The sequence below is a fragment of the Phyllostomus hastatus genome, unplaced genomic scaffold, assembly GCF_019186645.2.
Source record: "Phyllostomus hastatus isolate PE091 unplaced genomic scaffold, TTU_PhHast_1.1 phas_scaffold_78, whole genome shotgun sequence".
In the NCBI taxonomy this organism is placed as follows: Eukaryota; Metazoa; Chordata; class Mammalia; order Chiroptera; family Phyllostomidae; genus Phyllostomus; species Phyllostomus hastatus.
Genome location: NW_025334041.1, coordinates 72,969,263 through 73,108,514, shown reverse-complemented (window position 1 = coordinate 73,108,514; position 139,252 = coordinate 72,969,263). Strand labels below are relative to the sequence as shown.

The 139,252-nt window shown below is 48.8% G+C and overlaps 6 protein-coding genes, 1 non-coding gene and 2 pseudogenes across 14 annotated transcripts in view; 5 read left to right on the top strand and 4 right to left on the bottom strand.

Moving 5' to 3' along the window:
• TCF7L1 (transcription factor 7 like 1) overlaps positions 1-7,167 on the top strand; it is a 148,642-nt gene extending 141,475 nt beyond the window's left edge. Inside the window, exons 5-12 of the mRNA XM_045828540.1 lie at positions 84-216; positions 1,128-1,230; positions 1,495-1,578; positions 2,688-2,831; positions 3,472-3,631; positions 3,719-3,826; positions 4,529-4,604; positions 5,776-7,167. Of these exons, the coding sequence (XP_045684496.1) occupies positions 84-216; positions 1,128-1,230; positions 1,495-1,578; positions 2,688-2,831; positions 3,472-3,631; positions 3,719-3,826; positions 4,529-4,604; positions 5,776-6,209 (1,242 nt within the window). The 3' untranslated portion in view covers positions 6,210-7,167. The remainder of the gene's footprint in view (positions 1-83; positions 217-1,127; positions 1,231-1,494; positions 1,579-2,687; positions 2,832-3,471; positions 3,632-3,718; positions 3,827-4,528; positions 4,605-5,775) is intronic.
• An 11,120-nt stretch (positions 7,168-18,287) lies between these two features.
• TGOLN2 (trans-golgi network protein 2) lies at positions 18,288-27,071 on the top strand. The gene is made up of 4 exons (XM_045827557.1): positions 18,288-18,599; positions 18,830-19,740; positions 21,389-21,472; positions 22,775-27,071. Exons 1-4 carry the CDS (start codon positions 18,554-18,556, stop codon positions 22,778-22,780), a joined length of 1,047 nt encoding a protein of 348 aa, XP_045683513.1. The 5' UTR covers positions 18,288-18,553; the 3' UTR covers positions 22,781-27,071.
• Positions 27,059-43,277, bottom strand: RETSAT (retinol saturase). Its single transcript, XM_045827553.1, is given in 12 exon segments — positions 27,059-28,297; positions 28,554-28,713; positions 28,922-29,088; positions 29,166-29,275; positions 29,564-29,702; positions 33,247-33,256; positions 33,258-33,367; positions 35,080-35,277; positions 35,952-36,153; positions 36,660-36,901; positions 37,242-37,424; positions 42,631-43,277. Coding segments are annotated over 12 exon segments (1,830 nt in total). The 5' UTR covers positions 42,800-43,277; the 3' UTR covers positions 27,059-28,157.
• LOC123811443 lies at positions 41,592-42,062 on the top strand (annotated as a pseudogene).
• A 13-nt stretch (positions 43,278-43,290) lies between the features above and the next one.
• ELMOD3 (ELMO domain containing 3) lies at positions 43,291-69,196 on the top strand. 2 transcript variants are annotated; one of them, XM_045827555.1, is made up of 13 exons: positions 43,291-43,633; positions 43,891-43,956; positions 46,857-47,146; positions 48,277-48,354; positions 48,843-48,912; positions 51,783-51,851; positions 52,776-52,867; positions 54,087-54,210; positions 54,435-54,557; positions 59,137-59,267; positions 67,333-67,409; positions 67,705-67,832; positions 68,265-69,196. In XM_045827555.1, exons 3-13 carry the CDS (start codon positions 47,093-47,095, stop codon positions 68,465-68,467), a joined length of 1,149 nt encoding a protein of 382 aa, XP_045683511.1. In that variant the 5' UTR covers positions 43,291-43,633; positions 43,891-43,956; positions 46,857-47,092; the 3' UTR covers positions 68,468-69,196. The 2 variants fall into 2 exon arrangements, with proteins under 2 accessions (XP_045683511.1, XP_045683512.1); XM_045827556.1 differs by having other exon boundaries at positions 43,292-43,633; positions 46,857-46,984.
• Positions 69,197-71,491: 2,295 nt separating this feature from the next.
• Positions 71,492-110,153, bottom strand: CAPG (capping actin protein, gelsolin like). 7 transcript variants are annotated; one of them, XM_045828376.1, is made up of 11 exons: positions 110,063-110,153; positions 86,469-86,524; positions 78,845-78,880; positions 78,542-78,714; positions 78,299-78,453; positions 77,950-78,117; positions 76,644-76,793; positions 76,215-76,307; positions 75,128-75,260; positions 72,242-72,330; positions 71,492-71,670 (listed from the first exon to the last, which is right to left on the bottom strand). In XM_045828376.1, the coding sequence occupies exons 3-11, from the start codon at positions 78,865-78,867 to the stop codon at positions 71,605-71,607; spliced, it is 1,050 nt and encodes a 349-aa protein (XP_045684332.1). In that variant the 5' UTR covers positions 78,868-78,880; positions 86,469-86,524; positions 110,063-110,153; the 3' UTR covers positions 71,492-71,604. The 7 variants fall into 7 exon arrangements, with proteins under 7 accessions (XP_045684332.1, XP_045684335.1, XP_045684336.1 ...); XM_045828379.1 differs by lacking the exon at positions 110,063-110,153 and adding an exon at positions 87,022-87,340 and having other exon boundaries at positions 78,542-78,711; XM_045828380.1 differs by lacking the exon at positions 110,063-110,153 and adding an exon at positions 87,132-87,340 and having other exon boundaries at positions 78,542-78,711.
• LOC123812296 lies at positions 85,537-85,639 on the bottom strand. Its single transcript, XR_006784571.1, has one exon. It is a non-coding gene; the product is annotated as a small nucleolar RNA U13 (small nucleolar RNA).
• On the bottom strand, positions 106,371-111,285 carry LOC123811869 (annotated as a pseudogene).
• Positions 111,286-119,447: 8,162 nt separating this feature from the next.
• Positions 119,448-126,189, top strand: SH2D6 (SH2 domain containing 6). Its single transcript, XM_045827838.1, has 15 exons — positions 119,448-119,468; positions 119,859-119,893; positions 120,300-120,370; positions 120,476-120,593; positions 121,182-121,240; positions 121,874-121,934; positions 122,775-122,797; positions 123,237-123,297; positions 123,688-123,766; positions 123,952-123,982; positions 124,105-124,129; positions 124,562-124,617; positions 124,891-124,974; positions 125,145-125,303; positions 125,944-126,189. Exons 9-15 carry the CDS (start codon positions 123,726-123,728, stop codon positions 126,058-126,060), a joined length of 513 nt encoding a protein of 170 aa, XP_045683794.1. The 5' UTR covers positions 119,448-119,468; positions 119,859-119,893; positions 120,300-120,370; positions 120,476-120,593; positions 121,182-121,240; positions 121,874-121,934; positions 122,775-122,797; positions 123,237-123,297; positions 123,688-123,725; the 3' UTR covers positions 126,061-126,189.
• Positions 126,190-139,252: the final 13,063 nt, after the last annotated feature.

Below are 139,252 nucleotides of genomic sequence, written 5' to 3'. Positions count from 1 at the left end.
AAATTCGACGCGGTAAATAATAGCTGATTTTACTCTCCGTCTCCTTGGCAACTGTCCCTAGTCTCCTTCTCTCCGTCTTTCAGTCGAATAAAGTTCCTGTTGTTCAGCACCCGCATCACATGCACCCATTGACACCCCTCATCACCTACAGCAACGACCACTTTTCCCCCGGCTCCCCTCCCACACACCTCTCCCCGGAGATTGATCCAAAGACAGGTGAGTCTGCGGCTGCAGGGGCTGGCCCCGTGCAGGGCTCCAAGGGGGAAGGCAGGGGCGGGCTGCTCTTGTCAGGGAGTACCCACTTGACCTGGGTTCCACTCACGCCACCAACTCTTAGTTGGGCTGTAGCCCTAACCACTAACTGTAGCCACATCGATTCTTTTCATCTGCACCTTCTGCTACACCCCAGGGTTATTGTCAGGGTGGACGGGAATTAAGCGACATGGGGCCTGGCTTTATTCTCCCTGAAATCTAGCACACTGCAGGCAGTGCCTCCCTAAACCCAGACCTTTACTCTAACCTGAACATTTCAAGTAGTTGGGCCTAGCCAGGCTGTACAGCAGCAAGGCTGAGTCGGCTTCTTTTAACTTGTTCACCAGACCCGTCTGTCCCGGGGCGCCATAGTCTTCATGAAATTCCTGCAGAGTTACCGTGGATCAAAGTATTTGGGGGCCCTTCTTTAGAGAAACAGTTGCTACAACTTACAGATAATAAGGAGGACAGATGTGGACTTGGAATCCAAAGTTTGTTTCTCCATAGATGAGGCAGGTTTCCTAGAGAAGTAGTGAGCTACTGGCTCTGGGGACAGCTTGGGTCCATCAGTGCAGAATTTCCTGTCCCTCTCTTGGATCCCAACTCCAGTATAAGCAGCTGAGAGTTAACGCTGCCAACAGAAATGGGACCCATGTAGCCAGAGAGACTGCATTAGTCCGGCCTTCCTGAACAAGTCCTTGACCAGCTGACCAGCGGAGCTAGGGAGGTGGCGAGGCACGGATAGCGAAAGAAAGGATCTTCCAGGCTCCAGAACGCCTGGGTGGGAACACGGCACGGAACCTCCCAGATGATGTTATTTTAAAGTGCTCCAGCAGGGCCAGGGAGCAGTCTGACACATCTCTCTTTGGAAGCAGGAATCCCCAGGCCGCCTCACCCATCTGAGCTGTCTCCATACTACCCACTGTCTCCCGGAGCTGTCGGACAAATCCCCCACCCCCTCGGCTGGCTCGTCCCACAGTAAGGAAACTTGGAGCCTTTCTCACCCTCATTCCTTCCTTCTGTTCAGTTCTGCTCTGTGCACCTCCAGCTGCCCATGGGGTCTGTATACAGCTGCCCCCCCCACCCAGGTTCCCAAGCCTTACTTCCCACTTCCCAAGCCTTACTTCCCACTTCCTGCCATTTATTTCTCATCCTTTCCCCCCAACCCCTCTCCTTCTCTGTCCTGAACACTCCCATTTTACCCAATATGCTGACCAGATTCCTTGCTCCTAACCCCTGCAGGCAAGGACAGCCCATGTACTCCCTTCCTCCTGGTGGCTTCAGGCACCCGTACCCTGCACTCGCCATGAACGCCTCAATGTCCAGGTGAGTCCGGAGATGGGCTGTGAACACAGAGGGGCAGTGCAGGGAATGGTTGTCTGCTAGTGTCCTTGCCACTGCTGACGATTAAACAGCCTCCTCCTGGCAGCAAACGAGGAGGCCCAGACTCGCTTTTTCCCCCACCTCCCTGGTAAGAAGGATTCTCATGCCCACAGGGTCACTTTTCCCCCATCTCTCCAAGAGAAGAATTTCGAAGCCTTGGCTCTCAACCTGCTGGTCACGTGTCCCCACATGCTGGGCTTCATGACCGTGAAGCTCTTTTTTTTTTTTTTTTTCCCCTTACCTAGCTCCTGATGTGTCTGATCTGGACACACTCTGAGAACCACTTCTTAGGGGTTCTGTAGTTTTCCCAGAACCCACCACCATACCCCATGGTATTTCATCTGGCCTGCTTTACTTGCTTGCACTACCTGCCTTACCTTTGAGTTTGGAAGCTCCGTGGATCTCAGTACTTCTGGTGCATCCTTTTTGTGGCCTATCCATGGAGATGATCGTACTACCCACTTTTCACTGAAGCAAAACAGAAAAACATAATAGTACATACATACATCTTAGGTATACAACTCATTGGATTTTTACAGTTGTACACACACATGTATAGACCAAAAAAAGGAGAAATGTGTGGAAAGTCCACTGAAGCTCTTTTGAGTACAGTCACTAAAGCCAGAGACTGGGAGATTGATTTTCCTGAAATGATGTCAGGGGAGTGGGGAGTAGAAGGGGACTTCCGCCACAGGGACCAGCTCTACCTGACAACGGCACCTCTAATGACAAAGGAAGTGCAACCCACGTGAGCCCTTATTTTCCCGTTGTGTACCCTGTTCTGACCCACGATACCATCTTGTCTGTTTCTCATCCTACTCGCTTCCAGCACCAGAAATAGGAACCCTGTAGGGGAGGGGGGGCTTGTTGGGTGCTTCCCAGACCTGGTTCTGTCCAGCAAGGTCAGTGAATGGCTGTCCATCCCTCAAACTCGGCCATTGCAGAGTTGTTTACGTGCCTCTGCACTAAAGGCAGGGAGCCACCCGAGTCCTCTGCTGGGTGACAAGCATTCAGCCTGACTCCCTCTTTCGTCCTTTCAACCTGTCGCACAGCCTGGTTTCCAGTCGGTTCTCCCCTCACATGGTGGCTCCGGCCCATCCTGGTCTGCCCACCTCAGGGATTCCTCACCCCGCCATCGTCTCCCCCATCGTCAAGCAGGAGCCGGCGCCCCCCAGCCTGAGCCCAGCTGTGAGCGCGTGAGTAGCCCGGGGTCTGGGCTGGGGTGGCCAGTCTCTGGGCGATGGTTGCCATGTATTTTTCTCTCCTAGTGGCGTTCAGAGGGTGGCCCTGCAGCCTCCCTCCGCAAATCCTCTCCCCTAAGAACAGTCCCTCTTGACTCTTTGAGACATTACACATCTTTTCTCACATTAAAAAAAGCTTTACAGTCAGGATTTAGAGGCTGCAAGAGAATCAGAGAAAGCTTTTAGTTTCCCTCCCTCTGGAAAGGAGTTTTCCCACCGTCACATGGCTGACCTGTGGCTGAGCCAAGACAAGCACCAGGCTGTGAAGGGCAGGGCAGCCAGTCGGTGCCTCCTGGCCCAGGAGAGCCCCTCCCCTGCGTCTGCCAAAGGGTCCTGCCCCCTCCTCTCCATCACCATCACCAGTGCATGTCAAACCACTCTCTGCTCCTTCATCACGAAAGTCTCCTTTCATAGATACGGCCTAGGTGATCCAGAGACTTGGAGCTACTAGTGGGAGATTCTCAGGTGCTGAGAGCAGCCACTTGAATTAGCATTGAGCGACTCATCTCCCCCCAGCGCTGTGGGCCCTTAGCCGCACAGAGAGGCGGGGACTGGGGAGCTGGATGGCAGCTGACACGTGTTAACCTATTCCCAGGAAATCACCAGTCACGGTGAAAAAGGAGGAAGAGAAGAAACCCCACGTGAAGAAGCCTCTTAATGCCTTCATGTTGTATATGAAGGAGATGAGGGCCAAGGTGGTGGCTGAGTGCACCCTGAAGGAAAGCGCAGCCATTAACCAAATCCTGGGGAGAAAGGTAAGATCCGCGCTCACCCTCCAGGTGGTGTGGGCCGTGTCCCCTGCTCTCATTGCTCCCTGCCCTCTCTGGCCCTCTCTCCCACAGTGGCACAACCTGTCCCGAGAAGAGCAGGCCAAGTACTACGAACTGGCCCGGAAGGAGCGGCAGCTTCACTCCCAGCTCTACCCCACCTGGTCAGCCCGGGACAACTACGTACGTGCCCACCCAGGCCTCAGGAGCAGCACAGGCACGAGGAAGGGGGAGAGGGGAACCAGCCACCTGGATGGAGGACTCTTAAGGCCAGGGAGAAGCCCGTGTTTCTATAGAAATACAGAAGGCATTTCAGTTCTTGGGAGATCAACAAGGACATGGTTTTGATGTCCTGACAACAGACTTAAATTGGTGCCCCTTCCGTTGGCCTGGACCCATCCTTCAACTCCCTACTTCAGGGAGCAATATGAGCCATGAGCTAGCTCCCGGTGGTAGAACGCCCCTGGCCAGGGGTTCCTAGTTTAGGGCTCAGAGACCAGTGCGTGCACCTCAGCTGGCATGTCTGATAATTCCCTGAAGCTACGCATGTTTTTGTATGTATGTTCTTACTTGCTTTTTTCTGGTAAGAGGGTTTGTAGCTGTATTAGACTTTTCAGTGGGACCTAGGACACCTCAGGGAAAGATCAAGAACCACCATGCTAGGGAGATAGATGGAAAAGCAAGCCTGAGTGTAGTGAGAGGCGAGGCCCTCCAAAGACCAGGACACCCGACTTAGAGAGGAAGGATTGAATGGGGCAGGGAGGGTGGCACCCCTGGACGGGGTGGGGCCCATCTAATCTGATTGCTCCCCACTTCCTATCTGGACACCACCCTGAAAAGCCAATTGCTCTCTCAGGGACCTCTTCCTTTGGCCATATTTTTTAGGGTAAGAAAAAGAAGAGAAAGAGAGAAAAGCAACTGTCACAGACACAGTCCCAGCAGCAAGTCCAAGAGGCAGAGGGTGAGTCTGGAGGAGGTCACTGCCTTTTTTCTTTGCCTTCCCGCTGTCATGGCTGCCCCCACCTGCGCATTACACCTGAGTCTGTGATGGGTGCGATGACAGTGCTGGATTCCAACAGCTGCCATTTGCCATGTTTCAGGGCCGCTGCCTCATGTATACTCAAGTGAGTGTTACTTTTAACCCCCTTTTTAGAGACGACCAATTAAGAGGCTCAGAGAAGTTAAGGAATTTTCCCAGTCACTGTGCTGGCTAAATGGTGGGGGCAGAATTGGGTCCCAAGTACTTTCTCACTTTGAAGCTTAGGAGCTTTTGCATTCACTTCAATTGCGTCTTAGTGGGAGGTTAGTTTGTAAAATCAATGCATGAGGTGAAAACTGAATGTAGTTGAAATTCCCTTAGGAAGGCAGCACCTTAGAGACTGACATATCACCTGTCAGCGAGTCCAACAGAATCAGCTTTGCCTCCAGTGTTTTTGGTTGGGCGAACACCAGAATAGTTTGCTTCAGTTTGAGGGCCACTTTGTGCCAAAAATATGTACACCAGAATTGCACCTAGTGGGCGCAGAGGTATTCCCGCTGTGACAAGCATTTAGGTCACGCCTCCATCTCCTGCTCACGCCAGGACCAGTGTGAAGCTGTTGCTGCCCTCGAAAGTGCTTTGGCTCCTCGTCTTCCTTCCTTCCTTCCTTCCTTCCTTCCTTCCTTTATCTCTCTCTCTCTCTCTCTCTCTTTTCCTTCCTTCTTTCCTTCCTTCCTTCTACATGATTTGTGTGTTCATCTACATATGAGCACACATAAATAATGTATGTGATGCAAAATCCACTGCACAGCATGCTGCTTAGCCGGTGCTACACCACCTCGGACAGTACCGTAAACTAAAGATTTTTAAAGCAAATTGAATGCAGCTCCATCCTCAAAAGGATGAAATTTAGGCAGGGAAGGTGATGAGCTGTCTTCCTTCCAGTCAGACACTGAATCATTCTTGGTCACTTTGGCATTGCCCCTTCTCTACGCTCTAGGCGTCCTTGAATGCAGCTTTCTAGTCCTGAAAGCCTTGGACATGATTTCAGTTCCTCACTTTATTCCCTGGAAGGATTATTTTGTTTCCAGATGCCGCCTCCACCTCAACTGAGATACTAGCTGCTCACTTCCTCTGGGTTTTTTCCCCCTAGGTACTCTGGCCTCCAAAAACAAGAAGCCGTGTGTTCAGTACCTGCCCCCTGAGAAGCCCTGTGACAGCCCTGCCTCATCCCACGGCAGCATGCTGGACTCTCCGGCCACCCCCTCTGCAGCCTTGGCCTCACCAGCTGCCCCTGCTGCAACCCACTCAGAGCAAGCCCAGCCTCTCTCCCTCACCACCAAGCCAGAGGCCCGGGCCCAGCTGGCTCTCCATTCGGCTGCCTTCCTGTCCACTAAGGCTGCAGCCACATCCTCTGCCCAGATGGGCAGCCAGCCCCCACTCCTCTCCCGGCCCCTCCCCCTCGGGTCCATGCCCACAGCTCTGCTGACTTCCCCCCCTTCCTTCCCGGCCACGCTCCATGCCCACCAGGCCCTCCCAGTGCTCCAGGCCCAGCCTCTTTCCTTGGTCACCAAGTCTGCTCACTAAGCTGCCCTGTGACCTATGCAGGCTGTCAAGTGACCCATCGAGTAGTAATGATTCAGAAGAGAGAAAAAAAAAGGAAACTTTATTGGTCAATATTTGACCACTCTGGACTGTTCTGTAAAGTGACTGGTAACAACAGTACTTTACATTTTGTAGATGTAACCAGTAGCTGATCGTAAGGCTTTTTTAAAAAATAAAACAAAACTCACAAAAAAAAAAAAGTATTTGAAAGAAAGAGAATTGAAAAGTAGTGTGGCATTCTTCCCATACGTGCAGTGGTGGGTGGACCTGAGCAAAGACCCCCTTCTCTCTACCTCTGATACTCGCCTCCCCCCTTCTGGTGCCCCCAGTGCCCGGGCCTGCACCCGGCCTGCATGGCGGCCACTGCTGCGAGTTCTATCCTGTCGCTCTTCGTCAGACCCCGCCCCTGGACATTAGCTTTTACCTCGCCCAAGTTTTTCTCTTTTGCTCAGCTCCACGGGTTCCTGCCTACATCTTCCTCGTCCTCTGCCCGCTGTAAGACTGTCACCATGTGAGAAGACACTTTGCCTGGTTTGTCTCCACCAGCACCCCCTTTCCTGCAGTGGCCCCTAGCCTCCAGCCCCCAGCTTTGATGGGGGAAAAGGTCCTCTGAAGTGGTTCTTCCCTGCATTTAAAGGGACTCAAGGTGCCTGCCACTTCCTTAGTGACGAAGTCTGTGTTCCACCCCTTTACCAGTCAAGGTCGGCCCCCCACAGTCCCAGAGCGGCGGCCAGCACCTGCTCCGGGGACTGGCTCCCGTCACCCGGGTCAGTGCTGGCACAGTCTGCCAAAGTTCTGAAGACCGTCCTCCCTTCCCCATCACCTCACATGCTTCTGTGTGTATTTCTTTTTGTTTTTATGGGGTTTTTGGAGCAATTTGAACTCCCAATAAGCTGTTTATTTTCACAAAAGAAAATAAAATTGCAGTTGCAAGACCTTTTCTGAGTGTTTTAATCCCTTTGTTGAATCAAGCCCTCTTCATATCGCGCCCTGTGTGAGATTTTTGTGGGCGCGCAAAGAGGGTTAGCACTCGCTGGACAGGGATATGTAACAGGCATGACACGGCTAGACGAATCCAACTCGGCTGCGAGTGTACAGCGACCGGTCAGCATCAGTAATTGATATCTGCAGGGAGGGACTCTTGCTTCCATTTGCCCTGGAATCGCTGAGATATGGGGGATGACCTTCATCTGCTTTGCATAGTACCTAGCACCATAATTTTTACTTAATTTTTAAGGATTTTATTTATTTTTAAATAAATAAATAAAAAGCGGGGAAAAGAGAAAGAAAGAGAGGGAGAGAAATATACATCTGTGGTTGCCACTTGTTCATCCACTACTGGGGGCCTGGCCCGCAACCCAGGCATGTGCCCTGGCTGGGAATCGAACTGGCAATCCTTTGGTTTGCAGGCCCACACTCAGTCCACTGAGCCACACCAGCCAGGGCTAATTTTTTTGTAACAGCTCTATTGACCTATAATTCATATAACATATAATTCACCCATTTAAAGTGTACACTTCAATGGTTTTTAGTATGTTCAGAGTTTTGCACCTATCATCACAGTCAATTTTAGAACATTTTTATCACCTCAAAAAGAAACCCCATATATACCCTTTAGAAGTCACCCTCCATTTCTTCCAAAACTAAGCGACCACTAACCTACTTTCTATCTCTGGGTTTGTCTGTTGTGGACATTCTGTCTGAGTACAATAATACAGTGTGTGGTTCTTTCCCACTGACTCCTCTCGGTGCATTTTCAAGGTTCACCCATGTTGTACCATGTATCAGTACATGTTTTTAAATTATGGGAAATATACATGACAAAATTTATCATTTTAAGGGTACGATTCAGTAATTATTCAGGTATTATTACATTCATAATGTGCATACATTATGCACACTATTATGCACAAACTGTTTCCAAAACTTTCCATCATTCTAAGCAATCTCTATAACCAATAAGCAATAACCCTCATTCCCCTTCCACCCAGCCCCTGATACCTCTAACCTACTTTCTGTTGCTATGAATCTGCCTACTTTAAATAGTTCATATAATTAGAACCAAAGCATTTGTCTTTTTGCGCCTGGCTTTTATAACTTAGCATAATGTTTTCAAGGTTCATCTGTGTTGTCACACATATCAGAATTGCATTTGTTATTTTAAGCCTTGATTAAACAGTTTAGTCTTTTCTTTTTTATGAGTATTTGCCAGGTTTTTAAAATTGTGGTAAAATACGTACAACATACGATTCACCATATTAGCTATTCTTAAGTGAGCAATTTAGTGGTGTTAAGTGCATTTACAAGATTATGTATCCCTAACCACTACTGATTCCCCAAACAGAAGCTCTATACCTAGTAAGAAATAACCCCCCATTCCCTTCTCCCCCAGATCTTAGGAACTTTTAGGCTGAGTGGAATTGCTGAGTCACAGGTAATTCTATTTAACTTCTTTGAGGAATTGCCAAACTTTTCCATAGCAGCTGCAGTATTTTATATTCCAGCCAACAATGTGGGGTACCAATTTCTCTACATTCTTACTTGCACATTATTTTCTGTTTATTTTTATTATTATTATTATTATTATTATTTTATTATTTTATTATAGCCATCCTACTAGGTGTGAAGTGTATCTCCTTGTGATTCTTTTTTTTTTCTTTTAGAGAGAGAGATGAATGGGGAGAGAAACATCGATTTGTTGTTCCATTTACTTTCGCATTCATTGGTTGATTCCTACGTGTGCTGTAACCAGCTGAGTTGTCCAGCCAGGCTCTGTGATTTTTTTTTTTACAAACAAATAATTTTAATTATTTATTCTTTTTTTAAGATTTTATTTATTTTTAGAGAGGGAAGGGAGAGAGAGAGAGAGAGAGAGAAACATCAATGTGCAGTTGCTGGGGGCCATGGCCTGCAACCCAGGCATGTGCCCTGATTGGGAATTGAACCTACAATGCCTGGTTTGCAGCCCGCACTCAATCCACTGAGCCATGCCAGCCAGGGTTAATTATTTATTCTTAGAGAGGGTAAGGAATAGAGAAAGAGAAACAGCAATGCAAGAGAGAAACAGCAATGGGTTGCCCCTCCTATGCTCCCCAGCTGGGACCGAACCCACAATCCAGCCATGTATGTGCTCTGAACCGGCCAACTTTCGCTTTGTGGAAAGATGCCCAGCCAGCGAAGCCACATGTAATTTTGATTTGCATTTACCCTTACTCACGATGTTAAGCATTTAGTCATATGCTTATTAGCCAGTTGTTCAGACACCATTTATTGAAAAGACTATTCTCTCCCCCATTGAACTATTCTGCACTCTTGTCAAAAATCAACTGGTCATAAATGTATAGAGGCTTGTTTCTGATCTCTCAATTCTATTCCATTCATCTATATGTCTCTTTTTAAAAATATTTTATTTATTTTTAGAGAAGGAAAGGGAGGGAGAAAGAGAGGGGAGAGAAACAGCGATGTGTGGTTGCCTCTCATGTACCCCCCACAAGGGACCTGGCCCACACCCCAGGCTTATGCCCTGACTGGGAATTTTACCGGTGACCTTTTGGCTCACAGTCTGGCACTCAATTCACTGAACCACACCAGCCAGGGCCATTTATATGTCTTTAAGCCAGAACCATAGTATCCTAATTACTGTAGCTTTGTAGTTTTAAGTTTGGGAAGAGTGAGTCCTCTAACTTTGTTCTTTTTCAAGCCTGTTTAATTAAGTATTCTGAGTCTCTTGCATTTTTGTCTGAATTTTAGGATCAGTCTGTCAATTTCTGCAAAGAAGCCAGCTGGGAATTTAATAGGGATTGTGTTGGTAGCTCAATTTGGGAGCATAGTCATCTTAACAAAATTGGGCCTTCCAATCCATGAATATGGAATGTCTTTTTGTCTATTTAGGTCTTCATTTTCTTTCAATAATGTTTTATAGTTTTCAGAGTATCAGTTTTGCATTTCTTTTGAAAAAAATTATGCATAAGGACTTTATTCTTTTTGATGCTGTTGTAATTATTTTTTTCTTTTTGTTTTTTAATCCTCAACCAAAGGCATTTTTCTTTCATTGCTTTTAGTGAGGGGAAGAGAGAGAGAGGGAAACACTGATGAGAGAGAGAGAGAGACATTGATGTGAGCCAGAAACATTGATTGGTTGCCTTCTCATATGTGCCCCAACTGGGGATCGAACCCATAACCTGGTATGTGCCCTGGCCAGGAATCGAACCTATGACCTTTTGGTCTATAGGACAATGCTCCAACCAACTGAGCCACACCAGCCAGGGTTGTCATTATTTCTTTAAAATTCCAGTTTTCGATAATCCATTGCAAGTGCATAGAAATACCATTGGTTTTATATTGATCTCACATCTTACAACCTTGCTGAAGTTGATCTAACAAATTTTCAGAAAATGCTCAGGATTTTCTTGACACAGGATCATGCCATCTGCAAATAGAGATAGTTTTACTTCTTCCCTTCAATCTGGATGCCTTTATTTCATTTTCTTGCATTAATGTCCTCAGTACTTCTAGTACAAAAGCAAATAGAAGTGGTAAGAACAGACATCAGTCTGTTCCTTATCTTAAGGAGAAAGCATCCAGTCTCTGGCCGTTAAGTATAATGCTAGTTGTGAGGTTTTTGTACATGCCTTCTTTCAGGTTGAGGAAGTTCCCTTCTTTTCCTAGTTTGTTGAGTGTTTTTTTACCATGAAGGGGTGCAAGGAAATTTTAATATTTATTCAAGTTACCTCCTACTACTCCCTTAAACCAAAATTGGTATGAGTTAGGAGTTAGTGCTAAAATGTTCCTTCTCTACTCCTATCCCAGGTAAAAGCAGTGCCTGGAGAAAAGCCACACACATGAAATAGGTGCCACCATAGATCTGCAGTGCCAGACAGCCAGGCCTTCAATACCATTCAGTTATTACACTTGTTCTTTGTCACCTTCTTCTCCTAACTCTCTAAACAACTCCTCCCTCAGGCCCTCGATTTAATTCCCACTTCCTCACTCTCAAAGACTGCCTTGCCTCTTAGAATATCAACAAAATCGAGGCCACACTACCCAGTCTCCTCTCGATCCTCCAGTTTGCTTCAATCCATCCTTCCTCTGCCAGAGCCAGGGCCACCCAGTTCCCAACCTGTAATCTGCTTTCTGTGGGATGAAAAATTAAAGATGCCACAAGGAATAGAAACCATAACACACATTGAAATAGAGGCTCGCACTTGTCAAAAGCAGATAAATGGTAACGCATATGTTGCAACATACCACGGACTCTTGTGGATCACCTGTGCTCTCACCAAGGACAGATTTTCCTGAGACACAGGTGAAAAGATACTTCTCTTTCAGGAGCATCTATCAGGAGGCCGGAGGGGGCCGGCCATGGGCAATATCCTCTGTTGCAGAACAAACAGTAGAAGAGCACCAATGGCGTGGTGAGAGGTGTATGGAAAAAAGTTACCACGAAAGAACAAAACATTTACACTCTGGAGAAACTTTTGCATGGACCAGCACACCAAATGTTTGCAGAAGCATTAAGAGAGTAAAATCAGCCTGGGCTGGTGTGACTCTGGATTTCTGCAATTGAAAGGTTGTGGGTTCAATTCCAGGTTAGGGCACATGCCTGGGTTGCATGCTGACCCCCAGCTGGGCAGGTGTGTTAGGCAATGGATTGATGTTTCTCATGCACATCGGTCTTTCCCTCTTTCTCTCCCTTCCCCTCTCTCTAAAAATATGTAAATAAAATCTAAAAGACAGAGAGAGAAAGCAAATTCTAAAAACAAACCAAATGCCCACTGAAAGGGGAATATAATAAATTGAGGTGTATTTTGATACAGCATTGATTGGGACTGAGTGACTGTAACAATAATGTTGCTTCATAAATGAAATCACAATAGGATATGGAGTCTAACACCATTTATACAAAATTTAAAAACAATAAAAAGAAAAGATTATTTCAGAAGATAAACGATGTGACTAGTTGTAGCACCAAAACTACAAATAATTTGTAAGACAAGAATTGTATGTATGATTTTATAATTTACTTTTTTTTTTCAGTTAATAAGTTATATGCAGAGAGATGCCTATTCAGAAAAGATCCAAAATTTTCATGATAATAGCTCTGGATTACAGGATATTTTTATTTTCTAACTTTGGTTTATCTTTATTTTTAATTTTTAAAAATATTTTATTTGCCCTGGCTGGTGTGGCTCAGTGGATAGAGCACCGGACTGTGAAGCAAAGGGTTGCCAGTTGGATTCCCAGTCAGGGCACATGCCTGGGTTGTGGGCCAGGTCCCCAGTATGGGGCGAGCAAGAGGCAATCACACATTGCTGTTTCTCTCCTCTTTCCCTCTTCCTTCCCCTCTCTCTAAAAATAAATAAAATCTGTTAAAAATGTATTTTATTTATTGGCCCTGGCTAGTGTAGCTCAGTGGATTGAGCTCAGGCCTGCGAACCGAAGCATCACTGGTTTGATTCCCAGTTAGGGCACATGCCTGGGTTTCGGGCCAGGTGTCCTCTGGGGGGCGTGTGAGAGGCAACCATACATTGATATTTCTCTCCTTCTCTTTCTTCCTTACCCTCTCTCTAAAAATAAACTAATTAATTTTTAAAATATTTTATTTATTTATTTTTAGAGAGGAAGGGAGGGAGAAAGACAGGGAGAGAAACATCGATGTGTGATTGCCTCTTGTGCGCCCCCAGCTGTGGACCTAGCCTGCAATCCAGGCATGTGCCCAGACTGGGGATCAAACTGGCAATCCTTCGGTTTGCAGGCCAGCACTCAATTCACTGAGGCACACCAGCCAGGGGTATTTTTAATTTTTGTATAATGACTATGATAATAATAGTAACTTTTGTGAGCTTTAATTACATGCTACTGTGTTAAGTACTCTGTGTGAATTATCCAGTTCTCAACACTTTTATTCCCATTTCATAATGAAGAAATTGGTACTTAAAGCATTTAAGTAAATTGCCCAAAGTCATATGAATTACTTGTCCAATAAATATTAAAGAGTAACAGGGACTATTTTTGTCCTACCAAATTGGCAGGTTAAAAATACTCAACTGCTGCCCTGGCTGGTTCAATTCCCAGTCAGGACACATGCCCAGGTTGCGGGCCAAGTCCCCATTTGGGGGCGTGCAAGAGGCAACTGCACACTGATGTTTCTCTCCCTCTCTTTCTTCCCCACTTCCTATCTAAAAATAAATAAAACCTTTAAAAAAACTCACTGCTGTCAAAGGTTGAGTAAGATTAATATTTTCGAGGGTCTATCTCATCTTAAAATGTACCTAGCCAGTATAGTACCTGACAAGAAATAACTGTTACTAACAGTAGAACGCTGAAAATAATCCAGATCTCCAATAATAAGGGAACTGTCACAAAAATTACGATCAATTCATAAATTACTTTTTAAAAAGATTTCACTTATTTATTTTTAGAAGAGGGGAAAGGAGGGAGAAATGGAGGGAAACATCCATGTGAGCGAGACGGTGCCTCTTTCATGGACCCTAACCTGGACCTAACCCAGGCATGTGCCCTGACTGGGAATCAAACCTTTGACATTTCGCTTTGTGGGACAATACCCAACCACCCGAGTCACCCCAGTCAGGGCATAAAACATTTCGTATGAAATCATTAACAATCATGTTTTTTGAACACTATTTAAATTAGTTAGAAAAACAGTTCCTATATTTGACTTTTGAACTCCATGTTCACACTTGCATCTCCCCTTGACTCACACCGGAAGCAAATTCCTTTTCTGTGCCCAACCCCCATCAAATCTGGTTTTCCACACCAGCGACTTTGAACCGGTGTGCCACAAAAATTTTAAAACATGCCATACCTGACTATTTAGTCAATGGCACTGACCTCTGTTCCCTTAGATGGTCAAATAAAAAAATGACAACAGCCAACACAATAACCTTCCTGTATGAATGCATGGAAATTATACCTATTTTGTGTTGGGTTAGCAAAAATATATATTTTTTTGGTGTGCCGCAGAATTTTAGTGATTAGTTTTCACCGTGAGATGAAAAAGGTAGAGAGTTGCTGCTCCACACCTTTGTCACCATCACCACCACCCTGCCCCCACCATATGCAATCCCTGTCCAAGGCCTGTTGGTCTTACCTCCCAAATTTATCTTAAGTCCTACCTCTTCCCTCCCTCTCGCTGTCCCAGTCTCCTAACCAATCAACTCCTAAATCCACTCTTCCCTCCCCACCCCAAGAGTAGATTCTTTATCCTACAACCAGATTAATCTTCAAAAATATCGAACTTGGGTTATATCTTTTCTCTACTTAAAACCTCTTTGATGACTTCTCATTACTATTAAGATAAAACATAAAGCCCCAGGTATGGCTCACAAACTGCAGAATTTGGACCCTTCTTTACTGTCCTGCCTGGTAATGTGAACACAAGATCAGGCTTAACAATTTGCCTTTCTTTTCCCTGCATTGTGCACCTGCAAAACTACCATCCTTTAATGTTAGTCACATACTTATGGGACTTGGAGAGAATTTTCTTTTAGATACAGATTCATTTACCAATTCACTTCCTGTGACCAAAGCAATCATGGTTCTCAAATAATTTGGTGAATATTTTGCCCTTTTCTCTGATCTTTATTCTCTCTTCAGTAATCAGGGGTGTGCGGAAGAGATTTTCATACAACAGAGAAACATTGAGCAGCATATTGAAAAGTTTTTTTTTAAGATTTTATTTATTTCTAGAGAGGGAAGGGAGGGAGATAGAGAGAAACATCAATGTGTGGTTGCTGGGGGTTATGGCCTGCAACCCAGGCATTGTACCCTGGCTGGGAATTGAACCTGTGACACTTTGGTTCACAGCCCGTGCTCAATCCACTAAGCTACGCCAGCCAGGGCTTATTAAAGAGTTTTTTAAATAATGGAATAAATTACTTACTCCTGAAAGCTATATTTATGCCATGAACGGTCTCTTCAGAATTTCAACTGCCTAGAACTGCATGCAATGTCACGCAAAGATCGTACCAACAGGCTACAGGGAAGCGTTATTGCCCCCGGCAGCTGTAGCCCTTTTCGGTTGGGGTTACATTTCAGTCTGCGTTAACGGACATATTTTCTGATGCCCTTTTGTGTTTGTTAGGTCAGAGTCGCTCAAGAAACCAGACGGACACAGGGAGCCAAGGAGCAGGGTTTATTAGCGGGAATAAGAGGGGAAGTGGAGCCAGCCAAGGGAGGTTGGGGAGCCACCCAAGGGAGGTTAGAACTTGCTCGGTTGTTTTTAGGGCAGGGTTTTAAGCGCAAAAACCCTTGAAGGGTAACTGGTTGGGGTGTCAGAATCTAATCGGTTAGAGCTGGTTGCTCGGTGCCACTTCTGCTGACCACACATCTTGTCAGCTGTGGGTTAAAGCTGCATCCTGTTATGCCGGATAGGCCGACCCGGACCCCAACCTTAGCCAGGCATCTGTTTGTCCCAGGTAGGGTCTGCAGGCCATTTCCCAGGCAGGCAGTTTCCCATGTAACAGTTTCCAACGGTGATTTTCCATTCCTCCTAGGCCTGCCTAGGTCTGTCAGTGTTCCATAAAGGCATATGCTCTGGAAAACTCACAGATCACTTACTTCTTACTCAGGGCTCCCCCCGTCATTCTCCTTGTTTTGTTGTCTGACAGTCCTACCCTCATCTTAAGACTTATACAAAAATAGCAGGTTCCCATCTGCCTCCAGGCCTCTGCTCATCCTGCACACTCAGACAGGAAAGCTTCTCCTCCTCCTCCCTTCAATCTCTCCTGGGAAATACCTACACTCTTTGGTCCTCAATTCAAAGGTCCTCCCTCAACAGAGTTTAAGCTTCTGTACTTTTTACTCTGAGCACACACATTTGTGTAAATACCTGTTTAATATTTGTGAGCCCCACTAGATTACATGTTCCATTAAATTACAGTCTATAATTTTTTATTTATTTTATTTTTAAAAAGATTTTATTTATTGACTTTTGGAGAAAGGGAGAGAGAAAGAGTGGGAGAGGAACATCAACATGATGTTACAGAACAAACAAGGGGGGCCTGGAACAATATAAAGACGCCCCCAGGTCCATTATGTCTGCCGCCAGAGGAAAGACGTCTCTCAATGCCAGAGATTTGTGAAAAGGAAACGTTTATTTAATGCTATACAAACTTAAAGTAGGGACCTAATGTCTTCACCAAAAATCCTAAAGTCCCTTAAAGCACCCACAAACAGACACAGTCCTTCCTTCCTCCCCCCTTTGCCCAGTCCAGAGTACCGTATCTCCTAAAGCTGCGGGGGTCCCTACTCTGGCAAAGGCACGCGGTCCTCTCTCCCCGGACCATGGGAGTCCCCACTCTGCCAGAGCCGCGTGGTTCTCCCTCTCAGGGTTGCAGGAGTCTCCACTCCGTCAAGGCCACGTGGTTCTCTCCCTCAGGGCCGCGAGAGTCTGCTAAAGCTGTGCGGTTCTCTCTTGCAGGGCTGCGCATGATTCTCCCCCTCAAATGGCTGCTGCGTCTCTGTTTAAATCCCAGTGCCAATCTTCCTCTGAAGCCCCATTTCCGGCTCCTCTCACAATTGGCTACAGCTGCCAGATTCTGGGCAGGTGTGGCCCTGTGGTGTGGAGCCAATTATCTCCAGGCTCTTCTGGATCTTATTACAGATCCCTATTTGAGGCTCCCCTCTTGGCTGCACCCTGTTACAATGTGATTGCCTCTCTTGTATTCCAAATGGGGACCTGGCCTGCAACCCAGGCATATGCCCTGACTAGGAATCAAACCAGTGACCCTTTGGTTTGCAGGCCAGCTCTCAGTCCACTTAGCCACACCAGCCTGGGCTCGTTTTTTATTTTTTAAAAATTGTTATCCCAGTCCAATTATACATTTATTGATTTTAGAGAGAGGGAAGAAGGGGGAGGGGGAGAGAGAAACATTGATCAGTTGCCTCTCTGCATGTACTCTGACTCTCTCACAGGAACAGAAACTGCAACGGAGGCATATGCCTGGATCGGAATCAAATCCATGACCCTTTGGCGCACAGGATGGTGCTCCAACCAACAGTGCCATACCTGCCACAGGTTAAAAAAAATTTTGTTAGAGAAAGAGAAACATCAATTTTGTTGTTGTTGTTCCACTTACTGATGCATTCATTGGTTGATTCTTGTATGTATCCTGACCAGGGATGGAACCCGCACTTTGGCTTATCTGAAGATACTCTAACCAGCCAGGACAGGGCCTATCAATTTTTTAAATCACTGTCTACAAAGCACCTAGCCTGATGCTTTGATAAAATGATTTCAAGCAACTAAAAATACATACATATATAACATAACAGTAATTTTAAACTGTGGGATACAAAACTGTTTACCAACTGGTTCTAATTTGGGAGAAAATTAACGTGCATAGAAAAAAAATGTGCCGGCTGGTGTAGCCCAGTGGATTGAGTGCCAGCCACAAACCAAAGTCACTGGTTAGATTCCCAGTCTGGGCACATGCCTAGATTGCAGGCGAGGCCCCCAGTGTGGGGCAGGCAAGAGGCAACCACACATTGACGTTTCTCTCCCTCTCTTTCTCCCTCCCTTCCCTCTCTAAAGTTAAATAAATAAAATCTTTTTTAAAAAACAACAAAAAAGAATGTTATTACCTAATCAAAAATGTTAAATGTTTGCAAGGCAGAAAACACACTAAAACATTGAAACTGACTATCCCAGAAGAGTGTGGCAAGGATTTTGTTGTACATGTTCGCTAGTTTTTCTACAGTGAACATGAATTACTTTTATGACCCCAAAAAGGACATGCTCTTTAGGAAAGACCTTTGGCAACTTCGAGGGCAGTTTGCTGGAGTTGGGAGAGAGGGGAGCCGCGATGCGAAGGCTCCCGCTACAAAGGTGACCAAATAGAGTCTGTTGCGTGGGAGAGAGCGGAACACAGCATATGTGTGTGCTGCGGAGGAAAGAACCACGAGAAAGGGAGAAACACGGGAAACGCTGGCAGAGGATGGGGCGAAGAGGCACCGGCCCCCTGCGACGTCACTCCCGTGGGACCGTCCACTGGCCGGGGGACCGGAAGCAGGGTGGGAAAAAAGGAAACGGGGATTGGCGGTCTGTTGCGGGTGCTACTAAGCAAGGAAATCAGAATCGGGTGAATGGACCCTCCACAAGAGACCGTAAGACGCCCGCACTGAGAACCTCTGCCACAGCTGGAAAAAAAACAGTGGAACTACACACCACCCCACCTCTCCCATAACCCCTTCCCTCATCCGGGAGGTGCTGTGGAAGACAGGCGCAGGAAGGGGCGGGGCCGTGAGTACCCAATCCTTGCGCGATCTCGCGAGAGCAAGCAGAGCAGGGAAGCGCAGGCTGCAGGATGCGGTTCCTGGTTGTGTTGGTCGTACTGAGCGTCACAGCGGCGGGTAAGACACCCCCCCCCCCCCAAAAAAGAAGTCCCACTCTCGCCCGGGACACATCACCCTCATCATGCCTGGTCTCCATCTGTGCTTGCTTCTTCTCTGCCCGACCCATCCTTCCCCTCGCCTTCACCTTCACCACCAACGTTTGCCAGTTGCCCCAGTCCCTTCTAGCTCTGAGGATTCCTTTTTCCCGACCTGCTTTGCTTCAGGGCCAACTGGTTTCTCTTTTTCAGGAGCCGCGCTGCCCATTTCTCGTCCATCAACCGATGAAAAACTGCTTCTCAATCGGGAGAAGGGAAAGACTGCAGAAAGTGTCCCCAGCCAGCCCTACCCGAGTTATCAGTCTAAGAAGGAGAAACCCGCTCCCTCTCCCTCTCCCTCTCCCGCAGAGCTGCCTAAGGAAAACGACAATGTTGAGATGACCACACCACACCTGTCCACCAGGGACAGTTCTGACAAGTCAGAGAAAGAGCCCCAGCCCAAGAAAAATACTTCTGACAAGTCTGATCAGGAGCACAAGCCCACGAAGGACCCTTCTGACAAGTCGGATCAGGAGCACAAGCCCACGAAGGACCCTTCTGACAAGTCGGATCAGGAGCACCACCAGCCCCGGGAAGACACTTCTGACAAGTCAGAGACAGAGCACAAGCCCACGAAGGACCCTTCTGACAAGTCGGATCAGGAGCACAAGCCCACGAAGGACCCTTCTGACAAATCGGATCAGGAGCAGCAGGACACGAAAGACACTTCTGACAAGTCAGAGAAAGAGCACCATCCCCCAAAAAATACTTCTGACAAGTCTAATCAGGAGCACAAGCCCACGAAAGACACTTCTGACAAGTCGGAGAAAGAGCACCAGCCCACAAAAGACGCTTCTGACAAGTCGGATCAGGAGCACCAGCCCACAAAAGATAGTTCTGAGCCTGGAGGGGGTTCTCCACCCAAAGGAGAGAAAGAAATTGGCCCTGCCTCTGGAGAGAACCATGAAGGGACACTTTTGGATTCCACAAATAGGAAGAAGGATGACCTTTATAAGGACAATCTTGGAAGTGCCAGTGCAGAGAGCAGCCACTTCTTTGCTTATTTGGTGACAGCAGCCATTCTTGTCGCTGTCCTCTATATTGCCTATCACAACAAGCGGAAGGTAAGTCAACAGTCACCTTAAGAGGAATGGGATATCCTCTCCCCTGAAAGCTTGGAGTATGCGCTAGTATTCATCATTTATCTGCCTGTGAGCACTGGGGATTTCAAGACATTTCAGTTTTGTTTTGTTTTCAGATCCTGCTAGGCTCTACTCTTGTTTTATAAATTATTTTCATGTCTGTTTCCTCTGAATGTCCTCTGCTGCCGCATTAGGTGCTAAGTGAGGACATTACTACCAGTTTGACCTGAATTGGGGTCTCCTCCTATAATCTTGAACTTAGATCCTTCACAGCCTCAGAGGACCTGAGTAACTGACAATTTGTAACTAGAGCATTTATTTTCCTGTTTCCACTCTCAAAACAGTGCACCATTTCTGAGTTTTCAGTCTTCCACCTGCAGTGGCAGAAGGAAGTTACACTGTTTTTGACTTCCACAGCAGAGAGCCCAGGGGTTATCTTCTACAGTCATTTGAATTTCTGATTAGAAGAAAGACCAGAAAGTGTATGGATATACGCATCTTTTACTTCTTATTTTTTAAGTATTTTATTGGTTTATTTTTAGAGATGAAGGGAGGAAGAAAAAGAGGGAGAGAAATATCAATTTGTGGTTGCCTCTTGCACACCCCTTCCTGGGGACCTGGCCTGCAACCCAGGCCTGTGCCCTGGTTGGGAATCAAACCAGCAAACCTTTGGTTCACAGGCCAGTGTTCGGCCACTGAGCCACACCAGCCAGGGCTCATCTTTTACTTGTTTATCAGGGTTTGGTGTGCGCTAATATCTGTGTCACTTAGCAATCACTCCAGTGACAAAATGATTGCATTCTTTATTAAGCTCTTAAGAATTAAGTACATAGTTTCTGTAGCCTGGTCAAAACTGGAGAGCTCAATCATGACAGCCATAAGGCCTATGGCTATAAGGAATGAGGGAAGACATTTAGTTAAAATGGTGCACTCTTTGTTCTACATCCAGCATCATGGAGAGTGACCTTAGGCATACAATGAGAGTGGTATGGTTAAGATGAGGCAAAGTGTGGGCTGAAAGTGTGCATTAGCAGAAAAGAAAAAGAATTGCTTATGATTTTTTTGAAAGATTTCATTTTTAAAGGAGAAGGGTGGGAGAAAGAGGTGGAGAGAAACATCAGAGAAACATTGGTGGGTTGCCTCTCACACATGCCCCAGTAGGACACCAGACCCTCAACCCAGGCCTGTGCCCTGACCGGGAATCAAACTAGCAACCTTTTACTTTGTGGGATGATGCTCTGCCAACTAAGCCATGCCAGTCAGGGCTGCTTATGATTTTGCAAAAGGAAAAAAATGTCTTATCTTGGTGCTCTCCAAGGAAGAGGTGGCAGATCTTTGATTGAATACTCTTGAGTAAATCAACAGATTCCCACAAGCTAGAGCACAGAACAGCCTTCCTCCCTCTGTTCTTTTCTATTTAGCAGTATACTAAAGCAGATTCTAATAGAACTAAGCCCTGTCCTCCTTAAAATTGTTATAATTTAAACAGGCTTCTTTATGGGTGTACTGCTCTTTTTACTGTCAGGGTTATTAACAAATACACTACCAGGTGAGTACCTCTGATTTCAGAGACTGAAATATGTCATTATAGAATCACTTGTTAATGATACTCTTTTTTTTCTTTCCCCAGATTATTGCTTTTGTCCTGGAAGGAAAAAAATCCAAACTTACTCGGCGGCCAAAGGCCAGTGACTATCAGCGTTTGGATCAGAAGGTAAGGAAGGAAGACCCAGGTCCATGGGAAGGCTCTGCAGCCGGGCCCAGCAGTGGGCTTGCATTTGGCACAGAAACAGCAACTGGTTCTGGGGGTGCTGGTACCCTTGCCCCTGCCCTTTTCAGACCACAAAGTAGAGACATCAAATGTGCGTGTCTATAGGGTTAGAGCTAAAAGACCTTTAATTACTTCACAACAGGTCCCTCCTTTGACAGAGGAGGAAACTCAGGTCCAGAAATCATTTTTCCCCCTTAAATTCTCACCTTAAATATGTGGCAAAATCAAGGCCTGATGGCAACTCCCTGGGCTCCCATCCTGTATTTTTCGTCCTGTCAGCACTTCACAAATTTTCTTAAGCATTGTGATAGAAAGCAGCCTGATGCACTATCTGTGGGGTAGAGCCCATGCTCCTGCATTTCCAGGAGGTTCCCAGATGGCGTAAATGCTGCTGGTACCACACATTAGGGAGCAAAGCACTAGACTACACTCCCTGAAAATAAAGGAATCCAGAAACATAGGCCTCCAGCTTTCCAGACCAGCCCTGCTAAGCGCTGTTGACTAGATTTCCTGAGTGCAGCCAACCCATGCCCCTGCCAGAAAGCAAAGACCTCCTTCCACCCTTCAGCAGCGGGAGCCGAGGAAGGTTCTCCTCAAAGGCAGTTGTCGAAGCACAGTGTACTCCCACTGCCTCACTGCTGGCAGGCACCTTTCTGTTCCCCTTCTCTGTAGCAACAACAAGGGCATTGGTGAAGAGTTGTTGGTGGCCCAACTGCAAGTTGTTCCCAGACTTCCTACAGGGAACACAGTTCACACATACAGCTTGTACCAGCTGTAGAATAAGCTACTTGGCTCAGTAGCTGACTGGCCCAGTAGGTCACCTTCATCGTGTAGCCCTGGCCAAGTACCTTTCCAGATAGTTGCCTTTAAGGATTGTCACCCCCCTTGATTTATACATTTTTTCTGATTTTAAAAAAGGCACATATAAACAATTCAAAACAACATAGAATGGTACAAAGCAGCAGCCAAGATTCTCAAATTTCCTCCACCAAATGTATATTTTCTAGTGTATGTTTTATTTATGTATATTTAGTATATATTTTTATCAAACCTACTTGTAAAATAATTTTAGGTGTTTTTATTTTATCAATGGCTGTTTTTATGGTGGAGGGTCTTAATTCTGGGTTTTCTTTTTGAGCTTCAACTCCTTTAAAATCTTTTTCCCCCTAAAAAATCATGGCAGTAAGGTATATTCCTCTGGAAGAAGAAGAACGTTATCAGTGCATTGTGTTATTTTCGTTTCAGATGTGATTTTTCTGTTTTCGAGAACCTCGTCCTCCCTGCTGATTTGTTTCTAAATCAAGAGAAATGAAGAGCAAAGTACTGTGAACTAAGGGACACCCCCGAGAGTTTGGTGGCAATCCAGGCTGGCAGAGGCGGGGGTTTGGGTTGGGGCATTGCTTTGGGTTTTGCACCTGCACTTTGGTGACCTTGTCCTCCCGTGCTCCCATTATCTGCGCTGGCGCCTTCCACCTTTGCCCCCCTGAGTGGGAGTGGGAGTGAGCGTGTGGGAACCCAGCTTTGACCAAAGGGAGATCCCAGCCCCAGGCAGGCTAATACTGCCGACTGTCCTCCCTGGGGCCTTGGCTCTGCAGTAAAGTTATCCCTTGAAAATAGCATTGCACTGGCCACTATTTATGTTTGCAGGCCTAGGAGAAAACTCAGGAGGCTGAGGTACTTTTCTACCTGGGCCTCTTATTTTGAGGGGGGATGTGCCCTGAAAGATAAATAATGTGAATGTTGCCGGGCAAAGGGCTACATTGAACACAATTTTTTTCAAAGGCTTCAGCAGCAAACCAAAACAGCTTTAAAAAAGCGTTTTACTGCCTGCTACCCGCAAGTTCAACCTGTCTAGTTTAAGTTCTTCACATGTTTATGATATTGTCATATGACTTAGGACAAAGTGAATCAGCTTCCATTTGGTTGTACTGAACATAAAACTGAACTTCCCCAAGTTCTGGGAGTAAAGCTAAAGCTGTACAGCCACTGTTCTCGTCGCAGATTTTTAAAATATACTTACGATTATTGAAACACCCTTCTTTCTTACAATCATAGCAGGAAACTTTTAGAATAGGGTAAGTTCATGCTTTGTACAAGAGCACATGCAGAAGGGTTTTGGTTTGGGTTTTGGTCTGCATTGTTTTCAGAGGTCTTTTATGAAATAGGTTCCCCACAAACACTATTTTGCCTGTCTTGCCTAAAAGAAAATAGACATATTTAGGAACTAACTGTACTCTTTCTTTTACCTTAATCTAATTAATGGTCTTCCCAACTGATACAGAATGCTAAGGGTAGTTAAAATTCTGTCCCATGGGGGGAGTTATGAAAATTTAAGAAATTTAGAGTTCCCCCAGGATCACTGAGGGTAGTGTCTTGGATCAAGCTGTTCAGAGTCTTATGTAAATCTCCTCTAGCTGTGCTACCCTATTACAGAGAGCTGGGAAAAAAGTTGTTACTGCAGAGGAAAAACCGAAAACAACCTCAGGAAACAGAATGTGGGAAGTGAGGGGAATTCTGTGCTGCCGAAGACAGTCTACGGAAGGGACCATCGTGTTTGTCACGTTAGCTTCCACCTCGCTTAAAACAGTTCCTGGCTGTGAGTTGAGCTTTTCACCCAGTGCAGGTGGAGATCGAGGATGAGTGAGTGCTCTACTTATGCCCCAGTCTTATGTTGGAAACCTTTCTTGCAGTCAGAGGAATCTTCTAGCAGGCTCCCCTAGCACTCCTTAAGACCATGGTTATTTTATTCCCTGTTCTGTCCGTCCCTGCCTTTCCTCCTCCTCGCCAATGTTTTCTATTCCTCCCTCTCTAGCACTTTTCCTCCGACCTTCATGCACGCACAGACACCCTCTGCCCCACCCCCTGCAACCATCCATCTTATTCAGTCTGCTGTTCGACTTCTCTAGGAAGTAGTGCTTCCCTTACTTTGCCATTTATTCTCTTCATAATTTTTACAAACTCACTTTGGTCCCTGCCTTTCTACTGTTTTTCTCTAGGTTCAGATCCAGACATATTGTCAAAACTTAGTCTTGACCTTGACAGAATTGGACACTATTGACCATCCAAACAAATTACCCTCTTGTGGTTGCTCTGACATACTGCCCTTATGTCATGAGCTCCTTGGCCTCACCCTGTGCTGATGGGAGAAAGCCCCTCAAAGGCAGTTCTCTGTATTCCTTTGTCTTCTCAGAAATTCATTCATTCTCCATCCTCTGAGTGGCTACAGAATCTTTGTCCTTGCCTAGTTCCCAGAGGAACCAGTCCTGTCATGTGCTGGATATTCCAGCATGGTTGTCCTGTCGTCACTGAAACGGAATTCCCTTCTACCCATTCAACTGCCTCCCTCAACTGCCCGATTCTTTTATCCTCTCAACTCCAAACTACAGACTATTACCATTTTTATCACTTCACAAAAATCTTATCCATTTAAAAAAAAATTCTAGCTACAATCTTTCCATTTTCCCTGCTTCCTTGTCCCATACCCATTTCACCTCTTTCCTGGATTTTTTTTTTTTCAGGAGCTACCTTAATTGGTTCTCCTGTCCATCTTTTCTTACGAACATAAAGAGGCCAGGTTGATCTTTCTGAAATACTTGCCTGGATCTGAAGCTTCTGTTTGTGTCCCTCATGGCTTAGAGACCCGAGGTTATAGGCTCTGCAGGATTCAGGACTCTGCACACGGGCACTCGTTTGCCCGTCTTTCTCTGCATTCTGGCCAGGCCAAAGGCCCCTTGTGTTGGGTGTCTGTCCAGGCCTGCATGCTTTTTGTTCTTGCATTCCCTGGTTTCCCACAGTTATTCTGTGGTTAGGTTGCCCTCCCTTCTCTTTTTTTCCTCTTACCTCCCCAGACTTTGTTTTCCTTGGGGCCCAGCTCAGCTTTTCCCATGCACCTCCCTAACTTCCCCAACCTTGGGATTGGCTCTTCTTATTCTCCTGTAACAGCTCTTAATATTATGTCAGTCACAAATTTTGAAACTTCAGCAAAACAGGGCAGTCAGTATTTGATGTCTCCAGTCTCCCCAAGAAAACCAAGCTACCTGAGTGTCCTGGGCACCGTCTGCACTTTGGCCTAGCATGGTGACGTCTCTCAGGTACTTCAGTTCAGTTTCTTCTCCTCCCAAAGGAAATGTTTTCTCTGCTCGGGACCTCTGGATGTGACTTAACTGAGGTCTCACCCGGCTCTTTCTGGTTATTGGTTGCTGTCCTTGACTGATGGACTTTGCTCAGTGAGGAGCAGAAAGGAAGGTTGTTTCAGGAACCGAGGGTTGGTTTTGCTGTGGAATCTGCACACTCCACTTTTTGAGCCTCTGAGAAGTATTTCTTATGGTGAAAGAGTACAATAGAATTTAAGTTTCATTTAGAAATTGCACTGAAGTAAATCTCTCACACCAAAGGAAAACTTGTTTTCTGGGTAGTTTTTGTTTTTTGAAGCATGTTTTTCTAGAGATTGTGTGTGGATGAGGGTGAGCTGGCTGAGGTATCTCTTTAAGCCCGCGGAGTGGGGGGTGCGTACGGGAGTCCAAGAGAGGGACCCCTCTCTAGACAGTTTTAGGCTTCCCTTCCTGCCCCCAGCTTTTGGTTGAAGGGTGGTTTCTGTCAGGAGGAATCTAATCTAAGCTCCAGTCATGGATGGGACTGGAGGAACTTGTTCCTCTGCAGGATTACTGAGTAGAATTGTGCAGACTCCATTCCTGGACTCTCCAGGAGCAGAATACCTGTCACATCAGAAGGCTAAGACAAGTTGGAAAGACCAATTAGTTTTTTTATACACTTTCACATTTCTTTTCCCATCATGGCTTGCAATGAAATATTTGGTAGTAGAATTATAAACCTCTAAAATTACCCTGATGGTGATTCTCATTTTGTTCTCCAATTCATGTTGATTAAATCAGAGAAAACATAAAAGGAAGCCTGCCTCTTGTTTGTACAGGGTGAGTTGGTACACAATGCCGCATGTGTGTGGAAGGACGCGCGCTTTGCACATGCTGAGTCTTTGCACATGCTGAACCGTTTGGACAGGGAGGAGTGTTATATACCAGACCTGGTAGCTCTGCTAGCTGTTTTCTGAAAACTCTTGCTAGGGAATTGTTTAGTATGACCTTGCTTAAGGATCCTGGGAAGAGATTTTCAGGTTTAATTGAACTGTATATCCAGAGCAAAGACTGATTCTTAAGTTAGAAACTCCTCTGTGAAAGGGTTGACTCTGAGCTGTATAGTTTCAAGCTGCCAACAAAGCCAGCCTCTCCGCACTGATATATATATATATATAAGATATGATAGATATTCCTTTAATTCAGAAAGCTACCATGTTAAATGATTGTTGACATTGTTTCCCTGCTTTTTTGTTTACCTAATTAGTAGATTGCCACTGTTTTGCAGTGTTTTATATTTTCAGCTTTTGTAATTTAACTGTAATTTTTTAAAGCTTGTTTGGTCTAATGAGTATTTTTCAGTACCTAATGTTTTACTGAGCTTCTATGAATGCTACTTGATGTAATTTTGTATTATTGCACAGAAACTGAAATAAACTTCAGATACTAAAGCCATGGATCATTTTATTTTTACCCTTTAGTCTTCATTCACCTTCTCATCCAACGTCCAATAAACTGGAAATGCCATTCTGGGCTTTGTATATATACATCCTGTAGCTTTCCCTGCTGTGCTGGTGACCGATTTCCAACCCCACTTGTCCTCTGCACCAGGCAGCCCGTTCTAGGTCTAGGAGGCAGCTAGCTGGGCCCTTAGTCATTCTTCATTATTCATTCAGTTACCTCTTGGAACTTGCCTCTGCTGTACTGTTGGCCTGGAATGCTCTTACAGCCTGCTTCAGCCCCGTGAAGTCACCCTTCCAGTCCTCTGCCCTACTAGTATCACCCTTTGCTCTCTATCTTTGGAAGATAAGGCTTGAGGCTCCATGAGGGTGTGTCTTGGTGCTGGCACATTGAGAACCCAGGGTCACCCTAATTACAAGGACAACAAACTTAGGGCCTTGGCTGCATACGAATTGGATATTATCTTGTAACACATACCTTGCTAAGTAATACATCTTGTCATTACCTCCAGCCCCCACTACCACATTGAACCTATCACAGGTCACCCTCTGAAAGAGCCACTGGAACCCACCAAAAATAGGATCTGGAGTCCTCTGAACCCATGAAACTTTGACCAAAACCTCACTAGGCACCTTTTTCTTTACCAGTGTAGACTGCGGCACAGACTGCAAGTGGATGAGGAAAAGCCTCGAGACGGCTGGTCTAGCATTTTCAGGGGTTCTAGCCCCCTGACCAGAGAATATTCAGTTTAATTGCTGAGTTAGGAGGGATGGGTGTGGGGTGCTGAGCACTGCTTAATGAGATATTAAGGCTATCCAAATCAGTAGGCTCCTGGGGCCTTTTATTAGGGCTGGCATGTTACAAAAGGTGTGAAAGATCATCCCTGCCCCAGCCAGAAGAGCTTCATTTGAAGAACTGTGATCTGTGCTAGCCCTATGCGTCGGATCTCCATTCAGAAATCAAAAACAAATGAGAGTGCTTTATCTAAGCAGAAACGAATGCTGAAAGACATTATAGCTAAGTCAGCGGCCGTGCCACAGCACTGGCCAAATTCCTCCGACTCATCCCTGACTGGACTAATTGTTCTTCTTTTGTGCCTGGATCCTTGAACCAAGCTTCTTGAGGTCTAGGTACAAGTTCCGCTTCAGGATGGCACCACTGCACAGAAGGGCCCCTTGCAGGGCCCCCATCAACCCACAGGTGAAGATATCCTGGCCTAGGAGACAAGAGGAGAGACCCATGAGCAGCCCCCCAAGTAGGGGGGAGGGTAAGGGCTCTCGTGTTCATCCCTCAGTGCTGGGCCACCCTGAGACAGCTTCAGATCAGGCCCAGGATCCATGGCCTGCAGAGGCAGCCCAGGGCGGGTGTAGGATGCTGCGGGGGCAGAAGGGCCCAAAGATCCAGACAGAGGACTGTGGATGATAGGGAGGCCTTGGGTCTCAGCTCTTGACAAGATGAGGCAGTCAGTGTACCTGTCAGGTAGAGGTTGGGGATGGGGCTTTGGGCCCTGATGGAGACTATTCCATGAGGATGCAGGCGGCTCAGGTCGTGGTCAGCCCCGTAAGTGGCACCCTGGAAAGCAGCCAGATAGAACTGATTGGTCAGCGGTGATCCTCCAGTCACACTGTCCACCTAAGAGACAAAAAAGGCAGCCACAGGGTGGGAGTGAGACCTTGTCAGATCCTCATGTCTTCCTCTTCTGCTCTCCTTGAATGAGCTGACAGCCTGCACGGGTTCCCTGCCTTCCCCGGAGCTCAGTTATCTCAGGGTTTCACTTCCCTGCCCTGAAGAAAAGGGAGAAATGGCACCAAGAGTTCCCACAACCATATGGTCTACCTACCTTTCCCTCCAGCTGTGGGAACAGCTTCATGACAACTGACAGAGAGGCTTCAACAAAGGTGGTTTTCAGGGTCTCATAGTCGCTGCTCCGCTTTCCTTTTGGCTCCTCCCACCACTCCTCAAACCACTCGTAGGAGGTGGGCACCAGCACAATCATCGTGGACCGGTCTTGGGGTGCAAAGCCAGGGTTATTGCTGCCTGGCCCCTTCCTACCCCACCCTCTCCCCCGGGACCTCAAGCCCCACCTGGAAATCGGTCCTCCCAAGTCGGGTCCTTAGCTGACGGGGAACCAATGAAGAGAAGAGGCATGTGTGCTGCCGCCTTTTCCCTGGGCATGGAGAGGTAGCGCTCCATCCTGAGGGTGAGAGGGGTGTGGCTGCCAGCCCACGGCCTTGGTCCTCACTGCCACCAGCACCACCCCAAGGACAGTTCATCACCAGGGACGCCCCTTTGCCCCCAGGGACGAGGCTGAGGCACGGCCTAGGTGTGGAAAAAGCCCTTCCTGGGGTAAATTCTTGCCCACTTCCTCCCATTCCATCTCCTGCTGCTGACTCCCCAGTGTCCAGGGAGGAAGCGGGCGTCCATGGGCTGTGGGCCCATGCTGACACTCTCGCTCCCCCCCGCCCACACACACAAGCCTTACGCTTTGTCCATGTCTGTGTCAAAATAAACATAGTAGTTGGTAGACTGCAGCCCCAAGTCCTTCTTGGTGCCTCGTAGGCAGATGAAGACAGACACCATGCCCAAGCCTGGCCGTACCATCTCCAGCTGCTGCTTCACACCTGCCAAAGACAGCTGGTGAGGGCCGTGCGCACTGCGGCCCGAGAGGGCCACCTGCCCCGGACAGCCTGCTGCAGCCGCTCACTGCACCTGCAGCCTAGCCTCAGTTGCCAGCCTAGTGCTTGGGCTGTTTTTATCATGTTATTTCAACTGTAACTGTTGAAATAACAATTAATTGGCAGGGCCTGTCTCCTCCCTCTCAAGGACATAGCGCCAGACTGACTCTTCCACCACCACCCACTGCTCTAGCACCTTAGAAGCCAATGGTGCACAGCCTCCCTAAGCCAGCCCACAGTGCCTGCAGGACAGTCTCAGACTAACTGCCGCCTACCTTCCCCTTATGTCTGAAGTTAGGAGTGATGACTGGGCTCCACGCTATAGAGACCACACATTGAACAGTAGTTTGTTGTAAGCCTGAATTCCAGTATGAACTTTGATACAAGCCATCTAATAAATGAATATACACAATTTATAATGTGCAGTGCAGTCAATACAAGGCTTCGAAACAGTAAGCAATACAAAGGAACAAATTCGAACAACATTCCTGGCACGTGGCATTTCAGGGTTCAGCGGCGGTGGAGGGGAGAACAGCACTATGGAGGGAGGCAACGGCCATCTGCTGTCCCCCAGGACCGAAGCAGCTGGGCTTCCCCACCTCTCAATAAATCACCCCAGACAGGTTTTCCAGAAATTGCTCTTACAATTCTTATCCTTTGTCCCCATTCCCATTCCCAGCCCCAGCCCCAACACCTGCTTGAAGGGTAACACTGGCAGCTCTGCTTAATTCATTTTGCAACTATTTGTCGAGGACAAAATGTGCTGAACCCTCTGCAGGCCCTGGGGGTGCTGTAAGGAGTCAGACATGCTGCCTGTCTACTGAAAAAGACTTTCCTGAAATAAGCTGGACAGCCTCATAGAGGCTGCAAAGAACTGAGTGCTCCAGGTGGCGTAACCATAGAATCTACTGAAAACAGGCCACTTTTAAGAGCAAAAGGGAGGACTATCATAATTACAGTAAGACAATTGGCATAAGATGCCCCACCGTGATGGGGGAAGGGGAATGTGGGCTTCCGCAGCTGCGGTCAGGAGCAATGGACCACCCTGGGGCCACAGGAGCACCTTACCGCCCGGTCCCAGCGTCCGGGGGTAATCACACTTCTGGCACTCCCTCTCCGGTGGGGTTGGGTGGGCACAGAGAGAACCAGCGGCCCAGAAGTGAAAGCCCCTAGGCTTTCTGAAGCCCCTTAGAACAGCAACTACCTCTACCCAGCCCCTTTGCCCTTTCCCCAGCTAGAAGAAAGAGGTCCAGGAACCACATACCTGGCAGAAAAATATAACCTAGGGTCCTGAAGAAGGCACAGTTACACCAACCCTTTCTTCTCCACACCAGTCTTTGCTTCCCTTACTACTGTGATGAGACCAGGCTTCCCCACTCAAAAATGTCCTCTCCGAACCACCCCCAGTCACCACCCCAAGGCTCAGCAGCGAGGTTTAAGAAAGGCACGCTCATTCACAAAGGTTCCCTCTGCCTGACCATCCCACCTCCACCCACAACCCCCACCTGGCTCCACCTGTCCGACAGGCCAGCAGATACCTGGTTCCCATCTCTGACATAGGAAGAGAACTATGAAAACGTCTACCCCCAACAGCTAGAAACAAAGGAGTCCCACCACTGGGATCTCTGAATTAAGCATCATCTCTGTCACTGCCTGAAATATTCTCAAACTGGGATTTATCTGGGGCAGCATCCAGCTCCCCAACCAAGGAGGCAATTGGTCCTTCAGCCAGGTGGAGGCTGGCACCATTAGCCTGTTTTCAGGGCTGAGCTACCTATGCACAATGAGAGCTACTATACAGTGAGAAAAGGCAAGCTGGGAAGGTAACATGGCTACCTGGAGAGAAGACAGACCTGGGTGGGACCCCAGGACCTCTTAGAGGACAGCGTCAGGGATCAGAGATGCTGGGAGAGAGGGAGGGAGGATGTACCAAAGGCAAAATCTGGTGGTCAGTCCACCCAGCCCTACCCCATTGCCCTGCACCGGCAGTCTCAACCTCAGCCCACTCAGCTCACCCAGTCTGAGGGAGGAGGCCTTCGCCGGCAGCAGATGCTGGCTGAGGCCCAGCCAAGTAAGGCAAGGGAATGAGAAGGCTGGTTTTCAGTAGAACATATACCTTGGAGCCAAGTACAACTGCCACCCACCCTCTCCCCCACAAGGAACCCAGGGCCTCACTTTTCTGCTGAACCCACTCTGCTGACCACCTCTCCAGCTCCTCAAACAGTAGCCACCACCCCCATTTCGGGGGTGGAGAGCCCCCGCCACTGCTCTCTGGGCTGCTCCTCTGTGCCCTTCCATCTCGACCGCATCGAGCTGCTCCCGTCTCCACCTGCAGCCCCAGCCAGAGGCCTTTAGCTACGCCCCTCTCGTACCCTCCTGGGTCACTGGCCCCTCCAGGCCAGCAGCCTCCTTCCCGCAGGTCACTCCAGTAACTTGTAGTGACACGATATCCTAAAGTCCATTTCAAAACAGTTACCTCTCACCTAACTTTGGCTGAGCCACTTGGTTCCTCACATGCTGACGGGCTTCCCTGCGCCTTTTAGTGAGGTCCTGTCTCTGGAAGCTTCTCAGACGAGAGGGGGCCAAGAGCATTCTCATCTCAGCTTTGCCACCTGCGGTTAGGTGGCCTTGAGAAGTTCTTTCCCCTACATGGCCTCAGTTTCCCCAGCCATAAACATCAGGATGATGACGGCTCCTTCCCAGGTAGCTATAAAGGTCAAACGCAATGACCCACCCAGGGCCAATCGTGACTGTGCCCACCTGTTCCTGCTCCTCCACGAAGCCAGACTCTTCTTTTCACACATGGCTTTTCAGAAGAGATGACTACACTGAGGTTTTTTTCTACCTGGCACCCAGATTTCGGGCCCAGGTTTCAAGGAACAGAAGCTAAAAGGGTATGTTGCAGCCACAGCCCCAGTGAGGAGCTGGCTCTGAAAGAGGCAGAAAAATATACCCTTGCTTCCCAAATAAGGCACCCAACAATTATGCCAAGCCTTCTTCCTCCACGGCAGCCTTAGCTTCCCTTACTGGTAATGTCAGACCAATCTTTCCCACTCAAAATAAGTGAGGAATTAGGGAAGGAAGCAGAATTTATATGACAAACTTAGTGAAAACCCAAGAAATGTTCCTTTTGGACTCTGCCCACCACCATTAACCATTAGAGAGATGATCTGAGATCTAGAAAAACTGGAAATGGGAAACTCAGAATGGAAACTGAGGAGAGGAGTGGGCAGAGTGGTTGAGATTACAAGGGGGAGGGAGCAAATATGCCAAGAATGCAAAGATAAGTAAGGACCACAGGCTCTCCGGGGTGATGTGATACAAAGAAGTTGTTCCCAACCCCCACACAGAGGCCTTGCTGGTGCAAGTCAGAGATCAGCGTGTTCATCTTTTCTACTAAAGGGCAGTCAAAGTGCAGCCACCACCCAGGGAAAAGCATCAGCCAGGCAACGCTGGGAACTTGGGAGAGAGCCAGGCAGCCTAGGCTTACCTGGCAGGCAGCAGGGCGTTCTCTGGCAATAAGTACTTGTAGGTATTGAACAGTCCTGCATCAGAGATCACGATGGGGCAATAGATGTTCACCAGCTCTTGACCCTTCTTCACACTGACACCTGCAGGCACAAGAACTTGACTGAGGTTCCATGCACTCCAGGAGAGAGAGGAAGGCTCATGTCCCAAACAGGTCTCTGCAAGACTACGCTTCATTTTCTCAGACCTGAGCGTCCAGCCTACCCGGGGCCAGATGGGCATGCCCCAGGCAAAACTGTAAAATAAGCAGAACATACTCAAGCACTCTGTGTCCCCCATTACTCCGTGCTCACCGTCCCTAGCTTTCTCCCCACCCGGCACGGGCTCCCTTTTCTTTAGCTAAACCCAGCACCCTTCACTCCGACTCCTTGTATCAGCCTCCCACCTCGTGGGCCCTGCTGCATGTCCACCTCACTCCTAGTCGCTCCCTGAACTATTAGGTACAACCTGCTGATAGTCAACATTTTTTACTTATAAAAACAGCAGTTTCCAATGATTAAAAAAAAAAAAAGCAGTTTCTAATGGTTCAACCTAGTTTTTTCAGGTGCTTAACATATTCAGCTCTTTCATACCTCCGTGCCTTTGCACATTCTGTTCCCCTTGCCTGGAATAACCTCCCCCAACCTCTGGCTAGCTTCTTCTGACCCTTTATGGCCTGGCTTGAGCACCTCTGCCTTCACTCCAAGGCCCTCCCTGTGCCCCCATCCTAGCATCCCCATTCACCTGCAGTTTTAGCACATTACTTCTGTACGGCACTTAAACTGGGTCACAGTGATTTTCCCTATGAGACTGGAAACTTCCTGAGTTAGAGATTAGGACTTGTCTTTTTATTTTCATCTTTTATCACCTAGCACATGAAAAATACAAATACATATATTCTAAACCAAATTTAATTAAACTGATAGACCCACCTTGCTTCATGGACCCCTTTGGCTGGAAGGAGAACTTATTCGTGAAGATGAGAGAAAATCTCACACTGCCGACAGCCACCTCTTTCTCACCACCGGCAAGAAAGAGGTGGCTCTCTTCTCTCTACCACTCTCTTCTACAAATGTGTTCTCAGAGATCACTAATGGCTTTTCCTCCCTTGATTTTTTTGGTGCACTGGGCCACCGACTCACCACCTCCCCCTTAAAAGGTTCCTCTGCTAAATTCACAGTCATACCAGCCCTATTTTCTTCAGGCCTCTCTCTGTCCCCTTCCCTGATGCTTCTTAAGCACCCACAAGTCATGGATGGCCTGCTCCATTTCCCAGAGTCCTTCATAAAGTTCTCCCACAGTGGGATTTTGACCCTCTGTGCAGATAACAGCGAAGACCCAAGCCAGCACAAGATTCTAGGCCCCACTCTGCCATTTACAGGTTGAGGGCAGGGTATTCTGCTGGCCTCCACACTGCCCTAGGGAGTGCCCAGATTATGTATTCGTTCCATAATCACTCAACAACACTGCATTTACTGAGTGACTATTATGTGCTAAAATCTATAGACAAAGATTAAAAGGACACAGTCCCTACACACAATGAGACCATAGATTACTGGATAACTATTCTTATCTACTGAATACGTAATTAAGTACTGTTCTCTGCAAACCATGAAATCCTTTACCCTCCCAGCGTCCTCTGTCCCTTCAGACTAACTGCTTTCGCGGAGCCCTGCTCTGGGACAGGTTCCAGCCTTTAACCCCTGTGAGGAAGTCAGTTCTGCTACACCTTCTGCCTTCAGTGCTTCTTTTTCCCTGCAGCCCAGGTCTCTCCCACCCAGCCCAGGGCCCAGGAAGCGCAATGCAGGACTCTCACCACAGGCTTTCCCGGCTGAGTCCAGCAACACACTCTGCACAGAGGCCCTCGTCAGGACAGCGCCACCGGCCCGCTGAATCACAGGGATGGTGTGAAAGGCGATTTCACTAGAACCCCCTCGAGGGTAAAAGGCCCCTTTAATGTAGTGGTCAACCAGCAGAGCATGCATGGCAAAGGTGGTGTGGCTGGGGGTCACACCTACGGAAGGAAAGAGGGAAGTGATGAGGCAAATGTGGGCAGCAGCACCACTCAGAAAGGGGCGTGATTCCTGTCAGAAAACATGCCCTGGCTGGTATGACTCAGTGGATTGAGCACAGGCCTACAAACCAGAGGGTCACCAGTTCAGTTCCCAGTCGGGGCATGTGCCTGGGTTGCGGGCATGTCCCTGGTAGGGGTGCACGAGAGGCGGCCACACATTGGGGTTTCTCTGCCTCTCTTTCTCCCTCCCTTCCCCTTTCTCTAAAGGTGAATAAATAAAATCTTAAAGAAAAAAGAAAACACACAGCATGAGTCCCGGGGTTCAAATGATCCCCATGGATTGGGGCAGCTGGAGGGCCAGTTTCCATGCAAATATGGGGTACCTTACAGATCTTGGGGCCAGTGGGACTGGCCCCACAGTGGGACTGTCTTCCCTGCAAACTGCCATGTTGCCGAGACCAAGGAGGCCAGTGCTGGTTGAAAAGGAAAATCATCCAGTGTGTGGATGCAGGAATTTTTACCAGGGAGTGAAGCAGGTAGGGGGGAAGACTCCTCACCCCTAAGGGTTTATACCACATTTCAGTTAGCCATGCACATTCAGGACGCAAGACTAAGAGCCAGAAGGGCACACCTCCTCCTCCAGGAGCTGCCCAAGGCCCAAGGCCAGCACCTACCATATGTGGGGAAGATGTAGCTGAGCACTGCCTGGAGCTCCTGGGAGGCGGGCAGCTGCCGCAGGACCTCAGCCAGGCTCTGGGTGGATGCGCGAAGGAATGGAGAGAAACGGGTGAGCAGCCCACACTTGTTGAGGAACTGAGCCACAGGCAATGGGAGGATCTTCACCAAGACAGCATGAACGGCTCCTCTGGCTACCAGCTGAGGAAGAAAATGAGGAGGGAGGCACAGGTCTCATTTCTAGAACTGCCAGGACAGAACCACCATTCCAATCGCCTGCACCAGCAGAGGGCCTGGCAACACTCACCCCTGCCTGAACTCGGGCTCAATTTGGATTTTTAAGAATCTGTACTCTGAATTCTTCCAATTCTACACTCAGATGAGCCTTTTGCTTTTCAGTTTCCTGCCCAAATTCTATTTGAACAACCCCAATCTGGTCTCAGATGAAGTAAAAAAGGGTAATAATCGGACCATATGAAAGCCATCCTGGTCAGGGAAGAGAGCATGGTACTCCGCAGAGGCCAGAGTGACAGCGGCAGCTGCCAAGCCCAGGCTCCAGGGGCGCAGAGGCCGGCCCAGGTGGGGACCGAGAGCAGGACAGGCAGGACTGTTCCTCCCCTCCTGCCTCGCCCACCAGCCACTCCACCAAGGAAGAAGGTCAGCCTTGTCAGGAATAAACAAGGGGATCCTTCACATGTCCATGTTACCTTAACCAGCTTTATATACTTGTCAATGGCAGCTTCTTCCTGGGGAAACTTCTCCTTGAGACCCTGAACGTAGGCTTTCTCCCCACTGTACATGGGGAAATCCTTTCGGCCACTGGGCCCGTCTAGTACCATGATGTCAAAGGGAGAGGACAAGGCAACCCAGTCCAACTGCCCCTCAGTGATCTGGTCCAAAATAAAACGGCCAAAGCTGCCTTCCTCCATCCTCCCGATGTAATGGATTCCTGTGTTGGGGGGGACAGACAAACAAGGTATCTTAGGATGAGGGGACTGAGCCCTGCAGAGGTGGACAGAGAAGCAAGGTGAGAGACGTAGTGGTGTCTGGCTGAATCCACGCCCAGAGGAGGTGTCCGCCCTTGCTGTGGGGAGGAGTTAGGGCATAAACCACCGGTTCCCTGCCCATTTCAGCTCCCAGTGGGCATGCTACCAGACAAGGAAAGAGGTGCCCAGAGAGAATACAGGGCCTCCAGAACAACAGAAATGCCCTGCACCATCCCACAACAGCTGCTCCAAGCCTCCTAAAGACAGAGCTGTGCTCCCAACCCTTTTCCACATAAACCTTACCTGTGTCAAATTCAAGGCCATCCTTTCCAAAGGTGTGACAACAGCCTCCTGCCTTGGTATGTTGTTCCAGCACCAGAACTCGCTTGCCAGCTTTGGCCAGAATTGCAGCTGCAGCCAGACCCCCAAAGCCACTGCCAATGACCACCACATCCAGCTTCTCTGGCACGTGGCTGACTGAGAAAGCTGCAACAGAGAGGACAGATGGAGGGCAGGCTCTTCAGGCAGGGGCAGTGGAAGAGCAAAGATATGGAAACTAAAGAAGACTTCTCTAGCTTATACAATGCTAGAAAAGTCTAGAGCAGTTCTGCACAGAGCTTCTTATGAAAACATCACAAATGTTTTACCTGGGAAATGCTCAGGACCAGCCAGGCAGATTAAACAAAGTGATTTGGTTTGAACTGAACAGATTTAACCGAAGTTGCTATGTACACGGGGACTTTTCCTACTTTCAAAGATATCAGTGAACTATTACAGGAATAAAAGCAGAAAGCTATAGGCTGAGAACCCTGAGTGCCGACACGGAGAACGAGGGAAGGAAGAAAACAAGGAGTCGGGGGACAGGAGCACTGTGTGGCGGAGCAAGCTGCTGGCTCACAGGACTGTCCATTCACAATACAGTTATCTTTGGAAAATGTGGGGTCTGAAAGCTCAGTGGGGCAGCCTGATCGTATGTTGATGGTCCTTTAAGATCCAGATGCAGAGGCTCGGGCAGGACCAAGCTGTTCGGAGGCTGCTACTCTGAGAAATCACGGCACCACTCCCTGACACTGGGGAAGTCTGGAGGCAGGGCTGAGGGGCAGCACCTGAACAGGACACCCTGGGCAGCGGGGGTGCCGTATGGGCACTTCCAACACCAGCTCTGTTCTTTAAAGATCACTTCCCAAGATTGAGATTCAGAACTTCTCAAGATGCAAGAGAATGTGGTAAACTTTTAACTTTTCAGATGTTTTTTAGAAAGGCCTATTGTTACAAATACATTTCATTTCAAAACCCAGAGCATGTGGAAGTGTAGAATATAAATACCTGAAACAAAAGGCTCATAATACAATGCTTACCAGAACTATGTATGGTACACTCTGATATTTTCTATTTCACTGCATTTGAAAATGCTAGTTGCAACCCACTAACTTGATTTCAAGTCCCATTAACAGATCACGATTTGGTCTGAAAGAGTTAAACTAGTCATCCAGTTTTTAGACCAGCCCGGGTAAGTGGAATGACTTGCTACTGGTGACGCAGTAAATTAGTGACAGAGTCCAAGCTAAAACTCTGCCCTCAGAAGTTCAGACTAATAGTCCTTCCACTTAGAACAGTGTTGTCCCCAACTGTGAGGCAAAACGTGACACACAAAAGTCTAAAATTGTCCAGTGAGAGGGACCTTCGAGATCAAACAGGGGATCCAATTTAAAAAAACAGCAGAAATCTTTCTTTCAAACTTAGGAGGAACCCCAAAATATATTTTAAACTTGACAGCAAAGGTACTCTGACGGGAGAGTGGTTTCTGAGCCTCTCCCAAAGTTTCAAAACCAGGGTTCAACCATATGAGCTGGGTCCAGGCATAATCCGTCGAATCACTTAGTGGGCAAAATGAAATTTCCTGTACAGGTTGAAAGAGATTTCTATGCAGCTCCCCGACACCCCTGGGTGCATATGGAAAGGTTAGTGAAAAAGTTAAGGTCCTAGAGCTAAATAAGGGAAAGGTTTCGTCTTGTCTCTCACTTCTTGTTAATTTAGCCATGTTACCAAACTCAAGGCGTTCAACACTTGGGGTGCTCTGTTCAAGAATGAGACATGGTACCCTGGCTGGTGTGGCTCAGTGGATTGAGTGGCAGCCGACAAAAGGTCCCTGGTTTGATTCTCAGGCACTAGACAGGGCACATGCCTGGGTTACAGGCCAGGTTCCCAGTAGGAGGCGAGCAAGAGGCAACCACACATTGATGTTTTTCTCCCTCTTTCTCTCTCCCTCCCTTCTCCTTTCTCTAAAAATAAATTAATAAAAATATTTTTTGGGGGGGAGAATGAGGCATAGTTGTCACAAGGTAGTTTAAAGGAGACATATCTTGTGACAAGCACATCTCCTTGAATAGAGCACCCCAAGTGGTGAACCCCTTGAGTTCAGTAACCAATTTGGCAATTCCAGCTGAAACTCTCCTAAAAGGACTCCCTGTGCAGCAGTCAGCAGCAGCAACTCATCCAGGGCTTACTGGCCGGCATCTCCACTGGACAGAGGATCTGTTCTATGGGAGACTCCCAGAACTGCTGTCTGGCCTGCCTCCGCAGTGAGGAGGAGCGGCCACCTAACCCTGTTTCCTGGAGTACTTCAGAAGGGAGGCGGGTAGGTCAGTCCCTGTGGTCACTTTAATCAGTGTTTCTATGCATGTTTTGGGTATAGGGTTGTCGGAAAGGTAGTTTCAGTTCTGGCGTGCACTTGGTTTCTGGTTGGTCGGGCAGGAACTGTCTCTGGAAGGCAGGATTCAGGGCCTAACCTCCGTCTAACACTTGGGGGCTGAGGAATGCCTGCCAGGCAATGTAAGACATCCTTGGATTATGATCTCTGGTGTGGTTGTCTGGCATTCTTTGTGCCTTTGCCTCCTAGGGTTTCAACATTTACGAACCACATAGGCGCCGCTCTCCCTCTGCAACCCCAACCTTGCTTCCTTTAATCCAGGGGGTGCACTTTCTGAAGCACCTGCAGCTAGGGTGGTGCTCATGATGGGAAATGGGAATAGCACCCCAGCAGTTTCCTGAGCAGCAGCGAGGTTCCCATCAGACGGGCCACACCACCTTCACTGAGAAGGCTCAGGGTTCCCAGTGGAGGTGATCTGGGACAAGCAAGACTGATCAGCAAGGGTTTCACTGTGGGACTCCGCTAGGCTACGGCTAACGAGGCAAAGACATATGCTTGGGGTCACATGGGAAGAATTGCTGGTTTTATCTATGAGCTATCTGAATAAGACTCCCATTGGGGATCTTCCTCTGAAGGATAAGGGGGAAAAAATTACATGCCACATCTCTTCAAAGAGTCTCACTGCTACAGAGAGATGTTCTGTAAGCAGATGTGATTTCAGAAATTTTACCAAAGGTATGGTAACAGGCCAAGTACCATCGGAGTATTGAAAAACTACATTTTTTAAAATGTAATTTGAGTCAGCTTTATTGGACTTGCAAAACAAAGCAGGGATGGGCTTCCTAGCCACATGGAAACGACACAGGGAAATGAACTGCTTTTTTAGTAAGATGTAATTTTTTTTTTCTTTTATCGATTCTAGAGAGAGAGGGAAAGGGAGGGAGAAAGACAGGGAGAGAAACGTCAATAGATTTCGTCTTGCATGTGTCCTGACTGGGGACTGAACCCACAACCCAGGTGTGTGCCCTAACAGGGAATCAAACCTGCGACCTTTCAGTTTCCAGGGTGGTGCCCAACCAAGCAACACCAGGCAGGGCATTTTTTTTAAGTAAACTTTTACAGTGGTCTTAAAAATCAATCTACTAATTCCCTGTCCACTCATCTGCAAGGATGAGATCACTGACTCCAGGAAGGTGCACTCATGCATTATCTCATGTCAGAGCCCAATCAAGCAGACTCTCGAGACCTCAGCTTCTTTTCTGAGCAGCTCCTCCTCTCTCCTCCAAAGCTGTGGTGTGGAACAGGTTGAGGTGAGAGAGTTTGCTCTCTGTATCCACTAGATGCTTCTAAGCTGTGTCTCCTTCTTGGGGAGTGGCCCCACTCAGCCAGGGCACCGGCCCCTATGGCTTTGGGAGTCTGCTGACTGGCAATGGGATGAGCTGACCAGGACAGTTGCTCTGCTGTGGAAGCAGCAGGTGGAGCAGCCCAGTGTTTTGTCACAGCCAGATGCAGTCATGGATGTTTAGGAACAGAACACTGCACTGCTCAGGCGTGTGCTGGAAGGGAGACAGGTGCAGGGAGGCCACACCACACTGAACCTCTTTTAGCAGAGTGGGTCTGAATGTGAACCAAACCATTAAACAAGGCATCCTGGGCCTGTCCTCTGCCTTTCACAATTCCACATGCCTGGAACATGCAGGATAAGCCCTGCAAAGGCCTTTTCAGCCCATGTTCTCTAGAAGTCCCGAAGCTAGAGGGTTGAGAGGCACTGCGACCTGTAAATGTAGTAGGAGGTGACTCTGCCAGTGTGAGCCTCTACAACCAAAAGAAGTAGTGAGGTAGGGTTTTGGATAGGAGTCCCCTGAGTCCTTCACTTGCTGAAAATAAAACTTTCGACACAACCAGGTCTCATCCTTGAATAGCAGCGAACCCCTTGAGCTGGGTAATAGCCACCGTCACATTAAATGACAAGGCCTGAGTCTTCTTGTATCTCAGCTACCAACATGCCATCCAGACTGAGGAAGACCCAGAAACTTCAGGGTCACATGAGCCATGACCACTGGCACCATCTGCCACATTGGCAAGTACAGAAAGCACCTGGGAGGCCCAGGTAATGCTGGTAGTTTGCATCATCACAGGATCAACTTCGACAACTTTCATATCACTTTGAACTTTCCCAGGTCACTTTGGGAAAGTTGGTAAGAGGCATGACCACTTAAAGAGGAACCAGAGCTTCTGCCCCACTGTCAAGCTTGATAGACTGTGGACCTTGGTCAGCGAGCAGACATGGGTCAACACTGCCAAAAACAAGACTGGAGCTGCTCCCATCATTGATGTGGTGCCATGGGGCTATACAAAGTTCTGGGGAGGGAAAGCTCCCAAAGGAGCCTGTCGTTGTGAAGGGCAAATTCTTCAGCAGAGGAGCTGAAGAGAAGATTAAGAGTATTGGTGGGGCCTGTGTGCTAGTAGCTTGAAGCCATGCATTGGGAGTTCATTAAATTCTCACAAATGGCACTGGCTGGTGTGGCTCAGTGGACTGAGAGGTGACCTGAGTTTTGGTTCGCCGGTTCGATTCCCAGTCAGGGCACATGCCTGGGTTGTAGAACAGGTCCCCAGTAGGGGGTGCACAAGAGGCAAACACACATTAATGTTTCTCTCCCTCCCTTTCTCCCCCTCTCTCTCTCTCTTCCCCTCAGTCTAAAAATAAATAAATAAAATCCTAAAAATAAAATCCAAAAAAATATTCTCACAAATGAAAAATAAACAAATGAATGAATGGATGAATGACAGGGTCTGGACTTGACTTTGCTTGGCTCTGCGAAGACCCTGGCAAACAGAGGACGGTGCCCATGTCCATAGGTCCACAGTTCTCCAGCTTGCCCAAGCAAAGACGGAACTAAACCCGGGCGCCTCCGCGTGCCTCAAGCCCTCCCAGAGCTTTACATTCTGAGAAACTGAGGCCCGGATCAGGCAGCAGCTTGCCTGGCCAGAAAGAAACTGCAAAGCAGCGGAGCTTCAGACCCCAAAGTTTCTTTCGCTGACCTTGTTTTAGGACCTTCTTCCGGGACTCCTTGTCCGTCACCAGGGGCGCGGGTGGTCGTTTGACGTCCTCGGAGAAAGGATTCGGGGAGCTGCTTGAGAACAGCCCCAGGTAAACTTTGCGGAGGACGGCCAGCAGCAGCACGGCCAGCAGCACCAGTGTAAGCCACATGACGCCTGTCCGAAGACTGGGATCACGCTGATGGCGCCCAGCTTTGTGGCGGTGGTTCCACCCTGTTTGTTAGTCCCGCCCTGCCGGGAGGCGGAGGCAGCTTTTCCCGTTTTGCAATCCCGGAATTTTTGGCCAGATGCCCGAACTCCAGAGCAGGTTGACCCTTCCAACTCTCCGTACTTCCGTGGCAACAACAGCGTCTCCGCGGGCCCGCTGGGCTTCGGCAGTAGGGGCCGCCGGGGAAACCAGTGCGCATGCGCGACAGGAGCCTGGCGAAGGGGCAAGTTCGCGGTGGTAAAGCTCCTTGAACGACTGGGACGTCTCGGGCGAGCCCCGGGGACCTTAAGGAGGGGGAAATGTGGGATGCAAATGATGGCCCTTGGGCAGGGCGAGGCTGAAAGTTGCAGGACTCAGAGAGGAACCCGACGGGAAGGCTGGAGACCTGGGTCCGCACTCGGCTGTGGACTCGCTGAGAGACCCGAGGCAAGTCGCTTTGCTCAGTTTTCCCCACCGGATAGAGAGAACCTGTGCGTCCGGAAGCCCCTCACATCCCTGGCTGGCTGGCTGTGTGGTTGGGTGGAGATCTCTCGAGATCTGCGCGTCGCAGCCGGCGAGCCCCTTTTCTGCTAGCCCCTACAATAGACCAATAGCTTGGGCCGCGGCCCCCGCTTCCCCAGAATGGCGTTGCTTGCGGCGGGGGCCTCCTGGCGTCCCCAGGCCTCTGGCTGGGTCCCCGTGGCACCTGCCTCTGTGGGGCCGTGAGGAGCCGTCCAGCGATCAGCCTGATGAAAGGATCAGAGAACTATCATTCCTATGTGCGCATTTGTATTTAAGGTATGGACCCAGTTTCTAAAGTAAATACCTATTCAGAGAGTTTAAACTCCAGCAAGCAGTTAGAAAATCAGACCCGCAATGAAGTCCCTTACCTAAAGTGGATGCATCATAAGTATTTCATTTAAAATACTTATAGGACCCATCTTTATAGGAAGGTCATTTCCTCAGGTTCAGCTTGCCAAATATTGGTGGGAGTGACTTAGAAACTTCACGTACTTGCTCGGTTGACAGTGTTGGCTCTTTCCGTTCTGTTACAGATAGTAAGTGTCCGGACACTGTTGAAGACACCAGCGGTGCTCCCACCAGAACAGAGACACTAGCAGGTGTGTAAAGCTGCTCATGCTTCTACTCTGCTTGCTTCATTTCATGCACAGTAACAGAAGGGCCTTCCTGAGATTGCTGTCACCTTACCTGCCTGTCACCTTCCCGAGGTTGGCCTATGTATGAGTGTTTTGTCATGTGCGGTCATGGAGGTCAAGGAGGAGGGAGAAAAAGGAAGCAGATGCTGAGGCCCCAGAAGACATAGTGGGAGTGAGCCGGTTCCTGTGGTGCCATGAGTAAGGGGCATTGCACTCCCTTCTAAATTACAGTGAGCCAGATGCCCAGCCCAACAGCAAGAGGTAATCCTGCTCTTGGTTTTAGGAATCAATGTGTCTTACCCCAATGGAGATTCCTGTTTGCTACTGGCATCCAGTTCTTAGGGAATCCAGATCATATTCTCACAGTGGAAAGCTGACATCATACAGATGACATCCTCCTTCCTTAGTCACCCGAGTCTGTGATTGTGTGAGGGCCATCTGCCCATTATGATCTGGCTTTTTGTTGTGATGCATCCATGAGTCCAGCTCCCCTATGATGATAGATGTGCTGTCTTCCTCGGTGCACATGGAATGAGAGACTGAGAGACTGAATTAGCCAAACTGGCTAAGCAGCTGCAACATGCACAATATTGGTGGCAACTGAAGAAGGCTAGGCATTGTGCTGCATTTTGAGTTTCTACCATTGTGGGAACCAGATCTAGTACTATAAGCCCCCAGACCCAAGGCTGAGCACTTCACTAAGACTACCCTTCAAGGTGCCATCCATTAGCCTCACCCCTTTGATAATGGGATCTGGAGTACCAGATCCCATTAACTTCATTGTCAGAAACAGAATTCCACCACTTACAGTGGTGCTGCTGCCTTCTGGATACCAAGAATCCAGCGCCTAGACTCCCACAGGGCCCCCTTCTTTCCATCCAGTGGCGTGGGTGGTAAGAGGGAGGCATTTGGCTAAAGCAGCTTATTTATTCATAATAAATTTATAGCTGCTTAAAGATATTTTTTAACTTTTAGGTTTATAAACTTCTATTTGTTTTTTTTTTTAAGATTTTAGTTATTTATTTTTAGAGAAAGGGGAAGGGAAGGAGAAAGAAAAGGAGAGAAACATGAGTGTGTGGTTGCCTCTCCCATGCTCCCTACTGGGGACCTGGCCTGCAACCCAGGCATGTGCCCTGACTGGGAATTGAACTAGCAGCTCTTTGGTTCTCAGGCCTGCATTCAATCCACTGAACCACACCAGCCAGGGCCATTTTTAAATGTATTTTATTGATTATGCTATTACAGTTGTCCCAGTTTTTCCCCCTTCCCCCCCTCCACCCAGCACCCTTCAGTCCCTTCGGCAATTCAGTCCTTTCTAGCCTGCAAAGTTTATTTTGAGAAATCAGCTGACAGTCTTATGGGCACGCCTGTGTAGGTAACTAACTGCTTTTCTCTTGCTGCTTTTAAGATTCTCTCTTTCTCTTTATTTAACCTTTGGCATTTTAATTATGATGTGCCTTAGAGTGGGCCTTTTTGCATCCATCTGGTTTGGGACTCTCTGTGCTTCCTGGACTTGCATGTCTATTTCCTTCACCAAATTGGGGAAGTTTCTTTCATTATTTTTTCAAATAAGTTTTCCATTTCTTGCTCTTTCTCTTCTCCTTCTGGCACCCCTATGATTGAAATGTTGGTGCATTTGAAGTTGTTCCAGAGACTCCTTACCCTATCCTCGTTTTTTTTGGATTCTTTTTCTTCTTGCTACTCTGATTGAATGTTTTTTTCTTCCTTATGTCCCAGATCGTTGATTTGATTCTTAGCTTTGTCCACCCTACTGTTGATTCCCTGTAAGTTTTTCTTTATTTTGCTTCGTGTGACCTTTATTTCTACCTGGTTCTTTTTTTGCTGTTGAAGTACGCAGTGAGTTCCTTAAGCATCTTAATAACAGTGTTTTGAACTCTGCATCTGATAGATTGTTTATCTCCATTTTGTTTAGCTCTTTTTCTGGAGTTTTGTTCTGTTCTTTCATTTTGGCCTTGTTTCTTTGTGTCCTCCTTTTGGCAGCCTCCCTGTGTTTGTTTCTATGTATCAGGTAGAGCTGCTTTTACCCGCTGTCTCAGCAGCATCAGCTAGTGTAGGAAAGTGCCCGGTAAGTTGGATGGGGCGGAGCCTTAGGTAATCACCAGGGCAGGGCAAGCCGTATGAATCAGGTTGATGGAGTCTCCAGTATGGTGTTGCTGCTCTGTGGCTCTGTGTGGGGGAGGGCTCAGAAAGGGGACAATGGTTGCAGCCTGGCCTCTGGAGTTTTGTCCAGGAGGAAGCTGTCCTCTGGCACTCACCCTAATGCCAGACACTTCAGCTTCTTCCTGTATGGCACTAGTGCCCTTCAAGCTGCTGCCCTAATGCTGGAGCTCAAAGAGAGTGAGTCTAAGTAAGTACTAAATTCATTGCAGGCCCTTTAAGAGGAGATGCCTGGGAATCCTGTAGTTTGTTCTGCCACCACAACCCCCACTGGTTTTAGAGCCAGAAGCTATTGGCACTAGAACCCTGGGCTGGGTGGTCTGGTGTGGGTCTGGGATCCCTCACTCCCAAGATATCCCTCTCAGTGTTTATCTACCATATGCCGGTGTGGGACTATCTCTGCATCTCCATGTCTCCATCCCTCCTACCCTTCTGAATGAACATGACTTCTTTAATTCCTTGGTTGTCAGACTTCCATACGGCTTGATTTTCTGACAATTCTGGGTGATAGTTTTGTAATAAGGTTGTAATTTTTGCTGTGATTGTGTGAGGAAGCCGTGTTTACCTACATTTCCATCTTGACCAGAAGTTGCTTAAAGATTTTTAAAGTCAGTTTTTCTCAACAGAGGCATAACTGAATAATGAAACCAGTTTTGTTTTGTTTTTTTAATTTTTTTCTTTTTTAGAGGGCCAAGCCTTCAAAGACCTCAGGGACTTCTCTCAGTACCCACAGAAATCTCCTACACCCTGGCGATGACACGTAGGGACTTTTTCTCGCTCTATGTCTGAACGACTGCCAAGAAGGAAGGCAAAGGTAGAACGGTTGGATCTCTGGCTCTCCCCGTAGCTTCTAATCTCAGACCCTATTAAACTCCTTTCTGAACCCAAGGACAAAGCTCACTTGAACAAATGATTTTGAGTCATGAATGAAAAATCTTGCTCTTTCCATAATGAGAAAGAATTAAAAAATGGACAGGTAAGCAAGCACTTCTATTTGGGGAAAAAAAAAAGGTGTTGGTTTGGGATATGTCGTCAGTAATAAGAGCAGGTATCAAGAGAACATAAAGCTTTGCTTCGGTAGTGGACGTTTACATTTTTTTAGCCTTTAGCTATTATAAGCAGCGCTACAACTAGTGACACTGTGAGCATCTCATTTTGCATGTGGATGAGTGTGTCTGGTAGATGAATCCTGGAGCGCGACTGCAGCCCCAAAGTGTGCAAAGCACGTATGATTTTGCCAGGTGCTGTCGAGTAATAGAGGTAATAACAGTTCACTCTGCAGGGTTTGGTCTTTGATAATATGCTAACTGAAAAATACTATCTAAGAGTAGTTTTAGTTGACATTTCTCAACCTTACCAGTAAGGTTGAGCATTTCTTTATATTTAAGAACTATTTATATTTCCTTTTGTGTAAACTGCCCATATCTATGTCTGTTTTACTACTGGGTTTTTTGTTTTTTTTTTCTTACTGGTTTGTAGGGCTAATTTTTAACATACTTAGTAAATTAGCCCTGTATTGATGAGATGAGTTGCAAAAAGTTGGTCCGGTGGGTTTTTTTCAGGCTCTAATAGGGGACAGGTTTGGCTGAGCAGAAAGGGCAAAAGTGAGGGGACTGCCTCACTGAACTTCACTTACTGAGAGCCCTGAGACCTTTAGCAGAGCCAAGAAATCTGTATATCTCTATAAGAATCTTTTTAAAGATTTTATTTGTTTATTTTTAGGGAGGGGAAAGGAAGAAGAGAGGGAGAGAAACATCAGTGTGTGGTCGCCTCTTGTGCACCCCCTACTGGGAACCTGGCCCGCAGCCACGGCATGTGTCCCAACTGGGAATTGAACCAGTGATCCCCTTGCTTCACAGGCTGGCATTCACTCCACTGAGCCATACCAGCCAGGGCTATATAAGAATTTTGAGATAACATTAACTCAGCTTTTTGTAGTTTTTGAAACTAGGTTAAACAGCTTTCTTTTATCGTATTCCTTGTAGTTAATGTCTTAGGAGTTCACCAATTTTTGTGTGTGTGGTACTGGGTAAAGGTGTGACATTTAAGCTGTTGTCTGTGGGGACTGGCATGAGCCCAGGAGATTGACTCTGGTTTGTCTTTCAGATTGAAGGTGTGTCTGCTGGGTACTCTCCACCATGTGACAAGGACAACAGCGCTCTTCTGGCATTCCGAGAAATTCCTGTACATATTGCCCACACTGTAGTACCTCCTGCCAGTATTAGTTTTTGTTGCATGCCACTGTGTGGTGCCAGGAACACATGACACAGGATGGCATAGGCCTTGTCCTCTGGGAGCTCACACTCAGAGGAAGGCATGTAGGGCCAAACAGCCAAAACAAGCTCTATCTAATAAGATCATTGCTATAGTGAAGCAGAGTATAAAGTGCAGCGGGAATAGCAGAGGCATACTGCAGTGTCAGCTGAGTTGTGTGCATTTTTGTTTGTTTGTTCATGGAAGGCAAACGCTTATCCCCACATCACCCAACTTCTCATCGTAGTTAGAGTGTTCCAGGGGCCTCTCTTTAAGACTGGCTTTAATCAGCCCATCAGAGTAGACTTAGATGTGTCTGCCCTCCAGCTTCAAAGACATTCAGTACAGTGGGTGGGGTGTGTTCACGTGGAGGGGGGACATCGATTCCACCTTCATACTAAAGATCGCCGCCCCCACAGATCTCACAGTTGAAGAACCACCGCATCCTTCAGGCCCTGACAGCAGAAGCCTGTGGATGGACGCCAGGAGGTAAGGTCCTTTTCGGGCCCCTGGAGCCTGGGTGGGCCCACGTCAGAGCTGCCCCCCCGTGGATCTGCTTTTCATCATTTGAATTTCTCTCACTACTTGTCCTACAGACGTTTGTAGATTCATTATTCAAGGGGAATTTGAATCAACACTGAAGGTCAAAAGATCTGAGTTCTAATCTAGCCCCACTAGCCCTGCTAGTGACTTCCCACTGTGTGCCTTTGGGCGAATCATGAAATCTCTGTGTCCACAGTAGAAATATTAATACCTCTTTTATCCTTCCAAGGATATTATCATAATGAAATGAGACAGTATATGCAAAAAGGCTTTGAAAAAGCATCCTATTTTACGTGCTTCACTTGGTTCTTTCCTACATTACTGTATTTCAGGTTCATTCCACAGAAAGGCATAGTCACTAATTCAGAAGTGCCACTGCTGGAGCCAAATAGCTTTGGCTTAAATACTGGCTCTCTCACCCACCAGCTACATGAGTTGAGCAAGTTACATAACCTTCCTAACCCTCACTTTTATCATCTATAGAAAGGATTGTATCAGAACATGTATGATGGGGATTTTGTAAGGACTAAATGAGGCAAGGTAAAGTGCTTAGCACACAGAATGTAAATCGCAGTGAGACCTTGCAAACAAAATGTAATCTCCAAAATATGAGGCTTATTAAAATATTCCAAGGCAGAAAAATTATTTGGAAGTTGATGAAGTATATTTTAATAGTAGTTTATTTTTACTGTGTGGTGACAAACCTAACATTTATTAGAGATTTTTTTACCTTAAATGCTAAAATATTTTATATTTTAATACAGTTAGCATTATGTGCCAGATATTTTTAATTGTTTTAAACAATTATAACTTATTTGAGATTGCTCTCAGCTAATTTAAAGTAGCAGGCTGACTAAATCAGCCATGCTGGTTACCATGTGAGTAAGTGGGGAGCTTAAATAAAGAGGCAGTTGGAAACAGGAAAAAAGACAGAACCATACCTAAAGTGAGCTGCATTTATTACCCTGGAGATTTGTGTTGCCTGTGGGTTGTGTTAGGAGGATACTTATTCATATAAGTATCATCTTCAGATGGAGGAGGAGTCTGCCTGGTTCCAAAAGGAAAGGAGGGACACTCTTACACGGTTTGGATATTTGGCACCAGATGACTAGGTGCCTATGTTACCAGGCAGTTACTAGGTTGAGACCTGTACTTTCAATTGACTAATCTACTGTGACAGCAAAGTCCCATACCCTTGCTGGCGAGGTTTCTGCTCCTTGTTCACAGTCCATTGAGTTGTTTGCTGGTGAGGGTGTGTGGGGTGAAAGATTGGTCAAGTTGCTTGTCACAAGGACCTGAGGGGTAAAGAGTCAGTGAACCTGGGTGTGGCTCAGGGATGAGGGGTGAGGAGCCCCTTCAGCATCATAACGAGCATTCGCTGCTGCTGTTCCACTCTTCTTGTTTTGTTCAGCCACTTTGTCCCTCATTTTTATCTCCCAAGGGTCCCGCATGCTGGAAATAAGTTTTGTTTGTTTGTTTGTTTTACCATTCATGGTTGAGTGTTCTGTATCCTGTTGAAGTTATCCAGCTTGGAAGCCCTGAGGCTCTGTGTCTGCTGCCCAACCCAGAGTTTGGGGCTGGCGGGACTGAATTTCCCAGAGGTCCAGACATGCAGGACCCTAGACTCATCTCATCTGTCACCACTGTTCACTGCCCTGCTTGGCCCAAGTCCACGACTGTGACCAGACTACCTAATATATATTGAGCACTTATCTTTGGGCCACATACTCCCCTGAGAAGCTGGAGTTACATCATCCTTACACTAGTCCCATGAGTGATGGTAGATGTTTGAGTAACTTGCCCAAAGAAAACAGCTAGTGAGGGGTGGAGAGGAAGACGTGCCCCAGCAGTTAGACTCGAGAGTGTGCTTTTAGTAACCGTCCTCTACTGCTTCCTAGCAACCCTCTCTTCCTCATTATCCACTAGTGTTCTGAGTTTGGGGTAGGATTCTATTTAATTTGCAAATATACTTTCAAAATAGTTTGTCATCATGGGATGTCCTCAGCCAAGCGTTCAAGACAGAAAGGAACAATTCTAAACTGCTTTTATCACTGAGGCTAGAGGGATCACAACTTCGGGGGTTTAACTGGAGCCCTTCATCCTTCCCACTATTTGTTCATGTCCTCCCAGCAAACAGGAAAAGGGACAGGACAGCTACTGGTGGTTTGGGCTTGAGAGTGACACCTGTGCTTTGGAGACAAGGGCTGTATAGTGGCTATAGAGGACCTGTCCTGCTTCTTTTTTTCCTCTGCTTCCCCCCCCACCTTTATTGTGCTGTTATTCGTTTATCAAATGCTTGCCGAGCATGTATGTACTGTGTGTCAGGCTGTGTGCTGGGTTCTGAGAGCCCTGCCCTCATGGAGCACCCAGTGCAGTGAGAAGGATGGTCACAGCACTATGATGAGGCATCCGGGTGAGGGCGCTGCTCAGAACTGGCAGAGGGATGGGCAGGAGCTGCAGTAGAGGGGCTGGAACCTGGGGTGCCGACTCTGCAGAGGGAGAGCAGTCTGTGCCAAGGCCTGATGGTGGGAAGTGTGGAGGAACTAGGTACTTCTGTGTGTCCTAGGGCAGAGATAGAGAGGTATGGAGGGTCCAGAGTGTGAAGGTACTTAAATGCTATGCTTAACAGTTGGCTTTCACCTTGAGAGTTTTGACCAGGTGGGACATCAGATCTGCCTTTTCAGTAGCTCACTCTGGCAGCCATGTGAAGAGGGGGCCTGAGGGCAACAAGACCCAAGGCAGGCGGATGTGGCTGGGGGCTGAGCGTGAGCCAGACTACCTAGATCTCAGAGGGTCTCCTTCTCTCACCATTGCAGTTGTGAGCACGGAGGTGCTCAGAGCCCAAGGAGAATGGGAAGCCGTGGACAACATCCAGCCAGAGACAGGTAACTGTGAGAATAAATAGCAGCTGATTTTATCTCCATGTAATCAGCTGCCGGTAAAGGCGCCGTCTCACATGTGAGGCTCATGTCTCTGTGACTCTGGGATTAGGAGACAGAATTCTTGAGTGACCTTATTTGAGCTTTGTGACAAAGAATAAAACTTCCAAAACCAAAGGCTGCATTCTGGAGGGAATGGGAATGAATGGCTCGGAGAAAGGGCCGAGAGAAGACGGGGAGGACCTTGGTCGGGGTCTGCCTCTGCAGGGCGATGAGACTAGGCAGGAGGACGGAGGCAGGCAACCAGGGCCCCGGTGTGAAGTTGAGCAGGTTGTTCACTGTACAAGGAAGCCCCTGGAGTTGGGGGCTGAAGTCTTCTGGAAGGCTCAAAGGGCTTGGTGAAAATGGTCTCACATCCCTTTCTGAGAGCTATAGGGAAGCAGAACTAGGACCCATGTCTAGCCTGAGTCCCACTTGAGCTCCTGGAGAGATGTTACTGTTAACTGATGAGTTAATTCCCTATGGACTGGAACAAAGGATAGAGAGGGGGTCATTCATATGCAGGGTGCGAGAAGGAGCAGAGTAGAAACTGGGAAAGACCCCTAAGCAAACCTGTGGCATGCTCTTATGTGGGTCCCTACTCCAGTCAGTGACTGGCCACCTCCAAGATGGGTAGAATTTAGGGAGCCCGTGAGGGGCATATCTATCCCTCCTTGCCCCATAGGTTGGCGGTCTGAAAGGGGGGTTGGCCCAGCAGACAACGCCAGCCCCTTGAAAGAGGATTAGTTAGTAGCTTTGGGTGTCTGATGTTCATAGCTGGAAGCCAGGTCTGGGTTTAGAGGTGACCACTGGAAGGCCTCAGTAAATGGCTGCTGACAGAATTTCAACTGTTGTAAATGCTGGGGTGTCTTCCTCTTCATTTTGCCACAGGGAGCCAAACCAGCTCAGACCAGCCTGGACAGCTCATCTCCTTCAGTGAGGCCCTGCAGCATTTCCAGACTGCTGACCTCTCCTCCTTCAAGGTATGACAGTAGCGAGGTTTGGGATCCAAGCAAAGCACCTTCTTCCAGGAGCCAGGTTTTTATCCCATCAGGACAGGGCACAGGGCAAGCAGGATGGAAGCTGCCAGCTGAGGGCCCTGTCTCAACCAAAGTAAAATCTTAAGCACAGGGTCATGGTTGCCAAAGACTCGTGTTTATGCAGGGCTCCAGTGGCCTTTCTGGGGCTGTAGCCCAGAGCTCATGTGACCCTGTCATGCAGAGGTCCCTGTAGCTGCTCCCTGCTCTTCCTTCCATCATGGGGTGGGGAGGTCTGGAGTCAAATGCTAGGTAGTTCCTTGGGGAAGCAGGGTAGACTGTCCAGAGAAATGAGCTATTTGTGGCTAATGTAAGAAAATCTTCCATTCCCTCAAGGTATCAGAAGCTATCTGGGAATTTAAAAAATTATGTAAGATTGAGAAAAGAAAGACTATTGAGACTAACAGCTGGTGAGCTTTCTGAGGCATCTTGAGTGACCAGGAGTAAGTTTAGAGGAATGGGATTTCTGATCTTCTACCTGGAACCTGGCCCAAGAGAGAGGCTAAGAAGACAGGAGTCAGGTTGCCAGAAGCTGCCCAGATCAGTTTGTTAAAAGACTCGTGACAGTGGCTCCTGAGTGATGAGAAGTCAGCGTGGTCTGGTTTGGGAAGGGCTGGTTGTAGTAGTGGCATAGGCTCTAGCTACCCCTCAGAAGTATCTGGCTCCAAAAAGGTCTCCACTAAACTCCCGTCCCCACTGGCTCTCTCATCCTTGAATTTGAGAGTGCTGCTAGATTTTATAAACCGTGTCCTTTGTAGAGAGACAGACACACAGGGCTACATACAAGCAGCCCTGATGGGGAGCCCAGTCTGGTGTTTGTGAGACCATGTCGGGGAGTCCCTACAGCCAGGGCTCTCTAGCCTCTGTGACAGTCACTGGAATTGCTAGTTCTAGAAGAGCCCAAAGGACCAAATGTAGACAACTAACTGATAATGCCTAGGCTTGGGGACCTCTCTCTCTGTTACAAAGAACCTGGGAGCTGGGATAGCCTGTCTCCAGGGATTCCACAGGTGCTTCATGCTTCTGCCCCCTTTCCCTGGCCCAGAAACCAGCCCAGGGGAACTACTTCTTTCTGCAAGAACGGTCTCTGTACTCAGCCTGATGATAAGTTCATCAAAGCAGGTGCAACCAGCACACTGCCCATGACCTGCAACTTTCTCCCCAGAAAAGAATCCAACCAACAATCCGACGGACTGGGCTCGCTGCCCTCCGGCACTGCCTCTTCGGGCCTCCAAAGCTCCACCAGGGCCTCCGTGAAGAAAGGGACTTGGTCCTGACCATTGCTCAGTGTGAGTGCACTGGTGAGGTCAGGCAGACAGCACTGTTGGCCCACCCTGGTATGGAGCCTCCCCCAAGGGTCTTGCATTTTCCATGTTCGCATGAGGAGCAGGAATTGAGGGGTAAACATTGGGAGAACAGAGTGTCTTGAGTACAGTCTGGACCTACCTTGAGAAGCACTCAGCCTTCCCCCTAAGGGCAGTCCAACAGAGAGCATGCGTGTGTCTTGGGGCAGGTGGCCTGGATAGCCAAGACCCAGTGCACGGCCGAGTCCTCCAGACCATCTACAGGAAGCTGACAGGCTCCAAGTTTGACTGTGCCCTCCTCGGAGATCACTGGGAAGATCTGGGCTTTCAGGGTAAGAGAGAGGAATGGTTCTCCTTCTGTTCCTAGACCTCTGATTCTAGGACCAGAGTGATCTCTTCCTGTCATGCCAGCACCATGAGACAGGGTATCTGAGGGAAGGGGGGCATCCAGGGAGAGGGTGGAACGGATGCAAAGGCCTTGACATGAAGCATGCTGAACTCCGATAAACTGTGCGGCCGAGGTAGAGAGAGTGACAGGAGAGGCGGCCAGCTGTGGCCTTGCAGACCATTGTAAAACACATTTCCAAGTGAGCTGGGAACCGTTGGAGTGATGTGATGTAGAATCTCATTTTTTCTTTTAAATTTTCCATGAATATGGATGAAAATTTTATTTTATTTTTGAGTGAAACAAAATGATTTCTCCTGGTTTTGGATTGTGCTACTCTTCAAAATCATCAAATCATGCTTGTGTAGAATAGGAAAATATCTTAATTTTTTTTTGTTTCAAGTGTACAATTTTATTACACATTATTGGTCTACATTATTGTGTTTTCATTATCCAAAGTCAAGTCTTTTTTTAATTTTTTATTTTTAAATATATTTTATTGATTATATTGATTATGCTATTACAGTTGTCCCATTTTTCCCCCTTCACTCCCCTCTACCCTGTACACCCCCTCCCACCCATATCCCCCCCTTTAGTCATGTCCATGTGTCATACTTACAAGTTCTTTAGCTTCTACATTTCCCATACTATTCTTAACCTCCCCCTGTCTATTTTCTACCTACCATTTATGCTACTTATTCTCTGTACCTTTTCCCCCTCTCCTCCTCCTCCCACTCCCCTGTTGCTAACCCTCCATGTGATCTCCATTTCTGTGGTTCTGTTCCTGTTCTAGTTGTTTGCTTAGTTTGTTTTTGTTTTTGTTTTAGGTGTGGTTGTTAATAATTGTGAGTTTGCTGTCATTTTAGTACACGTTTTTTCTGTATCTTCTTTTCTTAGATAAGTCCCTTTAACATTTCATAAAATAAGGACTTGGTGATGATGAACTCCTTTAACTTGACCTTGTCTGGGAAGCACTTTATCTGCCCTATTATTCTAAATGAAAGCTTTGCTGGATAGAGTAATCTGGGATATAGGTCCTTGTCTTTCATGACTTGGAATACTTCTTTCCAGCCCCTTCTTGCCTGTAAGGTCTCTTTTGAGAAATCAGCTGACAGTCTGATGGGAACTCCTTTGTAGGTGACTGTCCCCTTATCTCTTGCTGCTTCTAGGATTCCCTCCTTCATTTTTACCTTGGCTAATGTAATTATGATGTGCCTTGGTGTGTTTCTTCTTGGGTCCAACTTCTTTGGGGCTCTCTGAGCTTCCTGGATTTCCTTCAAGTCTATTTCCTTTGCCAGAATGGGGAAGTTCTCCTTTATTATTTGTTCAAATACGTGTTCAATCTGTTGATTTTCCTCTTCCCCTTCTGGTACCCCTATAATTTGGATGTTGGAACGTTTAAAGATGTCCTGTAGGTTCCTAAGCTTCTCCTCGTTTTTTTGAATTCTTATTTCTCCATTCTTTCCTGTTTGGTTGTTTTTTTCTTCCTTCTGGTCCACTCTATTGTTTTGAGTCCCAGTTTCCTTCCCATCACTATTGGTTCTCCATGCATCTTCCTTCATCTCTTTCATGGTAACCTGCATTTTCTCATGTAATTTGCGCCCAAAATCAACCAATTTTGTGAGCTTCCTGATCACCAGTGTTTTGAACTGTGCATCTGATAGATTGGCTATCTCTTAGTCACTCAAAAGGATGAGCCCTGGGGCATTGATCTGTTCTTCTGTTTGAGACATGTCTCTCTCTCTCTCTCTCTCTCTCTCTCTCTCTCTCTCTCTCTTTCTTTTTTTTTGGGGGGGGGGTCTGGTCGCTCCTGTTACGGTGAGGGGTGGAGCCTTAGGTGTTCACCGGGGCTGGGCACCCCAGTTGCTAGATTGTGATGTTGTATGTGGGGGCGGGGGAGTGGGTGGGAGGGAACAATGGCGGTAGCTTCATTCTCCTGGGACCTCAGTCCCTTCTCTGGGATCCTGGGTTGCACGCTCTGCCCTGGTCCACAATCGCCCCCTCACTGGGTCCGCCAGCTGCCGCTTGTGTACTCAGGGTCCACCCGCTGCGATCCTGCGCGCCCCAGATGCCTTACTCGCTTCCAGTTACCTTATGCGCCCAGTTTTCCCTGTTCTCTGCGCGTCGCGCCCCGCGCCTGGGTGCTTGTCTCTGCTGCTCCTACTGGTCTGGATGTACGAGTCTACTTCAACTTCTTGGCTGTCCGACTTCCATTCAGATAAATTGTCAGTTCTGGGTGTTATTCTGCCTCTAAATTGTTGTTGTTCTAATCTTGGTTGTGCGTGGAGGTACGGTGCGTCCACCTATGCCTCCATCTTGCCGGAAGTGGAAAATATCTTAATTTAAAAAGGAAACTCGATACACCCATAATTAATGGGCAGTCTGCTGGTATTGACGACATGTTTAAGCCCTTTGTTTCCCCTCATCTATAATTATCTTGAATATTTCCTCTGTTTACATTGAAAATCCACGAGCGTTTGGTTTTTGTCTCAGCCATTAAACAATTTAAAAATCCCAAGAGAAGCAGAATCTATTGTATTTACCCATATATTTATTCTTTTCATTGTTCTTTCTTCCCATCTGATATTCCTAGATTCCTTGTTTTATCATTTCCTTTCTGTTTCAGAAATATCCTTTAGCCATTTCCTTATGTAGGTCTACTGGCAATAAATTCTCTTACTTTTCCTTCATCTGAGAATGACTCATTGCCCCGTTATTCCTAAAGGGTCATTTCTCTGGGCATAGAATTCCAGGTTGGCAGTTCTCGTTCAGCACTTGAAAAATGTGCTGCTTCCTTCTGGTCCTGATTATTTCTGGTGAGAAAGCTGCTGTAATTTGAATGGTTTCTCCCTGCTGGTTAAGGAGTTGTTTTTCTCCCTTTCTGTTGTCAAGATATTTTTTCTTTTCTTCCTTTTTTAAAAAGAAAACCTTTTTTTTTTTCTTTCTTTTGGGGGGGGGGGTCTTTGGTTTGCAGCAGTTTGGTTAGGATGAGTCTTGGTGTGGATTTCTTTGGGCTTACTCCATTTGGGGTTTGCTCAGCTTCTTGAATCTGTAGGTTTATGTCTTTTGCCAGATTTGGTAAATGTTCATCCGTGACTACTTGGAGGACTCTTTTCAGCCCCACCCCCATGTGGGCTCCGATGACACAAAAGCTGTCTCTTTGTTTCTGTTGCACATGTCCCATGAGGCTCTGTTGTTGTTGTTGTTGTTATTTTCATCTCTGTTATAGCCCATTGATCTCCGAGGTACTATTCATTTTGTTTTGTTTTTTCCCTTTTTTCAGCATGGGTAATTTATATTGTTCTATCTTCAAGGTTGCTGATTCTTTCCTGTTGTATCTCTTCTGCTGCTGAGCCCATCCATCGAGTTCTTAATTTTAGTTATTATTTTTAGTTCTGAAGTTTCTGTCTGGTTCTTTACATCTGATATTTCTTTACTGAGACTTTATTTTTTCATTTGTTTTCTAAGTGTGTTAGTAATTATTTATCAAAGGCACTTTTATGATAACTGCAGTGGTCATTTTCTATTGTTGCTGCAACAAAGTATCCCGAGTTTAGTAGCTATAACAACACAGATTGATCAGTTCTGTAGTTCCAAAGTCTGACCCGGGTCTCACTGGGGTGAGAGCAAGGTGGCAGCAGAGCTGCATTCTTGTGGGGGGGCTTCAGGAGGGACTCCGTTTCCTTGCCTTCTCCCCCTTCTAGAGGCTTCCCGCCTGTCTGCTTCCTTCTTCATCACATCTCTGAGCCTGAATCTGCTCTCAGATCTGTGTTTCCTCTTTCACTTCTTCCCTTGGGCCCACCCACCCAGACAATCCAGGATACTTTCCTTATCTGCTGATGAGCAGCCTGCAGTCTTAATTCCCCCTTGGCCTGCAACATGACCTGTAGGTAGGTTTTGGGACTTAGGACAGGGATGTCTTTGGAGGGGCCATCATTCTTTCTGCCTGCAGCAGTTGCTTTAAACTCCTTACCAGCTAATTCAAACCTCGGGGTTCTTTCAGTGTTGCTATCTACTGATTGTCTTTTCTCGTCCAAATTGAGATTCTCCTAGTTCTTGGTGTAACAAGTGTCCCGGGCATTTTGGGTATTGTGTAATGACACTCTGGGTCTTCTTTAAATCTTCTGTTTTAGCAAGACTCCTCTGATACTGAGCCAGTGGGGAAGGGGCATGTCACCGCACTACTGCCGGGTGGGGGTAGAAACCCAGTTACCCCACTTGGCATCCACTAATACCACTGGCCAGTGGGGGCCAGAGTGCCTCATCACTGTTCCCATGTAGCCTCTGCTGACATCCACGTCACTTCCACTGATACCCCCAGAGGGAGCGGGGGTGCTCCTTAGCCCCAGGAAAGGATAAAAGTCCCACTTTTCTGATTGCCCTGCTAAGGCCATCTAGTTCTAGTTAGGGGAAGTCTAGGCTCTCTCCACTTGGCCTATGACTAAGTTGTTGAAGCTCACAGGAGCAGGAGTTGCATTAAGCATTACTCCCTATCACCCTCAGTGTCCTCGTGGTTTCTGTTATAGGAGCAAATCCAGCCACAGACCTGAGAGGAGTGGGCTTCCTCGCCCTCTTGCATCTGCTGTACCTGGTGATGGACGCAAAGACCTTGCTGATGGCCCAGGAGATTTTCCGCCTGTCTCGTCACCATATCCAGGTGGGGCTTTGGTGGGAAGCCAGCAGGGAGAGCTGGGGAGCTGAGACCTGGGCACAGGGCTCTTCTGAGCTGCCAGGCGGGCCTCCTGGGTAGAGTCTTGGGTCGCTGAGGGCTCTTAGGACAGCTGAGGCAAAGCAGGCGTGGTCTTCCCCTGTCAGTGCAGGGATCGGAGCTCCGCCACTCATTAGCATGTGTGTCAGGGGTCGCCTCAGTTCCAGAGTCTTGGGCTCCTCATCTGCACAGTGGAAAATCCTGGAAACGTCAGCTGGATAGTTGGGAAAATTACACGAGGTAATGTACAAAAGCACTAGGCATAATTGTGATGTTAGTGTTCCTCCTCATACTCCCTGAGGAAATCCCAGAGCCTGAAGGAGGAGAGTCTTTGTGTGCCCCAGAGTTTGCCTCTGAGGGTCAGGTGACGTGTGGATGTACTGACAGGCCAGGAGCGGCGCCTGTAGGCCCAGGTGTCTGTCCAGGCCTGCTCTCTGGGGTTGGGTTTGATGTTTTCCGCAGTTAGTAAAAAGTGGTACTCCCTCCATTTAAAAAAAAATAAATAAATAAAAAACAGATTTGACCTGTTCTTGAAGCCATTCATCTATCCCAGATTCATGGGACCTGGAATTAATTCACTAAACAAATATTAATTCAGCATCTCCTTGCTAGTTGTTGCTCTTCATGCTTTGAGATACATCTGTGAGCAAAACTAAGATGCTTCTAGCAGAGGAGACAAGACAGTAAGCATAATACGTACAGAAATTATGGGGTGTGTTAGATGGTGATAAGTGCTAAGGAGAAAAGCACAAGTGGGGTAAGGCTTGGAGAATGTGGGGAGGGGGTTATAGTATTTCATGGTGTAGTCACGGTAGCTTTCATGAGAGGGCAAGAGTTACAACAGGCCGTGAAGAGGGGAGGATGTTAGCCAAGCTGGTTTCTGGGGGGAGAGCATTCATTCCACGCGGAGGGAGCAGCTGCTGCACAGTCCCACAGAGGGAGTGTGTCCCGCATGGGAAGGAGCTGCAGGAAAGCCAGCTGGAGTGGAAGGAGGATGAGAGGGCAGGAGAAAAGGAGGTCCCCAGGTGATAGGGACCAGAGGGCATAGTGCCTGGCAGGTATGATAGGGACTTTGGATTTTCTCTGAGCAGAATAAGGGTTTTCAACAGCCTGAAGTACATGATTCAGCTTGAAATTTTTTAATGGATCCCGCCAGCTGCCAGCTTGAGGATAGTCTAGGGCAGTGATTCTCAACCAGCGTGCCACAAGAGGCACACGGGTGTGCTGCAGGACTTTCTAAAACACGCAGCACCTGACTGTTTAGTCAGGGGCACTGGCATCTTTTCCCCGTCAAGTAAGAAAATGATACCAGTCAACACAACAATAGCCATCTAGTGTGAATGAATCAAACTATACCTATTTTTTTGTCAGCTCAAACAAAAAATGTATTTTTTGGAGTGCCACAGATTTTCAGTAATTAGTTTATGTGTGCCATGAGATGAAAAGGGCTGAAACCCACTACTCTAGGGCGTTACAACCAAGCCAGAAATGACGGCGGTTCTCAGAAGAGGTGGTGTGAGACGGTCCAACGCTGGCTATAGGATCTCGAGCGTATGGGCTTAAGAGAGTAGATCCAGCATAAGTTTCTGATGGACTGGATGTGGGTGTAAGAAAAAGAGAGGAGCGATGATTTTTAATCTGAGCACCTGGAAAGATAGAGCGGCCGCCAGCTGTAAAGGAAAGGTAAGAGCAAGTGGGAGGGTTCAGTTTGCCATACCAACGTTAGGTTGAGGTTGAGCACTTTTCTTAAGGACGCTGCAGATGTCACGTGCCCTTCTCTGTGCCTCGTGCCAGGAGCACGTAATGCCAGCAGGTCTCACTGCTGGCGAGGCCAGCCTGGACCGTGCGGGTAAGGAGATAGCTGCTGGGTCTGCACTGTGAAGTCCCTGGTTCTCCCTCCGTGATTAATAACTGCGTTGAGGAAAATAATTTGCAACTGTGCAGATATCCTGTTTGTCCTCAAACTTTGTTCTAATGCCAATTTTCTGTTTCCCTCGTCCTCTTACATTTATTAATTCTATAAGAATTAATAAAATTTGTAAGAAGAATTGTCTGTGCTCTTCTATTATTCAGTTACTTTTTATATCAGCGTGGACTCACAGATTATTTTTAACCCTCTGTGTTATAACCCAACATTATCATTTCTTTCGTTGCTCACATTGTTCCGTCTTTGGCCATTTGAGTGTTCCTGCAGGGTGGCCCTTTCACCACACCCTATCCCGAGAACTTTTACTCTCTGGACACCAAAAGGTGATCTAAGTTTACCTTGTATTTTCTCTGAATAATTCCCAGCCCTGGAATCAACCACTTCTCCAAGGAGCCCTTGTTCCTTAAATTAGAGAATGATATTTAGAAACCAAGATCTGAGCGCCAGGCATTCTCACTGCTATTAAGATCTCACTCCTTCTAGGCCCTCTCAGCGGACCGAGCTAGTTACATGTGTGTGTTGCTGGCTCACTCCCGACTCTGGTAGGAGAGATCTTCAGGAGCCCTTCATAGAAACAGGCAGGCCGTGTGCCTCTATGCTGCCTCAGGGAGAGGAGCCTGAGAATTAGTGGCTGAAGGTCCGACCTGCAGCATTTCAATCAGATCATTTTATCTTATAAGGCTAGAGTTGGGCAGGCCTGAGGTGCAAAAAGTGTTGTTGACCATATTAATCCTTAAGTCCCAGGACCTCAGTTTTTTTCCTTTGTAACATGCGAACGTAACTACAGCCCTGTAAAATTATTCTAAACTGAAGATAAACTATGTATGCCCTGTCTGATAAGGCTCAGTGGATTAAGCGCTGGCCTGCAAACCAAAGCGTTGTCAGTTCGATTCCCAGTCAGGGCACATGCCTGGGTTATAGGCCAGGTTCCCAGTAGGGGGCTTGTGAGAGGCAATCACACAGTGATGTTTCTCTCCCTTTCAATCTCCCTCCCTTTCCCTCTGTCTAAAATAAATAAATAAAATCTTTAAAAAAAAGATAAGCTATGTGAAGTGTCAAGCACATTAGTTATTTAGTGAGTGTTACTTATCAAACTAATTTGATTTCAAAAAGTAAAAATACATTTTTACATCTTATCTATAATACATACATAAATATATCTTATGTGTTTTAAATCCATGAAATACATGCGTGTGCACACACACACAACCTTCATAAAGTAGGACCTTCAAATCCAAAACTTCTTAACTATAAAACAAATAATTAGACGGTTCCTGCCATGTAGGCATTTTTTAATGTATAATGTTTACTATATATATCTGTGTTTTGGGGGAAAAACACTCATTAAATCTTAAGACTTCACTTGTGCCTGTGTACAGCAAGAAGCACTGGAGGAGGCAGGAGTGGGACTTCATGAGTCCCAGGTCTTGAGACACAGCAGGACCCCACAAGCGAGAATGTGGGCGTATTCTGTGGTTGTCGTGATTCAGGGGGCTGACATCCCGGTTGGGTCTGAGAACTGTACCAGTTAGCTTATGAAACAGTGTGGTCTCTCACATTGACTCTGCTTCGTTACAGCAGACTTCTGGTGTTGAAGAGTATCTTAGCCATCACTGGTCCAGCCCTCATTTTAGAGATAGGGAAATAGAGACCTAGAGAGGGGAGATGGCTTGTCCACGGTCCCACAGCTGATGATTTCCAATAAATCATCTCAGATCTCAGTTTCTCCCTTCTTGTGACTTATGAAGACTCTCGGAAGACCTTCCTGCAGAAATATAGAAGCCAGAGCAGAGGGTTATGGCCAATTCAGAGTCCTTCGTTTGTTTTCAAGGATAGGCCTGAATGAGGTGAGGGTACCAAGCATGTCAACACGGGATGGAGGAGCATCCCAGACAGGGAACAGCAAGGTGAGAGGAAGCACTGGGCACTTGATCTTCGTGGACCCAGGCTGACCACTCTGACCAGTCTGTTCATCCCTTCGCTTGCTGGCCTTTGTGGAATTTGCTGGGGGTTTTGTTTATTCTGCAGTACTCTCGTATGCATGTCAGAAAACATGGAAAAACAGTAGCTCATTAAATAAAAGGGCTGGTATAGGTATCATTTGGCTGTGGTTTGAGGCAAGTCTTTGAACCTCTCTATGCCTGTTTGCTGTTTTATGAACTAAGGGGTTTGGCCTAAAAAATTCTAAGATCCTGTTCAGCTTTTTATATACATAATTCCTTGAACTATTAGTAATTCCAAAGTTTTAAAATAAAACTTGATCTCAAGAGGCTATGGATCTTACCCCTGCTTAAGAGACAGAAACAGATGGGTTCTGGTACAGAGTATCAGAGGAATTGTTAAAACTTTTCCTTATGGAAATCAATCTCTCTCTCTCTGTCTCTTTAAAGATTTTATTGATTTATTTTTAGAGGAGAAGGGAGGGAGAGAGGGAGAGAAACATCATTGTGTGGTTGCCTCTTGTGCACCCCCCTACTGGGGGCCTAGCCTGCAACCCAGGCAGCATGTGCCCTAGACTGGGAATCAAACCGGCAACCCTTTGGTTCCCAGGCCTGCGCTCAATCCACTGAGCCACACCAGCCAGGGCATGTTTATGGGCATATCTTTAATTACAAATAAAAATTTTATTCAAGTTTTCTACTTCTTGAGTCACTTATGGTAATTTTTTCTAAAGGAATGTGCCCATTTTACTTAAATTGTCAAATATATTAGCATAAAGTTGTTCACAATATTTTCTTAATATCCTTTCAAGGTCTTCAGGTTCTGCAGTGATATGCCCTTGTTCACTCCCAATGCTGGTGATTTATGTCCACTCTCTCTTTTCCTCAATCAGTCTAGCTTGCAGTTTACCAGTCTTACAGACTTTTATAAAATAAAATGGTTTTTGGTTTAAAAGAAAAAAGATCCTATGAATATTGAAAACACAGGGTTTTCTAGGAGGCAGATATGAAATTGGAATAACAGCTGGGGGATACAGCCCTGCCAACAGCCATTCCTGTTTCTCTCCGATGGGGAGAACTAAAGTTTCAGGTGCCTGTGGTACATCCTGCCAAAGGGGAACTGGCCCCAAACTAGAAACCCTGGGGAGATGGACCCCAGGGCTCCCATGGGCCCCAGCAGTGTGGAAGTGCTCAGCCCACGCTGTCCTGAGAAGGAGTGCTGTAGCAGACATCGAGAGATGCAGCCCATGGGGACGAACTGCGGGCACGCACGTTGTAGTGATATTCACTCACACACAGCAATTTGTATTTGATCGCATCAGCATGACAGACCTACAGAAGGGTAGGGCAGAAATGATCCTTGTGAATCTCCTTTTCACTGTGAAGCAGTGTGAGGATCAGAGAGGTCAAATACTTCTGCCCAAAGCTGGGTGGCTCATAAGTGGTGAAGCTGGGCCTGCCACCCACATCTCCTGACAGACAGTGGGCGGGCCCCTGACAGCAGCGGTTCCCCGCCAGCAACACAAGTTAGAGACACCTGAGGGTGCAGACGCCCAGCACCCTCCCCAGAAGTACTGAATTGGAATCTCCAGCAATGGGGCCACATCAGCAGCCACCAAGGACGATCTGGTCTTCCTCTTCAGTATTCAAAGGTGTTTAAGCCCAAACATGAGGCATGAAGAGAAGTGAAATTCTATTTTTTTTTAAAGATTTTATTTATTTACTTTTAGAGAGAAAGAGAGGGAAAGAAACATCAAGGTGTGAGAGATATATCCATCAGTTGCCTCTCACACACCCGCAACTGGAGACAGGGCTAGAAAAGTCAAATTTTAAATGGAAATTCCAGTGTCCAGGTCTGGTTTCTTCTGCTCTTAGTCAGTCCCCACACCCAGCCTCAGTGTAGTATTTTAGAGTGAAGGGACACTTTTCAGATCCAAGGGAACTGCCAAGGGAAAGGAGACACTTACATCTGAATTCCAGATTTTCACTGCTTTTTAATAAGTGGGCTTCAAAAGAATGTTCTTGAAAGTGAATGAATGCTAGGTTTAAATCTTCTGTTAATTATGTTGCTACCATATTCTTGTTCCCTTATTTATTTTTAGACTGAAAAAAATCAAGGGAAGGGGTGATATTATGCAAGTATATATGGTAATTAAACAGGCAATACATGAAGGTATAAATGACCTCAGCCACACACACTGAGGCAACGCTAATAATTATGAACGTTTGTGAGCACCTACTCTGGCTGATGCTGTGCATGTGTGATCTAAATTGCTCCTTAGAGCACCTCTGTGAGGCAGGTTGTGGGATAACAGAACATGTAAACCATAGGTAATTAAAGCTATCTCAGAATTTTTGTATTGATTAGTGTCTTGACGGTACCCAGCATGGCCCTTGTATCGGGGTGTCAGGGTCCTCAGGAACCCTCAGGTTCTCCGACTCACTGGGAGGACTCGCAGCTATGACTTAGCATAGCCTAAGCAAAATCAGCAAAGGGAAGAAGTGCATGGGACAACATCTGAAGGAAACCAGGTGCAAGCTTCCAAGAGCCCCTCCCAGTGGAGTCACACCGGACACACTTAACTCCTCTGGTGTTGCACTGTGCAACAAATGAAGTGCTGCCAGCCAGGGAGCTCACTGGAAATTCAGTGCCTGAGGGTTTTGAGGTGGCTGGTCACGCAAGCCCCATCTAATTAGCCCATAACAGAATTCCAGAAGGGGAAGCAGATGTTTAACACAAACCATATTATTTGCACAAAGAATTTAGGCACAGCAAGTCATGCTGAGGGAACGGTGGGAGTATCTCAAAACCCAAGCTCCCAGGTGCTAGCCAAGGGCTAACCTTTAGGCAGGCCTTTCTGAGGACAGCAGTCTCGGGCCTGCTGCGTTAACTCAGCGTTTATTTGCTTCTTGATTTTGAGAGATAGGAAAGCTGGGTCTCATAGAGTGTGGGTGGCCTTCCCAAGGACACACAACTAGCAGGTGGCAAGGCCAAGCTCTGGGATCCAGGTGTCAGAGGAGACCCTGAGGAAAATCTTCAGACCCTGAGGAGCCGAAGATCCTCTACAGCTCGGTCAGCGCTGTCTGACTGGACCCTCGGCCATAACGGACATACTCTAGGTCTGCAGTGTCCGATCCAGCAGCTAAGCAGCTGTAACTATTGAGTACTCAAAATATTGCTAGGATGACTAAAGAGTGGCATTTAAATTTTGTATAACTTACAGTTAACTGAAATTTAAATGTCCATATGGGACAGCACAGCACATCATAATGTAATGAGTTTTCTTCTCAGGGGAAGTAGATGGGATAAACAGACTTTGTCTCTGGCTCTAAACTAAGGAATGCACTGATCTGTGAGCCCCTCTCAGTGGATGTCCTTGTCTGTGTGCAACAGTGCAAACTAACAAGTAATATGCAAAAAGTTTTCATCTGCTTGGTTTTTTGTTATTAAATAGGAAGGAATTTACTTCTCCAAAAATAAAGCACTGCAGTGGACCCCCCACAGGGGATCCTGAGGCCCAACCTGGTGAAGTGCCCCGGCTGTACTCCATGCTGCCCCCTCTGGGGAGTTTGGGCTTCACAGCCAGTCCTGAGGCCTCGGTTAAGAGAGAGGGGATGTGCCAGCAAGTCAAGGCTGACTTTCTACCTGTTTGCATCTTTTCTGATTTTGGATGAAATGCTTATGCGCAGTCAAATAACTCGAAGCCTAGAGAAGGGAAGAAGTGATAGTTAGTTACCTGGGCCTCACTCCTCTTGTGTTCATCCTGGCCCCAGGGGGTAACACGGTCCTTGGGTGGCACATGGATAGGTCTGGTGAAGGCTTACAAGAGCTAATGGATCGGGATGTTGAAGAGGCGGGAGAACTCTCCCAGGAGTTATGCAAACCAGCTCCGGAGTGAATTAACCTCAGTTGGAATCCTGGTTCCACTGCCTTAGGGAAGAGATATTCAGGGTCACTGAACCTCAGTCTCCTCATCTGTAAGATGGGACGGTCATGGTGAACATTAGGTGTAAGCACCAATAGTATCGCAGCTGCCTCTGGGTCATGACTTTTGTCACGGCCCTCAGGCCAGACTGGGTTGTGGAAGATGAGAACACGGAAGGCAAGACCTGGGCTCCCACTGACCTGGTACCACTTCCATTGCAGCAATTCCCCTTCTGCCTGATGTCCGTGAACATCACCCGCATTGCGATCCAGGCCTTAAGGGAAGAGTGTCTCTCCAGGTGAGTCCCCACACTGCTCAGCCCCCAGCCCAGCTCATTAGTGACCCAGCAGGGCCAGGTTCCCTCCCTCCCTGCCTCATTCTCCCCAGCTTTCTTCCTCACCTGCTGGCTTCTGGGGGCACTAGGCAAAGTCCCCGTGCACCCGTGCCCGTCCCTCAGCCCATCCCTCCTCCCCAAGCCTGCCTCAGATGTGAAGGCCATCTGGGGAACAGCTCCCCTGGGAGAATAGTGGGGGAGGGCGCCCAGGTGTCAGCTTTTGTACCCTGCTGAGTGGATGACCTCCCTTGTCCTGCAGGGAGTGTAATCGGCAGCAGAAGGTGATCCCAGTGGTGAACAGCTTCTATGCCGCCACCTTCCTCCACCTCGCTCAGGTCTGGAAGACGCAGCAGAAGACCATCTTGGACTCAGGCTTTGTCCTCAAAGGTATGCTCTTTCTTCTGGGGAGACCTCACTCCTGAACTGCTAGTGTCCCCAGGCTCAGGGGCCCCAGGGTGGGGGCGAGACCAGTTTTGGCTGCAGTCCCCTTCCAGCCCACCCTCTGGGGCCTGATAGTTCTCCTTTCTCTGCTACCATCCCCTGCGTTTCTGCTCTCATACCCACAGTGATCCTACTTTCTGAGTCAAAGCGGGGTCTGACTGTTCAAAGTTGCCATTGTCCTGGCCAAGGTGGCGTGTGGCCCCTGGGGCACATGTGGCTCCTTGATCTCCCCCTCTGGTGAACTCCCCCTCTTAAAAGTCTCCTTCGCCTGCTCTCCATAGGCTCAGGGTTGGGTGCACTTGCTTGAGCTGCTGGGCCCCGGACTGTGCAGTCCAAAGCCCCCTTAAGCCTTTTGCTCCCCAATGTCTTCTGTTCCAGACTTGGAAGCGTTGGCCAAGAAGAGCCCAAGGCGGCTGCTCAAGACCCTGGAGATCTACTTGGCCGGCATATCGAAGGGACAGGCCTCCTTGTTGGCAGCGCAGATGTGCTATAGGGCACAGGTCCCTCGCTCCAAGGATCTCACTTTCACGGGCGTGTGTGACCTGCCCCCGCCCTCCTCCGAAGGCACACGGCTGAGCTGACCAACCTGAAGCTGGCTGGCTGAGGGACTGCAAGGCTGGGCTGCCGGCAGGCCATGTCAGGAGCGCCCTGCCTGGGCCAGGCCCTTCCCATCTCAGCAGAAGGGATGTAGGCAGCTCCCCGGGCTGGTCAGAGGAGCCGAGGACACATCGGGCATTCAGACTTGACCCACTCCCTACAGATCTGCCTCCGAGCAAGAACTTTGCTGGAACCTTCGTTGGACCACAGGTTACCAAGTTGGGTTCCAGGTCATCTTGATGAGAGTGAAAGGATCATGAGGTGGGAGAGCCCCATCTGGATGTTCACACATCCCCACGTTGAAGGACATTCCTAAGCAGGGCTTTCAGGCCTGTGCTGGCCTTAACAGGGACCAGACAGGAACACAGGGTAGTTAGAATTTGAAGGGAGAAGCTAGCAGTTGCAGCAGCCAACAGAGGGCAGCATGAACCAGACCAAGCCGCCCAAGGCTGCAGCTGGGCTGGCTTCACTCTCCTCCATCCAGCAGGCCAGTACCTGGGTCCCCCCTGGGGTTTCTGGCCTTGTATTTAACCCACTCTACTATCCCCCACCTCTCCTCCCTGCCTTGTGTCTCCACTGCTGCCCAGCCGCCTCCCAGCTGGGCTTCCCCGTGGAGCCTGTGCAGTTCCCATCAGAGATGGTTTTCTAGTCTGGCTGAGGGAAGGAGGACGTTCACACATCAGCAGTTACTGAATAAAAGAGTTGTTCTGGGATAACGGTTCCACGTGCTTTCCTCCAAGACGAGCCTTGCGCCTTCCTGGGGCCCTGTTAGAGCCAGGCACTCCAGCGGGCCAAGGCACTGGTCGTGGGCTCCAGGAGAGGTTGCTCTGCCCTGGCCAAACTCCCACTGAGTTCACATGACATCCACCCCACACTGGCAGGTCCAGAGATTCTTGTGTACTCCAGGCAGCGGGCGAGGTGCCCCTGACTCTTGTTAAGATTGACTGGTGTGAAGCGTCCACACTGGGTTTTTCCTACATTCGATTCTGGGGAAGCTGGCTCTGTTGCTCCATTCACACAAGGGCTGAGCTGTGAACAGGGGTGGGCAGGTGAGAGCCCCACTACACTGCTCTCCTGTCCTCTGCCCTCCTTCAAGTCACGGGAGACCACTGTCCAGCCCCTGCAGGCCTCTCCAAATCCAACCCTCAGGAGGCAAGGCCCACCCCTCACAGAGGTGGGGACGACACACACCCACCACGTGTGAATGGGTCCTTGTAACCGCTCTCAGCAGGATACCTCTCAAGGGTGAATGGAGCCTGCAGTTTGCCTGTGTCACCTTTGCCAACCTGAACTGATCCTGTGTCTCACTTTTTCCAGCCCGGTGTGCTTAGCTGCCCAGCAAAGATGGCAGGGAGACTGGCGGGGCTGGAACACAGGCCGCAGCTCAGCCTCCACGATGGGGTGTCAGGTCCAGTGGTTCCTTTCCTGCAGATTCCTTTTGCTTGCTCTGACACCAAGAGGCCAACTCAGCAGACCTGACCATGAATACTCACAGCACAGCAAGGGCCCAGGCGAGGGCGGCCTCTGCAGGCGTCCTTCCTTCTCCATACAACGCTCTCCACACAGCAGTGCCCACTGCTTCACCCTGGGACACTAGCAACAACACATCCCAGGGGTGAAGTTGCAGTTCTGTTGATGGACCGTTTGGGGGAGGTGTGTAAAAGCCCTCTGTGAGATGCAAAAATCTTGATCTACATTTTCTGGTGTGTAAAGGTCTGCCCTAGGCTTGTCATGGGAGAATTAAAATGCTTCACAGCCCTAAAAATGTCAGAGCCAGGGGTTTGGTGCGGCCCTTATTCCCCTTTGTAAGACATCCCTGGAGCTTCTGGTCAAGATGGCAGAGCAGTGTTATCCAAAGAAAAGAAAATCTGGTGTGGCTCGGTGGACTGAGTACCAGCCTGCAAACTGAAAGGTTGCTAGTTCAATTCCCAGTCAGGGCACATGTCTGGGTTGCAGGCCAGGTCCCCAGCTAGGGCATGCAAGAGGCAACCAAATCTCCTATACATCAATGTTTCTCTTCATCTTTCTCCCTCCCTTCCCTTCTCTCTAAAAATAAATATATAAAATCTTTAAAAATAATTTTTTTTTTAATTCCCAGTACACGCTCTGTGGAGATGGTCAAGTGGATGGATAACTGGCTGTGTCTGTGCAGAGAGAAAGGGATATGCAGGGAGCTTTTTTATGCTTCTTGGCACAAAATCAACAATGAACTTGTTCAGAATTTCTGTTTCGGATGGAAGAATCAAGCATGTCAGAGCTCAGAAGCCAGATGGCCCTGAGGGCACATGAGTGAGGACAGCCACGGCCCAGACAGACCTTGAAGACACAATCCCATGCTCCCCCAACCCATGCCCTCCAGGATGGGAATATCTTGGGGCTACTCTGTATTCCCCCTATTTAGCTATCTAGCCCCTCTGATATTCCAGCCACCCCCCCAATTTCGAAAGAGCATGAACTAAGGCCTAGACAAGGAAAGGCAACCTGGCCAGGATGCAATGGAGGCAGGCTGAGAACCAGACCCATGACTCTTGTGCTTTTCCTGCAACCAGAGGTGGCTCTGGGCTCATCGGACTGGTAATGCTTGATGCAATGTGCTTACAAAGTGACAAGCCAGATGTCTGCACCTTTGCTTGCTGGGCGTATGTCATTGGAAGCTGCCTTGCAATGGTTTATGACGGCAGCTGGGGAAATACTGGCTTGAACAAAGAGGCATCCCCAGCCTGTTGCCATAACCTCCTCCCAGCTGGGAACGTGAGACTGATCTGAACCCCTGGCTGAAAGTGATCCTGCAGCCTGGCACTGGGCCACCTCTCTACAGGGTTCACAGCAGAACCTGCCAGGTGCACTGGGATTCCTGGCCCCCCTGCCTTAATTATGCAAAACCAGCTGAGGCCTCTCAGGGGCGGGGAATTGTCCCTGGGTTCCACATTACCCCAGCATGAGAATAAGTCCCTGCAAGGAGACAGGGCAGACAGAATTAGTCCAGGGCAAGCAACGCGGGCAGAGAGTGGGGAAGACACTCGTCTCCTTTATTGAACAGCTCCAGTGGCGCCTTGGCGCCGACTAGGCAGCAGGAGGAGGAGCAAACAGGCAAGCAGGTGGGCGCAGGGAGATGTTTCTCTTACTTCCAGTTCTTGAAGAATTGCTTGAAGATGGGACTCTCACGGCCCTGGGGCAGAATCTCCACCTGCAGGGACAGCAGGGAGACATCTTGCTCACAAGGTTGCCATCTCTGCCTCCACCAGGCAAGGCCAGAGCCACAGAGAAGGGTGCTGGGCACTCGGCCAGTGTCCACGCTGTCCAGGCCAAGGGTGCCCCTCCAGATAAGACAAGAGATGAGAAACATTACAGAGACACAGCTGAAGGAGACTGCTTCCAGGACAAAGGTGAAGCTTGGCAGATGCACCAGTTACAGAGGAGCCTCACCAGCTCCCCTCAAAATGACTTGTGGAGTCACCGAGCTTGGATGAGAAGGGGCCATAGCAGCTCGGGGCAATGGCCCAGAGGAGGCGCACAAGCTGTCCAAAGGTGAACCCACTCTCTGGGCTCTCAAGGCAGCGTTGCCAACATCCTCTTAGAAAATATGTACTTTTAAATCTTTAAGGATTGAGAAGGACTTCCCCACTGGGGAGTCCGGTAGGGAGGCCTGACTGTTCCCGACCATGTCTGAGGCCTTGCTGCCCTTCTTGTCCGGTCTGAGGGGCAGGAGGCCGTGGGGAGGCCCCAGAGGAAGGCTGGGGCAGCAGGTGTCCCCTCACCTGAGTGTTTGGGGCGTACCGCATGCGAGAGATGAAGTCCTCGGCCACTTGGAGGGCCGCCTGCCGCTCCTTCTCGTTAGCTTTCCGCCCTGGATCAGAGGAAGGAGAGTTTTCACAAGAGCAGGAACACTTTCTACCCCACATGCCATTTTTCTTCAGGAGATTTAAGGGGGTCCACAGAATGGCTGGCAACTTTTAAAACAAACGGACCAGGAGGTACTGAGAATGCTGAGGGGCTCCCTAGAGGTGCAAAGTCAGCCCCTCGACACTTCTCCCAACCTGGCAGCTCCAGGCCAGATGGAAACAGCTTCCCTGCCTGCTCTAAGCACCAAAACCTGTTCAGACCAGGGCCGCAGGAACAGTCACGAGGACTAGTGTGCCCTGGCGTCAGGCGTAGAGCCGTGGCCCCAGGACCACGCGACTCCAGGACCCCTCGCCTCTTGAGCCCCAACTGCACTGTTATCAAGCCTTCCTCATACAACTGACCAGGACAGAGGGTGGTTTCCTCCAGTCTTACTCCCATAATGCCAGGTAGCAGACAAGGGCCAACAGCTATGCCAACGAAGAGCATACAAAAAGGAAGACACCAGAGTCCATTCTCGCCTGTACGTAGTCCCTATAACACAAAATAGGCTCCAGCTTAAGGCACTTTTCCAAGGCAACAAGGTAGTGAACTGGGGTTGGTTCTCCAGTGCTAAAAACAAACATATCAAAACGGAATCTTGTGGTGAAGGTGCCCCCTCACCCGACTTAACACCCAGCCTCACGGCAGTGGAATTTTCTCACAGGAGTGGAATTTTCAAACGACCCAGGCCTGGAATTCCCTGGTAGCACTAGTGAGGTAATCTGGCTGGTATGACCCCTGCCTGCCCCTAAGGGGAAGTGGCCTTGCCTTAAACAACCCAGTCTTTCCACTTCTTTACCCCACTCTCTTATTCTTTTCTTTTACCCTAATCTGAGGATGTATTTATTGACTTGAGAGTAAGCAAGATAGAACATTGATCAGTCGCCTCCCGCACACACCCCATCGAGGGATCAAACCCACAGCCTAGGTATGTGCCCTGACCAGGAATCAAACCCACAACCTTTTGGTAAACAGGATGGCGCTCCAATCACCTGAGACACCGGCCAGGGCTGTACCCACTCTTTCTGCCCATAGAAGACTTCCACTTTGTGCAGCTCCGCTCAGTACCTTTCCTCAGTACCTTGGCTAAGGTGCAGCCTTGTTCATGATCTTTAAATTTACTGGTTGAAGTTTTGTTCATTAACACTGTAACTGCAGAACCAGCTCAGACTGGAATTATCCTTTCTAACATGAAACTGAGTTGTTTTTCAGGGTCAACAAAACAAAATTGTTAAGTCATACAGCCTAAGCATTCAGAGAAAATTTTGACTTTCAGTAACACCCAGTACCAGTTTTGCCCCCAACCTCATGAAACCAAAAAGGCTGAGACGTGACCGGGACTTGATCATGGGGATCTTTTCAGAATCGAAGGGTCTGTTGTCCAGAAAGGTCAGGAGCTGAAGCCCTCCAACTGAAACCTGCCCTGCCAGCACTTCCAGATGCCAGACTGTCCTTCCCCAGCCCCCTACCAGCTCAAACCCTCCATCTGGGGGGTGGGTTTGAGCCTTGCTCCCTGTCTCCTTGCTAGTCGACTTCCCAATCAAGCTTTGTTCTCTTCTCAAAAGCCAGCGCCATAGGACTGGCTTCTGCGCATGTCCGGCAGCAAGCCCTTGCTTGGTAAAAATACCACCCAGGCTGAAAACCCCAGTTAGCTACAATCTGACTAAATTAATGTGGATACTTCCTGTGATTTGACCAGCAACCCACAGGACACTTTTCTTCCTGGCTGGAGTTTCCTGTTTCTTCTCCTCTGGTTTGTCTTTCCTAAATGGTTGGGTCTTCATTTGGGGTTAAATACATGTCTATGGACACCCCTGCCCCCATTCGCCCCCCATGCTTGGAACTGGTTCCATGGGAAGGTACCCTGTGGCAGGAGGGAAAGGCAGCCCTAGTAGCACAACCCACCCCCCTTGACACACACACACACACACACACACACACACACACACACATACCCTTTAACTCTCAGAAACCTGCCACACTGCTTGCTGCTCCGGGCCCTTCCCTGAAGCGACAGTATTATTGCCTAGGAGCCGCCACACTTAGAACACCTAACGCTTCTCTGTCTTCTGACCAAGCTAGGGCTGCTGATTCTTCTTGGCCTTGGTTGACCCCACAGATATTTACTGAGCAAACACATTATACCATCAAGACACTAGAGATGATATGGCTCCTGCTTTCAAGCAGTTCAAAAGCTGGTCGGGGAGGTAAGGCGTGCTCGTGAAAAGGCAAGTGTGGAGGAGGTGCGAGGCTCCCAGGGTCCCTCAGACACCCGGCTGTTTCAGCACTTCAGTCAGAACACGGAACAGACCTCCGCACAAGTGTTTCTCTGTCCAACCAAAACAATGTCTCGGAAAGACAAGTTCTACCAGTGCAATACCCACTGGATAAAGTGAGATTCTATGTACCTAAAATTCCTGTCACACCTCAAGGCAGAATGGTAGGAACGGGGTGCTGGGGGCTTCTCGGGCTTAGCCCAGACCTAGTGAATCAGAATGGGAGCGGGCGGGAGAGGGGTTGTCCAGCGCTCTGTTTTCCCAGGCCCTCGGTCCTCAGGTATGCTAGAGGTCAGAACAGTTGCCAAGAATTTAGGGGATGGGAGCAGAACAGAGAAAACCCTCAGTCTGGACGTCAGGTCTGGAGTATCAGCTCGCACAGGCTATCTTCTGAAAGCAGCCAGGCAGGCCCAGCCTTCCAATGGGAAGCCTGCTGGGCTTAGAGCAGGCGCAGGTCTTGGGCTGGAGAGCAGGAGCCTCACGTACCCTTCCAGATGTAGATCTTGCCACAGAGCCCGTTGTCCAGCACAAAGCAGTCATCAGGTATCAGCAAGTCAAGGGCAAAGGGGCTAGAGTCGGCCACTTTGGTCAGGTGCATCTGTCCAGTGGCATCCGAGACCTTGGGGAGGATGTGTCAAAACAATATAAACATGGCCACTTTAAAAAGGAGCTGAAGCTGAGGTCCCAGAGGAACTGCCTTGCACGTACACATACCTCAAACTTTTGGAATGTTAAATAGGACAAAGTAACATTTAGACTGGGCCTAAGCAACTCTGTGTTTCAAAGAACTGTTTGCAAAGATAACAAAAAAGCAGGTATGATGCCAACTGGACTGATGACTACAAGGCGGAAAATCAAAAGCATTCAGAATTAGCATCACTGTTTTATTGTCTGTTCTCACAGAACTGCCTTCTTTCTGTTGATGTAACTGTCCTCCTTCCCTTTCTCAAACACCCTTTGCCTTTGTCTGCTGATCGGAACACTCTCTGGGCTCCTGCCTGAATCAGTGAGTCCCGAATAGCTATTCTTTTGATTTCAAATAAACGCTTGGTGCCTCTCAGTTTGAAAGGCCTTTATATCTTCAGGTTAACACAGATGAGCGGTGTGGGATCACCCTCCTCCTCCCAACACACAGTCCTAACCTCCGTCCAAGGAGGGGGCTGCCTGCCTGCCCCACAGCCCTGGTCCACTGCCCAGGCCCAAGGAGCAGACAGGGGCAGGGAGAAAAGCTCTGACCGGCAAATCCTGGGCAGCGCCCACCCTCACATCACGCTCATCACTGCAGCCCAGAGGCACCAAATTCATTTGGAAATTAAGTGGACTCCACATTACAAATAAATGTAAAGACGTCAAAAAGTAAAGCTCAGTATCTCCTTCAATTCTCCTCCAAAAATGGGCTAGAAGTGAAATAGCGTATGTCTCCTCAGGAGGGCCAGGCACCCCTCCACTTCCCCTCCTCCTCTCCCTCCCAGCCCCGGGTAAACCGCCCACAGCTCTCTCCTCCCCCTTCAGCCTGCAGTGCATCAGGCTCCCACCCCCTGCCTGGGCCCCAGGGCCGGCCCGGAACACCCACCTTGTACAGAGACGCAGCCTGGGCATTAGTCTGGTCAGCTGTGAGGTCTTCCTCAGGGTTGCCCTCCTTCAGGGCAGGCTTGGCACCCAGGACCTGCAGGAGTCAGGGCAGGCCAGGTTTCCAGGGGCTCCCATGCAGCTGCCCCAGACCTTCCCAACCCATTACACTCGGGGCCACTGGCAGGACAAACTGACCCGCACAAGGGTGCCCAGCAGAGGTGAGTGAGGGCTGGTCCAGCCGCCCCACCTGCCAGGCCACTGGTCCATCTGTCCACAGGGGTACTTTACTCAGAATCACAAGGCACCCTACAAGCAGTGGCCCAGATGCTGCCCCCGCCAATCTGCGACCGAACGCCCCCATGTCCCCAAGCTGATCACAACCTCTCAGCAGCTTCTAAGCAGAGGCCACCCACCCCAATGTCCCCTCTACCTGGATCATCTCGGCAGGCTCCTCCCCATCTGTAATGATCTCCACCTGGGCCTTGCCCTGCCGCTCGCTGTCCCGGATGGCCAAGGCCAGGTCCCGTGCCTTGTTGCGCTCCAGGATGTTGGATTTTCCACCACACCAGACGAAGATGTTCTGCAGGCAAGTGGAGGCCCAGGTTAAAGAAGGCCTGAGAATGGTAATGACAACACTCCACAAGAGTGTTCCTCCGCCCAGCCACCCCCCCACCCCCCGCTCTCTCTGCTGTTTTTCTCCACATCACTTATCAGCATATGTTCCAACATCTTTACCTTGTACATGATCTAGCTCCCCTGAGTAGAGTAAGCTTCATTAGGGCATGAGTGCTTAGTTTTGTTTTGCTTTGTTCTCTACTGTATACCCAGTGCTAAAACAGACTGGCACATATTTAGGCACAAAATAACTATTTACTGAATGAATAAATGAATGAATGAGTGAGTGAATGCCATCCCTGAGCATCCCAACTGCACCCCTGCCAGGCACGGCCCTCATCTCCTCTCCCTAGCTGGTCCTCCTGCCTCCATCTCACTGCTTCCAGTCCATCTTCCAAACAGCTCCTGGGTTGATCTTCCTGCCCAAATCTTCACCAGAAGAGGTGGTCCAGGCTTCTCAGTCTCCTCCTGGGTCTCCCCATCCTTAGCAATTTGCGATCCCATGGCTCCTGTCTGCACCGTGTCCTTGCTGTTAACATGCATGTCTACACCCTTACCCACCTCAGTGCTTCAGCTCACCTGCCCCTTTGCCTGGAATGGCTTTTCCCCTCCGTGAAGGTCTAGTCAAATGGCACCTTCCTGAGACAATGGCTTTGGCTCAGGTTTAGGAGTCCCTCTCTGCCCAAGCTCCTCCAGCACATGTCCCTGCCGCTCTTAGAACTCTCATTGCATACTGCCATGGATTACAGTGAGTGACAGGCCAGGTCTTGGCTGCCTCCCCGGGGCAAGCAATTAGCGGTCCCCAGGCTAGCTCAGAGTAGGCATCACAGACTCACTGAGTGAAAAGAGGAGTGAATAAATTAATGAACGGTCCAGCAGGCAGCTAACTCAGAGGTTCAATGGCTCTAAAAGGAGGGAGGCTCCAGTGCTAGAGGCAATGGCTAGATAGCAGAGGGAGATTTCTGTCCTCCTGAATACAGGGATGTTTCTAAGGCTGGAGCAGCCCCACTTGGAATGACTTACAACTTCTTAGCTTCTCTCCTTCTCCCCTGGCCTCCTGGTCCTTGTTCTTTTAGAGACGGTGCCCATACAGAGAGCTCCGTCCCACCCTGCCAACCCACCTGGCCCAGGTCCAGGATGAAGCAGTCCCCCGTATTGAAGCTGTCCCAGCTCAGTGCCCGCTCGGTGGCGCGGATGTTCTTCTTCCCCTTCACCTGGTAGAGTTTCCTGATGGCAGCTGGGGTGGCCTCTGGGGAGATCTTGTGAAATGCTGACTCCACTCCGCCTTCCTGCAGCCCAGATGGCCAGCCTGAGTGGGCTGGCGGGGGGCCCAGGGACCTCCATACCCCATCCCACAGGGAGACGGGCAGAAAGGTAGGGAGGACCCGGCCCCGAAAGACCTGGGCCTTTTGCAGGGTGAGAACCAGGTGGAAGGGGGACAGGCTGAGAGAAGCCACAGGGTGGGCTGACCTGGTACTTGAGGCCCCTCGGGAAGTAGCTCATGAAGAGGTCGGACTCGTTGCCCTGCACCTCTCGGTGCTGCACAGGCCGCTCCCCCAGCAGGGTGTTGAGGTGCACGGCCAGCACAGCGCAGGCCCCCTGCTCATCCCGGGATGACTGCTGGCCTGGGGTGGTGGGAGGGGGCAGGGCCAGGCCCATGAGACCCACGCCAGCCCCGAGGGCCCCAATCCCCCCTACCCTGCAGCCCCTCACCTATCCACAGGTGCAGGTGAGACAGCTCTTCTGGGCCATTGTGAAGCACTAGGTAGGAGTCCCCCGAGAAAAAAATGCCATGGTTCTCGTAGGCCACTGGCACCGGCTTCAGCTTCTCCACCCGCCACACATGCAGGCCGGGGTCCTTCACTGATGCCGGGAATGGAGAGCTGCTGTGGGAGGAGATGGGGTCGGCCTTGAGCAGAGAGACGAAGCAGGCCTGGGGAGGAGGGGTGCTGGGAGGAGAGGCAGCCCTTAGAAATGAAGGAGGGGAGGGTGAAAGGAGATTGGGGCACTGCGTACCTCTGGGGGATGGGTGCGTACATGCTGCTTCCTGATCTGGTAAGACAGAAAAAACCATTGTCATTACAAATGTCACGACAACCACCTTTCACATTGATCTGGGGAGGCCCTTGCAGGTGACCAAGTGCTGTCATATTTATCAACTCTTCTCCTCCAGGACCCCAAGAGGTTATCCCTGGCTCCATTATACACACAAAGAGACAGAAGCTCAGAGAGTCTAAGTCCGAAGTCACACAGCTAGTGAGGGGCGAGGGGAAACCAGGCCTCCGGGCCCTGGGCCAGCGTCTTCCCTATGCTGTGACCACCCAGCCACCTCTCTTCTGCTTGCCGACCTGTAACTCTGGGCATGGCGTGAGGCCGGAATATAGCTCTCTCAGCCACAACTGCTTATATTACAAAAGTCTAAAATCAACTGTATTTGGGTATCCACAATTAAAAAAAAGGGAAAAGCAAATTAGACCCCAAATAATCAAAAGAAAATAAATAATAAAAATGAAAGCAGAGATTAGTAGAAAACAACATATAAAATGGGTAATTCCTTGAAGAATATAAATTATAAAAGTTCACTTAAGAGAAATCGATTAGAGCCCTGGCTGGTGTGGCTCTGTGGTTGAGTGCCAGACTGAGAACCAAATGGTCACCAGTTCGATTCCTAGTCAGGGAACATGCCTGAGCTGTGGGTCAGGTCCCCAGCTAGGGGTGTGCAAAAGGCAACTGATTGATGTATCTGTCATATATCAATGTTCTCTCTCTTTCTCCCTCCCTTCCCCTCTCTCTAAAAATAAAGAAAGGAAATCTTTAAAAAAAAATAAAAAATAAAGGTGAGCTTCCTTGAAAAAAATAGATTAGAAATAGTTCTAATATCTATTAAAGAAATGGAATTTGTACTTAAAAAGTACTCCCCCACAAAAAAAACCCAAGTCCAGATATATCATACTAAAAATTTAAGAAAGACATAACACCAATTCTATACAAACTCTTGCATGAAATAGAACACTTCTCAGTTTATCCTACGTTGCCAGCATTATCCTGATATGACAAGACCAGATATTTATATTACAGCAAAGGAAATTAGACCAATATCACTCCTGAACATAAGGCACAAAACACCACCAAAATTTCAGCTTATGGAATTCAATAACATAAAGGATAAAACATGTGACTAAATGGGCATTTAGCTACGGAATGCAAAGTCGGTTTCATATCTGAAAATCTATTACTACAATCACCCTATTAACTATTCATTTTTATGTTTTTAAGTGTAGGTGCATTTATTTATCTCTTTATTTTTATTTCAATAGATGCAGAAAAAGCTGCTAGAAAAATTCTACGTCCATTCCTGATTTTTTAAAAAAACTTTCAAAGCAAAAGAAAAACAATAACCTCCCCCCAAATAAATAAATAAATAAAAACTTTCAGCAAACTTCCTTAACCTAAAAAGACATCTACCAAAACCAGAAAAACAAAACAAAACAAACAAATGAACAAAACCTACAGCTAACATTAGACTTAGTATTAAATGCCTTCTCTAAGTCTAAACTCCCTCTGAGGAATCTCACCCATCCCCAGGCATCAGCTGTCCTTTCTATATATCCAGTCCCCCTTAAATGCCAGGGTGATGAACATCTTCTTTATTCTTTAGGTCAGTGACAGAAACCTCTTTTGGACAAAAATTATTCAAGGAAAAAAATGCTAAAAGCAAGTACTTAAAAATATCTTTAAAAAAAATTTTATTTATCAGCCCTGGCTGGCGTAGCTCAGTGGATTGAGCGTGGGCTGTGAACCAAAGTGTCGCAGGTTTGATTCCCAGTCAGGGTACAAGCCTGGGTTGCAGGCCACGACCCCCAGCAACCGCACATTGATGTTTCTCTCTATCTCTATCTCCCTCCCTTCCCTCTCTAAAAATAAATAAATAAAATCTTAAAAAAAATTTCATTTATCACAGAGAGGAAGGGAGGGAAAAAGTGAGGGAGAGAAACAAAAAATGTGTGGTTGCCTCTCATGTGCCCCCTACTGGGGACCTGGCCTGAAACCCAGTCGTGTGCCCTGACTGGGAATCGAACCAGCAACCCTTTGGTTTGCAGGCCGGTGCTCAATCCACTGAGCCACACCAGCCAGGGCTAAAAAGTATCTTTTTTAAAAAAAGATTTTATTGACTGAGAATGGAAAAAGAAAGCCGAAGTAGGTGCACTTTGCTTCCTTGCACAACCAAAAGAAGGACAACCAATTTAAAAACAAAAAACAACCAGAACTGCCAGAAAATTGAACTGTATGAAAGTCTGACAACCAAGGAGTTAAAGAAGAAACATTCATCCAAATCCATAGGAGGGGCGGAGAGTATCTGCGGCAACGCAGTGGCTGGCCAATGGGGTGGTCCCATATTTGGGTGCAGATAAATGGGGAGGAACAACTGGGGAGCAAAACAGACCGTGCAACCCAGGGTTCCAGCACAGGAAATAAAGCCTCCAAACTTCTGGCTGGCAAAACCTATGGGGTGGTGGTAGCAGGAGAAACTGCCAGTCTCTTGACAGCAGGGAGAGAGCCAAGTAAGGCATTGTTCCCTCTCTGACCCTTTTCCCACAGACAGTGTCATAACGCAATAACGTGGGTTGCCCCACCCTGGCAAATACCTAAGGCTCCACCCCTTACAACATAGCTTGCACACTGAGACAAAGAAACATGGTCCAAATGAAAGAACTGACCAAAACTCCAAAGAACTAAGTGACAAGGAGATAGCCAACCTATCAGATGCAGAGTTCAAAACACTGGTAATCAGGCTGCTCACAGAAATGGTCGAGCATGGTCACAAAATAGAGGAAAAAGCGAAAGCTATGCAAAGTGAGATGAAGAAAAATATACTGGCTGGTGTGGCTCAGTGGACTGAGCGCCAACCTGTGAACCAAAGGGTCGCTAGTTCCATTCCCAATCAGGGCACATGCCTGGGTTGCAGGCCAGGTCCCCAGTAGAGGGCGCATTGAGAGGCAACCACACATTGATGTTTCTCTCCCTCTCTCTCCCCCTCCTTTCCCCTCTGTCTAAAAAATAAATGCACATTTAAAAATAAAAATTCAGTAAATGCAGTAGCTACAGCTCTACCCACTGTCTCTTTCATATGTTCCCATTACTAGAGGGTTTCTTTTTTTAGCTTAAAATGCAAACCCCACACCAGCAAAAACTGCAGCACGATTTATGCTGTGCACTGAACAGCATTTTTATAAGGTGAGCCCCAGGGGTGCAGCATAAGAGCCTGGGCACTGGAGGGTGAAGAGGCGAACTGGCACCATCAGATTCCTGGGGGCTGGGGAAGCAAAGGAAAGTCTTTGGGGGAGGTGGACAGAAGAGCAGAGGGGATGAGTCTGAGCGGCAGACAGCGGGAGAAACAGGAGCAGTGGTGATGGACGTAAGATACCACCTGAATTATGACTTTTTTTCTTTCCTAACTTACAACATAGCCGATGGCATTTTGGGGGGAACTACACTTCCCCAAAGGGGGAGACAGGAAGGGTGAGGTTTGGAAGCAGGAACCTGTAACATTTCTGCATCCCACAGAGAGTCACATGCTGTGCCCACATCCCCCGCAATGGGCAGCCGGCCTGTGACTCACGTCCAAAGCGGTGAGGCAGTGGCCCTCAGGGGGAGAGCTCAGAGCAGAGTGGGTGTGAACAAGAGGGCCAGTTGTCAGCTTCACTCTTTTTCGTTCTGTGTTACTGATCTGAGAACTCAGGCTGTAACTCAAAAGCAAGCAGCCCACAGGTGGGGACCCAGGCCTGGAGAGCCACTGCAAGGTCTTGATGAAAGGGGTTGGGCGGCCTGCTCCTTCATCAACCTGGCCCTGAACCTTGGCCACCAGAGAGAATTACCTCAGGATCTCATGAAAACAGGGATGCCCAAACCCTGGCCTGGAGATTTGGATTCCACGGGTCTGGAGAGGGGCCTGTGCACTAGCACCTTGAACTTATGTTGCAGGTGATTCTGATGCTGCCAGTTAACTGTGTAGAACTGGGTCTCAGTTGCCTGCCCACGAGAATGACCTGAAGGGCTGTAAAAAGTCCCGATGCCCAGGCCACATAGCTGACCAGTTAAAATCAGACTGAGACCCTGGCTGGTGTGGCTCACTGGACTGAATGTTGGCCTGAGAACCAAAAGACCGCCGGTTCGAATCCCAGTCAGGGCACATGGGTTGCAGGCCAGGTCCTCAGTATTGGATGTGCGAGAGGCAACCAATCAATGTACCTCTCATACATCGATGTTTCTCTCCTTCTCTTTCTCCCTCTCTTCTCCTCTCTCTAAAAAGAAATAAAATCAGAAACTCCAGGACGCTCACACTTCCACTGCCTCTTGGATCCCTGCCCCTCAGCCTATTGCTCCAGGAGCTCACAGGCAAGGATCCACCTCACCTCTGGCCTTTCACTCTCTCCTGTCCTCCCAGCCCCTCTGCCCAAGCACACAGCTCTTTGAGCTTCCTCACTGTACACCTCCCTCCTCACGTCCGTCAAAGCCCCCTCCTCTCTGGGTCCATGTCAAGTCCCAGCTGTCCAAGGAGAATTCCAGAATATACAGTAGCCTCGGCCTTGTCTGGGAGTTCTCCCAGCCCTCACCTGGGAGCACACACTTCAGTCCCTGCTTGCAGGCTCCCTTCTAGTAGGACCTGACACCTTCAAGTCTCAACCAGAGGAGGGGACATGCCTGATCCTCCTGCAATCCTCAAGCAGCCCCTGAAAGGCTCTACTCAATTCCATTCATAGTCTGTGCAGGGAGTGTGGCACTGGGCAGAATGGGGAGAGGCGGACTGAAATGAAGAACCACCACCTGTGGCTTACAGTCTCCCAGGAGGGGCCAAGAAGCAGGGAGCTGTCACAACCACTGGGACCACAGACAAACTTCCTCTGGGTGGCAGATGTCAGAGAATCACATGTCAGCATTAGAAGGAGCCTTAATGCTTATCTAGTCTTACTCTACATCCGTCCCTCACACAGGCACAGCGCAGAAATCCCCTCTTAGCATCCCTCTCCATCCTCTTCTTCCTCACAAGGCACCTCTTCTACACCTCTTCCATCACAGCCTTGGCCTTTCCCGACTCTGCACAGTACAGTGAGTCGTGGGCCTGCCTGCCTTTCCTGCTAGACTCTGAGGGCCTTTTGGGCAAGGACTGAATCTAGCTGGAACCTCACACTGTGCCTGATACCCTGCAGGTGCTCGGAGAATGTGTTTCATTAACTGGACTTGCTGGGCTCAGATAATTGGACCAAATGGAAGCTGAGAGCACAGGATTTCAACAGGCTGAGACAGGTGAGGGCAGCCCCAGGCAGAAAGCATGACTAGGGATCCCCTCAGACTTTCCTGGGGCAGAGGTTAGGGGAGGATGCCTGCCCGGGAGCCGGCCTTTGAGGAGGTGGGGGCGGGGGTCTTGCTCATATGCCTACCTTTAAGGCAATGCTTGGGGGCTGTCAAAATGACAAAGGTTCCTAGTGGATATCTTTGCTCCCTGATTCCATTGATCCCTAACAGGTTCCTTCACCTCCCAGTCCCTGTTTCTCCCTGGTAAGAAAATGAAACAGTCCCTAAACCTCTCCCCCAGAGGGAAGAGGGGTGAGTATCAGCACTAGAAACAACCCCCCCGCCCCATCCTTCCAGTCTGGGATGGGAAGCATTCTGGGAAGCTGGGTCCACAGGCTGCGCTCAAAGACTCTTCAGCCAGTTCTCTCACCAAGTAGGACCTCTGTCCTTCCTCCTGCTCCACCTTCATCTCCCTCTCCGAATCCTACCCCAGGCAGCCAGCCAGACCCTTTGCTGGGGTCTTGTTGAATTTGCAAAATAATGAACTGGAATTCAAATGCTTGGCCTGCTCCTCTAGCCCCTGCCCCAACCACTCCAGCCCACTTATCTACAATCACACCACAGTCCTGTCTTAGGGACAGGTATCCTCAAATCTGAATGTACTTCCAGGCTGGCTGGGGGCCTTCAGGGGTCCAGCCAGCCCTCACCTGCCCACCTAAGATAGTCCCAGCCAGCCACTGCCCAGCCTACTCTCACCGTTCTGCTGCAGCTCTGCTTCCTCTTCTGCTTTGCAGGCTCTACTTCCTTGCATCCTGCCCCACCCCAGCCTCTCACTTCCTTCTGACTCCTCTGGGGCTACTCCACCCACCTGCCCCACCCCTGCTCCAACCCCAGCTCAAGCTGAGGCGGGGCTGGTTCCGGAGAGGCACCCATAGCAAAAGGTGAACGTCCACCCTAGCCCTGGCCCGGACCTCCCCATTGGCTTTAGCCAATTGCCAGCCCCTCCTCCAGGGTCAGTCAGCATCTCTGAGTCTGCGACCAATGAGAAGAGCCACATACAAAGAGGAAAGCCACCACAGGCCCTGTTCCCCACTCACCAGCCTCAGGCAGGCCTGTCTGCCCAGCGCCAGCCTCTGCTGGGTTAGTCACTTTTTTGGGTGGTGTCACTGACTCTGCAGTAACTTTTTCCTCCTCCCTGACTTGTCTTTTTCCTTGCTCTGAATGCATTTTTTTAATTTTAATTGGTTTTTAGAGAGAGAGAGAGAAACATCTTTCCATTGCTCCATTGATTTATGCATCCATTGCTTCTTGTGTGTGCCCTGACCAGGGATCAAACCCCTAAGCTTGCTATATTGGGACGACGCTCTAACTAACTGAGCTATAAGGCCAGGGCTAAATATTTTTTTTTCTTTTCCCATCAGATGGGTAATGTGCCGATGCCATCACAAGGTCTAAGGGAGGCACATCCCACACAAGAGCATGCACACCCAATCATCACTCTACAAACTACATAAGAACCCTGAATGCATTTGTTTTTTGTTTTATTTTTTAAGCTCAATCCCAAGGCCCTCGAAATATTCTTTACTGATTCTATACTGTGCCCTGCATGCTGGAGGCCTTTCAAGTCTACTCTCGGTCAGCTGTCATGCATTCATTCGCGACACGTTCACTGTCTGTCACACAGTCTCCACACCAGGCCCTCTAGGGGCAGCCATAACAGTAAGTGTGGTTCTGGCTTCACCCAGGGTCAAACAGCTTGCCTACATCACATCCATAGGACCCTAGAATAGGCTGGTCCAACACGCTTGCTCATTTTCCAGAGGAAGAAACTGAGGCCCTGAGAACACGAGTGACTTGCCCACGGTCATGCAGGGAGCAGGAGGCAGAGCAAGGGAAGCTTCCACGCCCTTCTGAATCCATGAGGAAGGCTGAAGCGGAGCTCGTGTGTGCTCCAGGAGAAAGTGAACACCCAGCTACCCAGGGACACTCCTGTGGCTCCTCAGCCAGGCCTGCCCTGGCCCAGGGCTGGTCAGCAGGATAGTTAGAGATAAGGCTCAGCCTTCAGGGGCAAGGCGCCCCCAGGAGGAGATGGTGTGGGCAGTGGAACTAAATCAATCCATGTGTTAAAATTTCTGGACCGGAGCAAGATGGGCAGATAATGTTCTCTTCAAAGAAACACAAAATCTAGCTGGCATCTGCGTGTCTGAGCAGCTCCCCGGCCAAACTGCTGGCTTTAAAACTAGGGTAATCTGGGTAGGACCTCTAGCAGGGCCTTGTCCCCAGGAGAACCAGAGGCTGGGCAGATAAACTGGTACAGCGGAAAGAGGTGGACAGTCTGGCTACTTACTGGCTGCGCTTCCTGGGGCAAGTGACTTAACTTCCTGGAGCCTCCGTGTGCCCTATCTGTAAAATAAGAATAAAGATAAATGTGGAGATTATGAGATTGTATAATTAATCAGCAAATAATAGATGCTTAATAAACCTGGCCTTTTTTCTCTTCTCAACACTGAGAATTTACTAAGGGGACCTCAGTAAATGGGCACAGCATCTTGGGAAGCAAGGCCCCTGGCCCCTCCTCCAGCGCAGAGAAATGGAGTTAAACTACAGATCGCCCCTCCTGTTCCCTGTCCCCCACTCCCACCACTGCACATCGGTCCACTCTCCTCTGCACCCGCGCAGAACCCGGGTGGCTCTTGGTTCCGGCCTCTGTGTGCCCACCTAGGGCACAAGGATGAGGACTCATTGTTCTCTACACTTAAGCCTTACCTGGGTAAAGGTGCCCCCCCTCCCATCAACCACAGAGGGAGGGAAGAGGTTTGCAAATTAAGAAAGGAGTAGATCTAGCACACTTTAACTTTAACAATGTACAAGATTCTACAAGTTGTTTTTCCTAGACTCACATTTTTCCTCCCTGTCCGGTCTCCCCCAGTAGGAACGCTCCGTTTGCCCGAAGAGAAGTAAAATAAAAGCTTTCTTTAGCAAGGACCCGCCCTCTCCCGCCCCTCCTTACGGGAAGCCAGGAGACATTAGTCACGCGGGGGCGCCCCAAAAGGAGAGGGGGAGCGGGGCGCCCGAGGAGGCAGCCCCGGTGCAGCCAAGCGTCGCTGAGCCTCGAAGGGAGAGCCCGGGCCCCCCAGCGCCCTGGCGGTCAGACCCCTAAGCGCAGCAGACCCGCTGGCACTTCAGCGCCTGTAGTCCGGGACCCGAGCGAGTAGATGCCTGCGTGAGTCAGAGGGCGGGGCCGGCCTCCTGAGCCGCCCGGGGGCGCTGCTGAAAACTGACCAGCCGTTGCCGCACTGTTCCTCCAGTCGTCCTTCGTGGGACGCAGGTGCGGAAACATACATACAATTGGGGCAGGTACTGAGAAAGCTGAGACAGCCATGCTGCGCGGAAAAGGGCCTGAGAGGGTCTCTCTGGATCACAATGAGGGTAACAATCTAGTCAGTCGGTGGAGCCTTGGCTCCAATCGAATTACAACAGTTACTGTTCCTGGAGCGCCTACCCTGTACTTTCTGCTTTAAACGTGATCTCGGCTGGTCCTCACACCCACCATCATTCTGCCTAAGAGATGATGATTCAGGGAGGCTCAGAGAAGGTGGATGTCATGTAAGAAACGTCCAAACTTGTAGGAGGCTGAGTTGTAAATGTCAATGTAAGAAAAGTCCAAACTTGTAGAGAATATTTGTGAGTTTTTTTGAGCCAAATTGACAATTGCTGGAAAGCAAAGTCTCAACAAACTGGGAAAATAATCTAGAAAATGGCAGTTTTACAGCTTATTTTATACATTGGAATCAAAGCAGGAGATTAAGCGGGGGGGTTACATGAAATTTATTGGTGGTAGATTAGGGAGAAAGCAAAGCAGGGAAATCTCTCAGACTGGGTAAGAGTAAAACAGAGATGCACACTCTGAGGGTGGGCCGTGACAGGGCTGTGAAAGAATTCGAGAAGAGAAGAAAGTGTAGCAGGGGTGTCCAACCTTTTGGCGTCTCTGAGCCACACTGGAAGAAGAGTTGTCTTGGGCCACACATTAGATAGGTTGAGACACATAATCACAAAAAATCTCATAACGTTTTAAGTAAACTTACAATTTTGTGTTGGGCCGCGTTCACAGCCATCCTGAGCTGCATGTGGTGTAATTAGTGGCTACAGGTTTGACACCACTGGGTGAAGAGTAAAGATTTTATTCACTCTCCAAGAAAGGAGAGGGGCATGGTGTAGAGAGACATACCAGCATTGAGGGGTGGGGCTTTGGACTTTCACTGGATTATAATTGGATTAAAAAAGAGTGGGGGGTTGCTGCTGTGTGGCCCCTGGGCTGTTGGGGCGTTGTAACCGAGGCTGCAGTCCTTCCCACGATATCTTCTGCCTGCGGCTGTAGGGAGCGGTTAGTCACGTCTGTTCTTGCTTTCAAGCTCAGAAGAATAAAAGGGCAGTCATGTTTAACAGGTCAAAGGCCTGCTGGGCAAATCGCTGACTTTGTCCTTTCACACACTTCTCTTACACTGGTGGGTGCAGGGTAGTTAACATTTACAGCACACAGAGATGGTTTGAGGGAATGGGACAACAATGAGGGGTTCTGTGGTCTCCAGCTTTGGTGGTGGGTGTGCCCTGAGGTGTCTGGAGATGCTATGACATTTCAAAGGAATGTTAACTTTGATGCAAAGAGACAACAGACAGGCTCACTTAAGGTGAAGATTGACCTTTGTCTAGGAAGCTGCAGGCCTAGGACGTCACTACCTGCCATGGTCCTCTTTTAGTTAGGAATTTTTTATGTTCACACCATCCTGTGTGGTTATTTTTGGTCTCTGAGAAGGTAAGGTCTGCCGTGAGGACGACCCTGAGTTTATCAGGTTTAGTGTGTGCCCCCTTTTCATCTACACTTCCCCTTTGGGTCATAAATCAACCGAAAGATGCATTAATGACCAACCTCTTGATTGGATAATGTGGTCCCACAGTCCCTCGGGCAAGACCATAACCTTGGATAGAAGTCAAGGCTGAAACTTTCTCCAGAGGGAAAGGCAGCATGGAAGAAAAGGGGCCACGTGATACCCTGACAAGCTCAGGGGAGGCCTGTGAGACAGCCTTACCAAGTCAGAGACCTAAAGTAACCACAAAGGAGGGTCTGAAGTGAAAATTTATTAACTGAAAGCAGTTTATGGCAGGAAAAATATGTATCCAAAGGTCAGTCTTTACCTTAACTGAGCCTGTCTATGTCTTTTTGCATCTATGATCACATATCTTTGGAATATCAAGGTAACTTCCCTTTATTCCCAAACTCCTTGGGCACAAGCTGAGACCACAAACCCCCTTCATTGTTATTGTTATGTTAATTGTTGATTGTCAACTATCCCTCACCCACCCATGTAAAAGAAGTATGTGTCTATCATTTTACCTTTTATCCCATCCCAGAGGTTTCCCCACTTTGCTTTCTCCTGCCTCTGCTAATCTATCACAGTGGACTTCCTGTAACCCCCTATGGCTCCTCCTTTGATTCTAACGTATAAAATAAGGTGCTACACTGCCATTCTCTGGAGCATTTCTCCATCTGTTGAGGTATTGCTTTCTGGCAATTGTTGTCAATTTGGCTCAAATAAACTGACCAAAAATTTTCTACAGGCGTGAATGTTTCTTATGTTGACAGCAGGTAAATGGGAGGCAGTTGGGTCACATGAGCCTTCACTAAGAAACAAACAAAACACTTGTCCCAGCTGAGTGGCTTGTTGGGTTGAGTGCCAGTCCCTGGCTAGGGGCATGCGAAAGGCAATTGATGTGTTTCTCTACTTCCCTTTCTCCCTTCCTTCCCTTCTCTCTAGAAATGAGTAAATAAAAAGTTGAAAAAGAAAAAAATAAGAAAGAACCACTCTCTCTAGCTGGTGTGGCTGTGTTGGGTGGCACATCACCCTGTGTGTGCACTGAAAGTTCATGAATTTGATTCCTGGTCAGAGCATACACCCAGGTTGTGGATTCAGTCCCCGGTCTGGGCGCATAGGGAGGCAGCCGATCAATGTTTCTACCTCATATTGATTTCTCTCTCTCTCTCTCTCTCAAGTCAATGACTTTATCCTTGCGTGAGGATAAAAAAAAGAAAACAAAAAATAACACTGGATAATTTCTAACCTACAGGCTATCATGATCCAAGTTCCGCTGTCTGTCTCACTTTTCTGTGTGTTGCATCTAGAACACAATTTACGTGCAGTTGAGGGCACACCACACACCTCTCCAGTTTTCACAATCTGACCATGAGATCAGTTCTCATTCATTGGTATTATTATTGTTGTTATTATTATTTTAGTGTTGCCTATTTATTTCCCATTGGAAGCACTGAAGTGTTGTTCATTATTAATCTGATTCCTGCTAGTTGTGCAATTGGAACTGTAACTTTAAGGGTTAATCAGGCTAAAGCTGTAAGAACACAACAGTGTAAATTACAATTGCCATCTAAAAGTGCCCAGAGGCCAGGAGGATAGTAAGAGTGTTGTAAGTAGATCTCCTGTGTGCTTCAGCAGCCATTGCAGAGGCCACGTTTTTATGACACTTCAGCTTCCGTCTCAGTGAATATACTTAGTAGTCCTTGTTGGGTTGGGGGTAAGCCTTTTCCCATAATTGGGTTCTAGTATTTTTACATAAAATTTCTTTTTCAATGTTCTTTTCCTTTAACCTTTTGCAACTTCTCTTATTCTCAGTTAGCCTCTTTTTACTCATTCAGAAATAACCAATAGATTAGAACAAACTACTTCCTTTTAACTTCTCTCAAAAACATACATATCCCTTTCCTTCTTTCCGCAATAACATTCCTGTTAAATTTCAAATGAGAAACCATAAAAACAGTGCTATGGATAATACAAGTTATACACTTTCAGCAGTTACGAACACTTGGGCTATATAAGGACAGGGTTTGAGAAAAGCCCAAAGAACAAGTGTAACTATTATGATGACTAATATTAGCAGACAGGTAAAGACAACCAAACAATTTTTTTTAAAGTTCAACACCAGCTTGTGAGAAGATAGCCTTGTGGATGCTTGGAACAGCTGTTTGCCTTTGATGTGGACAGCCTCGTGTTCTTATTCTTGAAGAGCCTTAGATGTCCGCCGATAAGGTTCCTTTCCACAAGGTTGCAGAGAGTCTTTAATTGATGTCTTTTCCAGTGGACAAAATCTGGTTGTAAGTCAGTCTTTGAAAGCTTCGTCTCCCAGGAGCACACTGTGAAATGAATTGGTTACTAATTTATCAATTTTTTAAAGCTGGTTAATAAGTCCTTGAAAATAATGTAGAATGTCTCCCTTAGTAAGGTGGTTCGTAAGTCCCTTCATCCAGATGCATTGGGTGACTGGTGACTAAGGAGGAGAAAGGCTATATTTTACCAAAAGGAGTAGATTTAGGGTGAGGAGCACTCTAGGGAGAGCTTTTGGCCAAGGAAGATTAAAAGCTTCTGAAAATTTACCTCGTTGAGTTTTAATTGTACCATTTGTACATTCCACCAATTCAGAGCACTGCGGAGATAAGCACAGTGAAAATGCTATAGACGAGGCCAAACATCACGAATGGATTGCATTGTTCGCCCAGTGAAATGAGAGTCTGTCAGTCACTATGTAACTCAGAGAGAATTCCCCAATTGGGTATTTTTTCCCCATTAATAATTAATTACCGGGACTTCCGGCAAGATGGAGGAACTGGTGGACGCACCATACCTCCTCGCACAACCAAGAATAGAACAACAATAATTTACAAATATAATATCACTCAGAACTGTCAGAAGATTTATCTGAATGGAAGTCGGACAGCCAAGAAGTTGAAGTAGACCCGTACATCCAGACTGGTAGGGGACGACAAGCTGGGAGGGCGCGGGGCTGGCCCGGATCGGCCGCGCACGGAGGTCAGCGGAAATTTGGCGCAAAATCGGCACCACAGCCATCCAGGGGCACAAGAACGTAGCGGTGATCTCTGAGTACGCAAGCAGCGGCTGGGGGAACCAGTGAGGCAGCGATTGTGGACCAGGGCAGAGCTCGCAGCCCAGGATCCCAGGGAAGTGTCTGAGCCCAGGAGAACCGAACTGCCGCCATTGTTCCTACCCGCCCCTGATCCCGCCCCCGCCCCCACATATAACATCACAATCTAGCGACTGGGGTGCCCAGCCCCAGTGAACAACTAAGGCTCTGCCCCCCACCGTAACAAGAGCGACCAGACCGGAAAATAAATAAATAAATAAATAAATAAATAGGAGAGACAGGGAAAGACATAAGACATGTTTCCAGCAGAACAGATCAGTCCCCCAGGACTCATCCTTTTGAGCGACTAAGAAATAGCCAATCTATCAAATGCACAGTTCAAAACACTGATGATCAGAAAGCTCATGGAATTGGTTGACTTTGGGCGCAATTTAGATGAAAGGATGCAGGTTACCATAAAAGAGATGCAGGAAGATACGCGGAGGAGAGCCAATAGTGAAAGGAAGGAATCTGGGTCTCAAAACAATACAGTGGACCAGAAGGAAGATAGAATCAACCAAGCAGGAAAGCACGATGAAATAAGAATTCAAAAAATCGAGGAAAAACTTAAGAGCATCCAGGACACCTTTAAACGTTCCAACATCCGAATTATAGGGGGTACCAGAAGGGGAGGAGCAACAAGTGGAAAAGTTATTTGAACAAATAATAAAGGAGAACTTCCCCAATCTGGCAAAGGGAACAGTCTTCCAAGAAATCCAAGAAGCTCAGAGAGCCCCAAAGAAGCTGGACCCAAGAAGAAACACACCAAGGCACATCATAATTACATTAGCCAAGGTAAAAATGAAGGAGAGAATCCTAGAAGCAGCAAGAGATAAGGGGACAGTAACCTACAAAGGAGTTCCCATCAGACTGTCAGCTGATTTCTCCAAAGAGACCTTACAGGCAAGAAGGGGCTGGAAAGAAATATTCCAAGTCATGAAAGACAAGGACCTACATCCCAGATTGCTCTATCCAGCAAAGCTCTCATTTAGAATGGAAGGGAAGATAAAGTGCTTTTCAGATAAGGTCAAATTAAAGGAGTTCATCATCACCAAGCCCTTATTTTATGAAATGCTAAAGGGACTTATCTAAGAAAAGAAGATAAAGAAAAGACATGTATAGTAAAAGGACAGCAAACTCACAATTATTAACAACCACACCTAGAGCAAAACCAAAAGAAACTAAGTAAACAACTAGAACAGGAAGAGAGCCATAGAAATGGAGGGCACATGGAGGGCTAGCAGCAGGGGGGTGGGAGGAAGAGAGAGGGGGAAAAGGTATAGAGAATAAGTAGCATAGAATGTAGGTTGAAAATAGGGGGAGGGCAAGAATAGTACGGGAAATGTAGAAGCGAAAGAACCCACAAGTATGACACATGGACATGAACTAAAGGGGGGCAACGTGGGTGGGAGAGGGGGTACAGGGTGGAGGGGAGTAAAGGGGGAAATGGGACAACTGTAAGAGCATAATCAATAAAATATATTAAAAAAATAATTAATTACCTACCATTACAGCTGTTGCTCTCCTGCAAGGGGATGCCTCAACTAGTGAGCAAACATACAATTCATAATGAACCCATATTCATATCCTTGATATGGTTGCATTTGGATGAAATCCAATTACATATCTCAAATAGACCTAAAGAAAGTGGGAAGTATCCTTGGGACCTGTGATTTTTCCAGGGTTATACAGATAGAACATATGCTATACACTTTATGAGCTATAGTAGGAGGTTTCCAGTAATATTGTTTATTCCATGAAATCATCTTTTCAGGACCTCAATGCATTAACTCATACACAAGTTAAAGTGTAGGTAACTGAGTCCCTGTAGGTAAGACTGGTTTCTGACTGGGTCCGAACTATATCTGTTTATCTGGGTCAAAGGTTTCCTGTTTTTGTTTCCATATCCTCCTTTCTTCTTCTGCAGCTCTAAAAGAGAGTCTTTTATTGCCTCAACAGAAAGAAGAAACATTCTTAGGTCTATTGAGCAAGGTAATTTGGCTACTTACTGTTGCCTGTCTAGTTGTAGCCTCAGCCAAATTATTTCCTTTTGCTTCCATGGTGGCCACTTTAGAAGATCCTCAAATTTTGATAATTGCCAATTGTCTTAGTTAGATGTATAGCATCTAATGATTCTGCAACCTGTTTTCTATTCTTTATGGGCTGTCCTGAGGAAGTTAAGAAGCCTCACTACTTCTACACTATTCCAGAGTTGGGAGCTACACCAAAGGCAGAGAAGCTATCAGTGCAAATATTGGCTATTTGATCTTTGGCCGATTGACAAGCTTGAATTAGAGCAATTAATCCAGCATGTGGACCAGATCATGTTCAGGTAAATAAGAACCTTCAGTTATGTCTGCCATAGAAGTTATTGCAAGTCCGACTTGATAATGTCCCTGTTCATCTTTCAGATAAGATCCATCTGTAAACCAAATTAAGTTAGCATCATCGGGAGTTTTCTGTAAACCACTTCTAGGAACAAGGAGGTTGTTAATAAGCACAACGCAATCGTGGATGTCTTCATCCTGCAAAGAAGGGAGCAAAGTTGCTGGGTAAAGATTGTTTTTACATTGAGTTAAAATAATATTAGGTGCAAAAAGCTGGAGTACTTCATGAGCCAGGCGACTGATGGAAGTGTTTAGTGTGGTGAGAGTTCAGTGGGGATTCAGAACATAAATAAAGGAGCGCCCATAACTATTTCTTCTGTTTATTTGTATAACATGGCTGTAACAGGGACAGCTGTCATGCAGGGAGAGAGCCCTTTTGCTACTGAATCTAACTGCTGACTATAACATACAATAGGTCTAGGATAATGTCTGTGTTTTTTAGGTAAAATTTTTAAAGCATTTCCTTTATTTTCTTGTATAAAAAAAAATAAAGCTTACAAAAGGTGTCCCAGCATGGGAACTTTAGATAATTCGTTCTTTAGAGCTGTTACGGTTTGCTTCCTTTTTGGGCTCCAATGGGTCAGGTTGATCTGATTTTAATAAGACATATAGAGGCTGGGCCATTAGTGAAAAATTTGGAAACTAATTGTGTCAGAATCCAGTGAGACTCAGGAAACCTCTAAGCTGGTTTTTATTGTTTGGTTGTTGGTTTTTAGACGAGGAAAGGATTTTACTCCTCTGAATCTCCAGGATTAATCAGTAGCCCATTTTAGATATTAAATGACCAAGGTATTTTACTTGGGGTAAACAGAATCAAAGCTGTTACAGTAGGCAGCTAGTTACATATTAACAAAAGAGAAGAGAGCCAGACGCCTAATTAAACTGGATTAACTAGGAAGGGGCTTCACAAAAACTGCAGGGAACAGATGCTAACCCCCAAGTAGGCACAAAAGACTGATTTTCCAATCTCCCCAGGGAGCAACCAGCCTGTTCCTTTAGATTAATGGTGGGTGTTGGGGGATAAAGACTAAGGAGGAGCCCTGGCTGGTATAACTCAGTGGATTGAGCACAGGCCTGCGAACTAAAGGGTCACCAGTTTGATTCCCATTCAGAACACATGCCGAGGTTTCGAGTCAGGTCCCCAGTAGGGAGCATGCCAGAGGCAACCACACACTGATGTTTCTCTCCCTCTCTTTCTCCTCCCCTTCCCCTCGCTCTGAAAATAAATAAATAAAATCTTAAAAAAAAAAAAAGACTAAGGAGGAAATTGGAAATTCCTTTGCTGGGCACATGCACAATAGAAGCCAGATTACGCAGGGGAGATCCTTTTACTATGAAGCATGCACAATAGGAACAAAAATGGCATCCATAAAGGCGGGGAAAGAAAACTGGAAACAAAGCAGCTAGGTTAAGGGCATGAAATCCTGGAAGATCCAGGAAACAGATTGGATAGGGGGAGACACCAGCATAACCCTGGGAAGATCCAGGAAAAATACTGGGTGGTTTGAAAGAAAGCCTACTTTCTCCCAAGCCCCCAAAAATATAATCAAAGCTTAACAAAGGTGCAAGTCTCATGCTCTCTCTTTTCAGCAGTTGTGTGGGCCAAAGTGTAATACGGGTGAAATGAGGTCCAGAACTTGGGGGGCAGGCCAAGAAGCCCCCAAACCCCCATTAATATGGCTAGGGGAAGTGCAGCAGGGTCATTGATGATTACTTTGCACATCTAAAGAACTTGGCCTGTGTTTTAGTAATGCTAATAACTATGCCTGTTAACAATGGCAGCAGAAAAAGGAAGAAGCTACTAGAGTAATGGCAAAGGTAGCCGATTGTGGGAGGAGTTGGAAATGAAGTTTTGGAGGGAGATCTGCACTGGGATTTAAACCCAAGTATGGGGCAGCCATGCTGTCTTGGTCACATGGCTTGAAAGGAAGCAGAAGGACCCCCCCCCCCGCCCCCGCCAACCCCGGCCCACCAGGAGGAGGGGCTATGAAGTTTTGTGTGGATTAAGAGCAGGATCCTAGCCGAGCACAGACAACTGAGAGAAGCTGAATGGGAATCTGCCTTGCTGAACTGCAGGCCTCTATTTCTTTTCCTGAGAGACAGTTCCCCTGACTGGCCTGGTTTGGCAAGGGGAGGCAGGACTGTGTGTGTGTGTTGGGGGGGGGGGGTATTTAGTTTTAAGGGACTTTGGAACTTAAAAACAGAATCTACCATTATTCTGAAGCTGTATAACTTTTGAATAAACAGTTCCTTTCCTTTTCATAAGTCTCTGGCATTGGGAGTCACGTTTTTTTTTCGGTGACGGGCAATAGAACCCAGAGTGGTTCTGTTACAAAAGTGCAGCAGTGATCACAGTGATGGAAACAGAGACTAAGCTAGACTATGGAGCCTCAGATGCCCGGCTACTGGCACTGGCAGCTCTGGGGCCTGGCCCTCCTCCTGTGCATGGTGGGCCCAAGTGCAGGCCTGTGGTTCCAGAGGCCAAACTTCTTCTGCAGCAAGACAGAGCTGAACCACCTGCTCATGGACGAGACATCACCTACACCCTTCCTTTATTATTACTCCAATAAATCTTGCCAATATACCTCAAATCCTCCTGTGTGTGTACCCCTGAAATGCATTTCCTGTGATAGCATGGAAGAATCTTATTTCCTCCAGCAACACTTTGAGACCCCATGTCCCTTTATGGCTAGCTACTATAATAGGTAAGTTGTGTCCTCTTGGGAGTCTAATACATCCTAGAGCATGAAGGTAAATCATCTACACCCTGGATTAGGGTGGAATCTCTGGGAAATTCAACATCATTCTAATCAGAGTTTAGCATCTGAGAGAAATAGGTGGGGCTCTCTATATACCCCCGAGGTCATTGCTGTCCAAGTACACTCAAAGAGGGGTTTCCTGCCTTTCTTCTTTTACAGAAATGCTTAAGAAGGCGCCACATAAATTTATCACTGAAAAATATTGGCAGTCTGCTGGAATGGCTGATAATAGGGTTAAGTGGATTTGGGACCACAGAATGTCTTTATTTATAGCTATGAGATTCTGTACAAACTTCCATTCTTTCCCACTTGGTTTCTTTACCAGAAAGATAAGAGAATTACAGGGGCTCCTACAAGGAATTATAAACCCCCTTTTAAAGTAATCTTGTGTGATGGGCTTAATTCCAGCTAGTGCATCAGTTCTTAAAGAGTGTCGGTGACTATTAGGCAGAGGTAAAGTATTGTCAATAGTTATTTTAGTAGCAGAGGCTAACTTAAAACTTAGTCTTGCCAATATATGTACTGGAAAAGGCCCAAAGTTGCATTAGAATGTCTGTAACAAACATTTAGCCAGTCTCAAGATTAGTTTCCTCTTGTAGAGATTCTTTTAAAATCAGTATTTTTCCAACTGGTTCAATATCTGATTTGTTTAGCTCTAAATACATTTCACCCTCTGGGAAAAGGATATGTGGGCATCATGGGTTTCAAGAAAATCTCACCTATCAGGTGAATTGGGTCAGATTTGACTAGTAAAAATGTAGATTGCCCCATAACATTCCCTTGTTGAAAGGGGGCGTTTCCTTTTTTAAAAACAGATATTGGTTGGTTAGGTGTCCAGAAGTTTTTGTATGATTTGTACAGAAGTTTACTCCCAGGGAGAGTTGAGTAGGATTGAGAACAAGTAAAGTAGCCCCAGTGTTACAGAACAGAACAAGGGGGGCCTGGGACAATATACTATTATTGAAAGAAGGCCCCGGGTCCGTTATGTCCGCTGCCAGAGGAAAGACGTCTCTCAATGCCAGAGATTCGTGAAAAGGAAAGGAAATGTTTATTTAATGCTATACTAACTTAAAGTAGTGACCTAATGTCTTTATCAAAAATCCCAAAGTCCCTTAAAACACCCACAAACACAGTCACAGTCCTTCCTTCCTTCCCCCTTTGCCCAGTCCAGAGTACCGTATCTCAGGAAATGAAAACGAAGTCCATGGCTCAGGCAGTCCTCTGGTTCTTAGTTAGTCCTCCATCTCGACTGGGAGACCTCCCTGGGTTCCCGGCACCCTCGGCTGAGTCGCCGGGATCTCTGCTAAAACCAGGTGGTGGTTCCCCCTTCTAAAGCTGCGGGGGTCCCCACTCTGTCCAGGCCGCGTGGTTCTCTCTCTCTGGGATGTGGGAGTCTCCACTCTGCTAAAGCTGTGTGGCTCTCTCTCCTAAAGCAGCACGGTTCTCCTCCTCAGGGCTGCGCATGGTTCTCTCTCCTATGGCTGCGGGAAGGGAGAGTCCTCACTCTGCCAAAGCCGCGTGGTTCTCTCTTCTCAGGGATGCGGGAGTCTCCACTCTGCTAAAGACGCATGGTTCTCCCTCCTAAAGCACCACGGTTCTCTCTCTCTGGGATGCGCATGGCTCTCCTTCTCAGGGCTGCGCATGGCTCTCTCTCCTAATGGCCGCCAAGTCTGGGTTTTAAATCCCCGCAGCCAATCTTCCTCTGCAGCCTCATTTCCGACTCCTCCCACACTCGGCTTCACATGCCAGAACTCATATCCTTCCAGCTTTACTGGGCTGCCATCATGAGTCTGGGCAGGTGTGGCCCCATGTCCTGGAGACAATCTTCTCCGAGCTCCCACGCAGGCGCTGTAGCTTGGGGGATCTGCCCCCAGTCACTCTTGGTGGGGAAGTTACTTCCATTCCCCGGCTCAGAGATGATCACAGCTATTTAACATATCTAAGCGACCAGCCAAAGGCTATAGATATGTTAAATGACCATGCTAGAGGGTAGCTGCAAGGCTGTTGCTATGCAAAACAGCTCTCAATGGCCCTGCTCCATTTGTCCCTTCCCCCAACCCACACCCTGGGTGGGGGGATGGAGACATCTTAAAATCTCCTGGACACCTTAAGTTCTGGACCCCATTTCAAATGTCCATTTGGGGTCCCCCCCTCTTGGCTGCACCCTGTAACACCAGTACCTACAAGGGTCTTAGTAGTTTCCTCTTTTATGGTAATTTCAATTTCGCCTCAAGTATTAGTAAGGAGAAGGGGAAATGCCCTCTCCTAGTCCTCGGAGCAGTCCTATGCTTGCTAATGTTTCTCTTCTTTTTCTAAATCCCATTTCAGTTTTCTGTTGTTCTTAAGATAACCCAACTTTTTACAATCCAAGGAAACCTAATATAGTAATTCTGTTGCTTTGCTCTCAGAAACCAGTAGGTGCATTAATTGGAATAAGTCACAACAACAAGGATCTTATGTTCCAAGACTTAAATCAAATTTCTTTGCAAACCCATCAGGGTTCTGGAGAGGGTTGGGGAAATCTTCAGGTAGATTCCTTAATTCTGTCCTAGTACAAGGAGAGTAGATTATGACTGATTCTCCTTATCCTGAGATGAGCCTTTCTCCAAAGGGAGATGCCAAGATGTGTGTGTGTGTGTGTGTGTGTGTGTTTAAGATTTTTAAATTTTTTTTAGAGAGGGAAGGGGCGGGGAGAGAGAGAGAGGGAGAGAAACATCACTGTGCGGTTGCTGGGGGTTATGGCCTGTAACCCAGGAATGTGCCCTGGCTGGGAATCGAACCTGGGACACTTTGGTTGTGTGTGTGTGTGTTTTAATTCTAGTCTATCCTCATCGGGTTTTCTATTCTGAGTGTCCTCTAGGTCAGTAGGGAGCTGCAGTGGCAGAGGTGTAAGAAAGAAAGGAGTGGGAGGACGAAAGGAGAGCGTCTGGACAAGGAAGAGCACAGAGGGGCAGTTGGAGAAGAAGTGGGGTGTTGGCATTGAGTGGCTTGGGGAGCCTTCTTTAGCTCAGAGACAGTCTCTAAAATTTCTGATTAACAACCTGTAGAGAAGAGAATTCATCTGTGCTCCTCCTAGAAGCTTCTAATGTCCAAACAAGATAAGCTTCCTACTCATTCAGTTTCATTTTAGGGGTGGCTTTTTCAAATTGTGTGCACACAAAATTAATTTCAGTGTCAAAAGAGCTCCATTGTGGCCATCTTAAGTTAATACTACTTCTGGATACATCTTCCCACTTGTGTAAGCAGTGGCAGGAAAGGCTCCCTGTGAATTATACACCTACAAGGATATAAATAGGGGCTAGGGGCTTGTCAGCCTTGGTGGCATGATTTCCCAGGTTAATTTTAGTTTTCTTTTGAGATCTGCAGAGTCTGAAGAAATTGCAAGGGATGTGGGTGGTAGGTTGAAGTGTGCTGCTTCATGGGTTGAGCTGCAAGGGGCTGTCACCACCTTAGTCTCGTCATCCCTTTGCGTGTCTTGTTCTCGCTCCAGCTAATACAACTGTGAGGACTTAGGGTGCTATATAACCAACCTGTTTGTGTGTGTGCCCCCAGGTGAATCAATCATTCAATTATAGTTGTGTTGGAATTCCCTATGGGGCCCTGCATATTTTGAGAAGTGCCCTCTGACAACACCACATAGATTCTCAGTCACCTAAGAATACCTGAAATTTGAGCTGGAGGGAGTAAATGCCCTTTATCTCCAGAGCTGAACAAGTTCAGACTCATTTATCCAGCAAAACGATTTGTTCGGACTCTCAGTAAACAATTCCAATGGAAAGGCCAAAATTAAAAACCAGTCACCCATTGTTTCCCTCCTATCTCTGAGTTATCTCAACCCTTATTCTTAGCCTGGGTTATCTCAAACCTTAACCTTTAGTGCTACCTCAAGGATTTTTTTTTTTTTTTTACTTTATAAGAACAGGTCAAAATCAGGGCCTCCTACCTTGAAACAAGGTGGTCTGGAATTCTAAGAAAAACTCACCCAAGTTTACTCAATGCAAAGCAGAGAGCTGGTGGGGCACAATGGAGCCCTGCTGGTACTGAGCACCAGGTCCAGGTCTGCAGAGTGGTCCTAGGTGGGTTTCTTTAGAATCCTGCTGACTGTGCTGAGGAAATGTTGATATAAAAACATCCAAACCCATATAGATGGACAGCAGACATATGAAAAGATGCTCAACCTCTGTAATTATCAGAGAAATGCAAATTAAAGCCACAATGAGATACCACCTCACACCTATCAGAATGGGTGTCAACAATAAATCAACAAACAAAAAGTGTTGGCGAGGATGTGAAAAAAAGAGAACATTTGTGCACTGTTGGTGGGAATGCAAATTGGTGCAGCCACTGTGGAAAACATTATGGAGTTACCTCAAAAAAATAAAAATGGAACTGCTTTATGATACATTGATCCTGCTTCTGGGTTGATGCGATCACCGACTGGCAGTGACCACGGAACACTGTGAAACACTGTGTCAACACGCGAGAAAAACTTACACAGAGACAACCAGGTCCTGTGTGGAAGGAGGAACAGAATGGCCACTCTCTCTAGTGGGGAGCGTCCCATTACCCTGCCAGAGAGGCTTTTTATTGGTTTCGTTTGCATAAGAATTCAGGTAAAGCTCATTACTCATTGCCAGGAAGTAAGCGTCAAACAATAGATAACAAGAAAGTCTGAGGGCCTATTGTGAGTGAGGGTCAAAGAGCTGTAAAACTTTAAGGAACAAACTTACTTCTTCCTTGGACCCTTCTCATTCAACTGAGAGCATTCTAAACAAAGCAGGTTTCACAGGATTTTACATATTCTTTCTTAGGCCTGATCACCCGGGGAACCCGCCCTTTTCAGCACAGGGCTGCACCACCCTCTGTCATTGTTTCAGGCTTAAGTCAGGCAGGGGAAGTAAGGCAGCCAAGAGATAAGGAGATTTTCTCACAGACAATGAGGACTCAGGCTTTGTCAAAGCCAAGGGGCGAGGGTCTATCACCCCCTTTTGCTGTAGCCCCAAAATCCTTCCTTGGGGGCCTCCCACGTGATCATGCCTGTCTTAGATCATTCCCCTCTTGGGGAATCTTATCCATCATTGGCTAACCAACCAAGCATTGGGGGCCAGTTATAGATGAAGTAAAAGGAGCAGAAGTGGTGCTCCTTCCAGGGAGATAAGCCTGTCTCCTTGGTGGCTTACGGTTCCAAGGTCATTCCCTCAGCCTTAGCCTTGGCGGGGGTTACAGCTTCTGATACCAGGCAGGGCGGTTCCCAACACCAGGTATATCCCAGAGAAACCCAAAACAATAATTTAAAGAGATATGCATCCCTATGTTCATCACAGCATTATTTTTACAGTAGCCAAGATATGGAATCAACCCAAGTACCAAACAACAGACCAGACAACTATATTAAAAAGTTGTGAGATTTATATATATATATATATATAAATCTATATATATATATCAACCATAGTGGGGAAAAAGGAAATCTTACCACTTGCAACAGCATGGATGGACCTACAGGGTATTATGCTAAGTGAAATAAGATAGAACAAGAAAAATACCATATGAGTTTACTTAAATGCAGAATCTAAAGAACAAAATAAATTATAAAAACAGAAACAGATATAGAGACACAGAGAACAAAGTGATAGTTGCCAGAGGGGAAGGCTGTTAAGGGACTGTTAGGGTGGTTGGTGACAGCAGCTGTGAAAGAATTCACAAAGAGAAGAAATGGCAGAGAGCAAAGTTTATTCACTTCCCAAGAATGGAAAGGGGCTAGGCACAAGAAAATGCACCAGCAGTGAAGAGGCTTTGAATTTTTATTGGATTATAAAAGGGAGGGGGTTGATATGTGATGGCTGGGCTGTTAGAGGCATTGTAACACAGGAGGTTTGGGTTGGTTTTGTGTGAGCTATAGTTTATGCCAATGTTATCTTCTGCCTGTGGCTGTGGGGAGCAGTTAGCCATGTTGTGTTCTTGCTTTCTGGTAATTTCCAGTCCTGAGGACATAAGCTCAGAAGAGAAAAATGGCGGTCATGTTTAACAAGGTCATAGGCCGGCTCGGCAGATGGTGCCAGGATAGCAAATGGCACCAGCTTCATCCTTCTAGGGACTGGGTGGAAAAGGCGAAGGGATTAAGAAGTACAAATTAGTAGTTACAAAATAGTTATCATAGGTTTAAAGTGCAGGGAATATAGTCAGTAATACTGAAATAATTGTGGTACCAAGTGGGTACTGAAAATATCGGGGGGATATTTTTCAATAAAGTATATGATTATCTTACCACTATGCTATACACCTGAAATGAATATATAGTACTACTGAGTCTCAATGGTAATTGAAAAATTTTTTTAAAATATGTTCAAACCTGTAGAGAATTTTTGAGTTATTTGAGCTAAATTGACAATTGCCAAGAAGTAAAATCTCAACAGAGAAAATAATCTAGAAAATGATAGTTTTACACTTTTTAAAAAAGATTTTAATAAGCCCTGGCTGGCATAGCTTAGTGGATTGAGCTCGGGCTGCGAACCAAAGTGTCACAGGTTCGATACCCAGCCAGGGTACATGCCTGGGTTGCAGGCTATAACCCCCAGCAACCGCACATTGATGTTTCTCTCTCTCTCTATCTCCCTCCCTTCATTTCTAAAAATAAATAAATAAAATCTTAAAAAAATAAAAGATTTTATTTTATTTATTTTTAGAGAGGGAAGAGAGAGAGAGAGAGAGAGAGAAACATCAATGTGCGGTTGCTGGGGGCCATGGCCTGCAACCTAGGCATGTGCCCTGACTGGGAATGGAACCTGTGATGCTTGGTTCGCAGCCCGCGCTCAATCCACTGAGCTATGCCAGCCAGGGCTACACTTTTTTTATACATTAGAATAAAAGGAGGAGATGTAAGAGGGGGTTACATGAAATTTATTGGTAGATTAGAGAAGTGGGAGAGAGCGAAGCAGGGGAATCTCTCAGAATGGATGAAGAATAGAACAGAGACACATGCTCCCTTATGCTGGTGGGGACAGGGCAGCTAACATTTACAGCACAGAGAGATGGTATTTGGGGGATAAGACAACAGTGGTCTCCAGCTTCGGTGGTGGGTGTGCCCTGAGGGCTCTGGAGATCACTTTGACATTTCAAAAGAATCCGATCTTAGATGTAAAAGACAACAGTCTCACTTAAAGAATAAGCCTTGTCAAGGAAACTACAGATCTAGGATGTGACCATTTGCAACTCATTTTTTAAAAATGTTTATTTATGGACTTTTTTTAGAGAGAGAAGAGAAACATAAACTTGTTCTCCTTATTTATGCATTCATTAGTTGTTTCTTTTTAAAAGATTTTATGTACTTATTTTTAGAGAGAGGGGAAGGGAAGGAGAGAAGGAGAGAAACATCCATGTGGGAGTGAAACATTGACCGGTTGCCTCTTGCACCCCATCTAGGGACCTGGCTCACAAGCAGCGACCTTTTGGTTCACAGGTCAGCACTTAACCCACTGAGCCACACCCACCAGAGCTGTGACTCACTTTTAATCAGGAGTTTTTATGCTCAGAAATTCCTATGTGGTTACTTTCGGTCTCTGAGTTTGCAAGGCCTGCCAGGCGGGCCTCCCCTGAGCTTCTCAGGGTTAGTATGTTGGCCCCCTTTTTGTCCACATAGAAAACTTGTCTGGGATCACACTGTCAGTTTAGTAGTAAAACCAGGATTCCAACCCTGGCAGTGCTAGACCTCTCCGGCTTCCTCTTCATTTAGAGGAAATAGGCTAGACAGTGTCTACATCAGGAGGCCAGGCATTCTGGCAGTTAGTCAGGCAGCAGATGATCTGCTCTCCCACTTTGGCTTCTAAATGAGGAGAGCCATGAGCATTGGGCAAACCACATGAGATGTCAGGTGACAAAAGGCATCGGGTTCAGGGCATGGCCCTCGTTCCTTGACACAGTGGAAATAGGAATTTTTCCTTTCTTGAGAAGCAGCTTCAAAATTTTGAAGCAGCATGAGTTTCTCCAAGGGCCACTGATGGGGCCTGGGGTAAGGGAAGCAATTCAAAGCTTGGTTCTACCCCTCTCCATTTGGGTGACGCTGGGCAGCCACACTCTACTGAGGAATGCTTAGAGACCATTCTCCCTCCCCTTGTCCTCCTTCCTCTGACCAGCTGCTCACCTGAAGACTCAGCTTATAAATCCCTCCTCTGAAACATGTAGTGATCCCTAACTCCTTCCATAGTGCCCCCGAATGCTCTGGGCATCAAGGCCACAACATCATCTGGGTCTACAGTCTCCAGAACACTTTTCAGCCACATCCCACCAACAAAGGTGGAATTATATCCATGGGCAACCTGGCCAACCCCTGGCCTGCTTCCAGACAGCTACTAAGTAGGCATAGTCCTTCCAGGGTATCTCCATTTTCTATATTTTTTAAGGTAAAATTTATGGTGAAATGCATAAATCGTAAGTGTACAGTCAAATGAGTTTCGATATATGCAGTTTCGATATATGCAAACACTCCTGTCACCCAAGATACCCCTACCAAGAGATAAAACACTTCCACTACCACCACCCACAGGAAGTGCCTCTTCCACCCCTTAGCTCCTGCAGCACAGGGGCCATGTCAGGTTACCCTTGTGACCCCAGGACCCAGCAGAGCATTCAGCAGGTAATAGATACTTCAAAATTTAACGAAAAAAAGTATTGATTTTTTTAGAGAGAGGAAGGGAGGTGGGGGGAGAAAAAGAGAGAGAAACATCAATCTGTTGTTCCACCCATTTATACATTCATTGGTTGATTCTTGTATGTGCCCTGACTGGGAATCAACCCACAACCTTGGCATATCAGGACAATGGATCTAACCAACTGTGCTACCCAGTCAGGGCCAAAACTTTTTTATTGATGTTTTAAATAGAGCAAAATCCCCACATTCTAGTACTGCTCTAGCCTCTGTCACTTTGGGAGAGTTGCTTAAACAGGTTCCTTGCCCTTGAAGTAAGGACTAGACCCTAGCCCTCCTACCTTGGGGAAATGTGGGGGTCCGCTGAGACAACCTGTGAGAGGCAGTTTGAAAAAAGGCCTGGACACGTGCAAGGGCTGTGACCATTATCATCATCATCATTTAACAGTTTTTAATGAAAGCTGTATATAAGATTACTCCTGCAACTTCTCAATTGTTTTGTCCTTATATTTGCCCTTTTCCTTTCCTACTTGGTGAGATTTGGCTTTATGTTTAAGGATCTTTTAACAGTCTCTGTCTAGTCTTAGTCTAGTGATGACCACCTTGCTGGGGGGAGCGCCACATGAACAGCTGCACCATTCGCGCGCTCCTGTTGCACCTATTCAGTGCAGGGGACATGTTTCTTCCGTACAGCTGGACCACTTTGCCAATTTGCTGCTCTTTGCAGTGTCCTCGCAAAACCCGAACATTATCCTTTCAGATGGGCACGGATCAAACATGGTGCTTCTGTCTCAGCTCTTTGGAAAAAGAAGACATAACCTTCTTGTGAAGGACTAAATGGGAAGGTGCATTGAAATGCCTTTTGCATTTCTTGCTCTGGTCAGAAAGGGACTGAATTTCATTTTGGTCACTGGTGCTTTAGCGATGGCCGCAAATGGAATGAATAACCATTATTATTAATAAACTGCTACTCCTAGGACAAACATCTGGCTGAAAGTAACCCAGACAGGAAGGCATCAGACATTGACTTCCAGACTTGGCTGCTTGGGCTCCGGCCAAAGTCTGAGGGTGCCAAAGATGGCCAGCTTTTTTTCTTCTGTGCCCATGGACCCAGGCTGTGAACTGATTTTCAGGGCCATGAATTTCCTGAAATTGCAAAGGATTCTCCCCAAGCTGTCACACAGTCCTCTCTGAGCCTCAGTTTCCCAGTAAAATGCAGGTGCTAGACAAGGACAGTCTCTTCTGGCTCCTCTGACTCCAGCCTAGAAGCACAGTTTAGGCTGAGCTGTTCCCCTTCCTCAGCCTGTGGGGCTGACAGGGATCTGTCACAACACCTAAAAATTCCAACACCAAAATTCCCCAGAATATTCTTTTGACAGCATTGACTCACAATGCTTCTAGTCCTTAAATATGGTCTGCAATGAATTTTTCTAGGTCATTGCAACCAGTTCTAAGGAATGGCCAGGGGTCTGGATGGCCTTTTTTCTTTTTCTTTTCTTTTTTTTTTTTTTTTTGCATAAAGCTCAAGGTTTGAAAGGGTTTTGTTTGTTGTTTTTTAAATCACTGGTAGATGCTCAGAAGCATTCTGGACAGTGACACTCTGGAATTCCATGGTCACTTCTTGGAAAAGCGGCACCGTTCAGTACAGTAGGAATGAGTGGGCCAGGAGGAGCTCAGGAGGAGCACCGTGATGGCAGGGAAGGACACAGCGACTGGGGCAGAAGGGGCTGGTTCCCAGGGAGGACACAAGAGGGCAGGTGTACCTCTCAAGCTTAGGGTCACACCGGATCCTCCCACTACTGTAAGGTCATGATAAGAGCTAAGTGCTGGCACTATGTGCCAGGCACTGTCCTTTTTATAATTTTTCACCTAACCCTCCCATTTGCCCTCTAAGGCAGACGTCTTATTATCTTCATCTTACATATAAAGAAAGTGAGGTCAAAATAACTTCTCCAAGACACACTAATTAAGTGGCAGGAAATGGGTTGAGAGCTAGGTGGTGGGACCCCATGCCTCCCCTCCCAACCCTTACTGCCCTCAGCCCCCTGAGGTGGAGCTGGGTGGAGATGCACCCCCCCCCCACCTCTCCCAAAGCCCACCCTGCTCTCAGCACTGAATGCCAGTGCCAGCTGGGTTTCTGCTCACCCTCTAGATACCTTGTTTTTTGTTTTTGTTTTTTAAGTTTTAATTCAAAATATATTCACAAGCAGTTGCAAAAATAGTATGGAGTATTGATACATGCTACAACCTGGACAAACTTTTAAACATCACTCTAAGTGAAAGAATCCAGTCACAAAAGACCACATATTATATAATTTGATGTGTATAAAATGTCCAGAATAGGTAAACCTACAGAAAGATTAGTGGTCACCTAGGACTGGAGGGAATGGGGAGGTTCTTAGGGGGTGACTACTAATGGATTCAGGTTCCTTTCTGAAGTGATGAAAATGTTCTAAAGTTAGATTGTGGCCATGGTTGCACTGTGAAATATACTAAAAAATAACATTGAATTGTACACTCAATAAAGCTGTCAAACAAAAAATAAAAGTGCTCTGAACCTGTGAGAGGCAAAGCCATCCTTGACTCACTTGCACCCCACTTAAAATAGAGAGATCCCATGTCTCTATTACCCAGCCTCTCCTAAGGAGGTCATCTTATGTAACTATATAAAGTGTACCTTCCTCTTTAAAGTGGGGATCTTGAAGGTCCAGAGCACTTATTTCAGCGCTTCAGGTTCAGATCCTGGTGATAACATCTCACCCATCCCCTGGCCTTTACGAAATACCCAACCCCACACACAAACACCATTTGACCCTCAAGACAAGCCTGTGAGTCAGGGCCGCCCCGTTTCTTGGTTTTCTTGGTCACAAGATGCTTCCTTCTACCCCGAACTCCCTCTGTAGGGTTTGCCAAATTTAGCAAATAAAAGTTTTTACCTGTCAACCCTGTAAAGCAATCAGTTCTAATGTGCCAGCCAGTCCTGGGCGGGACTGCTCATCATTTTAAGACAGTACTGATTACAGACTTTTAAGAACTGAAAGGGCTCTCTCTGGACCCTCTCCTAGACCAGCCTTTGGTCTGGGTCTCCCAGGCCAAAGCCTCACTTGGGCCATTTTCTCTAGCCTTTCTATTCGTGCCTCAGTTTGCCCACCTAGAGGCCAGTCCTGCATTCCCCTGCAGATACATCGCAGGGCGGCGGGCGGGCAGGCAGGCCAGGGGGAGCCCGCTGGAGTGGAGAGCCCCGCTCCAGGGCTTCTGTTAGGATTTAGGCAGGCAGGAAAACGAGGAATAAGGATGGCACCGCTCCGGGTTCGGCCTGGGTACGACCTCCCCTCCTCCCAAGCCGGGACTAAAATCCCAGCGAGGGTGGATTGAGACCCCTTTGCCAAGCCCAGGTCCAGTGGACCTTCACGGACCTGATTAGGAGCCCAGAAAAGTCGCAGCGCCCCTCCGGACGCACTCGCAGACTGACGCCCACTCCCCTGCCGGCCCCGCCCCCACGAACTACAATTCCCAGCAGGCGCGGGCTGCGGGACGGGAAATCCAGGAGGAGGGCGTTTGCCACTGGAAGACTGCGTTCTGCGCGGTGCGAGCCCCATCGCCGAGTGGGGGCGCCTGACGGGAGTAGCGGGGCATCTCTACGCGTAAGCCCGGCTCCCCGGCTCTGTATACACCGTTCCCCGTGGGGTCGCCGGCGCGAGCCCTCCTCCCGAACCTGAGCCCCGCCCCACCCTCGCCTGTAGCTGGGGCTTCGGGGAAAGGGATGGTGGGTGGGGGCTTGGGCCGGTCGCCTGGGAGGGATGCGGGGGGCGCCTCCCTGACCTCTCCTTCAGCACCTGGAGCGAACTCCCTTTCCTGGACGGAGGAGCATCTCCGACCTGAGGCTGGACTAAGCCTGTTAGGGCCCCTGGGTGGCCGGCAGTGCTCCTCAGGAAACCCAAGAAGGCTTGATTCTCTGCGTCCTGGGATGTAGGTCCGGGTGTTCGTGCCCAGGCTTCAGCTTTGCATGGCAATGCCAGGTAAGGCTGAGGGGACCAGGGCACTCCCATTCAGTATGTTCTCCCTCAAAGTCCTAGGCTCACACCTCAGGGTCAGGCGCCAGAACCTTTGTGCTGACTTCCCATGTTACCCAAGGATTCCCTGTGGCGCTGCAGAAAGGACTTACCAAACCCTTAAGTGCAAGCCAGGAGCTCAGGGGTCCAGCCTGTTCGGTGGGATGAGCTGTGCTGAGGCCCCACTTCATTCACTCTCCGGGCCCAGGGCGTTCTCTCCAGAGGCTTCTTCTCAGCTGATTTCTGGCTCCCAAGTGGGGATTCAGGTTACACCTGTATCGGGAGCAGTGACACCACAGTGACCAGCAACACATTGGACTTTGTGTCTCCAACCTCATTTTCAGCTTTTACACTTTCTGATCTGGTCATACACTGCTATGTCCCTGACCATCAGCGTTGATAGGAAAAGGCCCAGTATAGCAAGGACCCTCTAATGTCGGTGAGATTTTATTTTTCTGTAGTTAGTTCAAGACCAGCTACTTCCTAGAAATACTCCATTTAGTAAGTGGGAACTCCAGAGAGGATGTGCCGGTTGCTCAGATTCCCTTGCTAGCAGGAGTTGGGATCATCATAACTGGTCAGGTGGTCTCTAAGCATGCTAATTTTTGTCTGGGAAGTTCTCAGAGGCTTGGTTTTCCAAGCATTTCTGTTCAGACAACCAGCCTTTTGTTGAGTAGCCTTTCTGGCCCTAGACACAAAAGATAGATACCATAGAAACTTGGAGACTTGCACTGCCCCAGTTCCTGGGCTTGTTAATAGGAGCCTGTTCTCTCCTTCCACAGTGAGCTTCTGCATTCCAGGGCATAGCACCCGACTTTCGAATGAGTAAGAGCCTGTGTTACCTGCGTGTGATGTGCCAGAAGCCATTTAATGCCCATCTCTGCTTCCTGAATATACAGCCAGCAGGGTGCAGTTAAAGTCACAGGGCAGTGTTAGTAGGTCATTGCAAGGAATGTGGCTGAGGGTACAGTGTACTAAAAGTTGGGTTCTTTCCCCTTCAGTATTTTGGGGGCCACGCAGGAACATACATACTCTGCACATGGAAATGCCTGCACCTACACTGTTACACTTCCTGGTGCAACTACAGGATTCCCACTGTGGCAGAGATATCTTTAGCCTATGAATGCTTTCGATAAAAGTTTGTTAAAACTGGCATTTAAAGGGGGGAGGTAGAGGATGGTAGAGGGGATTAAATGGTGATGGAGAGAGACTTGATTGGGGTGATGAACACAAGACTGTGTACAGATGATGTGTTGTAGAATCGTGCACCTGAAACCTGTGTAATTTTGTTGACTGTCACCGCAGTAAATTCAATAAAAAGAGAAAAAACTGGCTTTAAAAAAAACACAAAATTCATGGTTTTAATAACACCTTCTATGTAGAGTGGAATTATGGTTGAATTTTTGTCTTAACATTGTTTGTACATATATTTTAAATCTTTCATGTGTATAGGACTTCACAGGTTTCGCAGCAAGGTCTTTGTATCAATAACAGGTAATAAAACTGGTGTCGGTAGTCCTACAGGCCACGTCCCTCCCTGTCAACCAGTCCCGGAGGTGAGGGACAGCTGCCCTGCTTCTTGTCACCACCAGGGGTCACCCTTTCCCGTGGAACCACTGCTCAGGCCCCTATTATATGGCCTGGGACTGGGGTGAGGGACTGAGGGCTTTGGTTCTGTGTGCATAATTAGATGGCCTTGGCCGGAGGCCCGGCATCCACCTCCGCTTTAGTCCCAGCTTTCGTTGGTAAAGGTGGGGAGGGTGATCTCCGGACCCTCCACACCCATCAAAGAAGGATGTGGGGATGGAGGCACATCCGGGAACGTCTGTGTCCTGTCTTTCCTGAGGCAGAGGTAGAAGGCCAGGCCGGTTTTCTGGTCTCTCTAGGCTCACCAGTCTTGAGACAAAGGAACTAGGGTGCAGCGGGAATAGGAGAGGCCTGGCTCCCGGGCTCTGGAAGAAGGAAGCCTAAGCAGGGCCGCATTGCAACCGGCCGGGGAGTTGGGGGAGGGGACCTGGGGAGGAGGTCGAATGCCAAGGAGGAATACAGACCCCTCCCCTCACACTCTGGAAGGTAAATCGAGAAAAGGACTCAGTAGGATGCCATCCAGATCGACAGACTTACCCAGAGAGGAGTCCTTGGTAATTTATATACATGTGGAGGAGGGGATATCTGCAGGTACCAAGGAGGGAAAGGAGCTCAGGACACTGCTCAGTCTAGGGCTGGTGGCCAATGGACAAGAAAGGAGAAAGCCACGGGTCTTTCAGAAGACAGAAACCAAGAATGTTTGCAGGGAGGACAGCTTAGAGTACGATTTGAATCCACAGATATAACAAATAATTTTTGAGAGCCTGCTGTGCCAAGCTGTGGACTGTGCTCTTGGAATTTGGGGGTGAACCAAACACACAGTGGCAACCCATTTAGAGGGCTTACAGTTGAGTACCAGTCTATAGTGTAGCCCTGAAATGAACCTGTAGGTTTAACTGTGGTGGGAGCCCCAAGAGTGTAGGGGACAGACTGCCCTGGTTTAGGATCCCCAACTTAAGCTGTGGACTGCAGGAAGAGGGCCAGAGTGAATCAGCAGAAGAGTGGCAGGTACACAGCCCTGAGATAAGGAGCCTGGCCATGGCCGGGTGCCTCGGTCAGTTGGAGCGTCATCCTGTGCTCCAAAAAGGTTGCAGTTTTGATCCCCTGTGGGGGTGCCTGCGGGAGGCAACCAATGAATGTTTCTCTCTTACATCAATACTTCACTCCCTTCCTCTCTAAGATTAATAATTTCTTTTTAAGGAACAGAGGGGGACTCTGGCTGGTGTGGCTTAGTGGATTGAGCACCAGCCTGTGAACCAAAGAGACACCGGTTCGATTCCCAATCAGGGCACATGCTCTGGGTTGTGAGCCAAGTGATATCCCCAGTGGCGGGCGCTTGAGAGGCAACCACACATTGATGTTTCTCTCCCTCTCTCCTTGCCTTTCCCTCTCTCTAAAAATAAATAAATAAAATATAACTTTAAAAAAGGACAGAGGGGAATAAAGGGGGAAAATGGAACAACTATAATGGCATAATCAATACATTAAAAAAAAGGAAAATTAAAAAAAAAAAGAAAGCCTGTTTGACCCTAGAAGGGGATGAAAGAACCATGTAACATCACGTGTTTGCACCTTACCTGGGCTTCCCAAATCCTCTGGGCTCTTTCCTGGATAGAACCTGGGCAGTGGGCTAATGGGTCAAGTTTAAAAACAAAGGAGCTATGGTGATCTGCATAATAAGGAGCTGAGGTTGGGGGGAGAGGGCTCGGTCTGGAGGAAGGAGAGTGTGCTTGAACCACCTGTGGAGAGGACATTGCCAGGTGCAGAGATAAGAAGAGTGGATTTGGGAGGGGTGGTCAGAGGTTTTTGAAGTATAACATACATATAGAAGAGTCCTTTTTAAATTTATTTTTTTTACTGTGTTTTGCTATACATTTAAGAGCACCCTCCTTTAAAGATCTAAATTCTTCCAACTGAAATTTCCTTAAGTCAATAGGGTGCAGAATGGGCCACCTGGGGCTCCAGTCATGGAACCCCAGAGAGAAGGCGGGTGTTAGGCCATGGGAAAAGGGGAGAAGCTGGGGCAAGAGAAGTAGGTAGTGGCCTGATCTTACAAGGCAACAAGAAGCATTTGGGGTCCATGCAAGGAGTCATGGGCGGTCACTCAAAGACTTTAGGCAGAGCTGTCACAGGACACAGTCTGCTGGAGCAAAAGTTCTGGAACGGGAGGGGCAGGGGGTGTGAAACAAGGGTGCACTGCCCTGGCAGGGGCCAAGGGAAGCAGGGCAGGCGGTGCCAGCTTCTGCACTTCACCCTGGAGGCCAGGGAAAGCCAACCTCAGCTTTCAGCCCAGCCCTAACTCTTGGAATTTATTGAAAGCTAGTGTACTGCCTTCCAGAAAAACAAAGACAAACTATACACCAACTTTTGTATCCACGTTCAGGAGAGATAGAGGGAGGGTCTGTTACAAATCTCTGAAGGTGCAGCAAAATCATGTACCAAGGAGGAACAGGAGCCAGAGACCCATCTTAGGAAGCTTGTCTGGGCCTCTGTCCATCTGTCCATCAGTCCTCCATCTCCCATTACAGGTGCCACCCGAGTAAGCTGGCTGGGCAGGCCTGAGAGGACAGCGGGCTGCAGAGGAAGAGGGGTCTGCCAGCTTGTGCTAAACCAGCCCCGACAGTTCCCTTCATTCCTCTTCTCACCCTATTGCCAACCACCTTGCTTCAGGATTGTTCCCGACATCCACTAACCCAACCACAGACAGTTCAGTTGGAGCTTGACCTGCTCAGGTAGAAATATCCTGAGGGCCACGTTCTCCCTTACCCGCCCACAGGACCTAGTTCTTCACCCCAGGCCTCCCTCCACATCCCTTCATGTTCAGGCCTGTCCCATGCCTGCCCCTCTTTCTATCCAACCCCTTCCACGTGCTCCTCTGGATTCTAACTCCCCTAGGAGAAAAATCATTGTATTCTCAGTGCCCTCTCCCTCTATTTCCCTGGCCACAGGGAACCTGGCGGTCCTATGCTGCCCTCACCTTCCCAGGCCCTACCCTTGGCCTCACCTCCCATCTAGAGGGCCCCACCTGCCCCTAGGACATTCTTCTTCCAGCACTTCCTTGTGTTTGGAACATGTATTGATTGCCCTGGCTTGTGTGACTCAGTTGGTAATGGAAAGGTTGTGAGTTGGATTCCTGGTCAGGGTACACACCTAGGTTGTGGGTCCAGGCACATGGGGAAGCGACCAATCAATGTTTTTCTCTCACGTCGATGTTTCTCTCTCTCCATAGCTCTCTCTCTCAAAGCAATGAAAAAATAGCCTTGGGTGAGAGTAAAAATAAATAAATAAATAAATGTATCTGTATTGACTTTTATTTTTAATCATAGAAAATAGTTAGTGTTTGTCATAATGAACATCTCGAGAGTCTAGAAATACAAAGCTGTGGCACAGTCCTACCTGGTCTGACCTTCCTGGGAGATGTGTGCACCTGGCTGCAGGGTTTAGACTCCTGGCTTCCAAGGGGTCATTTCACTGATGCTGCACTTTCCTCTCTAAATTAGAACTCTACTTCAGGCTGACAAATAATTGATTAAAAGAATTCTGTAGCTCACAGCCTTTCCAGGAGGGCTACAGAACCAGCCAGGGACCATGCCCCAAAGGTTACAGCCAAGCTGGCCTATTGGAGGCACCCCTGAGCACAAATACCACCTTTTGCAGCACAACTGACCCAGACCCCGGGCAGGACCACTAGGATCTCAGTCTCCTCGGCCACTGGAGACAGGATATGGTTGTCACCTCTTCCCAGGGTGGAGTCCTCTTTGTGCCTGCTTCATATTCAAAGTCTAGCACGAGGGCATTTGATTGGCAGAATGCCTGCACCCCAGCTGCAAGGGAGCCTGGGAAGGCCTCATCTGGCTTCTGTGAAAGGAAGGAATATTCTTGATGGAGAGCGCCCAGAGGTAGGAAACGCAGGAAGGCAGATGTCCCCGTCAGTTCTCTGGGAGTCCAGCCACCTCTGTTTCAGCAGCTCCTGCTTTACGAGCCACACCCCTCACGTCTGAGACCTCAAGCTACAGCCTGGTTACCTGCCCTTCAACTTCTCAGAAACCACCTGTCCGCACACTGCTCCCTACTGTGCTCCACCAGGGGTCCCAGCTAGACACCACCACCTTCTCTGTCTGCTGACAGCCGTCTCAGCCATGGCACCACCACTCGAGAAGAGCTGGCATCCACTGTGCACACTATGTAGTTTCACATGTCGTCATGTCATTTGGCCCTGAGACCCACCCCCGGCCCCTGCCAGGAGGAATGCCTTATTAATACCCCCATTTACGCACGAGGAGATGGGAGCCCGGAGAGCCGGAGCCCATCTTTGGGTTTGCTCCTCTCTCGCTCACAGTGGCCCCTTGAGAGCAGGGTCTGTGTCCTGCTCCTTCTCTGCTGGGGACCCTTGTTTCCCAATGAGCTACAGGGTGCACGTGATCCTTGAAGTGTCCCAGCAGTCACGTCTTCTCAGGCTCCCACAGAACAGCCTTTCTCAAACTTGACTGATCACCAGATTGATCTAGGATGCTTGCTTGGCATAATCTAGATTCCTAATTCTCTCCTGGAGCATCCAGTTCTCACGATTTCAGGAAGGCCAGGAATCCAAGACGTTTGACAAGTCCTCTAGTGATTCTTATGATCACACAGACCAGGAAATACTTCTCCTGGTAGCTGTTTATTTCCTTTGGGTGGACTTAGACTGACCTGGGCCTGTAAATTATGGGCTGTTCTCAACGGAGACCAGAACCTGAATAATGGACGGGGAGAATCACTTTGTGCTCTGGAAGGACCATAAAACAGGGAGTCATGTGCTGCCAGACAGTGGTGCCCTGACACCTTCAAAATAGGTTTACAGAAATTCTAGTAAACTCATCCCAAGGAAGTAGCCATGGTCGTGCACAAAGCAGTCCTGTGCCAAAGCGGGAGACTGAGGATGTCCACTTGTGCCCGTGTGACTAGCAGGATGCAGTGCTGCAGGCCTGGCTTGGGGGGTGGGGGGAGGCAGAGCCAGGAGGCAGGCCTCCTTCCTCTTCCTTCTCCCTGATCTGTCCAGGCCAGTGACTGCCCCGAGATGGTGGGGATTCCACCCTCTGCCTGGGGCCCTTTGGCTCACCTAGGCCCTGACATTTGCCTATGCAAAGCCCTGCATGGAGGGAGGGTGTGGCTGAGTTGAAGGCAGTATGGACTAGGAAACCCACTCAGTTTGGTGTTTGCAGTGGGGTGGTATGTAAAGTATCTTGAAATCTGTATTGCTTGCCCTGGCTGGTTTGGCTCAGTTGGTTGGAGCCTAGTCCGTAATAGAAAGGTTGAGGGTTCGATTCCTGGTCAGGGTACATACCTAGGCTGCCAGTCTGGGTACATAGGAGAAGTAATCCTTTGACTTGCTGACTCTGGTGTCATAGGAGGTCTCCTCGGGTGAGGTTAGTTGCCACCTGTCCTTATGGTCCAGATGTGGAACAAAGGTCAGCTGGGGAGTGGATGTCAGGGTGGAGACCCCACCTCTGACTCCGGGCCTGGACTGTCTCTTTGGTTTTTGTCTTCTCGCTTTTCCCACTGCACCAAATAGGCTCCCTATTAAGCCACCCCAGTGACTCTTCATGGCTTCTTAAGCGCTTTTCACCTGCAGGTCTCAGAAATCACCTGGTCTTCCTCTCTGAAGGCGGTGGCAGTCCCAGCCCCGGTGCTCTCTCTGCATAGCCCCCAGCACCGTGGCCTCCAAAGACGCAAGCCCATGGCCTTCAGTTCTCCTTCGTGCCAACAGCCAGGACCTCCCCAAAGTAAAAAACACAGGAAAGTCACAGTGCCCCAGAAAGGCCTTACATTCGTGATCCCGGGCTGTGTTTTCCCGTTTCCTGGTTTCAACAGAATCAGACACCGAGCTCCAGTCCTTCTTTGTCCTCCAACTCTTCCCAGAAGTCAAAGTTCCTAAACTCACTCAGGTTACAGAGCACCGGAAGTCATGGGCTTGTTAAGGAAGTCCGAGAGTACCATGTGTCCAAGTTCATCACAGGAAAGTGGGGTCAGGACCCAACCCTAGGTGAAGCTCAGGGTGGCTCAGTTATTTGTGCACAGGCTCTGGGCCGGGCAAACTTTGGGTTGAAACCCACCTTCCACACTTACTAATTACGTCCCCTTGGGAAAGTCATTCAACTTCTCAGAGTCTCTCAGTGCTATGGATTGAGTTGTGTTCCCACAAGATTCATATGTTGGAGCCCTAACCCCCAATGTGATTGTATTGGGAGATAGAACCTTTAGCGAGGTAAATGAGGTCATAAGGATGAGGCCCTGATTCAACAGGACTGGTGTCCTTATAAGAGAAATTGACAACAGCCCTGGCCAGTGTGGCTCAGTTGGTTGGAGCATCACAGAGTAATGAAAGGTTGCCAGTTCAATCCCTGGTCAGGGCATATACATAGGTTGCCATTTTGATCCCTGGTCTGGGCACCTACAGGAGGCAACCAATTGATGCTTCTCTCTCACGTTGATGTTCCTTTCTCTCCCTTCTTCCCTCTCTAAAGCTAATGAGAGCCCTGACTGGTGTGGCTCAGTTGGTTGGGCAACATCCAGCAAAGTGAAAGGTCACCAGTTTGATCCCCGGTCAGGGCACATGCCTGCATTGTGGGTTCAGTCCCTGGTTGGAGCACATACGAGAGCCTGATCAATGTTTCTCTCTCACATCGATATTTCTCTGTCTTTGCCTCCCTCCCTTCCCCTCTCTCTGAAAGAATAAATAAATAAAATCTTTAAAAAAATAAAAGCAATGAGAAAAATGCCCTCGGGTGAAGATTAAATATATTTTTAAGTAAATAAATAAACAAGTTAATTAATTTAAAAAAGAGAAAGTGACACCAGAGAGCTCTGTCCCCACAAGCACAGGGGAAGGGTCATGTGAGGACACAGCAAGAAGTTGTCTGCAAGCCAGGAAGACAGCTCTCACTGGAAACCAACTGTTATGACACCTTGATCTTGGACTTGTAGCCTCCAGAAGAGAAAATAAATTTCTGTTGTTTAAACCACCCCAACTGTGGTATTCTGTGATGGCAGCCTGAGCTGATTCATACACTCGGTTTGTTCATCTGAAAAGCAAGGATAAAACCAGTCCTTGCATCGTGAAGCTATTGTGAGAATCCATTGAGGAAATACACGTGTACTGCCTGCCGTTCAGTTTTCCTACAGCACCCTCAGCTCAGTGTCTGGTGTATAGTGGATGTTTAATAAATACCCACTGAATGAACAAATACACCCATCAGAAAAAGAAGCTTTCAAAGTAAATAGGACTGCATGTCTCTGAGCTTGTCACTAACCTCCATTTCCTTGGTTATTGATCACAACTCATCAGCAAGTGACAGCAGGTATAAAGGATTTAAGAAAAGGGTCTGCAAGGGCAATTTCCTGATTTTAATTGGATCTGCCCATTAATGTCCTGTCTTCTGAGAATTGGGAAAGGGTTGGTCTGGCTGATCCCAGGTGAGTCTGAGCCTCCAGGAGGAGGGGAAGTTGATCAGAGAGCTGTGGGAAGCCACCGATCCCCGTCTCACTTTGCAGGCCTGGGTGCGGAGGGCAGAGCCCTTCCTCCTGTGGGGCGGAGGGGCTGGAGAGCACAGCCGTGGGGGCGGGAGCTGGGCCCTGGCGTCGCAGTGGGTGAAGTTGGTCTGGGGTTGGAAGCCACAGCAGGCCCACCTTCCAGGTGCTTGTGAGATGCAAATAATGGGAACAATAGGGGCTCTGTCCCCAGGCCCTTTGTGGCAGAAGCTGGACTTTAGGGAGGCACAGCTCCTTCACCTTGGCCATGGTGAGACTTGGTTCTGGGGCAGCCCCAGGTGCACAAACCTGCCCACCCGTGGGAGCCCTGGACTCTGGGCAGGAAAAGGCACCCAGCTGAACTGACCACTCCCTGACCCCCCTCCCTGACTCTTTCCAGGACAAGCTCAGGGGGAGCAAGCCCCGGTGAGTACTTAGCTCCTCACTTTCCATCTACCCTTCTCTTGCCTCCACCTCGCCACCCCTTCCCTGGACACAGCCGCCGTTGGAGCGGTGCTGGCTGTGCCTGGGCCCTCCCTGCCCACCCAGTGGGACCCTGCATCCACCGCTCTGTGAGCACTAGGGCTCGCCCACTACCAGCTGCTCTTGGGCACCGGCTCACCCAGCTGTGTACCCAGGGTCACTAGCCTTGTCCTCAGGTCTTAACTCCTGCTGCCCTGCCCCAGGCTGCTGTCACACAGCTCCAAGGGGCTCCATTCACATGGTCGTGGATGTGAATGGCCTGGGACAGTGCAGTGCCTGGCTGACAAAAACTCAAGGGTCGCTTGGGCAGAGTTGACTACAGTCTTATTGCAGGCTGGGACCACCCCTTCCACCCCCCAAATGTGTAGGTAAGTGACACAGTGGGTGAGGGGGGTCTGGCAGAACAAGGTCCCTTGTAATTTTGAGTCTCCCCTGAGTGGCCTTTTCACCATCTGTGCTCCTCATAGTCCAGCACTGCTGAGTCACTGGGGCCTAGCTCTGCCATCTGCCTGGGTCAGAATGAGAAGCGCGTGGGGTAGGGACTGGCCTAGGTGCAGCAGGCAGCTCACTGGGAGACGTTCCACGATGCCTGCGTCACTGGCCCTGCTGCAGTGCTGGAAAGGCCCTTCGTGAATGGTTCCTTGGAGCCAAATGAAGCATTGAGTCCCGCTGTGGAAGTGCAGATGGTTTATTGTATTGGGGAGAGAAAGTCATTGTGCTAGACAGGGGTGGGCTGGGAGGAGATGAGGCCAGTCTCATCAGTCTCCCCTCCAGACTCTCCAGGGTGGAGAACAGAGGTCTCCTGCCTGTCTCCTCTGCCTACCCCCGGGGCCTGGAGACACAGGGTAAGTCCAGCTGCTGAGCCTGGGGCTGGGGGTGGGGGAAGGCAGGGGCCACCACCTTTGCTGCACTTCTTCCACCCTCCCTGTGCTCCTTACTCCTTCCCGAAGGCTCAGGAAGAGGAGGGAGAAGAGGAAGATGAATATGAGCTGCCCCCCTGTGAGGCTCCGCTCAGGAAATTAGTCCCTGCCCACCTTCCTGGAACCGAAGAGGACTCTTTGTACCTGGGTGAGGGCTGGGAAGTGGAGGCAGAAAGTTTGGGTGGCCGGGCAGGACAGGAGGGTCCCCACAAGGGCAGAGGCCGAAGACCTGCTCTCTTTTGTGTCTGCCGGGCAGTGATGGGATGCCTCAGCTGGCAGTTGCTGGGGCCTTTTGAATGAACAGGGACAGAGAGAGAGAGAGAAATGGAGAAAGGAAGAGAGGAGGAGGGGAGAAGGAAGGCAGAAGTTGGGAAAGGGAGGGGAGTCTGGAGGGGCAGCGTAACCAAGGCAACAGTGGGAAAGCTGGAGGCCCCACTCGGTCCCGGGGGCCTGGTGTTCCTTCTCAGAGATCCCCGCAGTCTCACAGCAAGGGTAGAGGTGCCCAGAGAACCCACTGGCATCCCACCCCCACCCCTGCAGCTCTCCAGGCTGGCCAGATAGGGGCAGGGAAGCTGGCCGTCTCCAGTTGCCATGGAGACAGGACTGTCGGGAAGCCAGTAAGCTGGGAGGGCAAGGAGGGAGAGAGGAGGAAACAGAGGCTAGGTGTGGGGCGGGAGGAAAATGGGAACCTACTTGGGAGGAGCTAGTGACTCACAATGCTTGGGGTCTTTTCCAGATCACTCTGGCCCCCTGGGCCCATCCAAGTCATCAGCACTGGAGCCTGAGCCCGAAAAGGTGAACAATCTCTGTACAAGCTCCCCCTTTCCTGTCTGCCCCACCCCAGGCTACCGTTTCCTGTGAATAAATCTAAGAGGCATCTCATTTGCAAGACCCCCCCATCTGCATTCAAGAGACCCCTGAAAAATTAGATGCATCAGAAGCCTGAACCCTGTGAACAGTCACTGCTCCCTCTGTCTGGCCTGGTCCTTTCATCCTCCCAGTCAGCATCACCCAGGACTTGCCTTCTGGCCAGAGGTGGGAAGGTTGGGGGGAAGGAGACAAAACAGGCTCTGCTGCCCCTCCTGGGACCCCAGGGCCCAAGGACCCTGCCCCACTGAAGAGGGAAGAAATGCCCTACTTAGCCGCCAATCATGGCCAGCTCTCATCCCCCACAATCCTGCTTTGGGCTTTGAAAGCTACCGCTCTCATCATTCACTTTTATTGGAACAAAAAGAAAACCAAGGAGAGATTCACGACGAAGAGCCACAGGATCGAGGCAAAGGGAAGGTCACCCCCTTGCACATTAACTCTGGTGTCACTGTTTTTGGCATAGCTATGCATTGCCCTACCATCCTTGCCTCCCCGTGCCTGTTTCCCCTCCGCACCCCTCTGCACCCGGTTCTCCCTCACCACTCGTTGTGTCCACAGCTGAAGTCAGCCCTGAACCTGCAGGAAGCCGTGAGGCAGAGACAGCCTTCTGGGTGGCGAGGTAATGGGGACGTCCTCTCTCTCCAAGACCTACACTCCCCCCTGCCCTGAGAGGGGAGTCCAGCCCCACAGGGGCAGAGCTGAGCGGCCTTGCAGTTGGTCTCGTGCTGTACCCGGTCACTGCACACCCCCAGCTGCTCCCTGTTTTCACCTGCCCTGCCGATCCCCGCTAAGGTGGGCAGTTGAGGGGACTGAGGCCCCAGACACGAGCTGCTTTGCCTGAGATCACACAGAAGCAGAGTCCGCTGTGGTCTCCAGTCAGGTGAGGGGCCTGCAGGGCGCCTGGTCTGCCTGAAGCACCCTCACTATTGAGACACATCTGAATGTCACCCCCTACCAAGGGGCCCTCTGATTCCATTCATGTCATTATTGCCTCCACCATCCAGAGACTGTCCCCTAAGGTAAGTGCCTGGAGGCCTATGACGCCAGAGCCCTGGATGTCAGACGGGGGAGGGATCTTAGCCAGCACGTTTTTGTCTGACAGGGGCCCCAGGAGGGGCAGCCTCCTCCTGCGCAAGGTCAGCTAACCTGAGGCACATTTGTGTTTTACATGCTCAGTGGTTGGTAAACCTTCATGCCCTTGACGGGGGTTTGATTTTTGGAACAGCTCAAAGTCATTTGGAGCCAACCCTGGCAAATCAATTGGGAGGTCAAGTCAGGCAGCACCTTGGGGTTGGGAAGTAAGGTGACGGTGGTGAGGGTGGCTTCCCACCAGGGCTTCGGTGTTAGCTCTGAGGACACCCCCGGATAAGATTGAAGGATGCTCCACTCCTCCAGCCTGTGTCACTCAGTTCCTTTCTCCCCACGCTTATGACTGACGCTCCTCTCCTTTTCCTCCCAGAGCTGACTGCACCAGCCCGCGTGGTGAGCAGCCCTTCCATCCCCAACTCACACTCTAGGGTTCTGGCTAGGGAGCTGGCAGGGTTGGTGTGGGGTGCCTGGGAGGGCCGGGAAATGTCCCTGAGATCGAGGAAAAAGGCCCAGAGCTGAGTCCCTCCCTGCTGGCCACAGGCCCCTGGCAGGGTGTCAGCCACTTGTCCTGGGGGTGCTGCCCAGAGCTACTGGGGATGGCCTTGCCCAGAGCTCCCCCTGGCCACACACACTCTGAGAACTGGAGCCTGGGAGCATCTCTGAGAGGGAAGACGCTCGTGCGGTGCCCCCCTTTTAGGCCAGGGAGCAGTTTTAATCATTCCAGTTGGCTCCCAGAAAGAGGTTTACTCCCCACCCCCAGTGGGGGCTCTGCCCTCCCTCCCACTCACTTGTCAAACCCTGGGTCCCACACACCCCTCCCTCTCTCCCTTAGGTGCCAGGCTCTGCAAAGGAACCTGAAGAGGACATCTACCTGGAGTGTGAGCCCAGCCCAGGTGAACACTTCCCTCTGCCCCAGATCCATCACGCCCTGAGGCCCTCAGCTGCCTGCAGCAAGACACATATGTCTGACTCCATTTTCCTCCCTCGTCTTTTCTCACCACCCCCACCAACACACTCTCATCTTTGGACACATGCAGGGGCACACATACTTCCTCCTTCGGTCCCAGTCGGCCCTCTGCAGGGGCCGCAGGGGAGGGACCCCCTAGAGCCTGGGCTGTGGGGGGACTGCCCAGCGGTTGCAGCCTGGTTGGAAGGTTCCCAGGAAACCAGGCTGCAGGGCAGCGGCAGGCCAGGCCCTGCAGCTGGCCTCAGCCCCTCCCTGGCCGGTGAGGTGTTCGTTCTAGCCTCGCTCCCAGCCCAGCAGGGCCTGCCCTCTGTTTTAGTCCCTGCTTTGCCTCAGACTCTGAGCTCCCAGGGCCCGATGCCCCCAGTCCCTCTGCCAAGGACATCAGTAGTACACAGGTAAGTGCCCCACCAGGTGCATGTGAGTGTGTGAGTGTGAGTATGTGTATGTGTGTGTGAGAGAGAGAGAGAGGGAGGTACACAGGCTTCCCCAGCCCTGACCCTGGGACCTCTGGGTTCACTGGGCCTTTCCTTGTGAAGGAAGTAAAGACCTTGACCTCTGTTCCCCAATTTCCTCCCCCCAGGCCCACCAGAGCCCCCCAAGAAGCCCAGAATGTAAGAGGCTTGTGGTTGGGGGAAGTGAGCAGGGAGGGAAGGAGACTGGAGGTGGGACTTCAGGCCCAGAGCAGCAGGCCTGCAGGGCCAAGTAGCTTCTGACCAGACCTCCTGTGTCCCAGGAAGCCGCGAATGCCATCTCAAAAGGCGAGTAGAGACATCTTCAATACAAACCCTGGGGGGTCCTGCCAGCTCCCACCCCAGCCACAGCCCGCGAGTCACAGACATTCTCACAGCCCCACTCACCCCACTTTGCTGAGGGGGTCCCTGCAGCTCTGCCTCCAGTTGAGAGCAAGCCTGAGACCCAATTGGGCATTTTCTAGGGTCTGCATCAAAGCAGAAGGCTCCCAGCCTGTACTTCAGGACCACCCCTCACTTAGAGGCCCCGTGTGGCCTCGCTGGTGGGTCCCACCAGAGCCCCAGACCTGGAGAGGAGGGGTGAAACACCGGGGGCCCTGCTACGGGTTTCCGCCCTATGCACACGCCCCTCCAACCTCCCCCACCCCTGCGGCTGGGCCCCAAGCCTCCTTTGTCTAATCCCCTCCCAGCCCCAGCGCTATGATCTGCTTCTTCCAGCAGGAAGGAGCTCCTCTCTGTCCTCTGCAGCCCCCACCAGAAGCACCGCAGCTGCTGAGGTGAGGAGGGGCTGGGAGAGGGCTGGGGGAGGAGGCCTGCCAGGCACGCTCTTGGGCTGTGTCCACCACTGCAACTCGCATTGAACACGCGCATGTGGCACCATGCTGGGTACCAGGCACTAACACATCTTTGTTCAGCTCGCACAGACTCAGTCTGGGGAAGGCAGCTGTGAACACAAATAACTGCACCTGGGGTTCTCTGCTCCCCACCCCCTCCAGTTTGCCAGCACGCAGGCTCTGAGTGTGTGTGTGTGTGTGTGTGTGTGTGTGTAGGACAGCGGCCTGCTGGATCAGCCTTGGTACTCAGGGAACTGCGACCGACATGCTGTTGAGAGTGCTCTGCTCCAATGCCAAAAGGTGGGCAACCTCAGAGCCCCTGGGCCTTCTCAGTAACCCCTTCCGCTCATGGTCTGTGGCTGGCTGAGCAGGCAGGGATGGTGGGGCAAAGCGTGGGGGGTGGCCATCGAGGGTCAGGGCTGCAGGTGCACGCGTGGAAGATGAGGCTGATGGAAGGGTCTCCCCCACAGGACGGGGCCTACACCGTGCGCCCCAGCTCAGGCCCCCGTGGCTCCCAGCCCCTCACCCTGGCAGTGCTTCTCCATGGCCGGGTCTTCAACATTCCCATCCGGCGGCTGGATGGTGGGCGCCACTATGCCCTGGGCCGGGAGGGCAGGCACCACGAGGAGGTGGGTGCTGGATGAGGTGGGGGACTGAAGGGTAACAGGGACACAGCAAAGAAGTGCCCTGGGCCTAGCTGGGGGTGTTTGCCTAGGGAAAAACCCACATTCTGTGTTTTTCTGGGGTGGGTGGAAATGACAGTAGCCAGTGACAGTTGCCAGAGGTCCACCTTCCTCTGGAGAAGGCCCTTCCTCTTGCTGTCTCAGTCTGCACAGGGCCTAGGAGGGGGCATTTGTACCTGGAGTGAATCAGCTGGGAGGAGGGCAGGGCCCAGGTAGTCCAGACCCCTGTCTGTGCCAGGGCTCAGCTGGCGCCCAGGACTTGCTGGGCTGCACACTAGAGACAGTCACCCAGCACCCAGCTCCGCATGCTGGAGGACAGGGGCGGAGGCAGGTCCCCAGCGTTATTTCCATTTGGCCTGGGAAACATGATTTGGTCAACAGCACGCCCCAGGGTGCCGTCACAGGTAAGTTGCATAAGGCCAGGAGTTGGGTAGCACAGTGGCAATGGAGCCTTGTGACACAAACAGGAAGGAAAATATTTATAAAAAGTCAACAAGCCCTCTTGCCAGAGGCCAGCAGTTCCTTCAGGAAGTTTTTCCCAGCACAAGGCCACAGGGACTCACCGATGCCTCGCTTCTCTGTCCAGCACTTCTCCTCTGTGGTGGCCATGGTCCAGCACTACATGCAGCACCCCCTGCCCCTTGTGGACAGACACAATGGCAGCCGGCAACTCACCTGTCTGCTCTTCCCCACCAAGCCCTAATACGTCCCAGCAGATGTCCATGCCCACCTCTGGCCCCATGGGCTGCTCCTGCCCCATCCACCTGTCCACCTTGGGCTACGTCCCTTCTCCTCTCCCAGGTCTCCACCCTTCCAGGCCCTCCTTGTCTGCTGTCCCAGTTCCTGCAGGCCCTGATGAGAGGCACCAGAAAAGGTTGCCCAGAGACCCCATACCGTGCTCACCCAGAGCCCAGCCCTGTGCTCCCTGCTGCCTCTCATCCCCAAGGCTGGGCAGTAAGGGTCAGGCAGGGCCCCCATTCTCAGGTCCCAGGAATGGCTGTGCTCATCCTGTTGCTAGGGCTTCCCAAGCAGCTCTGGATGAAGGCCTCAGGGGAGCTGAGCCTCCTGGGGACAGCATGGGCACTGCTGGGACACGAAAAGAATCCTCTCACATTCTTTTGAAGGCTTAATACAGGGCTGGCATCTTGGAGGGACTTGGTTGCCCTGCACAAATTTTGCTTTCAATAAATACTTATTGAATAAATTCCTGAATTTGCTGAGCAAAGCAGAGGTGGCTTCCATGGGGCTCCAGGTTCTCAAGTGTTCCAGGGCACGGCTGAGTGCTGGAAGTGACAGCAGTGGTGGCCTGGCCAGGGTAATAGGGCCAGCCCTATTTCTGCCCACTGACTGGGGCCTTTGCCCTTACATGGTCTGTGCTAAGGACCATCTCCAAGGTGGCTGGTTTTTGTTTTGCTTTGTTTGCGGTTGGTCAGAGAGGGTTAGGGAGGGAGGCTCAGTGTGTATCTGCCACTCCGTAAATGGTGAGAATAGAGTTAAGTACTGGCAGACCCCAGGAAATCCCTGGATACTGGGCTCGCCAGTCCTAGAGTACTAAGGGTGGCCCAGTGGCGGCGCTCCGAGAGCAGGAGAGGCCATCCGGGCTTCACTGGTGGCAGGGTACAGGCCGCGAGGCCCAGCGCGCTCCAAGGCTCGGAGCTCGGAGATCGGCGGCGGGGCGGGGAGAGGCAGGACTTGGGGAGGCGGGAGGGTCCGGGCCTGGCTCTGCGCCCAGAACACCGGGTGCCGGAAGCGCCATGTGACTGTGACTCTGCAGAAACAACGGGCGGCTCTGCGGCGCCCAGCGCGCAGGCTGGCACACAGGGCCTGCACTCCTACCCACTTCGGCCCCAGGCCATGCCTCCCGATGGACCCTGGGCTCTGGGCAGGCGGGAGGCGCGGGATTCCAGGGGAGACCGGGACAGATGTCCGAGGACACTGTGGAGTGCGAGTGTGAGGCTGGGAGCGATCTTGGTCAGGGCCTGCCCATTGGGCGTTGAATGTTGCCGCCGTCATTACCGCTCTTGCAAATTACCTTGTCTGGGCCTGGATTTCCATTACAGAAGTGAAGATAGATAATCGTCCCTACCCAATTATCCCAGGGTCAGGAAGCTTAAGTGAGGCTTTCCTCATAAAAGGACCAGGACTGTGCCCGGCCTGATGCACAGTACTCTAGCTCCTCTCACCCAAATAAACACTTTCCAGTCGCAGCATGGGGGGAGTTCTCTGCCAGGGCGCCAGGAAGAGGATCAGGACGGAGCAGCTGGCACAGGGCTGGGGGAGGATGAGCCCTGCCGTATATGTGGGGAGTGGATTAGCAGCTGGGGGCTGTAGCAGAAGCAGGGGGATAGGAGGCCCTCAAGACATCCTCTCTCAGTTCTGTCAGCAAGCTCTGGCTCCCTATAGGTTCTGGACGGGAGTGGCTTCTCCTCTACATTTTCCTCAGAATGACTCCAGGGGAGTGGCCTTTACAAGGACCCACTCCCAGTTGAGGGACTAAGTTCAAGGAACTAGCTGGCCTCCTTGCCTTCCCTCCCTGGGAGAAAGAGAGAAGGAGCAGTCCCGGCAGTGGGGACTGTCTGCAGTAAGGGACCCTGAATGCCAAAAAGCATGGTCTGGAGAGTAACTCAGCCTGGCTCCTGCCTCCCCGGCCCACAGTTCTGTGTTTCGATGTCTCCTTTTCCAGGAATCATGGCTCTGCCAGCCTGGGCGCAGGCACTTAGGACACTCCCTAGCAATGGCCTTTTCACTCGCCCCACTGCTGTGCATCCGGGGCCTGGAATATAGTAGATGCCAAATGTCTGTTGAGTCAAAGAATAGGTCAAATCTACCCTAGATTCTTTAAGGCTGATAACATTCCTTAAAAATTAAAAAAAAATCCTCACGTGAGGTTGTGCGTATTGATTTTGAAGAGAGAGGAAGGGAGAGAGACAGACAGAGAGATACTGACATTTGGTTGCCTTCCACGCACGGATCTGCAACCTAGGCGTGTGCCCTGGCTTGGAAGCAGCGACCTTTTGGTGTATGGGATGATGCTCAAAGCAGCTGGGCCACCCCGTCAGGGCTGATAACATTCCTTGATTTGGGCTTCCTTGGAAAGAGACGTGTCAAAGCCAGTGCTGCCCAACAGAAGTTTCTGTAATGACGGGAACATTCTACATCCATGTTATCTCGGACAGTAGCCATGAGAGGTTATTAAGCACTTGAAATGTGACTAGTGTGACTAAGGAACTGAATATTTTTTTAAAGATTTTATTTATTTATTTATTTTTAGAGAGGGAAGGGAGGGAGATAGAGAGAGAGAGAAACATCAGTGTGCGGTTGCTGGGGGTCATGGCCTGCAACCCAGGCTTGTGCCCTGACTGGGAATCGAACCTGCAACACTTTGGTTCACAGCCCACGCTCAATCCACTGAGCTACACCAGCCAGGGCCAGGAACTGAATATTTAATAATAATGTAATTAATTTTAATTAATGTAAGGACCCACTTATGGTTCATGCTATCCTACTGTTCCAAGTCTGTTGCCTTCCCAAGTGCAAGGGGTAGGGTGGGTGAGAAAGCTGCAAACGCTGGTGGAGGGTGGGGAGGTAGGTCTGGAGGAGCCTGGGAGGCTGCTGTAATGAGTGTGGGCGAAGGGGAGCCGTGGAGGCCCCGAGCAGGGGGGCGCAGGAGGAATGGTATTTTAGGAGGAGAGCTCCAGCTGTGAAGTGCTGAATGGGTTGAGGGCAGCAGAGAAGTGGGGAGGACAGTGAGCGGCTGCTGATAAGTCTGTGATCAGCAGGTGAGAGACGATACTCTTGATTGGTTTGCCGTGCCAGTGTCCCTGCACACACCTCATCCCCACCTTCTCTTACCCAGCAGGCCAGACTCTAGAAAATTCCAGGCAGGGTCACCAACGGGGGGGTCAAGTCTTGGAGAAATGCTATTTGCTGAAGAAGCCCATATATTACTGAGAGTGGTTATCTGTCTCCATTGGCCAGGAAGGATCTGTAGGACTGGGGAGAGCCAAGGAAGTGCGTAGCGGGGAAGGACAGGAAAGCTGCAGTTACCCACCCTTGCAAGACCACACCTGCCGGGGCCAGAGTGTGCTCTGCAACCACCTAGCAAGCTCTCAGCTGTGGTTTCTCAACCTTGGGGAAAACCGGCACTCTGGAGTCCAAAGGACCCAGGTTTGAACCTGGCTCACCCACTCACTGCTTGCATGAGCCTAACCTCTGTCTCTTCACATTTAAAATGGGGCTAATAACATCTACTTCTTTGGATTGTTGTGAGGATGAGACATGATGTGTATGAGATATACTTAGCCAAACCGGAGGCTGACACAGTGGGGCTAAATGCCTTACACCGAGTAATAATCCTAACTGTGAGTAGGTCCAGCCCGATTCTGGTCCCACCTGAGCACTCCATGTTCAGGGGCTCCCCCTGATATGGGCTTCCCCAACACACACACGTACATGCGACCTTTAGGTATTATAGATACTGTGATTGCTGTTTTGTTTGCTTACCTGGCTTTCCCATTCCCCTCCTCCTGGTAACACCACCTACTTCTCCCTGCATAGGACCAGGCATGTGACCCACTTCTGGCTAGGACCAAAGCAGGACCAATCAAACCCTTCTCTGAGATGGATTTATTGATGTTGAGAAGGCCCCTTTCCAAACCTGAGTTTGGGCTGCAAACAGTTACCTTCCCCTCCACATGGACAGAGCCTGTCTGCAGAAGTCAGGCAAAGACAGGTAAAAAATTGGTCTCGGAGACATTGAATGCTGCCCCAAAGTTCTGGCTTTTGCCACAGTGCCCCTCCCAGCTGTGTGAGCTAGACATTTCTTTTTAAGTCTAAACTAGGGGAGTGTGGCCTCTGGTATTTGAAAAGAAGATGACTGCCTGGTGCAGGAGGCCCTTGTGTCCTTGGAGTCTGGGATCATTAAAGAAGCACCTAAAGCACAGAGTCAGTGGTGGAACCAGAATTCTGACTTGCGTGGCTGGTTCCAGACCCTCCGTGAACTACACCACACATCACTCACAAATATTTACTGAGTGCGCACTTTGTGCCAGATACCAAACTAGCTTCTCATTCCTCCTCCAGCACCTGCTCAAGGGCTCTCCTCCCCACTTCATTCCCATTCTCCAAGGACCCTCGAGTCAGGAGATATTAAGGAAAAAACAGCTCTTCTCCTCCAAGACAGAACCCAGAATACTCAATGTCTTTCCAGAATCAGTACTCCCAGAGCCCTCCTCCTGTGCCAAAGATATGAGAGGAGCCAGCCACCTATCCACCTACCTGCCTGCCTGCCTGCCAGAGTCTGCTGAGCAGGGAGCCAGTCTTAGCTCTGGCCCCGGGCACCCTGACAGAAACCCTGCCTGCACTGCACTGTAAGCAACTATAATCCTGCTGCCCTGATGGCCACTGTGACCATTTATGGGGATACTAAGGCCATTTTAAAGTTGCTTTTGATAGCCCTGACCAGGTGATTCAGTTGGTTGGAGCATCATCTTGATATGCCAAAGTTGCAGATTCAATCCCTAGTCAGGGTACATACAAGAGTCAACCAATGAGTGTGGAGGTAGGTGGAACAATAAATTGATGTTTTTCTCTCTTCCTTCCTCTCTCTAAATTCATTCAATCAATCAATCAATAAAATTGGGACTTCTGCCCAAGATGGAGGCGTAGGTAGACACACTGTGCCTCCTTGCACAACCAAGATAGGGACAACAGTTTAGAAACAGAATAACAACCAGAACTGACAGAAAATTGAACTATATGGAAGTAGGACAAACAAGGAGTTAAAATAGACATGTTCATCCAGACCAGAAGGAGGGGTGGAGTCCGGCAGCCGGGGCAAAGAGGGGTCAAGGCACAAAGAGCGGTGGGACTGGGCCCATAAGGCATCCCGGGCATGCAACACTGCAGTGGGCAGACTCTGGGTGCAGGGTGGCAACCAGAAGACCCAGCAAGGTGGGATTGTGAAGTGAGGCACTGCGAGCAACCCAGGGTCCCAGCGCTGGGAAATAGAGCCTCAGGGCACTAATTGAAAACACCTGTGGGAATTGAGGTGCCAGGAGAGACTCCCAGACTCACAGGAGAGTTTGTTGGAGAGATCCACAGGGTCCTAGAATGTGCACAAGCCCACCCACATGGGAATTAGCACCAGAAAGGCCCAGTTTGCTTGTAGGACACAGTGGAAGGGACTGAAATCCAACAGAAAGCGGACCAAGCACCATTGTTCCCTCTCGGGCCTCACCCCCACATATAGCGTCACAACCCAGAGACTGGGTTGCCCTGCCCTGGTGAACACCTAAGGCTCCGCCCCTCATACATAACAGGCACAACAAAACACACATACACACACACAAATGGCCCAAACGGAAGAACAGATCAAAGCTCCACAGCAAATACAACTAAGCGATGAAAAGATAGCCAACCTATCAGATGCATAGTTCAAAGCACTGGTAATCAGGATGCTCACAGAATTGGTTGAATTTGGTTGCAAATTAAATGAAAAAATTAAGGCTACGCTTAGTGAAATGAAGGAAAACGCACAGGGAACCAATAGTGATGGAAAGAAAACTGGGACTCAGATTAATGGACTGGACCAGAAGGAAGAAAGAAACAACCAAACAGAAAAGAAGGAAGCAACAAGAATTAAAAAAAATGAGGAGGGGCTTAGGAACCTCCAGGACATCTTTAAATGTTTTAATATCCGAATTCTATGGGTACCAGAAGGAGAATAGGAAGAGCTACAAGTGCAAAAGTTATTTGAACAAATAATAAAGGAGAACTTCCCCAATCTGGCAAAGGAAATAGACTTCCAGGAAGTTCAGAAAGCTCAGAGAGTCCCAAAGAAATTGGACCCAAGGAGGAACACACCAAGGCACATCATAATTACATTAGCCAAGGTAAAAATGAAGGAGAGAATTCTAGAAGCAGCAACAAATAAGGAGACAGTAACTTACAAAGGAGTTCCCATCAGATTGACAGCTGATTTCTCAAAAGAGACCTTACAGGCAAGAAGGGGCTGGAAAGAAGTACTCCAAGTCATGAAAGGCAAGGACCTACATCCAAGATTGCTCTCTCCAGCAAAGCTTTCATTTAGAATGGAAGGGCAGATAAAGTGCTTCTCAGATAAGGTCAAGTTCAAGGAGTTCATCATCACCAAGCCCTTATTTTATGAAATGTTAAAGGGACTTATCTAAGAAAAAGAAGATAAAAAACATGTATAGTAAAATGGCAGCAAACTCACAATTATTAACAACCACACCTAAAACTAAAACAAAAACAAAGTAAGCAAACAACTAGAACAGGAACAGAACCACAGAAATGGAGATCACATGGAGGGTTAGCAACAGAGGAGTGGGAGGAGGAGAGAGGGGGAAAAGGTACAGAGAATAAGTAGCATAGATGGTAGGTAGAAAATAGACAGGGGGAGGGTAAGAATAGTATGGGAAAGGTAGAAGCTAAAGAACTTACGACACATGGACGTGAACTAAAGGCGGGAATGTGGGTGGGAGAGGGTGTGCAGGGTGGAGGGGAATGAAAGGGGGGTAATGGGACAACTGTAATAGCGTAATCAAGAAAATATATATTTTCAAAAAATCAATAAAATTGCTTTTGACCTATGTTCTCCCAGCTGTTCCTTTCCTTTGCTTTGCAAATCTGGCTGAGGAGAAAAAGGGGCACAGGAGTAGGACTTCAGGGTCACGGTCTCCAAGTCTGGTCCTCAGAGCAACCATGGACCGAGATGATGATGACACCGGTCAGTAACAAAAGGAAACATGCAACCCACCGAGGGAGCTTTTCCTGAAGCAAAGAACCATTCTTTAAAGGGACATAAAATTCTTCCTTCTTTTTTGGTGTTAATATATACTTTCAGATCACTTGATTCTCCTGACCCTTATCTTTAAAATGGGGTGGAAGGGACAGGGTGGTTGGCCTACATGGCCTCGGAGGGCCTCCTCAGCTTCAATGTTCCAAGATCCTCAGGCCCTGGACCAAGTACACTGCTGCCCGGACTGTATCTCACGGCCTGGCCGGCCTCTCCCACATTGTCCTTCTCCACCCACATGGATCTCTGCTCAGCCCCACAAAGCTGGCTGTCTTGGCTGAGCTCTCTGGCCTGCTCCTTGGGAGAAGCGCCCCATCCTCAGTGTACTCTGGATTACATGATAAACCAGGAGGTACAGTTTATAAAAGGCAAACGTGGTTTTGAATAGCCTAATGTTTGTCATGAGATAAGGGGTGGATCAAGCCCAGCCTCCACACAGGCCTGGAAATCAGAAGAACAGACGTCAGAGACCAGGAGCAAAAACCCAAGAATAAACACCAATGTAGGAACTGGGGAGAGGGGGAACATCAAAAGGGATGGAAGTTCTCGCTGAAGAACGGTATCATGAACTTAGAACATCAGAGCTGGGAGCCACAGGCCATCTTGTGCTGTCTCCTTATGTTACAGATGAGGAAATGAAGAGCCAGGGAGGGAGCAGGAGACTGTGATGGGTGGGAGTTATATACATTTCTTTCTCTTGCATCACCTCAGCTGGGACTAAGGCCTAGAGATGGAAAGGAATAGAGGGGAACTTGGAAACTGAGTCCAGGAGAGACCAGAAGCATGAAACTGGGGCTGACCCAGGCCCCAGGCCCATCAGGAACCCTGTGTCCTGCTCCCCAGCCTGCTCACTCTCCCTGCCTTCTTGGGGCTCCTTTTGTTTGCCCTCAGCCCACAGCTCAGCTCTCAGTACATCACAGACGGGCCCCAGTGGGCCTGAGCGGGAGGCTGGCAGGTGAGCACTGGCCAGAGAATAAGGAGAGCCGACGGATGCTCTCCAGAGAGCCTGGAAACTCCACACACCTCGTTAAGAAGCTGCGGGAAGAGGGGAGTTAAAGAGGGACTGTCATTGCACTTGGAGCAGACTCCACTCCCCCACGAACTTACACTTTTGTGTCCTAAGGGGATCCAGGGGCAGACAGGGACCAGGCAGCTTTCATGGATGCTATAAACCCCAAATACTGGGGCTGGGCTCAAGGGAAAAGAGTAGAACCAGGAGTGTGTCTGTGAACCTCCTGCCATGTTCAATTCTGAGATGAATCAAATAAATCAAGCGTGAGATGAAAGACCACACTGGAATTCTCCCCATACACTTCCCGCCCATGTGTGTAGCACTTGCAGCTGTTGGTAGAGGGTTTTTATAGAAGTAATGTCAGGGGCCAGAGAGAAATCAGGCGCAAAGTTCCCATATTGACTTGAGAGATGCCACCCACTTTAGGAAGACTTCCAGCAAGGAGACTGCAGGCAGGCTGGGAACTCTCCCAGGGCCCTCAGCTGTTGTCTGCCCTTGATCACACAGGCTGTCTGCTGCCTGGGAAGCTGGAAGCTGAGGCAGCTGTGTGACCCGGAAATGGGGTGCCCAGGCTTGACTGCTTTGCCTTGACACCCTCTGTCTGAGACCAGGAGGTAAGGCCAGGTAGTCCCTGAGAGCCTCCTGCCTAATTCCGAGGGCCTGGGAGTCAGCTCTGCAGCTGATGCAAGGCGGGGGGGTGGATGAGCTCAGCCTGCCTCTAGCACACAGAGCTTCTTGCACCTCACCGCAGTCTAGAAAATACACCTGTTTGTTACTTTCTACCTTGGCCTTCCTAGATCTTTACCTCTATTCCTTTCGGAAGTATAGCAGGGCCACCTAAGATGGGAAACTGGGGTGGCTCTGAGCATTTCTCAGTCAGCCCTGCTCCCCTGCACGGCAGCCTGTAAGTAGTGTGAGGAGCCAGAGCCCTGACTTTAGGGGGCCTGTCTGGTGGAATGGAGGGCCTAGGCACCCCACCGCCCTGAGGGAGCTCATTTCCATGTGAGCCCATTTCCTCTTCAGGGAGCAGTCAGGTCCTCTGATCCCATTAGAAGGATGGGCCTTCCTCCGCCGGCCCTCACCTCTCACTCCTGAAGCCCAGGCCTAAGGTGGGAATGCCAGGGCCCTACCACCTTCTCAAGGACCCTCACCCATTCAGCTTCTATTTACTAAAATAGGAAATAATAATAATAATAATAACAACAACAACATAACATGGGTAACATGTGTGCCTCCTTTTATAAAGTGCTTTCATGACTAATTAGTGCTTTGAGGGATCCCAGCAACAGCGCTGTGACATCGAGGAGGCCCTAGGTGAAGAAGCTGAGGTCCAGGGAGTCCAGGGAGTTCCAGTGGCAGAACCGAGTCACACCCACGGGGTCTTCCCACAGCCTCATGCTGCCTAAGTCCTGTCCCACAGGCATGTTCTTTTAGGGGACCCAGTTTAGACAGAAACTTTTCTTAGGTGCAAAAGGCTGGGAGAATAGGACTTGTGGATTTGGGGTACAAGCTTGGGGCCAAGCCTGTCTGGGAAGGCCTAGAACCGTTCTGGGAGCAGAACACGGGGAGGGACCTGGGGCACTGGACTTGCACCCCTGCGCCAGTGCTGCTCACTCAGACAACAGCTCTGGGTCACACCGACCTGGAGCTGGCACTAGCTGGGCTGGGGCTGCTGCCTGGGGCTGAGGCAGCAGCGGTCGCTGGCCTCCCTGTGGATGACAGGGTTGAAAGACACCGACCTTGCTCGTCATCTGCCCCGTCCCACCTTGAGCCCGCCCTTTCTCCTCAACCATGCCTGAACCTCTCTGGGTGGCCAGGCGCACACCCGCACAACCCGAGAGGCAGCTTCTGCTGCTGACGCAACTGCTGAGGCCGGTGAGTTCAGGCTGCCAGGCTCCCTGGCAGGTGAGCACACAACACCCACTGGAAGGTACAGCCTGTACCAGCTGCACCCGCCCCTCCCGACTCGGGCTCCCGCCTGGCGGGAAAGACTTTGGTGGAGCTGGAGGCGAGGAGGGAGGCAGGTGTGCCCTTCTCATTGGAAGGACACAGAGGCGAGATACCTAGCTCTGGGGCCACGCGGCCCGGCCTGCAGGGCACTCCGAACCTGTTTGTTGACTCTCCTATCTATCCTGTTACCAAGCCCTTGTGACCAGATGAGCAGCATCTACCCAGCTCCCAGCTCTGCCCTGCCTCGAACCCATTTCTAGAACTGCTAGAATCATTTCTAAGTTTGAAGTATATTTATTTTTATATTAGAGATTACAATCACATGGTAGTAAATTTAAAAAGTATAAGAGCATAAGACAGAAAAACAAGCGTCTCTCCCACGCCTTTCTTTCAGCTGCCCTTCCTCCTCCCCAGAGAAAAGCAGTGTACCAGTTTCTTGTTTGTCTTTCCAGAGATAAGTTAGATTAACCACTGGGTTTTTAAATTAATTAATTAATTAATTTGTAGGGAAGGGAAGGGCAGGAGAAGGAGAGGGAGAGAAACATCAAGGTGAGGGAAAAACATCGATCGGTTGCCTCTCCTATGCGCCGACCAGGACTGAACCTGCAACCCAGGAATGTGCTCTGACCTAGAATCAAACCGGTGGCCTTTTGCTTTGCGGGATGATGCTCAACCAACAGAGCCACACCGGTCAGGGCCAATATAGTGGTGTTTGATGATCACAGCTCACTTAGCCAGGTCACATGTTGCTTAACTTTTCTGCTTGGGGTAAGAAGGGAGAAATTCCCCTGCTTTGAACACTGCTTGAGAATGGACAGGAAGTGACTACAGATAAACTCCCCACAGCAGGCCCGGGTTTCTGTTCTCGCCCCTTCCCTGCCCTTCTACCTGTTACTTCACTGGATGCTTGAGGCAGAAGTGAAGAGAGCATATAGCATTGGCCCCTTTTCTTAGACAAGAAGCTGAGGAGCCGAGCTGTTAGGGGACTGAAGATGGCACAGGAAACTGGGGCACCCTGCTTTTCCCATCCCATCACCCCACCTCCCTATTATCTTCTCTTTGCCTTCTAAATGACCTGCATTCTTAAATGTCTCTTTGCCATAACTAGATTGAGATGTGAACATCTTAAGGGCAGGGTCAAGGACTCTTTCCGCCACCTGCTCTGAGCCGGACTCTGAGCCGGACTCTGAGCCATGCACCCCCTCAGCAGTGGTCGGTGTGGCCTGAATCACGTCACAGAAGCAGAGGGTGTGCTGTTCTTCCAGGGGCACCCAAGACCCTGAAGTTTGCTACCTGGACACACACACACATCCCTGACTGCCAAACTCACTGACCCACAGGCCCGAACCTCATTAGTCTTTTTTTTGCATGGTTGGCTTAGATTATGGCCTTGCTCAGAAGGCCAAGGTTGTCAGTTGGCTCCCTCTGGGCAAGTAATCCTGAGGCAAAACATTTGGTTCCTTGACCATGAACTTTACCAAGTGCTGCAAATTACAACTAGATGACAAAATGAGCCTCTCCCTCCATAAAGTACAAAGTGTATGGTTCTCGAGCTCAGGGGATGACTTCCTCTGTGACCCTCTCCTCCTCGCTGCTCCTCCCCACCCCCACTTCTATGATCCTCGGGGTTTGTCTGGTTCATCTGCCCATTCTATGTTTTATGTAAAGACTCCCTTCAGCAAAGCAGGTCTCACTCTAAAGGTCATAGAGTGACCAGAATAATTAGATTCTCAGGAAACAGGGTAATAAAAAGGGACAGTGGCTTCAGAAGGTATGAGCTGTACCTATTAAGTGAGGCAGCAGGAACAAGGGGGAGATAATTTGTTTCCGAGAACAGCGAGTATCTGCCATGGCTGGTTTGCGAATTCAGTCTCAGTTCTAGTGTGGGTGTGAGGACGTCAGTGCGATGCGGGACTCTGGAAGGGAGGGGCTGGCAGGGAGGCTTGTGGACCAGAGGGGCTGCTAACTCGAGACACTCTGAGGGCTGGGCTGCTGGAGGGAGAATGGTAGAAGTCGGGGTGCTGGAATCAGAGAGGGGCTTCCTGAGCACGGAGAAGGGCGAGCGAGGGGCAAATCTAAGAAGCCACAGGGCTTACAAAGAGTGCCACCTGGAAATCAATCTACTCATAAAACAACTCTTCTGCTCTCACAACTGTTTCCCCTTCCTGTGTTCTCATTCTGCTCAAGATGTCACCATCCTGGTAGGCCACAGCAGCAGGTCTGCGGTCAGGATCTCACCTGACTGTCACCAAGCTCTCCAGGGACCAAAGCACTTTTGTGGGATCTCAGACCCCACCTGCCTTCCTGGAATTCTAGCCACAGCCTCCTGCCAAACCCTGCTCCTCACCACACTCCACAGCCTTGTTCCCTCTGAATTTCCACCACAGCTGCCTATGTGGGGCCAAGTTAAACCTGACTGCGAGTGAGGGGTGACTGCTAGATGAAATTGTTTTGTCAACCACTGACCACTGAAAGTGGTAGTCTCTCTTTAGTATAGCATAATGATACCATTGCTCCAGAGAAACTATTGATAACATGCTAATAGAATCACCCACCTGTAGCTGGGACTTAGTCCGTCAATAATACTTGCAACAGCAACACAAGCGTTCACAGCTGGTGAACACCCTCACTTGGTCTCTGGGTCTCCATTCTTTCTCGGTTCCCCTTCTCTTTCACTAGCCCCTCTTTCTCTGTATAGTTTTCTAGTTTCTCTTCATTTTCCTGATGTCTTTACACTGGAGGGTCTCAGGACTCAGTTTTTCTCTTCTCCGTCCTCGCTCACACTCAGATGACCTCATCCAGGTCAATACATTTAAGGGCCATCTCTCTATGGGGACAGCTCCCAAGTTTATATCTCCATCCCTGGTCTGTTCCCAGAACGCCAGGCTTGAGCTGCCTACTCAGCACTTGACCTGGATGTCTTGTAGACAGGCGAACACACTATCCAAAATCAAACCTTTACTTTCTCCCTAAACCTGCTCCTTCTACAGCCTTCCCTAGCTCAGGAACCAGTGGTCAGTCCAAAAAAGAGTTCAAGAGTTCAAGGATTCTTCCTTGATGTGCTTCTTTTGCTCACACTTCATAGTCAACATACATCAGTAAATCCCATCGGCT

Coding starts and splice junctions, on each gene's coding strand:
- TGOLN2 (XM_045827557.1), top strand. CDS start 18,554: ATGCGGTTCCTGGTTGTGTTGGTCGTACTGAGCGTCACAGCGGCGG. Junction 18,600..18,829: donor ACTGAGCGTCACAGCGGCGG/GTAAGACACCCC, acceptor TCTCTTTTTCAG/GAGCCGCGCTGCCCATTTCT. Junction 19,741..21,388: donor CCTATCACAACAAGCGGAAG/GTAAGTCAACAG, acceptor TTCTTTCCCCAG/ATTATTGCTTTTGTCCTGGA.
- ELMOD3 (XM_045827555.1), top strand. CDS start 47,093: ATGAATGAAAAATCTTGCTCTTTCCATAATGAGAAAGAATTAAAAAAT. Junction 48,913..51,782: donor CTGTGGATGGACGCCAGGAG/GTAAGGTCCTTT, acceptor TCACCATTGCAG/TTGTGAGCACGGAGGTGCTC. Junction 51,852..52,775: donor CAACATCCAGCCAGAGACAG/GTAACTGTGAGA, acceptor ATTTTGCCACAG/GGAGCCAAACCAGCTCAGAC.
- CAPG (XM_045828376.1), bottom strand. CDS start 78,867: ATGTACGCACCCATCCCCCAGAG. Junction 78,454..78,541: donor TCACCTGCACCTGTGGATAG/GTGAGGGGCTGC, acceptor CCACCACCCCAG/GCCAGCAGTCATCCCGGGAT. Junction 78,118..78,298: donor CGAGGGGCCTCAAGTACCAG/GTCAGCCCACCC, acceptor TCTGGGCTGCAG/GAAGGCGGAGTGGAGTCAGC.
- SH2D6 (XM_045827838.1), top strand. CDS start 123,726: ATGCCCCCAGTCCCTCTGCCAAGGACATCAGTAGTACACAG. Junction 124,618..124,890: donor GAAGCACCGCAGCTGCTGAG/GTGAGGAGGGGC, acceptor GTGTGTGTGTAG/GACAGCGGCCTGCTGGATCA. Junction 124,975..125,144: donor CTCTGCTCCAATGCCAAAAG/GTGGGCAACCTC, acceptor TCTCCCCCACAG/GACGGGGCCTACACCGTGCG.